The 138,221-nt window shown below is 37.7% G+C and overlaps 2 protein-coding genes across 3 annotated transcripts; one reads left to right on the forward strand and one right to left on the reverse strand.

The window, feature by feature from the left end:
• Positions 1-39,812: 39,812 nt before the first annotated feature.
• Positions 39,813-88,795, reverse strand: LOC106066306 (uncharacterized). 2 transcript variants are annotated; one of them, XM_056019421.1, is made up of 7 exons: positions 88,179-88,795; positions 75,276-75,379; positions 65,997-66,088; positions 58,179-58,280; positions 47,541-48,619; positions 43,141-43,226; positions 39,813-41,716 (listed from the first exon to the last, which is right to left on the reverse strand). In XM_056019421.1, exons 2-7 carry the CDS (start codon positions 75,358-75,360, stop codon positions 41,493-41,495), a joined length of 1,668 nt encoding a protein of 555 aa, XP_055875396.1. In that variant the 5' UTR covers positions 75,361-75,379; positions 88,179-88,795; the 3' UTR covers positions 39,813-41,492. The 2 variants fall into 2 exon arrangements, with proteins under 2 accessions (XP_055875396.1, XP_013080746.2); XM_013225292.2 differs by lacking the exons at positions 58,179-58,280; positions 65,997-66,088; positions 75,276-75,379; positions 88,179-88,795 and adding an exon at positions 50,574-50,702.
• On the forward strand, positions 80,936-102,326 carry LOC129924644 (uncharacterized). Its single transcript, XM_056021107.1, has 3 exons — positions 80,936-80,947; positions 81,249-81,495; positions 101,527-102,326. The coding sequence occupies exons 1-3, from the start codon at positions 80,936-80,938 to the stop codon at positions 102,324-102,326; spliced, it is 1,059 nt and encodes a 352-aa protein (XP_055877082.1).
• Positions 102,327-138,221: the final 35,895 nt, after the last annotated feature.

Here is a 138,221-nt window from a genome sequence, read left to right on the forward strand (position 1 = left end):
CGCAAAAAACATAAACAACCAATAATGACGTAATACCATATAATATATATAATATTAGCACAGAATCTTCTTCATGCAGTGGAAAATTAAGAATTTTTTGCCTATCTTGAATTCTGGTCAAAACTCTTGCGCCCAATTAATATAGTTCAGAAGAAATTACAAAAGTCTGGACTGCATATACGGGAAGCTGCTAAAGAAATTAGTACCCTTTCATGCTTTCTGCAAAATAATGAGAAACTGACAAAAAAACAATCCAAAAAACAAAAGAAGGTAGTGAATACTATGGATTCCCTGTAATCAAAACAACCATATGAAAGAAAAGACTTAATGGGAAATTGAGTTCTAATGTAGGACTGTCAATAGAACTGCAATTCAAACGTGTTGCGACAGAAGTGCTGGACAGATTTCATATGGAGATGAAGAGCATATTTCAGAGGTTGGAAAGAAAATGGATACCTTTGGGTTTCTTCTTGAACCAAGACACCTGTTAGATGAAGACCCGCTTATGACAAACTGTGCTACTTTTCCTGTTTGTATGATGAAATAAATGGCAAATCGCTTTTTCAATGATGTCATTGATGCACGAGCACTTTTCATCAACAAACCAGTAATACAACCACCAATAAACATATTGAGGAAACAGGCTTTATATGGTAATTACGTGTGATCAAACTTTGCAACCTCCTCCGAATACCGCTAACTCAGGCCACTTCCATTACGTCATGTGAGAGATCATTCTCAAAGCTCAAGCTCATCAAAAGCTATCTCAGGAGCATAACGACACAAGAAAGTCTTATCATGGCTTTAATGTCAGTGAAGTCACAAATACTAGAAAGTATCGATGTAGTTGATATTATAGATGTCTTTGCTGCACAGAATGCACGACGTGAAGCGATATCAATTTAGATTTGTCACTTGTGCATTATTTAACTAATAAATAAAGGTATTATTCATTAAAAGAGTCTTGATTACTTTTTGTTAAGTTTACTGATATACTGAACCAATTGGATTTGGGGCGTATATATTTTTGCGTACATTATCCCATGTTATATGTCGAATGTCAAAATGTAAGGGGCCCCCAAAGAGGTCAATCCCCCCGGGCCCCCAAATCCCTAGTTACGCCCCTGCAACTAGCGCAGGCATAACCATTTTCCTGCTGTGGTCGATTTAGATTTTCTTTTCGCCGTCTACGGGTGTCCTCGGCAGCCGATTTTCTTTTGGTCTCAAATGTGTATCCGCGGCCTTTGTAAGTGACATCTAGCTGTCTCTTACTGAAGCCGCCTGCAACCAGGTGCTTTCTACTAAGTCAGTTAAAGCAAGTTGGTGCCTAAGCTGGTCTTTAAAGCGTTTCTGTGGGGCACCTCTTTCAGCTCACCAAAACAGACTGCTTTTGGCATACGTTGACCCCATACGGGATACGTGCACTGCCTAACGTAATGTCCGACCATAAGATTTATAAATAGTGTATTGAACTCTAGAATGAATAATACTAGCATTTGGAAACACCCGTTCAAGATAAATATGTTCTCATTCTCTAGCCAAATTAATTTTTTTAGTCAAACTAGGATTTTCTCAGTGTGGCCAACGAGCAAGTAATTCCTTTCCCAAAGATATACATTAATGTCAAATTTCTAGGAAAATCTTTAGAGCCTTTTTCGAGATCCGTGTCCAGGTATAGTCCACACAGGTTCAATTAGGTATGAGTTGAATAGAGGTACTCTAGTCAGTGATGAAAGAAATGAGTCCTGAAAAGAAAAATGCACTTGAAGCCGTTAGACTTTCTCGCATGACAATTACAAGGCGAGTGGAAGATATGGGTTCAAATCTCCCTTCAAAACTAAAAGATAGAGCAGCAGATTTTGAATTATCTGGTACCTCGTAACTTTTGGTATTCGCACCACAAACAGCCATTTTGAACTCACAGAGAAGTTAGCAGCTTTGCATGGGATCACCACTGGAAAAGACCTGTTCCAAGAAGTTTCAACCATGATAGAGGATTTTTCTCTACCTTGGGATACATTAGTCGGAGTGACTAATGATGGCACCAGAAATATGATTGCATGCCACTGGAAAAATTATTAGAAGTGTTTTTGTTAAGTCAAACTCGATCCACTATGGCCTCATTGCATCATTCAGCTAAAACATCTTTGTGGCAAGGTTTTGAATCTGGACTTGATGATAAATGTGCACTGTTAATGTCATCAAATCACAAGGCGATCGATCATAGAACTCTCAAAGTTTTTCTGTCAGTCCTAACACGAAGACGTTGTATTGTACAGTGAAGTGCGGGGCTGGTTAAGCCGTGGAAAGATACTAAACGGCTAAAGCAGGTGTTTCAGGTCGTCATGCTAGTGGGATTTGTTGATTGTATGCGAGCCCACATGTAAATGAACTCGACACCGAATTGCAAGGGAAAAAAAGTTTATTTTGTATGTGTATGCTGACTTCAAGTCTTTCCAAGAAATAGTACAACTTCATTTAGCTCCAGGACGGGTGCACCTTGTACACTTCTCATTATGTACCGCTCTACAAAATGATAGACAATTAAACATGTTTGTCCTAAAAGAAAATAAAAATGATGGCACTTCTGAGGCTCATGACATTTTCAGTGAAAGTTTTCTGGAATGTCGTCATTGGAACACTGGAATACATCTTCTGGAAACTCTATTTGCGGTCGATGTGTCCCGACAGAACTGGAACTGATTGACTTACAAAGCCAGACATCCCTGCTTGACACATTCAAACGATCCAGACAATTTGATTTGTACTCTCCATGTTGCCTGTAGAAACTTTTCAGAATCTTCTAAAACAAGCGTTACGGATGATCCCAATGTTTACAAGCACGTTTTTGTCGGAACAAACTTTTCTAGCGATGAAATGGACGAAACCCACTTTACGTGTTCGCCTGACGGACTGCTATCTAGATCCAGAGCTCCGACTTCGTGTCTTTTATATGGCCGGATATTCAGAAGTTGGGTTTGGATAAACTGCAAACATCGCTTTAATTAATATAAGTAGACCTACAAGATCCACAGGTTTCTAATAAAACTATTAAAAATGGTTTATTGTCCATTTCAATTTATTATCTTTTTCGTTGATGTGGCTCGCGACACTAGTTTCGGAAATTAAAATGTTTCGCGAGACGAATAAGGGTTGAGCTTCACTGACCTAAATAATACGATCCCAAAGTTATGATGTGTTTTAGCATCGGAACACAGAGACCGTGTAATCTATAGAGATGTGGTGAAGTCATTCTACAGAGACACTGAGGATGACAGAGATATGTGACAATGTTTTCAATCACTGCTCACGTTTGTCTAGAATACATTTGATGAACAAAAAAAAAAGTTCTATATAAAGTGTCACGTGATAGAACTTGTCAAGGTCGCCTGAACTACAGCAAGACATTACAAAAGAGTTAGGTCAAAGTCTTGTCTACCTAGCCCCATTGGAAGCTTGCCCTCCATCGGCATGGCTGAAAAAAAAACTATGTCTTAGAGCGTACCAAGCAGATTTGTTGCATACCTACTACCGTCACTAGCTTTTCTCCTATAATGATCTGGCGTGGCCGAAGGCCGAGTACACCGATGAAACTCCCCATATTCTTTCTTTTTATTACATTAGCCGTGAGGGTGAAAGCTATAAAAATGGCCCCTTGGGTAACGGTGTGTTGATAGTGTTAGGGTTGTTGGGTCTTTCTTCCATCCAGCCAGTGCAATGGACTCGGTCCTTAGGCGCCCCAACGGGGTTTCGTTTTACTTCCCTATTGGTCTAATTGTCTCCCCTAGCAACAGTTTACACGCGAGGCCATGTTGGGTCTGAGAGGTTTGATTTTTTTATCCCTGAAGTGACTCAACAAATAAGAAGTGCTACAGTAAATAAAAGAATTTGAAACAGTAAAAGGAGCATCTAGGAAACTCATGAACTATTCTGTGATAGGAAGGGAAATCAAAGGCACATTTTAAACTCTGGGTCCATAAGTTATTGTACATCATGTCAATGCCCCATCTAAGGATATTTTGTTGAAAATAATTTCTATTGTGTATCTACATTTGTTGTATTGTGTATCTACATTTGTTAAATTGTGTTTGACTAGTCATTTTGAGATTCCTATTTTGGGAATATTCAGCTTCAAAAACAGGAATTCTGTTGGTGGCCACCATTTCAAGTATCCCCGACTACTTTTGGTAATTGTGTCATCAGACTATACATCTGGACATTTTTTGTACTAACCACGCAATACCATCGTCGCAACAAGTAACACTTGTACATACAGATGTTCTGTCCCTTGTAAGGCTGTCTTATAAAGCTGTTCTGTCCCTTGTAAGGCTGTCTTATAAAGCTGTTCTCCTCCTAGCGACAGCATCTTATTGACCTGAACTACGTCTATTTCCTTGCACAATGCCCGCTACTTAACTCACCATTCACATTCAATCTCTAGTCAAACCGACGACCACCAAAGCCCTTGTCCAACTTATCAAACTTTCCCTCACCCCCTAATCTGAGACCTGGAACCTACAATCAGAAGACAAGCTCCCCCTCCCCCATCTCCTCCCACGTCTCCCTACCCCACCCTTCCCAAAACGCTCGTGTGTTCCGTCGGACGCCATATTACCATAATGTCTACATAATTTCAGGACGAACTGGCCCGCCACAAAAATGTCCCATTTCGGCCAATTTTCACATTTAGTCAAGAAATGAATGGCCAATAAGCGAATTAGGGAGATCTTGTTTCTTCCCTTTATTGGGTTTGTCTGTCCAGTTTTTAACCCTAAACTGTCTGACCTAGTCAAGGGACAGAATCCAGACCCAGCAGTTAATTGTTTTGTAATTACATTCCCTGCCTCGCCTGCGATAAAAAACAAGAATTGCCCCTGCCAAGATAAAATTTATTATAGGCCCATAATCAAATCAAGCCCAATTTTAGACGTCTTCCCGTTGGCCTGTTTTTGCTAGACAATTTGGTCTATGTACGATTGTCTCCTCTTGTTTCGCCCCCTCAACCTCCCCCCGCTTCCTTCATGTATTCATCCGAAGACTCTAGAGGGCGCTTGGTACGGAATTCTATCTTAATATTTTAAATTTGAATGTGTTGGTTACATTGTTCAATTAGCCAGTGCATTTATTAAACCAAATCATTCTTGTGTTAGTTTGGTTTTGTTAGTTAGTTTTGGGAGTATAGGATGTCAAGGACGCTAAGCTGAACTCCAGTGTTGCCAACTAATTAACAACTAATTGAGCTCTAATCTGTAACACTATCTCAATGCGTAGTAGTTGATCTTCCTATCCAATCTTCTATATTCCTACTAGTTAGTTGCCCGTTAGTTTTGAACTAAGTTACAAGTCTTAGAGTGAAAGTCCATTGTCATACGTTCATAAAATCTGTTTGTGCTGAACACGGATGAAGTTTGAACATTTGATTCGGGCGGCTGCTAAAAGGGGGAAACAACAAAGTTTATCCACACTGCATTTATTTCGTAAACCAAACACACAAGGAAGCTATTTATAGTTTTCCCGCCAGTTAGGAAAATTCTCCTATAGAAAAAGAAATAAGAAATATGTTGTTGTATTGTATTTTGTAAAAACAGCAATATCTTACAGATTTAATACATGAGATATCGTTGTAGGTTGTAGTACAATACTCAGAAGCACACACTAGATGTCAATTGGTCATTGCATTTAATAGTAACCAAATGATATTTGTTTAGATAATTTTCAATCAACCACTTACGGACCTGATATACACGTTCAAATGTCCCTCCCGGATCTCGAAGTGGCCTGCGGAGGTGATTGCCAGGCTTACCGACTACATGCCCAGTCCACCGTAGTTGAGACAGTTTTGCTATGGCATGGTTACAGTTCGTATGTGACGTGTGTAGGATTTCACTATCTGGTATGTGGTCTAACCACTTCAACTAGTGACAGAGGTGCTTGGTCATGTGGTATGCAATCTCAGCCATCTGGACTGTCATTCGATGTTCTCGATGGTCCCGGGTTCGATCACTGCCTGCTGCTATCTCTCCCTCGTTCTGCGAGGGGTTTGGGCTCGGATTTTATTTTCACATCTGAACGAACACACGAAAAGTGTAAAGCAAACAATTTCACAAAACAAGGAGCTCAGCATTTTAATGTGGCTGAAATATAAGGACCAGCCAGAATTCTTAAGCATATGAAAGTGATTGAAGGACTTCAGCACTGGCAAATTGTCAGTTTTGTAGACGGGCTGAGTAGTCCAGAATATGGAATCGACGTCCATGTCTTGGACATTCTAGGTCATCACTGCTCCACGGGGTGTAGGGGACCTTGAATGTGGTGAATGTCGTGAATGTCATTGTTTCAAGCCATCAGCAGAGAACGAAGATCACCTATGTTACAAAGACAGTTTATGTGGAGAAACAAACTCAAAAAAGGCCCCCGATGTGATCCGCTATGGCAGGAAAAAAATATCAAGTTTCAATATTTTCTGAAAGAATATCAGAAACTATGAACTACATACTATCAACAACTACAACCTTATCTCCGTCGAAAAAAAAAGAAGAGATGCGCTTGTGTCGAAAGTGTTGCCGATAATGTTGTATTGTTAGTTAGACTAACGACCTGATATAGTTAAATCTAGGTGTCACTTACAAAGAACGCATCACGAATGAAGAGATTAACAACAGGATTAATACAGCAATTAGACTTCACGATGACCTGCTAACCACTCTCAAAAAACGTAAACTCAAACTCTATGGCCACATAACAAGGTCCTCATGATTCGCAAAGGCATTCCTTCAGGGAACAGTATCAGGGGGAATATGAAGAGGAAGACAGAGAAACGATGAAGTTAAATGTGAACCTGGTCTAACTGGTGTTATTGAATGTGGTGAAATAGTTACTATTCGTTTATGTTTGTGTAACGTCGTGAGAATGTGTTCACAACATTGATTTAGTGTGCTACTGTCCAAGTCTCTTTCGTCAGTTCATGTGTCGTTCTAGTTAAATAAAGCCTTGTTTTAGGTTTCTCTTCAGTGTTTCCTTTATTTCTTATTGCAGTTTATTAAACTAGAAATTTTCAATTCCATGGATGTATGTGCCTCACGTAGCTCTCTTTTGGATTTTCGTTCAACACGTTCAACACTATTCTCTGTAAGTCAAATAGTAATACAAATGGAACGTCTATTTAAGTCAAAGGAGATAGACATAGAGCCTAGCTCGCCATCGGCTGCCGAGAAGTGGCTGCACTGGCTCAGAACATTTGAGAATTTCATCTCCTCAGTCTCTCATTGCGCGATTGACAAAAAGAAATTACTGGAAAACTACGTTTCTTCGAGCGTATTTCAGTACATAAGTGAGTGTACAACGTTCGAAGAATCAATCAAAGTTCTACAAAATGTCTACGTGAAGCCTAAAAGCGAATTTTTATGCACGGCACATGATAACCCTTTGTCGACAAGAGAACGGACAAACTGTTGACTCTTCCCTACTAAAGCTGAAAAGTATGGCCAAAGACTGCGACTTCAAGGCTGACGTTTCCATTACCGGACTGGCTTTAAACGACATAAGGCTGCGACTCTTAGAGAAATCTATTCTAACTCTACAGTGCGCCTTTAAAGAGGCAAGGCCACTAGAATACGCACATAACCATGAAATGGCGTATAGCAGCTACACTGAAACCACCTGTGGAGCCAGCGCCGACGTGGAGACGCTTTCTCTAAGGACAAAGTCAGAACATGAGGTGAGTGCGGCGACTAGTAAAAGATGCTTCTTTTGTGGAAACAACCCACATCAACGTTTTAGATGTCCAGCCCGTGACGCTACATGCAATTTGCGCGGTAAGAGGGGCCATTTCCAGAAAGTCTGTAGATCGACCAGAGAGACACCCCAATCTATAACCTCAGCCATCGTAAAAGCAGATGATGAGACGCCATAGACTACTACCGTTGGATCTTCCTGGGCTTCGACACCAGCGTCCGGCCTTACTAAATCTACTATTTCAATACTCGTCAACGGAGTACCTTTAAAGGCTCTCGTAGATACGAGGAGCAGTGAAAGCTATATATCTTCTTCAATAGCTAAAAGGTACACATGAAAACTAGAAACGTCCAGAAACAGAATCTACACGGCCTCTACACATCTTCCTCGCACCCCTCAAGTCCATGTTTTCGTTAAAATAAAGTACAAAGATGAACAATATGAAAGTGTAAAGCTCTCATTACTAGATGGACTAGATTTTATCAGTCAAGGGTCTGCGTTCTGTTTCCCGGGTCGTTATATGACGTCATATTGGAAACTACTAAGCTCCAGTCGCCATCTTTGTATCTTTTCATTTTTGATCTTGCCCCTGTTTTGCTGGTCAAACATAAAAGATACAAAAGACACCTAGCGCTGGTCTGTCACCAATGTAAAGGGTCTACTCATTAAGTAATGTGGCCATTTTCTCAGGGCTTCTACAATGGCGTATGCTTCCTTTTCGACTGCTGACTGTCTGCGTTTCACTATTAGTGAGTGTTCTTGTAAAGAAGGCGACAGGACGGCCATCTTGACTAAGTGTGGCGGTGAGCGCGAGGCATCGTTTTCGACTTCAAACAGAAACTAGCCAAGTGTTTATCTAGCATATACTACTGAGATACCGGTTGTTATGTTCACTTGTATCACTAGTTGCTATTGTTTGCAAGAGAAACTAATATTTGTAGACACTATTTAATGATCTATAATCTATGTCATTACAGGTACTGGCTTTCTTATTCATTTATGCGACGGCCTCCTACTATATTACTTTACTTGCTATTTTAACTCTAGGCGGGGTAAATGTAGTGAAATGGTTTCAATTTGTCTATGTTTGTGTAACGTCGTGAGAATGTGTTCACTACATTGATTTAGTGTGCTACTGTCCAAGTCTCTTTCGTCAGTTCATGTGTCGTTGTTTAAGGTTACTCTTCGGTGTTTCTTTATTTCTCATTGCATTGAATGATTCTCTAATAGATCTTGTTGTTTTGTAAAGGGCCAATCTCTTATTCCAAGCCGCAATAAATCTAACGCTTCCCTTAAAAAAAAACAAAAAAATCTTTTCCCTTTGGTATAATAGTAATAGCTACTTCAGTGCCATATAGTACTTGTATAATATGAAACACTGCTTATTATATCTTGTTTTATATTATGTTGCATTTATATGCATGCTAAATATATTTTTTTTTTCTTTGAAAAAAATAGTAAACATTTTTTTTATATGTAGGTAGTTAGTATGACAGAAATTACTTATTTTAGTAATAGCGTTTTGAAAAAAAAAATTGACCAAAAATATAAAACCGTTTGCATAAATGTGTTGAAAATATGGTAAAAAGTAACCTCCCTTACTAAATAGTCTTCAGTGTTTTCTACTATTAATAGTAAATAGTTGTAAAGTGGTGTATTTTTATGAAATAAAAAAAACTGCTTGCATAATTTATTTTAAAAATTAAATTTTTCGCTTTCAGAAAAGAAAAAAGGAGCCGTTCCATCAGAACTTTGAATGGTCTAAAATAGTATGATGTCGTATTTGTAATCACAACAAATTTCCGTAAGGTTCAATAAAGCAATCTTAGTCTTAGTCTTAGTCTTAGTCTTAGTCTTAGTCTTAGTCTTAGTCTTAGTCTTAGTCTTAGTCTTAGTCTTAGTCTTAGTCTTAGTCTTAGTCTTAGTCTTAGTCTTTTCAATATCTTTTCTAGTTTACTAGCTCTAAACGGGACGGACATACAGACCACACAAAACTAATAGGGTCTATTCCCCTTTCGGGGGCCGCTAATTGAAACAAGAACAACAAAAGTTGCTTGTCTTTACTTTGTCTTAGCTCGTTAGGGGTTACTCAATTCCAATTAATTAATGCTTGCTTGGCTTGTAGAGGGTTACACAAATAAGAACAATTATCACTAAATAAACTCCAAATCCAACTATAGATAGCCGTGAGTAATAACACTTTAATATCAAATAAGCACACAATCATATCACTCTCAAGTAATAATACAAAACACCAGTCCATCAACTTTCATGAAATATAATACATAAACACCAGTCCAGGAAGCGACTGTCCAACCTTCCTGGACCGGGGACAAGACCTCACTAGCTGACACACTCTCTCGCACATTCAACGAAGACTAAATCATTCAGTTCATAACACGTGCAAGTCTATTCACATTCATAACTTGGGAGTATATAAACAAGGGGATATAACTATCATACCAAAATATCAAAGTAACATATTCACTCTCTCATGCAGGCTGCAAAAGCCCCAACCTACTGGACTTGATAGTTATTTTTAAGTTGGTAGGAAATAAGATTGTGCTCATCTTCAACCACGAATGAGGAAGTACGTATACTACATCCACCCAGTTCTAATGGGTACCAGACTTTAGTTGGGGAAAGTAAAGCCGATTGGTCGTTGTGCTGGCCACATTACACCCTGCTCGTTAACCGTTTGCCAAAGAAACAGATGACCTTAATAGATCGCTAGGTCTAAAAGGGAAACTTTACTTTAGGGAGGATGAGCCCCAACCTACCGGACTTGATAGCCATCTTCGAGTTGGTAGGAAATGAGCTCAACTTCGACCACGAAGGAGGAAGTACGTATATTACATCCGTCAATAGATACCCCCCCCCCCATAACAATTAGGCTATAATCTTGTTAATCATATGTGATGGCTAAATGGTAAAGCTTTCCTCTTCTGAGCGGTCCAGTTCAAATCCTGGTGAAGACTTTGGTTTTGAATAGTATCTTTAGGACGCCCTTATGTCCACCCAACTCTAATGGGTACCTGACATATGCTGACCACATGACATCCTAGTTGACCAACGCCATAGAAACAGATGAAGTTCACCTCATCTCCACCCTTAGATCGCCATGCCTGACAGGGGTACCTTTACTTCAGTAATTAAGCGCCAAGTTAAAACTACAAATAAAGCCTGTCATTCACAGGGACTGTTCAACGTCAGAGTAGACTAAAACAAGGGAGATAATCCACAACAATGTTCCACTACAACCTAACTATAAACAACGTCTCCGTGGCAGCTAGGTGACAATTGCACACCCAGCTGCCGTTGAACAAGAGAACCAGTTATTGATACGCCACCAAACTGTAGTGGATTAAGACGGAACATTAACACACTAGCTAGAGACACTACGGTAATGCAATGGAACACCAAGTACTCTGGATTGCTGGTGGTTAAAGGAAAAAAAAAACAAGTCGAAGCGTTTGAAGGTGTCCCTATGGATACCGTGTCAATTAGCTGCCCGGGAGGGACATCCCTCTAACCGCATTAGGAAGCCACTCGGCCGGGCCTAATCAGATTGGTGCCTCCACACCCGGCATGATAGAAACAGTGGAAGGGGAAGGCTTCGGAAGGCATTTGCTTGGCAAATTGGTCCATCGAAAGCTCAATACGCACTGGGTAACTTTGTAACGCTTGTTAATGGCGCCCTCTTTTAATTCCCCACTCCCCCCCCCCCCCCCACCAAAAAAGAGTCCACCACACTTTCTCCATTACACTAGTGTTGACTAGCGAGGAACTGTGTACTTAATTGTCATTCAAGAATTCAACTGATATTGCTTCATTTGCTGGTCTAATTGATTTCAAATGGGTAAGTTTCATGCGAGAGAATCCAAGTCACTGAGGTCACACTACAACTACTTGACAGTAGGAGATTGTCCAAGCTTCACCTTTGATATTCTGGGAAACACAATTGTCTATCTATCTATCTATCTATCTATCTATCTATCTATCTATCTATCTATCTATCTATCTATCTATCTATCTATCTAATCTCCAATGGGAGCATCCATTATCTTTGTAGACAGAAAGAGCCATGGGCGTAGCGAAAGGGGGGGGGAGGTTTTGTAGGGGTTCACCCCCCTTCGAAATGAAAGGAGTGGAATATAGCAACTAATTTTTTTACTTTGATTTTGTTTATTTTAGGTGAGATTTTAATATTAAACCTTCAACTGCCCCAGCGCAGCCAAGTGGGGATTCCGAGTTTAAAATCCCCTTCCACTGGGTTTTGCTATTAAACCCCCCTTTTTATATAAAAAAAAAACAAAAAAAAAAAAACAAACGAGAATCCTTAAATTCCAAGAGCATAGCGAAGGGGGATTTTGATTTTAAAACACCCTCCGAAATTTTTTAAAAATAAAACCCACTCTTCAATATAAAACTAAAGCATACATCAATCACCAGATTCTATGAGTTTAGACAAGAGGGGTTATGTATTTAAACATAAACTATAAACTATACATAGGGTTTTGAGTTTAAAACCCTCCTCCAGCGGGGTTTGAAGCTAAAAACCACCTCAATATCAAAAAAAGCAAATTACGCACTCAAAATTCTATGAGCGTAGGCAAAGGGGTTTTAATTTAAATCCCCCTTCTCCAGGGAGCTTCAAGTTTAAAACCCTCCAGATGGTTTTGAGTTTAAAATCCACCAACAGATAGTTTTGTGGTTAAACCCCCATTAATAAAGCGCAGTGAATAGCATGGAAATCATCTGCCGAAATTGAAAAAAAAACAAAAAAACTTAAATGTGTCTCAACAAAGATGGCTAAGACAGATTTTAGGAGTCAGTTATAGAGATCGGGTGTAAATCAAGGAAATCCTATGCCAAACTGGGAGTCGAACACTTAGTAAGGTTGTGACAGAGCGTCGCATGAGGTTTGCGGGACATGTTCTACGACAAAATGAATAACCAAGAGTTGCAATGACATGAAAGACGTTACGAGGAAAGTGGAGACAAAGAAAATCCTTGTACACTTTCATGGAGGACCTCAGAGCAGTGGAAACCAGGTGGGAAGAGGCTTCTGCCAGGGGCAGATTTTTGTGTAGACAGCTTGCCGCCCAATGCGCTGAACGCGCGGGAGGATCTAAGTCCTAAGTAAGTAAGAACAGCAGATAAGTTTTTGAACAAAAATTTTTTAATAGCAGTATAATGCACTGTAGATACCTCAGAATATGCTTTTTTTGTTTTAAATATCGGAATTATGCCTGGCGGCGGGGCTTCGCGCCGAATCCTGCTAGTGAAGCTCACACCGCTCCCCAAGGCCCCCCCCCCCCCCAATGCTGGCAAGGGCGGGGTGTCTACAGTTGTTTTTTTTACTAACTCCAGGAAGAACTTATTCTATGGGTACAATAAACTTTGGAAAGAAGGAAGGGTCAGAATGTAATAAACACTAAATATGTAGACACACCATGGGCGTAGCCAGGATTTTTTTTCGGGGAGGGTTTTGGGGAGGGGATTCCCCCTGACCCCCCCCCCCAGCGGAAAAAATTATATATAAATATATGTGTGTGTGTGTGTGTGTGTGTGTGTACACACATAATTAATCTTTATTACATTCTGACCCTTTCGGAAGACGTTTATTGTTTATTGTAGACTCCCCGCCCTTGCTAGCAAGGTGGTCTGGGGGAGTTGGCAGCGCTCCCTAATCGCGGGGCGAAGCCCCGCCGCCGAGCACTATTTCTGGTATTGAAAGCCAACAAAATGCATATTCTGAGGTATCTACAGTGCATTATATTGCTATTAAAAAGTTTTATTTCAAAAACCTAATGTGCTATTCTTACTGACTTCGACCCTCGCGCGCCGTTCGGCGCGTTTTCCGGCAAGCTGTTTCCGCAACTCTTATTTTGCGTAATTCCTTTTGTGTGAGAACATGTCCCGCAAAACCTCATGCGACGCTCTGTCACAATCTTACTAAGGATTCGACTCCCAGTTCGGCATATGATTTCTTTGATTTAGACCCGATCTCTATGACTGACTCCTAAAATCTGTCTTAGCCATCTTTGTTGAGATACATTTAATGATTTTCAATTTCTTGACTACGCTCTTGGAATTACATGCCTGTATTTCGCTTTAGATTTTATATCGAAAAGGAAAGTAATTTCATCAAATCATCTGTTGAGGGGTTTTAAACTAAGAAATCTCTGGAGTTTTTTTGTTTTGTTTTTAATTCAAAACCCCATTTAGCTACGATGATAGAATTTGGTGACTGTAGTTTGCTTTAAAATAATATTGAAGAGAGAGGTTTTCAACTCTAAACGCTCTGTAGGGGAATTTTAAACTCAAAACCATCTGGAGGGGTTTTAAACTTTAAAGAAAAAGCCATCTGGAGGAGGGGGATTTAAACTCAAAACCCCTTTGGCTACGCTCATAGATTTTATAGTGTGTAATTTGCTTTTTTTTATATTGAAGAGGTACTTTTTAGCTTCAAACCCCAACTGGAGGGGGGGGGGGTTTAAACTCAAAATCTTCCTCAACTGTGCTGTTGGAATTTGGGGATTGTTGTTTGCATTTTTTTTGTTTTGTTTTATAGAAGAGGTGGATTTAACTGCAAAAACCTCTGGTAGGGGGTTTAAAATTTCAAAACCCCCTATAGGGGGGTTTAAACTCAAAGCCCCCTGGTAGAGGGATTTGTATCTCAAAACCCCCTGATAGGGTTTTTTAAAATCTCAAAACCCCCTGGTAGGGGGATTTAAACTCAAAACCCCCTTGTAGAGGGTTTTTAACTCAAAACTGCCTCGGTTGTGCTGTGGTAAGTGATGATTTAGTATTAAAATCTCACCTAAAATAAACAAAATCAAAGACCCCTGGTAGAGGGATTTGTATCTCAAAACCCCTCTGATAGGGTTTTTTAAAATCTCAAAACCCCCCTGGTAGGGGGATTTAAACTCAAAACCCCCTTGTAGAGGGTTTTTAACTCAAAACTGCCTCGGTTGTGCTGTGGTAAGTGATGATTTAGTATTAAAATCTCACCTAAAATAAACAAAATCAAAGCCCCCTGGTAGAGGGATTTGTATCTCAAAAACCCTCTGATAGGGTTTTTTAAAATCTCAAAACCCCCTGGTAGGGGGATTTAAACTCAAAACCCCCTGGTAGAGGGTTTTTAACTCAAAATTGCCTCGGCTGTGCTGTGGTAAGTGATGATTTAGTATTAAAATCTCACCTAAAATAAACAAAATAAAAGCCCCCTGGTAGAGGGATTTGTATCTCAAAAACCCCTGATAGGGTTTTTTAAAATCTCAAAACCCCCTGGTAGGGGGATTTAAACTCAAAACCCCCTGGTAGAGGGTTTTTAACTCAAAATTGCCTCGGCTGTGCTGTGGTAAGTGATGATTTAGTATTAAAATCTCACCTAAAATAAACAAAATGGGGGGGGGGGATTTCATTTCGGGGGAGGGTTTGAACCCCAAGAACCCCCCCCCTGGCTACGCCCATGAGACACACACACACACACTAATAAAAAACCCTCCCCGAAAAAAAATCCTGGCTACGCAATGGAAAGAGCCATACAATCTTTTATATATTCACGAAATACCTCTCATTCATTCACGAGATCTCTTCAACCGCCGAACGGATACACATGAAATTTTGTTTACAAGTTCATCTCACTTCCTATGGGCTCATTAAGTAACACTACTGATAGATTCGCAATCTAAGCGCGAACATTCGAGAATCGTAAGCTTAAAATTTAATTTTCGATATTTAAAAAAAAAAAAAATGACCGCTTGAATGCAAATGTTTAATATATAAAAAAGTAAATAGGTTTTGTGAAAAAAAAATGACATTCAATGTAAGTATGTTTATGAAGACAACAAAAGGGAGGCAACAATTATAAACAATTAGTTGATACTTTTTTTATGGTGACAATTGTGTCTTGCAAAACTCACATTGTACAATTTTATTGTTGGATATAAACCCATTTTGTTTATCTATCTGAAATACAGAAATATAGAACAAATATTTAAAATTAAGTCGTTTTTTTAAAACTATTTTTAATGATACAAAACAAAGTATTTAAACAGATTAGACATACCGGTACAACAAAACCTTTGAATACATAACATAAATACTTCATAATAAAATTGAGCCCTAACGTAGCAGGCCAGCTCCATTATGTCCTAAAGGACGATTTTCCTAGGTTCTAAAGGTTTGACTTTGATAGAATAACATTCACATGTCATTTGAATGTAAAACTCCTATTGTCAATAGATGATGCATCCGATAAAAGAAAGTAGTGCCTAGAGAACAAAAACGTGTGGGTCGACTTCTAAACGAAGATTTTGCTTTATATTTTCGAGGGAGAGAGAGAGAAAGGGAGAGAAAGAAGTGAGAATGCGAGCTTTCATTCTAACTGGTAGAAGGCTAGCCATCAATCTAGTTATAAAGTTCCTAAACAGTCAAACTATCTCTTGATTAAAAATTCCTACCTCTAATCAACTTCAGATTTTTTCTAAAATATATTTGACAATTATTTGCTATACATTGTCATGGATATATCAATTCTCATCACGGTAATAATTAAAAACTAAATCTAGCGTCATTTTTTTTTCTCTATTTGGTATTAGAACTTCTATTCCTTTCATCAGCCCCCCCCCCCATTTGTTTTATCCCTGCATGTAATTCTCTATCATCTAATCCTATTGTTCTGTTGAAGATATCAGCAACTAATCTTCTACATTGCAGAAGTAAGGAACGAAATATAAAGGGGGAGAGGGAGAGAAAGAACAAAATGGAGGGAGAGAATCAAGAGGGATAATTTGATGAAGTCAAGAGTTATCCTGACGCGGTTATCTGCCCATCTCGCCCGCGGAGACAATGACCACAATGGTTAATTCGCCCCAGTTTTCATTTCACCTGTTTCGGCTTTTGTTTTGGCTGGACAAACGGAAGGGAATGAATAGCCAACAGCTGGCTTATTGGCATTAATCCCCAGATTTACTGGACAGGATTAGAGATTAAAGTTCTTTAGTTTAAAGATATGCTTAATTAATTCTATGAACTGGTATTGATGAGATGTCCCATGTTGGAGATTAAAGACAAATGTCAAAAGTCAAATATCCAGAGAATCATTACGCAAAATGGCGGTTCAAACTTAAAGCTACCATGCTCAATAACAAATAACATACACACACGCATGCACATTGGGGGAAAAACAACATTTAAATTAAAAATATTTAAGTTTTATGTCTGGTGTGTAAATTTAAATGCTCCAGCCTTCATAGTCATTGATACGGTGGTGTGATGGTTGAGTGATAGAGCGCTTGCCCTCCGAAGAGGTCTCGAGTTCGAAACCTGGTAAAGACTGACATTTTGAACCTCGGGATTTGTAGGACGCTCATAAGTCTACTTAAGTCTAATTGGTGTCCGATATGGGTAAGTAAAGCCGGCGGTCGTTGTGCTGGCTACATGACATCCTCGTTAACCGTCGGTCACAGAAAACAGACAAACTTTACAGCATTGTCACGTAGCTGAAAGAAAAGTGCAGTATTTCTTTCATTTCACGTCAGGGGTTGATTTAACTCTTTCTCTCCTAATTGACAATGCCAACGTTGATTTGACCCCATTACACTAAATTGATTTTTGATATTTAATTTGTGTTGTGTAAAAGAACATGCATTCCCGTATAATTCAACACCAAATATAACATTTTCTGATAACAAACAAAAAAAGTTATTGAAGTTTCATCATAACAGAATAGTGAAATACAAATGAGCAAAATGAATAATTCTATCGGAACGAGGAAAATAACAACGGAGAGAAAGAGTTAAGTCCTTTTTTTGTCGTCTGCAGATGTGTACGGTGCTAAAAACTTTCCTGTAAGTTGGTGATGTATGTTCTACCAAACCAATATCGATCTATTTAACAGGGGCGGTAGTCTGGTAAGTTGGGCAGTAAGCACACCGTAGCTCCTCGCAGAAAGAGCGTGTGTCACCAGTGTTAGCAAGTCTCTGCATGCTTATGGACAGTTCCATCCACCAAGAAACTACAAGATATTCCTGTTGGTCACTCAGACAAACATAGAGACATTATGTTTAGTTTGAAAAATATTTAAAAAGGGTTAAAAAAAAAACAACAAATGTGACTTACAATTTTTGGTGCCACAGGAAGCAGACAAAACCTTTTAAATGATGGTAACCGAGAATTTCCTAAAATAGCTGCTCTAGCAACCCAGACACCAATGACCACACCATCTCCTAGAAAGCTATCTTCTTATTTATTTATACAACGACTTAGTAGAGCATTACATCGTGAACAATACAGCAGGAAATGAATGTGATGTGTCTACCAGGGGGAGGGGAGTACATTTTTAAATACACGCCTAAACAATTATATTTAAAAATGACTTTACGCCAGAATGTATTTATAATCATAGGGCCTAGGTTTAGCACAAAACTTGAGCATTATATATTGTAACAATGAAATTAGGTGGTAAGTACTTTATGTATTTTCCAGAAGTTCAATCTGATGACCCGATTCATTTCACGTCCGGGAATTTTGTTTAGGAGAAGGAAGACAAAAAATCTTCTTTGTGAAATCCATCAATTTAATTCTTCTCAAAGAGATCATTTAAAGATCGCACACTATTAGCACACATTAGATATTTGAATTTCACTAGTAGATTTACAAAAGTAGACGTAGAATTATTGACTAACAATTTCATTTTTAACCTCTCAAAAATTACCTTCGCTATTATTTTCTATTGGAAATACCCCCACTTATCTTTAGCTCTATTAGAAAATTAGGGTCATTTCTTGAAATGTAAACGTGTTTATTGTTTAGTCGGGATTTTAACAACAAAAAAACAAAAAAACAAAACAAACAACAATGTCAAAGACGCTAAATTAATCATACACACATACACCCAACTAAACAAACAAAAAATTGAGTTATAATTTTAGCAATTTAACAATAGTTTCTAGTTAATCCACGAAACAGATCTTCTTCATTTCTTATAATTTGTTGCCCATTTTTTTCAAAAAAGTTGTAAGTCATAACGTGAAAGTCTAATGCTTATTAGCGGCCCCCGAAAGGGGAAAAGACGCTATTAGTTATGTGTGAAATGTCTGTCCGTCCGTCCCGTTTAGATCTCGTTAACTAGAAAAGATAGTGAAAATCCTACATCATAATATTTTAGTCCATTTAAAGCTCTGATGCAACGGCTACTTTGTTCTTTACAAAAAGCGAAAAATCTATTTTTTAAAATCACTTTTGCAAGCAGTTTTTTCATAAAAATACACCACTTTTACAACTATTCACTATTAATAGTAACAAACACTGGAGGCTCTTTAGTAGGGGAGCACAACATATGCCATATTTTGAACACATTTATTCAAACGATTTTTTATTTTTTGTCAAAAGTATTTTTTTTTTTACATTTGTATTGCTAAGTTATGTAAGTTCTGTCATACTAACTACTACATTTACACGGAAAAAAATGTTTATTTTTTTTAAAGAGAAAAAATCTATTTAGTATGCATATAAGTTGAACATAATATAAAACAACAATTAATAAGTAATTTTTCATATCATCGTGTGAACTGTAACTAACACGGAAACATATATAACACTTAGCTATTGGAAATTTTTTTTCTTTTCTTTTTTACGAAATTTTATATTATTTTTTTTTTAGTTATTCATATTATCGCGTGAACTACAGAGCGTCTGCATCATCGTGGAACACAAAACTAAAGGAATTATTTTTGTTACGGAAATGTTTTTTTTTGAAGCTTTGAATAAGAGATTGACCATTTACAAAGCAATTAGATCAATTAGATATTCATTAAAAGACATCAGTTAGGCCAGGTTCACATTTAACTTCACATTCACTTTCAGCTATCCTTTGGTTTGCTGAACCGCTGGGGCACCACACAAGATCTGTCAACTTTCTTTCTCCATTCTTCTTTGTCATTTGCTTTTGATAGAATTTTATTCTGATGTTCTTTCTGAACATATTAAAGCCTGCCTTTTTACCTGCCTGGGTGGATCACTTCGGGGGCCGACTTTGAGTTTGTGTTTCCACACAAACTGTCTTTGTAACCTTGTTTCATTTTAAAATTATTCTGTGCTAAAAAACGGAAGAACTTAGAAAGTGCTAAAAAAGTTTTTAAACCTTATCCTTGACCTTTTCAAAACAAAACCTAACCAATCAACACCTCCTTTATTTCGTACACCGGATACACCAATTCATTGCTGGCTAGTTTTAGTTTTTTTTCCCGCCATGCATGAAGATCTCCAATACAATTAAAACAACCTTGACCTTTAATACTTATCAATACGTGATATCTATAAATAGGATAACGAAGCGGATTTCTTGAAATTAGAAGACAAGCCAGTCAAGCCTAATTTTTAAAATAAATATTTGAACACCCAGTTCTATTCTCTCCGATAGATCTATTTGTTTTTCTTATTGACTCAATAGAATACGATCAGCCTTCGCAGGACTAACAACGTAATCGATTATTCAAACAGTACTTCCAAATGCGATTATTTCACCTTTTCTAGAATGGTCTAGTAGTATCGATCTTTTATGATGCCAATATCGCCAACGAACGAGCAAGTTTACCAAGCAAAAGATCTGACACACACGACACGTAAGGAGACCAAAAAAAAAAAATGGTCATCTCCCTTTTCAAACTCTTGTCGACTTCTCATTTTCATCTCTATTTATCTCCCTTCGAACAAGCTGCTGGAACACACAAGTGGCTTATCTGTCAAACAAACATAAACTCAGCGCTAATGATAATTACATGAACTTTATCCGGATTACTAGCCATTATCACCCTGGCCTTACTTCATCAGACATGGCCCCCGGTCTGGCCTTTTCACTCCCCAGACATAGTTCTTGAGTTTGAAAATTAATTAATTATTTTTGGGTTAGCCCCCCCCCCTTTCGTCCCCGCTCATCTTTGTTGAGTATCATGTCTTCAAACATGGAGCACAAACAAAGACGGTACCACACCTCGAAGCTTATCATCAAGAATCTCCTATTATGTCCCTTGGTCTTACAAGATAATTAAAGTTTGCTGTCTGATTTACTTCTCTGATTGAGGTGTCTGTTATTTCCAGCCCTTTGGCATAGACACAGACGTTGACATAGATACTGGCATAGACACAGACACAGACGTTGACATAGATACTGACATAGACACAGACACAGACGTTGACATTGATACTGGCATAGACACAGACACAGACGTTGACATAGATACTGACATAGACAGAGACACAGACGTTGGCATTGATACTGGTATAGACAGAGACACAGACGTTGACATAGATACTGGCATAGACACAGACGTTGACATAGATACTGGCATAGACACAGACACAGACGTTGACATAGATACTGGTATAGACAGAGACGTTGACATAGATACTGACATAGACACAGACACAGACGTTGACATACATACTGGCATAGACACAGACACAGACGTTGACAGATACTGGCATAGACACAGACACAGACGTTGACATAGATACTGACATAGACACAGACACGGACGTTGACATAGATACTGGCATAGACACAGACACAGACGTTGACATAGATACTGACATAGACACAGACACAGACGTTGACATAGATACTGACATAGACACAGACACAGACGTTGACATAGATACTGACATAGACACAGACGTTGACATAGATACTGACATAGACACAGACGTTGACATAGATACTGACATAGGCACAGACACGGACGTTGACATAGATACTGAAATAGACACAGACACAGACGTTGACATAGATACTGACATAGACACAGATACAGACGTTGACATAGATACTGACATAGACACAGACACAGACGTTGACATTGATACTGACATAGACACAGACACAGACGTTGACATAGATACTGACATAGACACAGACGTTGACATAGATACTGACATAGGCACAGACACGGACGTTGACATAGATACTGAAATAGACACAGACACAGACGTTGACATAGATACTGACATAGACACAGATACAGACGTTGACATAGATACTGACATAGACACAGACACAGACGTTGACATTGATACTGACATAGACACAGACACAAACTAAAACCATAGCAAAATTCCTTTCAATAAGCCTAGACAAAAGGGATTTTAAGCTTAAAACCTCCTTCCAATGAAAACTGAATCAAAATCTCAAATAAGGCAAAGTTGCTACTGCTTGTCTCTAGTTCTTGTGTTTCTTAACTTGGCTCACTAGCGGGTTTCACTTAGACCAACAAATATAACTATATTCTTAAATTCTTCAATTCTTAAATATTACAACTAAGAACAATCATATATCAATACACATCAACTCCAACTCCAGATCTCCAAGAATATAACAATGATATTTTAATATCCAGTATAGCTCAAATAATGCACAATAAATATTAATATTAATAAACAAACACCAGTCCAGGAAGTAAACGTCCAACCTTCCTGGACCGGGAGCAAGACCTTACTGACTGAACACACTCTCTCGCACATTCAACGAAGACTTAATCACTCAGTTCACAACACTTACAACACCTCGCTTTTCATAACAAGGGGATATGGCATTCCAGTGTCCTCATCTTCGTTGATGACTTCTTGCTTGGGCCTGTCAACTTTCCACTGTCCTTGCGGATTCCAATCAAGTGCCTGCCATGTAACATTGGTTATTGTGTTTCACAAGAGATCCAGCTACACTTTCGCTTTTTAATATCTTGGGATGTGATTTTTTTTTTTATTGTTTCTCTCCCACAAGTGGACAGTACATTTCCTTTAGGGCCACCTCATCCCTAATATCCAGCGTTTGAGAAGGTCTGGAGTTTTTTAAAATTAGTTTTCGTGACTCTCCGTGTCTCGGAACTGTATAGACTATTGCAGAAGCGACTTGACGTTTGTGCTAATGATTGGGATCTTGTTCCAAGTGAAGTCTTTACAGAACAACCCCTCTCCATTAAAAGTCACTGAGCTCCATTAATTAGGGTAAATCTACAAGAAATTCAGACAAATGTCTGAGATGAACTCAATCAAAATACTGTACTCCAAATCCACCCCCCCCCCTCATTGAAAAAAAAAAAAAGCAAAAGCAAAACTATAGTTACCACATGAGTGTAGCATTGGGGAATTTTGAGAATCAACCCATTCCCCTCCAAAAATAAATAAATTATTTTTGCTCGACATTCCTGCCAGTAATTTGAATTCATTAATCGAGTAAATATACGAGAAGTCAAGCAGCAGCCTTAAAATAAAAAGACAAACTTTGCACTTAGTTGAGTTTCGGCCCTCCCAAAATACAACAGAGATCTATTTTTGTACCAGTCACAGGGCTCCATTTATAACGCGCACTGATTTGAGAGTTGACGGATATATCTACTGTCACTAAGCTCAGAGAAAACGTCTTCTAGCGTACAGGAGACGTCCAAAACAAACAATTGAATGTACCGGCTGTCATAAACATTCATTACGTACATTTATAGCAGGGCCGGCCTTAGACATAGATAAAGTAGGCAGCCGTCTAGAACCTCTGATTGGCGTAGACCTTGCAAAGCACTCTATGCGTTTTAGATAAGAAATAATGAAACGTGTACCAAATGTTACTGATGGAGTCACTAGATTGTAAATAAATTGCATAATTTTAATTTCTCACTGTTTATTTTACAATTTCATTTGGGGCCATCAAATTCACTTCGCCTAGGGCGTCAGATTATTTAAAGCCGGCCCTATACAGATAACCTTTGTAATTCGGCGTTTTGGGCAATCCGACACTCTCTCCGTTCCCATAACCATCAGACTATCCCGAGTCAAAAGTATGAGCAGGTAATGTCCCCTTCCTATCAGTTGTAATTCAGTGTCACAGCAACAAACAACGTCATAAAGAAACAAAGTGACTTAACATTTGATCACGTGTTTGAAAATGAACTCAATCTCTTCATTTGAAAATGTTCATATCGTACGTCTTTAACGTTCATCCGAATGAAGGCGTGGTCTGGAGTCTGGACGAAACACAAAGTTCACACATGATTAGATGAAACAACTGTGATTGGTCAGAAAGCAATACATAAATTACGAAGGTTAAGAAGAAAGCATGTGATTGGGTGCAAAGAAAAAAAAAATGACTGCACTTATAAGTCCGCGGTTTGTAAACAATGCGATTACAGACAGAAACAGACTACAATATGCTCTACAAAAATAGCAGAAACTATAATTCATAAGCTAATAAATTATCTATTGTACCTCGCTCTATAGAAAATGTACCTTTCGAGCCAAGACCGGACTTACATAATTAGAGGCCCTAGGTCAATGAATTTGATGGCCCCAAATGAAATAGAAAAATAAAAAATAAACAGCGAAACAAATTAAATTGCGCAATGTATTTAAAACGTATGAACTACAACCATAACAATGGGCGCAAGTTTCGCTATTTCTTCTCTAAAGTAAATTGTGCGAACCCCTCACCAATCGGAGTCCATAGGTGGCTGTCTAGTTTGCCTATGTCTAAGACCGACCCTGTTCGAGCAGGGTTGCCTGCGATCAGTCACACCCATTTCACGAGGTCCTGTTTGACGCCTGCCTGAATACGAGAGACGTAAATATTTTATTGTATACTATTTTTTAAAACCAGAAACGCAGAACATATTCAGTGTTAAAAAAAAACAATTTGGTTGTGAATAAAACCCAAGCTGTTTTTAGCAAGAGCTAGTCTTAGTAGGGAAAAATATACAAATAGTTTTGAGCGGTACACTCTTCTATCTTAGGTTTTTAATTAAAACTCCCGTTACCAACCGTTTTCCTGCATTCTAATCTGCACAAATGAATTCTGTTGGCGTCTGCAGCGCACTATTCATCCTATTCAAAAGGCAACTCCAAATCAATCGTTTAAAGCAGGGCGGTGGGCAAGGGTCGATTCTGAAATATGATTTTGTGGCAGCTTTCATTTAAAACCTGCACAGACGTCTTCGAATTTATATTAAAATATCTATTAATTCTTTAAACATGATACTATTTCCGTTTTCTAATTAATCAATACTGAAATAGAATTGTACAACTACAATGCAAACACAACAGATTGTATAGCTTCAGGCTCCCTTGCCAGCATGTCAGTGTCCCATTGGTTGAGGAAGGCGGATAGAGAGGGACTGGCCAGAAAGCAGCAACAACTTGACAGTGACCTCCTTACAAAGAACCAAACTCCTTTGTTTTTGAAATACTCGTTTGTAGAATGTTTGACACGTTTCGGATGTTGAAGATAGTTTACTTCCTAGTCCAAACCTCCCGAACGACGACTGGGGATGGGAGCGGTCAGGGTTTGAACTTGAGGCCATCGATAAGTCCGAACGGTAGCTCAGCGCGCAAACCGCACGACCAGGCAGCCATAATTTAGAAGAAATCATGCAGTAAAGATGGGGCTGGATTGGTCACACTTTGCACAATAGCCAATACATAACAAAGCAGCATTGAAGTGAATAGTGAAGTGGAATCTATAAAGTTTTGTCTACCCTTTACAAAAGTGAAATACAAATATACATTTACTGTTGAAAAATGGACACATATAACGAGTATTAGATAATATTTCTATTTTTATTTTTACTATACAAAGAAATCTATTTCAACTTAACGGAACAGCAATAACATTTAATAAATGAATGCATAAATAATTATTTGTGTGACGGACCTCGTGTATGAGTGGCTCGTTGGTTGTCTAGAGGATGATTATTTGTGAATTGCCACACTCCGGTACATCAGAGATAAATCGGGAGCAGGTATGTACGAGGCCCCCCTCTAGGCACGGGAGGAGATTGCAGGGGGTAGGCGTTGCACTTCATTAAATACGCTTCTTTTAACCCATTTATTATGTTCAGTTAAGAAATACAAATAAATATTAATAATTTTTTTAAATATTATTTTATTTGATAATTTTAGAATAAATATTGTTATAAACCTGGTGGTGGCACAGATGGGGGTAGTGGTGTGAGTGTAGTCAGCCGACGCAAATCGCCCCAGGCCAGCGCTAGACGAGCGGTCAACCGTGACGAGTTACGATGGTCAGCCGAGTCGAGTGTCAACACGGCGGTTCGGGAAGGATCGACGGCGGTTCGTGAACAGAGCTCAGGAGCGTCACGAGAGTTGTAGTCATCTGACCACCTGGAAACGTCGAGCGGCGTTCTGTCCGGTTCGAGAAGGCCAGTAGGGACCCTATATAAGAGCGGAGATATCGCAGTCGAGACGGTCGAGAAAAGGGGCTCAATACAGCAAGGTTCAGAAAGCGGGTTCACGGCAGGGGTTCAGAGCCCGGTTCACTACAGTCCGGTCGACTACAGCACAATTCAGCGGTGTGGTTCTGTACGGAGCATTACGACGGCTCAGTGCGGAGTACTATCAAGTACAGTTGAGACGAACGGCGTCTTGATCTTGGTCTGTGATCGAGTCCGACACAACGAGCCCAAGTGTGTGAAGTCAGTCCCGAACTGTTGAACCCAGTGCAAGCCCGGAACGAGACGGAGAGGCCAGTGCAAGACTTGATACGGCGGAACGGTGTTATCGGAGAGATATTTGTTATCGCAGAGCTATTTGTACTGTTCTACGTGCTGCCAATTGTACAGTATTGGCTGTTATTTATGGACATTAAACCTTTACGTTATTTTGGAGCCCTGACTTGTCAAGTTCTTTAAGTTGGTGGTGTATGGTGCAGTTTGCAGAGAGCCTGGATAGTGAGATTCGTAACAATATATAACTTTGAGTAAACAATTACATATGACTGAGTCAATACAGTAGAAAGTACATAATTAGGGTAACGAAATCGACTAGCATATCATTACCATAAGTACTAAGCTATGGCTATATCGAGCTGCCAACATTCCCACATTGCTTTATGCCTCAAAAACCTGGACAGTATACAGAAGACACGCACAGAAACTGAACCACTTTCACATGATCTGTCTCAGAAAAATACTGAATGTTAAATTTCAAGAAAAACTACCAAATACTGTAATCCTTCAAACAGCGGGCCTGCAAAGCATCCACACAATCTTGATGCAGTCTTAACTGCGATGGGCAGGCCACGTCTGCAGAATGGAAGAATCCCGCATCCCAAAACGACTCTTTCATGGGTCAACTAAAGAAAGTGATGCGCTCACAAGGTGGTCAAAGAAAACGCTTCAGGGACACCCTCAAAGCTTCTCTGAAAGCCTTCAGCATTGACCCAGTCACCTGGAAGACGAAAGCGTACGAGAGAGCATCATGGCGTCGCGCTGTGAAAACTAAAGCAAAAATTACTGATGGTAAGAGAACAGCGCTGGCATCTTAAAAGCGTCAGGGGGAAAAAAAGCAGGCCAATAACACAAGCTCTAGTTAGAAAAAAACCTGCCCTGCGTGCTCCTGAACATTCCGGGCAGACATTCGTCTCACCAGCCACATAAGGAGGCACAACAATCCCAGTGCAAACCTTGAGGGCCTTGAGCCTTCATGAAGGATAAGAGTGGTTATGATCGAACCACGATGGACGAACTATATATACACTACTTCTACCATTGCAGAGTTGAAAGTCTCTTATTTAACATGCACGACTAGATGAACACATGGATAGGCTTAGGACATAATAATATTCTCTTTTAATGGAACGTCTGTAATTTATAAGATAAGATTAGAACTTAAAAGTAAAACACAGATATGTAAAATCAAGTAAAACCAGTCGCTATGCTTCTAGCGCACTCCACACAGAAATCTGTTACCCTGCGCCACCCTCCCCCACTTTAGATACTTAATTTTTCTTTTCCCTCTTAGACTTTCTTAGTCTGCACCAACGACTCGCCAAAGATCAGCTCCCCAATCTGTTCATTAGCGCTAATACATCCACTTCGCCTGAACGAAGCCTTTCCTACCCCCCTGACGCTATTCTGACTCCCAACTCATTTTCGCCTAATATTGCCTGTATTTACATGGGCGATTTGCCCACGCGTTTCGCCTGATCACACGAAGTCGGTCTTATACAGATGAATCCCAATTTTCAGCAGATTATTGCGCCCGCCCTCCCGCCCGACCTAACATGATGGCGGACAAGAAAAAAAAAAGGGGGAATGGAGGGGGGAAGGGGGAGTAACTCAAGGAGCCAAGAAGGTGGAGATAACTTGGTTCTTTGATAAAGAGCAGCTTAGCCCCTGAGCAAAGCATCCGGCTGATGGGTCTGAGCCGTCTCTACCAAGCCCCTTTCTCTACTCTTACAAGTTTTATCCTCTCTAAACACACATTTTATTAACTCCCTTTCCCCTGCTTTTTTTTTTCTATTTGGACACGAGGACCCTCCCCCCCCCCCCCCCAGCCCCTTTTCCCGGCCTTGATATTTGCTGCTTTAATTCAAGTCCCTTAATCGCCATGAGGAATTGAATTGAAGTTATATCCCTTTGTCCTTCAGTCTCATTTGCCAGCGAGTCTTGTTTGCGCGGGAAATGATATTTTCTGCTGGGGAGCACAGGCTCGGCTGTAACTCACTCCCTGCAACGAAGCAGACAGGGAGGAAGGGAAGGGGAATGAAGTTAAGTGGAAAGAGGGATGGGAGTGAACCAAAAAAAAAAAAAGGAGACGCTGGAGGATGAAGTAGATTTAGGAAGCGAAAAAAAGAAGGGGGGGGGGAACTGGGGAAAAGCGTTGGAAGATTCAATCTCAGCTCCATTCAAAACCAACCAATCAAATTTAACATCACATTCCGTTAACATGACCAGGTCTAGTCTCGGAAGAGAGAAAGAGAGAGTGAAAGAGAGAGAGAGAGAAAAGGCTTCGAAAGAGTCCTGGGCCGAGGGATTTGTGCGCTTAATCTGGACAAGTCTTCACTTGGTTTGCTGTCCTTAATTCGCCCCGAGATGAAATTTGCCCAAGCACTTTGCCTTGATTTCTGAGAATCAGCGCCCCTAATTTGCTCGGGAAATATTTTGTCAATTACCCATTGTGGCTGCGGGAGGAGGCGATTTTCTGGGAGGGCGATCTCGCCCCTGACTTTGTTTGCCGGCGTGCTCCCTGGAAGAATAGGGTCGAAGATTGGGGGGTCTGACCTGGGCCAGTCTTTCGCTCTTCGGGTGAAAATGACGCTATGATGATATTTAGCCCCAGTGACGTCACGGGCATAATCATCGTTGGAATAGAAAAAGGGGGGGGGGGGACAGTCGCACCGCCAAGCATTCAGGACAGTTGGGGTCTCTTTATTTTTCCTCCCGTTAAATCGTCCAATTGCTTTTCAGTCCATTTATTTTTCAATTTCGGTATCCGGAGAGATTGTCATTTGTCGAGTTAGCCCATACGGTCCTTCGGCTTGCTGGCTTTCGGTCCCTGGCGTAGCCGTGTTATGATTGAACAATGGCAGAACATTTCATTTTAATTGATGTTCGGAGATAGAGGATGGCTTGGCCTCGAGACTTTGATGACCAAAAAAAAAAGGTTATAACATATTCTTGTGGATAAATGAGTTTGATGGTTGAAATAGGGACACTAATGCAATCATTCCAGTACAGACACTTGAAATCACTAAATACACACATAACTGAACGGCATTTAAGAACCAGGAAAATCAGAAATTTAAATAATCATTGAGCAGAAGTACAACTGGCAAGATTTTTCGTTCAAATTAAAACTTTATTTATGGCTGTTTTTTTTTTTAATCAACTATCAGTTTATTTACAACTGTAATGTTTTGATTGCAGGATTCCTATTTTGGTTATAATACTACTAATTGTAGGACCACTGTTTTGATTGCAGGATTCCTATTTTAATTGTAGGACTTCTATTTTGGTTGCAGGACTCTTTTTAAATTGTAGGACACCCGTTTTGGTTATAGTTGTGTTGTTTTGATTGTAGATCTACTTCTTTGACTGGAGGACCATAATTATTGTTGTTAACTTGACCATTAACGGTTTAATAAACTGATTTAAATGGGTAGATTTAAAACAAATGACAAATGATTTATACGTTTCAAGCGTTCTTTCAGAAACGAACATTGTTACTGAACATTGTTACTGAACATTATTACTGAACATTATTACTGAACATTATTACTGAACATTATTACTGAACATTAATACTAAACATTAATACTAAAAATTAATACTGAACATTATTACTAAACATTATTACTGAATATTATTACTAAACATTAATACTGAACATTATTACTGAACATTAATACTGAACATTAATACTGAACATTATTACTGAACATTAATACTGAACATTATTACTGAACATTAATACTGAACATTAATACTGAACATTAATACTGAACATTAATACTGAACATTATTACTAAACATTATTACTGAACATTATTACTGAACATTATTACTGAATATTATTACTGAACATTATTACTAAACATTATTACTGAACATTATTACTGAACATTAATACTGAACATTAATACTGAACATTATTATTGAACATTATTACTGAACATTATTACTAAACATTAATACTGAACATTATTACTGAACATTAATACTGAACATTAATACTGAACATTAATACTGAACATTAATACTGAACATTATTACTAAACATTATTACTGAACATTATTACTGAACATTATTACTGAACATTATTACTAAACATTATTACTGAACATTATTACTGAACATTATTACTGAACATTATTACTAAACATTATTACTGAACATTATTACTGAACATTATTACTGAACATTATTACTGAACATTATTACTGAACATTATTACTGAACATTATTACTGAACATTATTACGTCCTGTCAACACTTCTCAGCCTCAGCCAGCTCGGTTAAAACCAGTCGTTAAAGGAGATGATTAGGCCAGTAGGGAGGTAAAACAGATCAAGGATCAAATCCATTGCACTGGCGAGGATGGAAGAAAGCCTAAACAAGCATGTCACTATCAATATTCCTCAAGGGGTCATTTTTATGGCGGATACCTGATGTTGTACTGAAAATGAATATGGGACAAGCTTCCATAGGCTTGAGTTGCAAGAGTCTAAGACTTAACTCTTAGGATCATTACAAAAAAGAAGCCCAAACCTTCTGACATCCTGCCAGTCAGTAGATTATGGCCGCTGACAGGGATCATACTCGCAATCATTGTGTAGTCCATAGCGCATACCACTCGACCAGTTGATATGAATTGACAGCTTTAAGAGACTGTGAGAAAACAAATATCTTCAAGAACAGCAACCCAAACTTCACTAGAAGTCTCGGAAAGATAGGCGAAATAAACAAGATATATACGATTTGTAAAAATCCATTCCTAATTTACACTACGTCCATGAAAATAAGAGATGAGATGTCACATTTGGTATCATAACGTTAAAACTATAGAAATTAAAATCTTATTTTATAAAACAACTAGTTCTTAACAACACATTGAACTAGCTTAGTTTCTTTATCTCTGCATACAAGAAACAATGACACAGACTCACGCAAACTTAGGAATCAACCTTTCTCCGTCCCACACTGACACACACACACACACACACACACATAATGGATACACACGTATTCATGCAGACGGGTCTCTAAGGACGTCGGGATATCATGTAAATAGAAATATGGTTTTGGCGCGGGATCTGAGGTAAATTGAGATGAATCCATTTTACATAACATGAATCTGAGGCATTAATCCGATTGGACGTGATGGAATCGGGTTGGATAATGACGTCATTGAAAATTGAGCCCCCGTTGTTTTGTGCCCATCACACACCTATATATCTTTAAGCCTAATGTAAAGCAGAAAGTAAGACGTATGTATGTATGTATGTATGTATGTATGTATGTATGTATGTATGTATGTATGTATGTATGTATGTATGTATGTATGTATGTATGTATGTATGTATGTATGTATGTATTTAATAATAAGGTACGAAATTGAAATGCATACTTTTCATTGGCATCATTTAATGTGGATGACGACAGGACAATTAATAGCCACGGCATTTATAGTTTCATCGCAGCAGGGATGATTTATCATACAATAAATTTGGCTGTTCATCCAACACAAAATCCAAATGGTGACTACGAAAGACCACAATATGGTCAGCTCTACTTTCTGGATCCCGACGATGCTGTGAATGAAAGAATTCATCATCCATACAATAGTGACATCAACCAAAACTTAGTGAATAGATTGGAGAAAATCATACGCGCCGTTAATTGTTTCGTTCAAGCATTTAAAATGATGAGAAGTGGAGACAGAAACTAGACTTTACTAGACCACAACTTCCATCATGAGTTAGAAGCCAATGATCTTCTCAAAGTTAGAAGCAATCTACAAGTAATGCTAACATTACCACTAGAAATTGCACAAAAGTCAAACCATTTACAGAAGGTGAGTATGTCAAAGACTGCTTCCTAAGTGCATCTGAATAACCGTTTTGTGACTTCAAAAACAAACCAGAAATCTTGAAAAAAAAAAAGATTTGCCATTATTCGCTAAAACAGTACAAGATAGATTAGCTAAAATGACTTTAAATTTAACATATTAGCAGGTGGAAGATGTTCAACTTTCTTCTGTCCTATCACTTGCTATAGATGAGTCTGGCGAGATAAATAACACGGCACAATTAGCCCATTTTGTCAGGTATATGTCTTCCCAAGGTCCAAAGAAGAACTTCTAGGATTGCTACCGCTCTCAGGGCAAACTAGAGGGGAAGATACAGCGATGGCATGCAAAAATACTCTGAATAAGATAGATTTAAATGAAATCGTTTAAATAGCAACTGATGGAGCCAGAGGTGTAGCAGGAAAACAAAAATAAAATGGCAATAACGATACTTCGAAGCAAAATAAACCGTGAAATCTTACGTTTCACTGAATAATACACCAAGAAGCGCTTTGTGCCCAAAACAAATTCGGCCGAAATAGTTGAGTTCATGAATTTGGTAATCAAGACCATCGTCATTTTAAATCTTAAACGAAATGAAGACTCGGTATTTCGAGCTCATTCTGTTCTATAAATTGCGATGGCTTTCTGAAGGTTGAAACGTTTAGCTTTGTGCATGAATGAAATACATACATTCCTCAATGATAAAGACATTAATCACCCTGAATTAGAGAACGACAAATAGTTGCACAAATTTTACTTTATGGTTGATATAACAGTGAAATTAAATGAGTAGAATCTAAAACTGCAAGGAAAAGGAAAAGCCATCCTATGTTTTGGTAGAAGAAATTGTTTGTTTTGAAGAAAAATTAATTCTGTTTCCAGAAGATATTCAGAGCGGTCAGTTACTTCATTTTGAATGTCTAAAGCAGTTTCGGGATAAAATCAGTGCAACTTTGGACACGAATTACTTCAGCACAGTTATACAAAAAAATCAAAGATAAATTATCTGACAGATTAGAGCAATCCAAAACCAACAAAACCATTCTAGCATTCCTAGTAAATCCACTCAACACAAATAGTAACGAAATCCACATTGGAATTGATACTGGATCTCTAGACATGCAATTGATCCATTTAAAAAGTAAAACTTTGTGGGGTGGAAGATTTACAGAGTTGAAAAGCAAGTTGAAAGACTTGGAGCTCCATAAATGTAACGCAACAAAAGTGGAGCCGCGAGTTAGTTTAACGCATGGAATAATCTTCTAGATTGCTATAGTGATGTGAACAAGTTGACATTTGGAGTGCTGACTATCTTCGGATCGACATATTTGCGTGAGAAAGCGTTCTTTTGCATGAACATAATTAAAAGTAAAGTAAGAAGCCAACTAAAATAGGAAAATTTAGAGTCGACTTTGAAACTAAAATTAAGTTATGAGCCAAATGTACCACAACTTTCTAAACCATGCAAAGCCATCACTCCCATTGAATTTATTTGCTCAATTGTTTGTTATTGAAGTACATGTTAGTGTTGTAAGTAAATGTTTAATTGCTTTAGTTGTTACCGAAATAAAAAAAATAATAATTATCTAATAATGCCATTTATATATATTATCTAATTTGTTGTGAAAAACACTACCTATATATTAATAAATACATTCGTTTTCTTTTCGATAAAAAAAAGTAATTGTGTGAGTACTATTTTATTGGCAAGAAAAAACTTTGTGGCTCTTTAGAAACTTTGAAATTTTGTTAATTGTAATTTTTGGCTCTTCCGACTCAATAAGTTGCCGACCCCTGCTTTAGGTAAGTGTTCTATACAGATGCAATGGCACTGCAGTTTACTCGATAATATGAAAAACTTACTTATTAATTGCGTCTTTTCCCCTTTTGGGGGCCGTAAAAAACACAATTATCATGTTGCTAAGGAACTTTGATGTTTCAGAAGGACTGCAATGGGACGAGGCTTATTGTCACTGAACTGTGTAACAACATAATTATTGCCAAGATTCTAACTGGCGACCATTTTGGAAAGGAAGTTCACATTCCCAGAATCCCTCTAGATTCCAGTAAGGGGAAACTTGGATGCACAATGCAGCGCCATCACGTGACCCCTGCTTTCGCCATGACAGTCCACAAATTCCAAGGTCAAACATTCCAGTTCGTTGGAGTTGATCTCAGGGTCCCAGTCTTTATGCATGGTATGCTGTATGTGGCCTTTTCAAGAGTGAAACGAGAAAGTTGTTTAAAAGTCCTTCTTCCCCGAGACAACGCAAATTACACCCGGAACGTTGTGTGGAAGGAAGTGTTGAACATAGATAAAGAAGGTTAGTATTAGGAGAGACAAATGTTACCTACTTGACTAGATAAATATATATCTATATGTATTATGTTATAATTATTTATAAATAATGCTTTTCAATAAGTATCTAGAATTAGGAGGAAAAGAATTTGGCAGTTCTTTTTTTTCTTTCTTTGAAAAGGTGGATGCGAAAGAGTGATCGTATTAGTAGTAAAATATCCACAGTCTCAAATTGAGATCAACTCATGATAATGATGACTTCTATAGACTTCAATGCTGTGGTGGTATGGATGAAGTAATCACAACTGATTTATGTTTGATGGTAAACTTTGGTGAATTGCTTGAACATCATAGTGTTCAAACTTTGCATTCTAAAATGTGTTCAACATTAAACACAACTATTTGTTAGTCAAACATCAGAATGATTTATAGCTTCGATCTTTTTTTTACGTTGAGTATGTAATTGAAAGTAAACATATAATTACTGTCTCACTTCAAGATCCACAGACCTAATGGTTTATGTCTTATCTCTTTAGATAGTACATACCTTTATAATCAAAATTACAATGTTTTCAAATAATCCGCTCTAGCCCTACAATTTTTATCTAGGAGAAGTTCTTTAGTGATAAAAAAACAAAAATATGTATTACATTTCTGCAGTATCGATGCATAGCTACAAATGGAGATCATATTGATCAAAACTGTGAAATGGTTCAAAATGTATTTTGTTCATAAATCATTTTTTTTTGTACCAACATTCTATTTTGTTTATCAATGTATTTTTGTTCTCTGGGAAACTCTTGGGTATTGTCATTTTAGTTCAATACTGTTGTTAGGTATCCAATTTTGTTTCTTATACCATTACATTGAAGTAACCAAGTATTATGTATGGTCCTTACATTTGGTTAAATGTTTTATGTATGACTATTACATATATTGCTTATTATGATCTGTTATGTTTAATAATGCGATGTAGCTCTTTGTGACAATCGTTTTCTTTCGACTTCTTAGCCCTAACAATTGTTCTTTAGGATTCTCGTTGGAAAGGCCTTGACCTGCATTCACTTATTGGTATAAAGTAATAGGACTGGATCAAAGGGAAACCACCCAGTAGATTGCCAGCCGAAGTAAAACAAAAAAAAAGCCTTTAAACAAAATAAAACTTCTTTAGCTGTGTAAGTTTGGCTGGCCTTCTAGACTTATAGTCACTATTACTTTAAGGCCAAAGTCTAAACATTGTGTAAAGTAGTCAAAAGTGTGTATAATATCATCAGGACTTTTACAGGAATGCTTAATGTCAGTGTACTTTATAAATTGATGACTACATAGCTGACATTATATCTTGTTAGTGTGTCTGTTTCACAATGAGTTGAATGTAAGCAAGTTTCTATCCAAGTTAATGTCTTGAAGTGAAAGTAAAATGGTAGAAATAAAAGTATTCTATTCATATTTGTATTCATTATCTTCACCGTTGCCCAATGTATTAAAGTCACTTCAAGATTATACAGTACAATTGCTCACTGTTTTGTATTTAGGCTACATCTAATGTCAGTTAAGAAAGAATTCTTCTTTTGTACTTTAATATTATTCAACAAATAATGGTGACCAAAAAGCTTCTTTTGCATTGAAGTTAGAATTATTTCATTTCATTTTACTTTTTATTGCAATCAAAATGTAATTCCTAATTTAAAAGAAAAACAACTTTGATAACGTTTAAAACTGTAGCATCTGCTAACCTTGTAATTATGAACGCATGGTCCTGTTCTTCGATTACACACTAAACAATGTACAACGGAGTAAAAATACATTTTAAAAACCAGAGAAGGACACGAAGTCATGTTTGTTTCAAGCAGATCTCAGTGAATAATAAATTCAATACGTAATAGAACCGAGCTTGGATCGGCCATCCCGGTACTTATCCTATTAAGCGAGCAATTCTTGTATGTATATATGTTATTTCGAAAACGGCTCCAACGATTTTCTTTAAAATTTCAAGGTATATGTAAATAAATGAGAAAAACATTCTCAACTCATTGGCCACATCTGGAAAACTCGAGGTCGACCGTTATATTTCATTATCAAAAAATAAATTTTGCTAGAATGTTTTATGAATGAAAATTTCCCATGACGCTTAAGGGAAAAAAACATTGCTCACGTCACTAGGCTTACAGCAGTAAATTAAAGTATTTCTTTGCAAACTTTAATGAATCAATAGAACTAATTAAACATTTGCGCACCAACTTATTGTACGCTATTTTAGCTTAGTAAACAAAGTAAAAGTCACCTAAACGGCAAGTGTAATGATTGAATAACATCTTTTAATAGTGCAACTTTCATGCCTATAGCATTAACAGAGCGCTACGGTCCAATCTCTACGGTGGGGGAGGGGGGTATCTGGAAGCAGGTTTAATTGATGCCTTAATACAAACCTTGTCTTCGAGTCCGAGGATTAAGGAGGAGTGCAGTATTTTACGTGGCTACGCAGCACCAGCTACGACCCACATAGTTTGCCACATCCAACGCAAACATAACCATTATATGCTGGTGGTCAATTTAGATTCTCCTTTCGCCGTCTACGTCTGTCCTTGGCTGAGGATTTTCTTTTGTGTATCCCGCGGCCTTTATAAAAAAATCTTCAGCTATCTCGTTCTGATATTGCCTGCAGTCAGATACCCTCTTCTATTGCAGTTAAAGCAAGTTGGTGCCTAACCCTGTAGCAGACGGTAGCAGATTAATTATCCGATTTTACTTTTTTTTTTTGCGTAAATAAATGTAGACATGTACACGCCCCGCTTTCCCCTTAATTCATATGATCAATAATGATTTAAAATACCAAAAAAATCTTCTTATTTACTAGTAAGTTTCGCACACGGGCAGGGAGACGCTGGTTTCAAATGATGAAAGACTTGGGAGACATTTATAACCATTCCCCCCTTCCCCTCAAAATGTCACCAAAAACCAAAATATTAACAAGAACTTGCCTATTGATTAAGTATGCCAACGCAATTGCTTTCGGAAATAATCCTACTAAAATAATTTGTCACTCTGAAAATCGATATATATTTTTTGCATGAATTTTAAGTGATTTTAGGATTCGTTTTACTTAAAGGCAAAATGTAGAAGGGTTTAGGTTCAAATTTAAGCTCGAATGTTCATTATGAATTCCTTATTTTGAAAAGCAAAATTTTTTTGGACAAATAATGACGAATTTCATTCATAATATAATGATGGAATATTCGCAATATATTTTCTGCCATAGTTCACTATCCAGTTACCTAAGAAGTTTCGCGTCGGTAGCCGATTCTTTTCTTCATAAGTATTTCTTTGATTTTTTTCTCTTGTAATTCAGCATGTGAATATGGTGTTTGTGTGAAATGTTTACTTTTGCTAAAGATGTATTATGTGATGTAATGTATACAGCTAATGAGCTAGCTATTATACAAGTTTAATTAAAGTATAAATTACGGCCTGATATATTTAAATACCCGTAAAAAGAATATTTTTTATAACATCATTCTGTATAAAATATTACCCAAAAAATTTTTTTTTAATCTAATATTTGTAAATATATTACCTCTAAAGAGAGTCACAATATAAGTATTGAGAACTAAATCTGATTGTATTTACTATCTCCCTTTTATATTTAAACACTGTCGTAACAAAACAAAAACAGCGCTATAGACGTTAGATGGCAGATATTTTAAAATCACTTTATTTTTCTAAACAGTAAATACTCTTCAGATTTAGACTTTTCCTCCTGATAAAAAAATGTTTTAAACAATGCCGCAATTATCGTCATGACTAAAAGAAAAACGTTTGGTCAGCCCCTGGGAATACTTTTTGTTTCTCATTGTATTTTAAAGACAAAGTCCTCCATATAGAATTTATAGAGCAATTTTTTTCTCTAAATAACAAATAAATGTTAGATTAAAAAACAATGGAACATTTTTACCCCGCCACATCTCCCTCCCCCTAGAAGAGAATCCTAGTTAGCCAATGCATAGACCATAGACTTATATATACTACTCTAGACTGGACATGGAGATTTTTTAGCACTACAAAAAATGTCTTGAAAATTTTTTAGAAATTCGGATCAAGACGTTGTTTTGTAAAGTAGTTAAAAGAAGTAATGTTTTTTTGTTTTTTTTTTTCAATCCTAACCTATGTAACATATAATTTAATTTTTAGATCTAGATCTAGTAATTGAACATCAACAATAAGAGTACTCTCGTCTCATAATTATTATTTTGCAATTTTTAGATACATAATCTAGAAATATATAGGTAATCAATCTATTTAAATGTACATAAGATGATTTAAATCAACAAACATGAATTATTTCGATCTAGGATTTTTGAAACATTATCTCAATGGAAACAAAGAGGAAATGGCTTTGTTTCATATATTTGCGTGAATGTCTGAGCAATGATTTTGCATTATTTCTAATCTTTGAAAACTAAAGATCATTACTTTTCTAAGATTTATTAGGGCGACTTCACTTAGCGCTTAAAAAAGAGTTTACGTACATAAAAATCTATATATAGATATGCTTGTGAATCGATCAGTCGCGGATAAGGATTTATTTCCGGTTTCCAGTCTAGATATAATATATCAGTCTATGTACATACTATATCTAGACTGGACTTGGAGACTTTTTAGCACTACAAAAAATAAGAGTACTCTCTTCTCATAATTATTATTTTGCAATTTTTAGATACATAATCTTCTTTATCAAAAGACTGAATGCAACACCAAATTCTCACCATACCCTCTTCTCTCCCCCCCCCCCCATATAAGTGTAAATACTTACAATGGTTTATGAACATACAGGGAAAAAATAGAATGGGACGATATGGAAACAATGATCACTTCAAACGCACTATTAGGGCTAGCCAGCAGCATGACAATAAACCTGATGGAAAGTGGTGTCTTACATTAAAGCTTAAAACACGAGTTCATGTTTTATTGAAGTTCATATACATTTTGGTACAACATTCAGACTATTTTGAGGGAGCTTTTTAAATTCTATTGATTATAGGTTTTTACTAAAGTGCATTTATTTGGTTCCCCTAGGTGTCATCGCCAAGTTTTCATGGTGGTCCCAGCTGTTCATGAGTCATGGACCCATGGGCTATGAGCCCCTTTGCGTCTTAGTTGCTACGCTTCAGGCTGTGGGCCCCTAATGGCCGTGGGCCCGGGTTCGCGCCATGGATGCTACGCCACTGGTCATGGCCGGATATGACCAGCAGGACGTAGTTTGAAGATCAGTGTTATAAATTATCACTGGTTGTAGACCAATTAATTAACCACATTGAATTTAAAACATTAAAAACAAAAGACAAAATCGTTAGATATAAAGCAGTAGGCCTATATGAAAAAAACAACAACAAAACAAACAAATTATCAATATGTGTATTATTTGTAGAGGAGTTTTTATTCACATATACTTATCATTGTAAAATGAGCTGATAAAACATGTAGCTTATAGGTTTGTAGTATTAATGTTTGGATAATGTGGTTTTCAAATGAAATGGAATATAAATTCAGAATTACAGATGTAGAATATTCATTTGGATAAAATCTAAGGGGTAAAAAAAACAACGGAAATAGGAAAAAGAATGCATCCCTATAAACTACTACTAGATACAAGAGAGTTCTCTTTTCCTAGCACAAGATTTCAAGTAGCACACGACGATGAGCTGGGAAACAATGAAATGAACCCAGCTTTAAAACTTGATCCAGACCAATATTTGGAAAATACAATTCATGGGGTCTATCGACTTTATCGGTGTTTATATTATTTATTAATTAAAAACAAAAACATTTAAAGAACCCAAGGAATTAAATAATTGTTTTTTTTTGTTCTAGTTTACATCGAAACATATTTTACTGTAAACACTTCCCTCCCCCATCCCCTCTCTTTTCTTTATTTTATTTGTTTATGTTTTTTTTTCACTATCATTCATAAAAGGGGATTGGCCCAAAAAAAATTAATCTAAATTAATTTCCATGGCAACAGTTAAAATCGCATCAAAGTGACAGAGTTTAGGGAAATAAACTTTAATTTTTGTTTGATCACAACTTTACAATAAGACATGAACAAAATAAAAAAAAATAAAAAAATTTAAAAACTTGAATCATGGCACACTTGATTAATAAACGAAATAAACCACAACCCAGAATAAACATAAAACTCATGAGCAACTTGGACTGTAATCATCAAAATATAAAAGTCAATCAACATTATAGAACATCTTTGAGCATGTATAAACAAAGATCTTTGAAGTGCATAAAAGAATATAAAATAAAAGAAAAGTCTTACATACATTAACAAATGAAAATTTAAAAAAAAAACGGAAACAGAAAGCTATTATGTTTGAAAATTAATTATATAAACTATATAATGAGCACATGAACACAGCGGCTTCCATAATCAAAGAAACATTTCTGATTGGACCATCTTCAAAGTATGAAAGACTCTGATTGGTTGGGGTACATAAAGAAATTTCGTAAAGATGAAGCTGATTGGCCAAAGAGGCAAACCACCAATATGTGTGTATTATAGTGTGGTAGAAAATACAATGATATGTAGGCCAATGTATACACATAAACAAGTTACATCGGCAATTATTAGCATCTAGAAGGGCAGATAATGATATCATCCATAATACATATAAACTGGCATGTTTGCCACCATAAAAATAATGTCACTGAAATATTTAATTTGTTGTGTTAGCTCATATAACGAGCCTGGAATGAATTCTTCGTCTTGGAAATGACAATGAAATGTTTAAATATCACACAGACCTGGAAACATTGATTGTTTTTGGTCTTTTTGGTTTTGTTGAAAGGTGAACACATTTGTTGCAGTTTTGTGGGGTTTTTTTTTCGCTGCAATTGCAAGTAGACACTCTTGTAGCTTCAGACCTCTTGCAGAAAAGACAGTGAGAAACATACCACTAAGTCAAACAGTGAGAAACATACCACTAAGTCAAAGTGTACGTTTGATTCAAAACTGGTTCGCGCCTAGTTCGCAGGCACGAGCTGAGCCGCCACGAGCTCACTTTTCACACGAGGCACACTGCCGCGTCTCTCCCGCTAGTCGCTGGCTGAGGATGGTCTGTCCGGCCCGCCAGCCACCATGGCCTCGGTGTGCTCCCTGGCCCTGCGTCGCAGCTCGGCCACGCTGCTGGTCCTGTGCTCCGAGAAGCTGGGGAAGCTGGACGTGGTGGGGCTGCTGGTGCTGGATGTGGTGGTCCCGCTGGGGCTGTTGCTGCTACCGCTTGACCGTGGTGGACAGCACATACAGAAAGGCAAGCAACCTGATGAAGTAAAAAGAAAGAGAGCTCGCTTAACATACCATGAACATACTCATGCACACATAGAAAGGGGCGGGGACGGTAGGGGGACAAACGCAACAACACTAAAAAAAAAAGGGGGGGGGGCAATTTTTTAGAGATATCACACAATATTTTTGTACTCAATTTTTTAGAGATATCACACAATATTTTTGTACTCAATTTTTTAGAGATATCACACAATATTTTTGTACTCAATTTTTTAGAGATATCACACAATATTTTTGTACTCAATTTTTTTTAGGTGATCTTAATTATGATACTTAAGTATTGATATTTAACCAATTTTTATGTTATGTCGCCACCCCACCCAACCCTCAGTTATGTTGGCCTCGGGGGGGGGGGAGGCAATTTTATCTTTCTTAATCCTCCTGGTTGGGGGGGGGGAACGCCTCTCCCCTTTTCTGCCAAAAACATGAATTTTAAAACAGTTTGTATGTAACTCCTCAGGTTCTAACATTTGTATTCTGAGACATAAATAAGTCGCAATTATTTGTTTAAAGTCCTTGTTTTAATCCAAAATATTTTCTTTTCAATTTCTTTTCGCCTTTTCAATTTCTTTTCTCAGTCGCACATGTTCCCATTCTATAAATAACTTTTGGGCAGACGTAGGTCTATTGAACAAAAGCGAGTTTTCATGACGAGGATTGAAGGTATCTTTTTTTTTATTTCTAGGGGAAAACAATCTGGGGTATTTGCAATGTAATGTGGGCCTATAAAGTCATATTTGAATTATTTTCAGATAAAAACTTTATGCACACGTTTTTTTAATAAATCAGACATTTTAATATGTTTCCGCAATTCTACCCGTTTTGAGCACTTTAAAAAGGTCGAATTTCTCTGGCATTGAATCATTACACTGTTCACGTTCTCTGTAGGCCTAGATCAGACATTTCACTAAACAAAAGACGTTATTACGTTACATGAGCCGCGATTGTCACTCACAGTTCTGTATCGGCACGTACCCCACCTATTCTTCTCTCTCTCTCTCCCTCTCTCTCTCTCTCTCTCACACACACACACACACACATACACATATATACATACATACATCTCTCTCTCTCTCTCTCTCTCTCTCTCTCTATATATATATATATATATATATATATATATATATATAATATATATATATATAATATATATGATAAATACTCAAAAAGACAGAAACATAATAATAAAATAAAAATTCGTAGAAGAAACCCTTCTTCCTTAATGTCATTTCCCCCCCCCCCTGAATTAGCCTGGAACACCCAGGACCTAACAGAGTGTCAAGTCTCTAATTAACGTGTACGACTACATTGAACACATGGGAGATAGACGTGGCACGGAATTCTCTTTTCAAAACGTCTGTCATTTGAAAGATGAAGAGATAAGATTGAATAACTGACCTTTGAACGCTGGATGCGGCAAGTGTTGTGGCTGAAGGAATGACCTTGACGTCAGAAGTGACTCGTAGCTGGACTTGAAGCGTGACCTGGCAAAGATGAGACAAGCCAAATGTTAATGAAGAACCATACTTTCCAGTGATGTCAATGTCCAGACCTGCTAGTGATTTCAATGTCCAGACCTGCTAGTGATGTCAATGTCCAGACCTGCTATTGATGTCAATGTCCAGACCTGCTAGTGATGTCAATGTCCAGACTTGCTAGTAATGTCAATGCCATGTCCACTGATCTACACAAATGTACGCTTATAATCTTCAATAAAATTGAAGCAACTTTAAATTTACTGCTATCGCATAATTGCGGTAATACGGCTGACTATGCCATGTTGGCTCTAGGTCTAGAAATATTCTCCAGCCAAATTTACAATTATTTATTTTTTACTTTGAAAAAATATAATGGTCAAACTATAGTTTTCCCCGTGTGGTCAACGAGCTAGTAATTCTTTACTTAGCGATATACATAAACTGTTAAATTTCTAGGAAAATAATGAGAGCCATTTTTGAGATAGGCTGTCAAGATTCCTGGATCCAGATTTCTGCTGGTTCCATGAAGACCTGACTTTAATAGAGGCATTGTAAAAAGACACATCGAATTTAAAAGAAAATACTTGGACATATAATTGAAAACCATTAGAGTTGGACACTATAGTTGTTTTTTCTGTTCAAGCCTTGAGAGTGGTGAAGGTGAAGACAGCATCTGTGTCAATGACTCATGTCAAAGGTTAAAGCTATTTCATTGGTTCATGTCATACATTGAGGTTACGTCACTGGTTCATGTCATACATTGAGGTTACGTCACCGGTTCATTTCATAGGTTGAAGCTATAAGACATATTTATATCAAGACTATTGTCATCTCACTGGCCCATGTCGTTGATTACTGTCAACTTACAAGCGCAATTTTAAAGAATACATTTAAGGCTATTGTGTGTGACAGATTGTAGACAGTTAATTGCATTCAGTCATGTGATCTGATAGGTCCTATTATATGTAATTCATGCGAGCCCACCGTTTCTTTTAGTTCTATATATGGTAATTCATAATTTATCGGAACAACAATTCTAGAAACAACTTGCAAATGTTGCGCCTTTAAAAATAGAGCTAACTAATTAGAGATTATGATACTAAAATTTGTACACAGTAATATGTCCTTAGTTTACATTCTGATTTTAATATAATCCTGCGTTGAAATAAAAAAAAGGTACAACAATTATTATATTTATTAGAATATATTATTCATCTATACTCTATCCTTTCGTAAATCTACACCGAATCAGGGGCGTAACTAGGGATTTGGGGGCCCGGGGGGATTGACCTCTTTGGGGGCCCCTTACATTTTGACATTCGACATATGACATGGGATAATGTACGCAAAAATATATACGCCCCAAATCCAATTGGTTCAGTATATCAGTAAACTTAACAAAAAGTAATCATCAAGACTCTTTTAATGAATAATACCTTTATTTATTAGTTAAATAATGCACAAGTGACAAATCTAAAATAATATCGCTTCACGTCGTGCATTCTGTGCAGCAAAGACATCTATAACATCAACTACATCGATACTTTCTAGTATTTGTGACTTCACTGACATTAAAGCCATGATAAGCCTTTCTTGTGTCATTGTGCTCCTGAGATAGCTTTTGATGAACTTGAGCTTTGAGAATGATCTCTCACATGACGTAATGGAAGTGGCCTGAGTTAGCAGCATTCGGAGGAGGTTGAAAAGTTTGAGCACACGTAATTAACATATGAAGCCTGTTTCCTCAATATGTCTATTGGTGATTGTATTACTAGTTTGTTGATGAAAAGTGCTCGTGCATCAATGACATCATTGAAAAAGCGATTTGCCATTTATTTCATCATACAAACAGGAAAAGTAGCACAGTTTGTCATAAGCGGGTCTTCATCTAACAGGTGTCTTGGTTCAAGAAGAAACCCAAAGGTATCCATTTTCTTTCCAACCTTTGAAATCTGCTCTTCATCTCCATATGAAATCTGTCCAGCACTTCTGTCGCAACACGTTTGAATTGCAGTTCTATTGACAGTCCTACTTCCCATCAAGTCTTTTCTTTCTTCTGGTTGTTTTGATTACAGGGAATCCATAGTATTCACTACCTTCTTTTGCTTTTTCGATGGATTGGTTTTTTGTCAGTTTCTCATCATTTTGCAGAAAGCATGAAAGGGTACTAATTTCTTTAGCAGCTTCCCGTATATGCAGTCCAGACTTTTGTAGTTTCTTCTGAACTATATTAATTGGGCGCAAGAACTTTGACCAGAATTCAAGATAGGCAAAAAATTCTTAATTTTCCACTGCATGAAGAAGATTATGTGCTAATATTATATGGTTTTACGTCATTGTTGGTTGTTTATGTTTTGTGCGCAAGAAAAAGGATTCAGAGCATACAAAAGTGGGAAAGATCCATATCTCGTTATGCTCCAGTATAGAAATACTCCGATAAGTGGACTGCCGTATTCACCATCACAACTGCTGACGAGTAGAAGACTCAGGGAATCATTCCAACTGACCCCAAACTATTGAAACCATCGGTAGCTGAAAATGCAGAGACATTACTCAACGAACGACAGATGAAAAGCAAAGTGAAATACAATGCAAAAGCAAGACTAAAGACTAAAGCAAAAGATTATTCTGTCCGTCTAGGTCAAACATGGCAGAAAGCAGTTGTCATAAAAAAACATTCAGCACCCAGATCTTACATCATAAAGACAAACGGAAAAACATACAGAAGAAATCAACGCTTTTTGAATAAGAGTTTCGATGAAGACATCTGTGAGTACTATGATACCGATGGAGACAATGAACTGCAAACTGTTGGAACAAACGAAACAGTTATAGACCAACGTCTAGAGAACTTGTTGTGCCAGTCAAGACAACCAGAAGTGGACGAATTGTTAAAGTTCCTAGTAGACAGGGCCGGCCTTAGGCCACTGCAGCCTATGCGGTGGCGGTGGGCCCCGCGCTTTCATAGGACCCGCGCTAATTCTAAGTGTACATTATTAAATTAAACCATTATAATGTATATAAAATAACAGGGTTTTCGCGACCTCCTGATTTTCCAGGGCCTTCAGGAAATCTCATGAAAGGCAAAATATACGATAAAGTCCTGAACTTTTTTTTGAATTTATTCAAATCTCCTGAAGAATAGACGAAATTGAAATTTTGGGGTGCTATAAATAAAAAGTGGCATTGCGAGCTTTCATTTGATAAAAATTTATTGCAAAGACGAAAGTAGGCCTATTTTCTAATTCAAAAAAAATAATTTTGACATTATGCTTATCCCTACCCAGACTAGGCCCCGTGCGATCCGTTTCGCATAGGGCCCCGCAAATGCTAAGGCCGGACCTACTAGTAGATATCACTCTTAAGAACTTTAAAAGGAAGGGTGAGATAATAACTTCAAAAGGAATGATGTGCTAATATTATATGATATTACGTCATTGTTTGTTGTTTATGTTTTGTGCGAAAGCAAAAGGATTAGATGGAAATAAAAAGAGAGTTTCCATTGGATTGAGGAAAGATGAATAGAGGGGTAATAACTCGAGTGTGAAGTTTAATTCAGAAATTTTAGACGTCAAACCCGAATAATGGACTATTCTAGCATTATTAAGAATAACTTTTGGATTTGTTATACTCGATTCTGTAAATTTTGCTTCAAGGTTAATTAGTGTAGCCATAAAATACTCGCCATTTAGATCTATTATTAGCAAAGGTAACAAAATACCTGGAATTCGCTGTATATCATGCAGTTTTATTCGTGGCAACAAAGTTTAAAATGTAAAACTAACTTTAAAAAAAACTTTGATCTCTGTGGGAAAAAATATTTTTAAAATGTCAACAAAGTCAACGTATTGATAGACCTAGATCTAGGTTTAGTCTTTGTGATAAATTTAATCCATAAATGTTGAAAAAAAAAGACACTCGTAGACACTATTAGTCAATCAAATATATTAATTTATGTATTTACAATAAATTTCGGACACCCGTTTGGGGGCCCCCCCTCCTAGGGGGCCCGGGGGGATTTTAAAATTCTCCCCCCCATCCCCCCCCCCCCCCCTTAGTTACGCCACTGCACCGAATGCACCCAAAAGTTGGCTATTCATGGATTTGCCAGCGCTGAAGATCGGCAATAAAAGGATAAATTAATTATAATATAATGTCTATTATTAGTTTGATTGATATCTAAAAAACTACCACTTGTGTACTATTAATATGGTTCTTGATATTTACAGTTTCACCCGATATTTTGGGTTACCGCGTTAAAAATGCGGTTGACCAATTACGTCTGCTCGAATAGCCTCCCCTTACTGATTAATTACTTACCCGTCCAGGGCTGAGAACAATCCCGGCCTGTGCATAGAGGCAGCCAGCAGGCCATGGGTGAAGGGGAGGGCGCTCCTCCCCATCTTAGCCATCAGGCTGAGGTCAGGGGGGAACATGATCGGTGGCATTAATCCCAGCATGCTCTTCATCAAAGATTGATCACCGCCGTAAGCCATCCCGGCTCCAAATGTCAAAGCTGTGGAAGCCGGGAATGCGCTGGTATCTCCGGGCCTGCTCGCCCTCGAGTCCAAGCCTTGTAGAGATCCCCCTTGGGCGTAAGACAGGGGCGGCGACGACGAAGTCAGCTTTGGGGAAGATGGCTTGACGACCTCGTGGGCGCCCACTAGGGTGTTGGACGACGGGGTGTTTAGAATCAGCTTTGGTGAGTCATAATGGGCGCCGGTAGAGAATCTGGGCCTGTACTGACCAGATCTGGGCAAGCCGAACAAAGAGGAGGAGTCGAACTTTCTGGAATCCAGTAATGAAGAGTAACTCTCTAGGTGTGTGCGGGGCGCCATGGTGGGCGTTAGCTTTCTCTCTTTTCCATTATTGTTATTGTCTTCATTCTCCTGGTCAAAGTTGTTTCTCTCCCCTGTGTTAATCGTCTGCTTCGACTCGTCGTCTGCAGTCTTCCTGGAATAATCTAAAATACTCGACTGCGCCTCGGAACTTAATCCCTCTTCATTGACGTGGCCGGACTGGTCACCAGCAGAGGCGTCTTCCTCTGTCTTATCCACACACACCTCATCCTCTTCATCCTCATCGTTTGTATCTTTCTCCTCCTTACCCCGACATTCTACGAGTTCCTTAGAAGACCTGTACACATCCAGACAAGCGCCCTCGCTGAACTTCCTGTCTCGCCTTGAGCTCTGTTCTTGTGACTCGGCCATGGCTCCGGGAGAAAGATCATTCGGCGACGACGGGGTCGAGTGCCCTTCCACTTCGAGTGGTTTTCCACCGTCATTGTTGTCGCCTTGATATTCGCCATCGTCGACGCCACTGGCTCCGTTGGGGTAGTTGGGCTGGTGAGTAAAACGTTCGCTTTTGCGCCACTTCGCACGACGATTTTGGAACCAGACCTGTACAATGTAAATAAATAAATATATTACAAATAGATAATGTCTCATAATTCATATTATCTTATATTACTTTCGACCTCTCTGTTTCTTGTCTAACACGTGATCGGAAGATGTGAACTCAGGAACGAAGTAAACAGTAAATGGAACTCGATCAAGAAAAATAAATAATAATAAAAAACAACAACAATCGCATACATTTTGTGGTAAATAGTTTGTTTAGGTGCTACAACAGTTCGACTCAATTATGAACAAAGACACACGAGTCTGTATTAAGTAAGTATTGATGATCCAAAACTCAATCATGTACCAGGTGCATTTACAATAGGCTTTCACTATTACCAAAGTCCAAACCTAACTGTACCAGTTCTTGCGATTTATTCAGTAATCTGTACACTCAATCAACTTAAGGAAGATGAAGTTTTTAAATGAGACTCATGAACTATCAGCCTCATCCCGACAAATAAAATTCTTTACTTCTTTTTCCCCCTCTCCAAATGTCTTTTTCTTCTCTAGAACCAATTTATTTGTATAAAAAAATAATTAGTGGAGAAAACTAAGATCAACAGATCAGTCCATTAAAAACAAGGTTACAAAGAAAGTTTGTGTGGAAACACAAACTCCCAATAGGATCCCGAAGTGGTCCAAGAAGGTGAAAAGGCAGCTTTCAATATTTTCAGAATTTCAGAAGCTATGAATTATAAACTATGAACAACTACGACAACAACAACAACAACAACAACAACAACAACAACAACAACAACAACAACAACAACAACAACAACAACAACAACAACAACAACAACAACAACAACAACAACAACAACAACAACAACAACAATAACAACAACAATAACAACAACAACAACAATAACAACAACAACAACAATAACAACAAAGTCATATCGACAATATAAAAAGAAGACACGTGTACTTATCGAAAGTTTTGGCCGCTAGTATTCTATTGTTAGACTGCCTGACGACGTGATATCACAACATACGGAGATTCGAGCATATATTGATCTTAGTATTATTACATTGTTAACATTCATAAGTATTCAATAAACTGATGGTTGAGAGGATATGGTCCAATGTAACCCTGGCTTATTTGATGAGATTGAATTATTATCTAATTGATAGTTTTCTAAAGGGTTAATATCTCATCCAAGACCTTAAGGAACACAATTTTCCCCTTAGATCTTTAAATTGCAAACGTCTGTGGAAAATAACATCGCAAGTGCATACTATGAAACACTGCTTATTAAATGATGTTTTAAATTCTATTTGACTTATATACATACTTAATAAATTCTGTCAGTTTTAAAACAAAAGTAAATATTTTATTTAAAATATATGTAGTTTATATAAGAGAACACACTAAATTTAGTAATACAAATACATTTTATTTTGAAATTAACAAAAACGTTTGCATAAATATTTAAAAAATATAAATGAAAGTGACCTTCCTTGGTAATATAGTCTCTCACATTATGATCCCATTAATAGTGAATAGTTCTAAAAATGATTTATTTTTTATTTTTATGAAAAAAAAACTGCTTCCAAATTTACTTTTAAAATCTAAAGGATTCGCTTTCAGAAAAGAAAAAAAGTAGCCGTTGCATCAGAAGATTAAAAGGTCTAAAATAGTTTCTGTGATCTAAACAGACATACTACTCAGCAGTTATTTTCCTTTAGGGGACCGCTAAAAAAAAAAGAGATACACACTAAACCGTCTAGAGACTTGACTAGAGAAAGATGGTGACTTGACTAGATCAGATTTATTTAAACATAGCTATTTGGTTTCGAATGAGCCCTTCTTTATGAAAGCATCTACATCTTCCTGCATAGACATCCTGAAAGCAGACATTCAGAGTGCAGACATTCAAAGAGCAGACATCCTGAGAACAGACATTCAGAGAGATACCGACCAAGCATCAGTAATGAAGCACCACTGTACCTGACGTGACATTGTAACAGTTTCTGAATTCAATCTGTATCTATATTATGTTTACCGACGGCACAATATATCACAATAAAGTTCTAGACCTCGATATATGAAGTCTAAGTCTGACGTTGTTTTCTATGAATGGCTAGATTTTTAAAGGGCAAGGAAAGATAACCCTCTTATAAGAACCGCTTTCCTCCGACACTTGCTGAGTTGTATTTGATTCCTGCTGGATAGGCTCCCTTGTCTGTTCGCCGATCCTACTTGCAATCTGTCAGCCAAGACAGCCTATCTTCATTAATTAACCATTATCGGCTAATTGAATAAGCCCTTGTTTGCTCGGTAATTAGGTTATTATGGGATTTGCAGACAAGCGCGTTCGGCTTTGTTAATGTCGGGGGGTGTGGGGGGGGCGGGGGGGGGGTAGAGGAAGAAAAGAAGACGAGGCGAAGGGTTTTGGGGGGGGGGGGGGGAAGAAATGAAAATTTCACAATGCAGAAAAAAAAATTTCTATGAAAAAAAATATTTTTTTTGTTTCTTTATGTTGAGAAGTCAGATTTTTCCTCTCAAGATTAATAGTTGGTATCGCCTAAAAAAAAATATCTGACACCAAGTTCTGACCGATCTGTTTCGACACATGATAGCTGAATAATAGCATTAGTTGTTTAATGTGCCAGTTTGGCTTTTGGATAAAAAATGTGCATGTATATTTTGATAATGCTAGGAGAGATTGGACGATCTCTAAAGTTCGGTCTCGTTGCTTTCAATCTGTTAGCAAAACAATGCCGACATGTAGGCTTCATTTTATAAAGCTTATATCAACTCTGTCTGTCTGTCTGGTCAAAAGTTTGTTCACGTTATTTCTCCGACACCCGAACTCGGATCAAGCTGAAATTTTGTACAATTATTTCTTTTACCTGACAACGCAAGAATCAATAAAAAAAAATTAGCCAATTATTTAATTAACTATTGATAATAAATTATTTTGTATGGAATCTCGAAAAAGGGAAAGAAATTGTATTTGTCTGGAGTGGTGATTATAAACCTGAAAAAATAGGACGAGACTATAGAAAAAAATTAACTATACAATCTTCCATATTCAAAAGCTCTCCACTAGCAGAGTGGTTACCTTGTTGGCTTGAGAAGTCAGAGAATGCTAGAGCATCTATACGTGTGTGAAATATGTGTATGCAGATGTGTGTGTGTGTGTTGATTTCGGTGTGACAGTGTATTAGAACATATTTAACGAAGTATCAATCCATTAAAATGGTGTCAGAAGAACGTTGAGATTAGAGTGGGCATGATGGTGGGCTAGTGACAGTGCAAACATGTTTCACTGTGTTTGTCAAGATGGCTGTTTGAATGTCCGACAAAACATGGCCATAAATTGTGTGGCAGCAGACCGCGTAGATGTCAAATCCTGTTTATCACCAGACTTTCAATCTAGTTAATGTTTCTTTTTTTCTTTTTTACCGTAAAACTGCATCATGCATCTATCATTAAGAATATAATTCTATTCTTATTTCGCTCATTTTTTAAAAAATAATTAGAATCTTTGTATGTCATTATTATTAATATTTTATTTGGGTTTAACATAACGGATTTTGGTATTTAAATTAATCGCAGTTATCTTTTCTTTATTTACGTTTTGAGTTGTATGATTCGGCTTATGTTCATCAACCAATAAAAGACAGAAAGAAGAGAAAGAAATATGGAGGGATGTGGTGGCGACAGAATGGAACCTCAATATCAACGTAAGGGAATGAAAAGAGGAAGATAGGAAGAGATCTTGATAGACAAATTAAACAAAGTCAAGAAAGCTATTTTGAGTTCATCACTATTGCCTTCTTCTTCTTCTTCTTCTTCTTCTTTTTCTTCCGTAAGCCGACCGCAATACTACAAAGATGTGAACATTTATGCAGATTGTGCCAAGGAAAAATAGTGTACTGTTTTCTTCTGTTGTCTATTGCCATATATTTAATAAGTATGCATTTGTGGTAAAATAAAACAGATAGTAATGTAATTCTGCAATTATAAAAAAAATGGGGAAAATAATTACTTTTTAAAATACTTAGATTTTTTTTTATATTTCCGTATTCTGTACACCGGATATAGCAAAGAGACCATTAATGAAAATATCCCATTAATGCGTAATGAGTTAGGAAGGCGAATGCGTGTAATATGGATCTACATCTACAAATAAACAGTTCATGTTTCTTCGCTTTAGTCGTAATTCAAAAGTCTATGGCTACTTTAATAACTGACTGTCCAGTGCGACAGTCAAAGTGATTTAGTTCCTATATTGTAACTATAACGAAGATGTAAAGTCATTTCAAACAATGTTTTGGATGTTTAAAGTGCGTGAGTCAGACATAACTAAATGTATCTTTAACGTTTCACTGGGTCTAGCCAAAATAAAGGGAGATCTGTCGGCCAAGTTCAGTTCAGGTCAACGGAATCTAGTTCATAGAAAGATTGAAACTACTGCCAACTAAACATTGTCCATGTGGAACTAAACATTGCCCAGGCAGAACTTAACATTGCCCAAGAAGAACTAGACATTGCCATGGTATAACTAAACGTTACCACAGAAGAAATAAACATTGCCCTAGCAGAAGTAAACATTACCCAAGTAGAGCTCTAAACATTACTCAAGTAGAACTAAATATTGCTCAAGTCTAACGAGACATTAACAGATAGATCTAAACTATTTGGCAAGCAGTGTTTGCCTCAAGGTTGCCACAGAAATGTAAACAGTTTTTTTACACATGGTTTCTAGTAGCTTCGAGTTTCTACACAGATGAGTAAATAATGAAATGGTGATAATTAGAAATAAAAAATGTATTTAGTTACTTTACAAGAACTTTCAATTTTATAACCATAAAAAGAAGAAACTAGTTTGCACCAGGGCTCTTTCAGTTAATAAGTTTCAAGCTTTATATTAAGTCTATTTCTGTAAATCAATTATTTAATTTGAATCATAAAGTGTATTATTGCTTGATATATAGTATGTGTTCAATCTTTTTATGTTTTCCACTTGAAGGATTCAATTATTCTATTTCATAAAGAGAAAGTCTGTTTTTTTTAAAACCTAAACAAGGACCTCTGGCATTTCATTGGAAATAGGGTGATCTGATCGAAGTTCTGAACATACAAAGTCGTATTCACCACACAAAGCTATTGTAACATCTTGATAGTTCTAAACTGTTGCCCATGTAGATATGAACTGTTGCCCAGGTAGATCAAAACTTTTGCCCAAGTATAAAGTGATGCCCAGATTAATGATATTTAACAGTGATACATTTTTTGTTCCAAAATTAGAACTTTGTAAAAATAATTGTTATCAGTGTGAAATCATTTGCCAACTTTAGCGATCTCGTTTCTCCGCCTTCGTGTGCCGGCAATCACGTGATCAGTTCATCCGATGTCGGAGTTGAGAAGTGTTCATTTGAATAGCCCTACGGTCTAGCAGGCACCAAACCGAGGACTGGATCCATATCAGGAGAAGGGGAGCAGCGGAGCCCTACTGTACTTTGAAATGAATGAGTGTGGTTGTGTGCGTCAGATGTGGATGCAGATTGAAGGGGCGTAAAACAACACCTCCTCTCACCCCCCCCCCCCACATAACACCCAAGCATACTCACTACATGCGTTTACCAGAAATGAGATATTAAACATGAGCTCGTATACGCGGTAATTAGAGCCTTTCTAAATGACTGAAATACATATGTTAAGTATAGGCTTTCATTTTACATCTGGCTAAATAATCAATCAGAGCCGGCCTTAGGCATAGGCAAACTAGGCAGCTGCCTAGGACCTCAGGTGGGGCCTCGCAAAGGGCTCATAACAATGCCTGCGGAGACCAAACTAGCGAAACTTGTGCCCCATGTTATTGTTGAAGCACACTAACCTAAACTAGGTGTGAAACAAATAGCGTAATTTTATTTTTTCGCTGTTTAATTTTTTTTTACAATACCTCTATTCAAATCAGAACTTCATGGATCCTGGAACCAGCCATTAACCTGCATGAACAGCTGATCTCCAAAATGGCTCTAACAATTTTACTAGAAATTTAACAATTGATGTATATCGTTGAGAAAAGTAGTAGGCCCTACTAGCTCGTTGGCCACACGTGGAAAACTCTAGTATGAACATTATCATTTTCATGAATTTAAATTTGGCTAGAGATTTAGATCTAGGCCTAGGTACTATCGTGTTCTGGAAAGGACTATCGAGTTCGGGAATTTCCGAATCTAAGGCTTTATTGATTCAAGAGTTTAATAAATTAATGTTCAGGAAAATTGTGCGCAACGTCTTCTAAGTCTAGATTGAAATGTTTATCATTGGAATATTACAAAATATACTAGATCTATACATTCACTTAACCAGGAATCTTTCTCGACGAGAAGGGGAGAGAGTATGGTGCGGGTGGTTGGGTTTCTCTTTAATCTTACATGAACATTTAACATTTAAGAGAAAAACAATCTCTTTATAAGTTGGATAAAGTTGCATAAAGTTGGTATTTTCTTTTTTTTAAAAAGTATTTTTAATGTTTTTCTTGTTTTAATTTTGTATTTTATTTGGGGTCAACAGTTCACTTGCATAGGGCATCCAATTATCAAAAGCCGGCCCTGAACCAATACAGTAATACTAGAAATGAGAAGGAGGAGGAGTTAGAGTGCACTTACCCTCCCTTTAACCCCTGCATTTTATTGGTTAAAGTTTTGAAATATTTAAAACAGAATTATACTCTCAGTTCGACGACCAGTTTCGGGTTTCCTCGTATATTTTGTTTTTTTCAAATAAACTTATTTAGGGAATCGGAGTGACTGGACCACGCCTTATCCCTTTTGACCACTCAAAGGGAATTCCATTTTATATGTTATTCTATATGATCCTTCTTCTCTAAGTGCTTTTAGGGCATAGGACGGGTTGCCTGAATCAGTCAGGAAACCAACAACTTAACAGATAAGTCTCTAGTTAACATGAACGGTTAAAATAACACGTGGATACGCGAAGGACGTAATTATCTTCTTTGGAAGGAATCTCTGTTGTCCATAGAAAAGATAAGACTGAAGATTTTCGTACTAAAAGTTATTCACAGTAATCTGACCATCTGTACACCTGGAGAGAGTGTGACCAACATCTTTACAATACATTGCCCTGTTTAAGGATACCCTCTGCCTGCCTCATTCTTCCCTACTCTTGTAAAGCTCCAGGAATGAAATATCTTAGAGTCTGCACATAAGAGAAACTCCAAACAAATCTTAAGAATAATGTTGCATTCACTCCCCTTGTTTTAAATGTATAAATACGAGGCGTGGTTAAAAACAAACGAACACTTTTTCACATTAAATTAAAACTTAAGAGGGGGTGTTAAGGCGCTTGGCTTCCGAACTGGAAGGTCCCGAGTTCGAATCTCAGTGAAGTCTGGAATTTTTAATCTCGGGACTTTAAGGGCGTCCCTGAGTCCAGCCAATTCAAATGATAACTAGCAATAGTTGGGGAAAAAGTAAAGCGGTTGGTCGTTGTGCTGGCCACATAACACCCTAATTAGTTAACCGTCGGCCATAGAAACAGATGACCTGTCTAGTTTGTGAGACTCTTGTTCTCAAAGTAGAACCTGAACTCTGCTTTCAAGCACTGAAGAAACGTCCTTATGGTTTTGAAGTTTGAATACAAAATAAGAAGGGACGTAACTGGAACAAAAAAAAAAGCAACAGTGGCAGTTCTTTTTGTTTGTTGAAGGGACGTAACCGATAAAAATACTGAATCTCCAGCTCGTCAAAATGAATCAAAGGAAAAAAAAAATTGAATATTTCTTCTTTCATCTCTTACAATGACACGAGAGCCATTGGTGTGACAAGGCGATGACATCTTTGACTTGGGGCGCTAGGACTTTAAGTGTCGCCGCGGGGTGTTCAGAGTCAAAGCTCTAGCCACGGGGCGTGTTTAGATACAGTGATTACGCTAGGGTAAAAAACAAAAAGGTGGTGGGAGTAGATCCATAGTTGGCTCCAAACCTAAAGGGAGGGGGTGTCACGTGGGGTTAGGACCTCGTGGGAGGAGGGGGCACTAAATTTGGAGGGAGCATTTCAAAAGTTAATTACTGCAATCTGTTGGTGCTCGTGGAGACAGCTTTATTTAGCCCAGTGAGTAAATACGTCACAACAAGGGCGCGCTTTGCCCTTTAGAAGTCTTTTGTGTTAGATAGCATTGTATTATCTCCGTGGTGGACATTATAAATAGCCATAAAATAAAATCGAGCCATAACCTTTATCTGATAGTCTTTAATCTGGTTGGAAGATGTAGCCTATATAAATAGCCTATATAAGTGCGTTGTCTTTTCATTTGGTGTTGAAAGGTGTTAGAAGTTAGCGTGATTCCTCTTTTTAAAAATGCTGTCTTTTTTTAAATTTTATCTCTGCACATATGTCAGTGATTCGGGGGAGAAAAAAAAAGGGGGGGGGGTGTCATAAAAGCTTTCTTAAATCCCACTATCATCTCAGTATTCTAAACAAGTGTCTTTTTTTTTTCATGACAAGTATGTAGCAAGTTAACTTGAATCTCATTTTCTAAACGCATATCGTTACAGTGTTCTGTGATGTCCCAGGGAAACGTCCTCGAAGGTTTCATTTAGTTATCTACGTTATCTTCTGTAATCGCCTGACTTTGATCTCTCTTTGACTGTCCAACTTCAATGTCTCTATAATATTCGTCTGATAATCCTTTTATCTATAATTTAACATACACTGTAGCTCCTTTGCGTGCCAGTCTATATGCAGTTCAATATAGACTCATTTCATTGCCAAAATTTAAATGTCTTTTTAACAAATACATTATTTCAATATATATATATATATATAAAGCGAGAGAGAAAGACAGATAGGTCTGTATACATAAAATAGTCTACATTATCTTACTTAAATAAATGTCTATAAATATCCCACCGCATATTTGAAATATAAAATCTATCTATCTATCTATGTATCTATCTATCTATCTATCTATCTATCTATCTATCTATCTATCTATCTATCTATCTATCTATCTATCTATCTATCTATCTATCTATCTATCTATCTATCTATCTATCTATCTATCTATTGTTCTAAAATAATTCCCTGCAGTATCAATATTAAATCTAGAATTCTGAAAATGTTCTCAATGTTACCCGTCTCGAAAATTAGCGACAACCTCTTTACAGCCTGAGGGCCAACTCTTGAAAGACTAGGGATTAACTCTTTACAGAATGGGGACCGACTCTTTACAGACTGGGGACCAATTCTTTACATACTGGTAACAACTCTTTAAAGACCAATTACCAACTCTTTACAGACTGGGTATTAACTTTTTACAGACCGAGGATTAACTCTTTTCAAACTGGTGGTCAACTCTTTACAGATTGGTGATTAACTCTTTACAAATTGGGGATTATCTTTTTACAGACTAGGGACCAAATGGATTTCCAACACGCGTGTCAAGGTTTAGAGTGCAACTGAGTTCGTTGTGCATTTTAAGCATAGCATAGCACCACGTCAGGGCCGGATGTGGCACGTGGGCCGTAGTTGAGGCATCACTGCTCTCGAATGAATTACACCTACATTTCCAACTTACCTGTACTCTAGCTTCGGTCAAGTTGATCCTCATGGCCAGGTCTTCTCTCATGAACACATCCGGGTAGTGAGTCTGGGCAAAGGCTTTTTCCAGCTCCTCCAGCTAGTGAAAGAAACAAAACACACTGTATGAGCAGACGACACACCAAGTGGGGCATTATGAACAGACGACACACCAAGTGGTGCATTATGAATAGACGACACACCAAGTGGAACATCATAAGCAGACAACACACCAAGTGGAACATTAAAAGCTGACGACACAACAAACGGAACATTATAAGCAGACGACACACCAAGTGGAACGTTTTTTTCAGCAGAATAGCAAGAAATCAGCAAAAAAAAACACTTAAAATGTGATTTTTAGTGCTATAAAACAAAAGCACATCAAAATTATCCTATGCCTTTTAAAATGCATATCAGCACTTTTTAAATTGTGTTGACCAGAACTAACGAACTATCCACCCACCCCTAGATGCAAATATCCGATAATGACAACAATTGTTGGTGCAATGTGATTTTAATCCATTCATTTCTCTCTCACAGTTCATCGTTGTATTTGAAGTATGTCCAAGTGTTTCCCCGCCTCTGCCTCTAGTTTATTTTCATGTTTTATACATTAAATGTCATTTCTGTAACTGAGAGATTACATTAGGACACTTTCGTTGTTCTATAATTGATTTGAAATAAACGATTTAGGTGTGTAACTAATGGAGGCGGGACCATAGCACTTAAAATGTTTTCATTGCCCACGGGTCTTTTGACTCCTGGGAGGAATACTGGTAAACGTCCATTCAGTAAATTCAATTACATGTTAATTGACGAAACGGAATTATATTTCCGGGTCAAAGTTCAAACCCCACTGGACCGAGTGTCTCCGAGTAGTCGAAACAACAACACACTCTGGTGCTCTTTCATTCTGTCCTAGCAAACGTTCAAGGACTTGGGTAGAATTTGGTAGAATGGTAGAATTTTAGATTGAAAAAAACAAACAAAGAGGTTCGGACAATGAGATAGAATAGACTTAATATCTTTGTCTTCAATTTCTATTTCTCTCTTTCTCATTCTTTCTTTCTTTCTGTCTCTAGCTTTCTTTCTCGCTCTATTTCTGCCCCTCTCTCTCTTTCTCCATTTCTTTTTCTTTCTTTCTCTCTCTCTATCTCTCTGGTAGTTAGCAGTAACCAATTTAACTTCTTTATATATTATTCTGTATATATTTGTCTTTTTTCAAAGCTTATAACAACTCTGTCTGTCTATCTGTCTTGGTACAACTCTAGTGCACGTTATTTTTCCCACTTCTCTCGGATCAAGTTGAAACTTTGCACAATTCTTCATTGTCGATGACAACACATGAATAGATAAAAGAAAAAAAAAAGGTTACAAAGACAGTTTGTGTGGAAAGACAAACTTAAAATCGGCACCCGAAGTGGTCCACCCAGGCAGGTTTCAATATTTTCTGAAAGAACATCCAAATGAAATTATATCAAAGACAAATGAGAGATTAGAATGGAGAAAGAAGGTTCACAGATCTTGTGTAGTGCCCCAACGGTCCAGCAGATCAAAGGATAGGTGCAAGTGAATGTAAAGTTAGATGTGAACCTGGCCTAACTAGTTTCCTTTTCAGACCTTGTGGTCTATAAGGCAGATGATGTAAAGTTCATCTGTTTTTGTGGCCTACGGTTAACGAGGGTGTCATGTAGCCAGCACAACGACCAACCGCCTTTACTTTTCCCCAACTAATGTCAGGTACCCATTAGAGCTGGGTGAACTCAGAGGCGCCCAAGGATTCCGAAGTTGAAAATCCCAGTCTTCACCAGGATTCGAACCCGGGACCCTCGGTTCGGAAGCCAAGCGCTTTACCGCTCAGCCACCGCCCTCCCCTGATCTAACTGATGTCTTATAATTTTCTGAAAAGGCTCAATCTGTAATATAAAAAATGTTTAGGAACATGTAACTTATAAGATTACTATTCTTTTTAAATTAGGTCTAACTTATAATGCATACTAATTATCTTTTTCTCTGTAAAAAAACTGCTTGCATAACTGATTTAAAAAATTAGATTTTTCGCTTTCAGAAAAAAAAAGTCGCCGTTGCATCAGAACTTTGAATGGTCTAAAATATTGTGATGTCGGATTTTCAATCTCTTTTCTAGTTTACGAGATCTAAACGGGACGGAAGGAGAGACATTTCGCACAAAAACTAATAGCGTCTTTTCCCCTTTTGGGGGCCGCTAAAAGCTATCAGTTCATCAATTAGTCGTAATTAATTAATACCGTTTTATATCGAGAAAATAGGGCCTACTAAGTTAAGCGGAGAAAGGCATGGTGTAAAGAATTATGTCGTTATGGACGTGTTCATATTAATATTCGAGAAAGAGAAACAAAAAAAGGGGGGGGGGGCAGTAATGAGAGAGAGAGAGAAAGAGAGAGAAAGAGAGAGAAAGAGAGAGATATATTCTTAATTTCTTTGTGTTTTAAAACTAAATATAAAAAGTGTACAATTAAAAAACAATTATTTTCTACATTTTATTTTTGAATGTAATAAAAAACAAAACAAAAATCTCATAGCTTTGTAGAAGATATTTCTGTAGAGTCCATATCAAGTACAGTATGTAGTTAAGAAATACAAATTTAATTATTGTTGTTACTCTTTATTGTTTAGTTCTAAAGCCACGGTCTCTCTTTGTTTGGTGCTTAATGAAGGGAGATAATTAAATGAAACAACTGTTTTTCAGATCTGGTCGCCCATTCACCACGCTACAAGTATCCACCGTGTGCAATGTGTGTCCATTCATCATCGATACCCTTCGCCAGGTTTACGACACTGGTACAATTAATATTCGATTCTCCCAGCGGGAAAAACCCGAGTATCGAAATCACGTCTGCCTGAACGCAAAAAAATAAATCTAGGTCAGTGATTTTTAACGAAAAAATGAATATATATATATATATATATATATATATATATATATATATATATATATATATATATATATATATATATATATATATATATGTGTGTATGTGTGTTTGAAAAAGTCATGGAAAGATAACTCATTTATTTCTGCTAGTCGGACTAAAGTTACCCCACGTAACTTTCGCGGCGACAGAGAGCTCGGCATGACTATATGCATGACGCGTAGGACGTAATCGTTTTTTTTTTTTTTGAAGTAACGTCTGTATTATATAAGATAAGAGAGTGCTACAGAAAATCCGATTGGTCTCAATGGCAAACATGACTCTAGTTCACGTCTCTGTTGTCACAACGTGTAGTGTTGCTGTACTCCTAAAGGTTTTCGTTCCTTTTTCAATTTCTATCACTTTTTACTATGGCAGTGAAAATTGAAGTTTCGCCGGAATTGTTTCTTAAAATATTGTTACAGGGATAAAATTTGGTCAACACATTTTTGTTTGTTAAGCTATTTTGTTTCTTTCCATAATTCTCTTCCACACTAACTGCTTGTGGCCTAGGGCAATGCTCAACAGAAAAACAATGAAGGCAATAGTGGGACGATTAGCTACAGATTAGATTTAAACGTGTAAACATATTTGAATGCTTTACAAACTGGAGATGAAATAAAAACAGATACTAATTCGTTAGAGTTGTTTTCTTTTTTACGGTGCAATTAAAATGAATTTCAAGATGCACAATTTTTTTGTTTTGTTTCGTAATGCCTAAATGGAGTGTTACATTTTTTAACGACGAATCACATTAATACCAGTTTGTTAACAAAATTAATCGCGTAATTAAGAATTCGATTTAATTATTTTTTAAAGATGTTAGCTTAGTTTAAAATTTATTTTTCTGCCTTTATATTCTAAAAGTTGACATTTTCATTTTTATTAACGCTCATTAGAGCAAACATCAGAGTTCATTAGTATTATTCTTTGATGGGCCCCCAAATGAGTGCTTTTTTACGTTAAGTATTGAATATTACGCAAAATGCAGGGGCCTCCAAAGAAGTCAAGCCCCTCGGGCCCCCAAATGATGGCCAATTCCTAGCTACGCCTTTGATTGTAGACTTTAGGAATAATATAAAATGAAATTTTGAACAAAAACGATCTCACTACAAAAATACGACTTTTGACTCTGGCAATCTGAAGTCTTCTGAAGTCGCCTGTTCTACCTGAGACCGCTGACGACAATGCCGCTTTTCGTGCATCATTCACAACCAATCGTTAATCTCTTCCCACAGTCACTGTAGAAACATACACACACACTCATCGTTCAACTGCCCCTTAACTGTTGGACCGTTTAGGTCTCAGCGGTTCTCAACCTTTTAGGCTCGGCGACCCCTTTTTACAACCCCCCACTCTGCAACGACCCCGCCCCTCCAGCACACACACACAGCTATAGAAGAATGGACAAAAACAATCCATTTTTCGATAGTCTTAGGCGACCCCTAGGAAATCGTCAATCGACCCCCAAAGGGGTCGCGACTCACAGGTTGAGAACCACTGGTTTAAGACATCAGTAGTGCTCTGTCTACCAGCTCCCCCCGTTCCTGCTTGCTGACATTCTAAGGACCCTCATCCTGTGCACATTTTTAGAGTTGTCTTTCCATCTTTTTCTTCGACCTCTCTTCCCTTTTCCTGATGGCGTTTCCGTGATGGATAGTCTTCGATCCTGTAAACTGGTCCATTTGCAATTAGTCAAATTATTTTAAGTAGTTGGAGGCCATATGTAGAAGACTTTAGAAGACTTTAACAAAAAAATAAAAAGAGTTAAATTAGTTCTAGAATAACAACACGGGGAAGTATTTGTTCATGAAATGTAATTTTATTCTTTTTTTTTTTTCAGATTTAGTATGCATATTTAGAGAAGCTTTTTTTTTTTTTAAAGTTTCTTTAGGAACTATTTAAGTGTGAGCATGTCGGCTGTAGATAGAGACACAGACATTGGAGGGATTAGATACTAGAGAGGATGTCGTAAACCTCCACATGTGTGATCTGGTCTTTAAAAGAGAATGTTGGACACTTGAGTTTGATATGAAGCTCTGGTATTTAAGTCTCAGATTCCTATGCCTGGCACATAAGAATTATAATTTGGTAAACTTGCAGTATAATTGTATCCTTTATGAACTGAACATTAGTTAAATAAGTGAGATTTATTATGTCGTATCGAAAACAAAGTCATCAAACACATATACATTGAAAGAACAGACATTTGTCAATTATAAGAAGAAGACATGGGTTCTAAACCAGCAATTAAAGGCGTAGTATTTTTTGTTCCTTCAAAATAATTTCTACAAAGCTTATATCAAATCACTCTGTCTGTCTGTCTGTCTGGTAAACAGTTTGTACACGTCATTTCTCCGACACCCAATATCGTATTAAGCTGAAAGTTTGCACAATTATTCCTTTCATTTGACAACACTAGAATCAATAAGAAAATTAACAAAATAGTTTATTAAATATTGATAATAAATTATTATGTTTGGCCTATCGAACAAGGGAAAGAAATTGTACTTGATTGAGATCTTGGTATAAGCTGAATTAGTCTCTTTATAGGTCACCGCTTTAATGCTTTAAAAAACGATTACGGTAAAATTCACCCAGATTTCCCTTTCTTTCTCGCCCTCTTCCACTTGGTCTAACTGGTCCAAACAAGTGATAGGATCATAGCACATTGAGACAAGTGATAGGATCATAGCACATTGAGACAAGTGATAGGATCATAGCACATTGAGACAAGTGATAGGATCATAGCACATTGAGACAAGTGATAGGATCATAGCACATTGAGACAAGTGATAGGATCATAGCACATTGAGACAAGTGATAGGATCATAGCACATTGAGACAAGTGATAGGATCATAGCACATTGAGACAAGTGATAGGATCATAGCACATTGAGACAAGTGATAGGATCATAGCACATTGAGACAAGTGATAGGATCATAGCACATTGAGACAAGTGATAGGATCATAGCACATTGAGACAAGTGACAGGATCATAGCACATTGAGACAAGTGCTAGGATCATAGCACATTGAGACAGCTAGAAGCATGAAATATTGCTAAACAAAAATAATTGGTTAAAATGTTATTGAGCGCACAAATTTATTGTTATTGCTCTAGAGTCTAGATCCATTACAAATGTAATGAGATAACTGATCCAAACTAATTAATACAAGTACACTTCGTATAAACTTTGTTTTTGTTACGTGTCTCCCTACAGAGATCGTGTCACTTGTAGGACAGAGACTGTACCCGATGCTAAACAACTCTTCTATTTTAAAAGATGCTAAATAAAAGACTATTTTTATCACACACACACACTCACATACGCTCCTACAGGGTCTAAAAACAGTCATAACTAAAATAGTGGTCTTAAAATAACTTTTACTAATATCATTTTCTGCCTTAACATTTCCCAGCCACTTTCTTAACAACAGGAAAACCCCCTCTTCCTTAAGAGAGGGAGGGGTGAGGAGCTCGTTGGCGAAAGACTCGCCCCCCCCCCCCCCCCAATCAATAATTCACGAAAGTCCACAAAACGTTCGCCCTTCTCCCAGCTATAAAGCCTGATGCTAGCATATTAGTCCGGCAGAGGCAGAGACAACCGGGGCGGCAAGGGCGTCAGGCGGAAATGGTTTTGAAGACTATGTTTTGAATATTTAATGCTCTTCATTCATTCTCCCCCTTTTCAGATTTCTCACCCCTCCCTTTTCTGAGTACTCGCCCCCCCCCAATATTATTCTTTTTTTTTTTAAATAAATTATTCTAAGTTGCATTCACGAATTTGGTTACGGCGCCCTCGTGGTGCTAGAAGAGTGAAGGCGAGGGCGCGAAACTAATGGAGTGGGGGGGGCGATGCTATTAAATGTGTGGAAGCCCCTGACAGCATCACATGATCCTGAGACGAGGGCACATAAAGAACACTGGCCTTATCATTGTTGGAGAGGGAGTAGGTTTTTTTTTTTTTTTTGGTTTCAATTGAAATCGGATATCGAGTAGTCATATTAACATGAGAACATGGCTAGTTGCGGACTTCTGTTAAATAAAATGGAAATTTGGTTAATAGGCCCTAATTATTCCATACGCTAGAACATATTCGTACAAGTGCTCCTTCTTCCCTAGTGCCATTAGAGAATAAAATGGGTTGCCTGAATCAGCCAGTAAAACCAACGACTTAGCAGATTTTAAGTCATTGATTAACATGCATGGCTAGATTGACACGTGAAATTAGTAGAACGTAATTATCTTCCTTTTTTTTGAAGTAACGTCTGTAAAATATAAGATAAGATCAGAAGTGAACTTATGTGGTTAATGGTAAAGGACAAACATTTCAAGCATGACAGACAACTGTATTGCAGTTGGAATTTTTTTCCTTTTTTTTTTCTTTCTTTTAATAAGAGGATGTGGTATGTTCTTAACATTTGAATATCTATCTACCTTTCTAAAAACAAACAAAATAACGAATAAAGACACTTGGTTTGTGGCATTTGATGTGGTAAACATAGACATAAACATTAGAAGTGAGAAACAATATCTGAACAATGTTAACCCCCATTGATGTGAAAACATGGAAGTTAAAGGCTTTGTCTAATGTGTTCCTTGGTAATGTAATCCTCTACTGAATAACAAACAAAATCCATCTATTTTGTTACAATCAAAAGTATTCTTATGACTGGGTGGGGAACGGAACATTAAAACAGTGCCATGTACCTTATTTCGGACACTTCCTGTTAGCAATGATGATAATAAAGAACATGAATGTCAAGGATGACATCACTCACTGGATGACGTCATTCACACATCTGAATCAATGTTAAAGTGTTACATCAAAAAATAAAATACACCAATCAAAACCCACCTGCTGCAAGGTGAATGTGGTTCTGTTTCGCCTCTGCTTTCGTCTGGCGAACGCCTCATCGTGGAGCTCAGCGTGCAGACCGTATCCGGGATCTGAGGAGCAGTATGGGTAATATGAGCAGGCGACAAACTAGAGACACATCGTCATTGGTTTTAATTGTGTTTTTGCTTTTTTTTTTTTTTTCATATTAGCCTCCAAGAAGAAGTTGTGATATAGATTGTTTAAACTGAATACGTGGGTAAATTTTTACATAATTTATATCAACTCACTCTGTCTGTCTGGTAAAAGTTTGAACTTTGAACATGTTTTTTATCTCAGATTTCCTATTCTAGGATCAAGTTAAAATTATAAATAAATATTCATTCAACCTGACAAGATATGAATAAATAAAACGATTAGTTAATTAATTGTTGGTGATTAATTATTTTGTTTGATTACGAAATATGGAGAATTAATATGCTACTTACTGAGAGATCTGGATATGTATATATATATGGATTTAGTCCCCTTATTACATTTTGACACGTTTTTTTTTTCTCCCACTTCCCATTATTTGATCAAGTGAAATTAAAATTTTGTATAATTATAAATTGACGATAACATACATGAATCAATTCAAAAATCAACCAATTAGTTAATAATTTAGTACTAATTAATTAATTTTGTTTTATAATAGCATAAAGGGAGATAAACCAAATAATTTTCAGATAAATGGCAGAACTTAGCGGTTCCGTCCCTTAGATAAGCTTTGTTTTTTTTTTTAAAGTGTTTTTTTTTCTATTGCTTGTTGTTGATCATTAGAGCCCATGTCTCCGCGAGGAAGCAATGCCAATCTTTTTGTCTGTTTAAATGGAGACCGAAATCAAATACCGTCTGGTTTTAATGTGGGAGATTTTAGAAGAGTCCCCGAAGCTTCCAGGACACAGAGTCTGCTGACAACAATGGGGAGGCAATAGTGGGAGGGAGATATTCAAGACTGATCGTTGGGCAGGCCACTTGACTAGGACTAGAAAACAACACATTTTTTTTTTAAATTACCCCAAAGCAGTGATGCCCAACCTAATTCGACCGGCGGGCCATTTTCGTTTCCGACACTCGTATCGCGGGCCACATGACCGAAAAGGTACAAAAAACGAATTTGACCTGAAACAATTTTATTTGAAACATGTGGCTCTCTTAATGGACTCATTTTCTTGCCTCTTTCTGGTCAATATTCCCATTAATCCTCCAATTTCTAGGCGTAGTTTAACAATTTTTTTTTTCGCAGCTCAAAGCAAGAAGGCGTCATATTTGTTTTATAATGCCGTTTATATGTTGTTGTTTTTAAAACAGCCACACTTTCTTGACAAATCAAATAGTTTGGATTATCATCATGTTCCACAAAAAAGTAAAGATACTTTCACTTCCATGATAGATTCTACATCCAGAGTCCACTTGTACTGGCTTGTAATTTCTACGGCTTTCCCATTTCATAAACGTACACAGGTTAAAGGTCATGGTACCAATCACTCAGAGAAAAAGTCAGGGCCTAACGGAGGGAGGGGATTTTCTACACTTTGTGCCGACGGTTCGGTGGGCCGGATGGAATCTACGTCGCGGGCCGGATCTGGCCCGTGGGCGGTATTTTGGGTATCACTGCCCTAAAGCCCTTTCAAATTTCATAATGTAGCCCTCTAAGGTTTCAAACTGTCTGCGTCAGTTTTCTGTCATCCAGTGTAATAATACTAACAGTATCTCCATACCCTGTCGCCAGTCGGCCTAACTATACAATAATCTCGGTAATACTTTCAATACCTACGCGTGTCTTCTTGTTGTATTGACGAAGATAATGTTGTGGCTGTTGACAGTTTGTAGTTCATAGCTTCTGATATTCATGATGAAAATATTTAATTTTTTTTTTTTACCTGCCGTGTTGACCACTTCGAGGGCCGACTATGAGTTTGTGTTATCACACAAACTATCTTGCAACCTTGTTAACAATGTGTAAAACTTATTCGTGTCATTGAGCATGAGCTGATGCTAACACGATGGGATTGAGTTAGATCCAAGGAGAAGGGTTGGCATTAGTGTTAATAGCCTTTAGGTTTAATAAAGCTTACTGTAAGGGTTGAAGTGGATGTTATTGTTAAGGTTGGTAAGTAGTGCAGTGAGTGTCTCATATTCTTAACTTTCTAGTGTTACATCTACCCTTGTGTCTGTGTTGTCTGTCTGTCGGGTTCCTATCCCGAAAATAACGAGCGCATTCGTCCTCGTGATGTTAGAAGTAGAACAAGGTCGGGGGGGGGGGGTCAAAATCCATTTGAACTGCAATAGTTACAGAAGAGTGGACCCTTAATGTGGCGTCTATAAGGCTGTGTCGTAAAAATCTACCACAACATTCAAAGAATCAGAATGTGTAGTCGAGACCAATGGAATACCTGAACACTGACCTGTAACGTCACAACATGTAGGCAGCGGAGACCAAGAGCTCGTTGCCACATCACAGGTCTGTATGACGTGACAACGAAATCCCACAGGTTGCCACATCACAGGTCTGTATGACGTGACAACGAAATCCCACAGGTTGCCACGTCACAGGTCTGTATGACGTGACAACGAAATCCCACAGGTTGCCACATCACAGGTCTGTATGACGTGACAACGAAATCCCACAGGTTGCCACGTCACAGGTCTGTATGACGTGACAACGAAATCCCACAGGTTGCCACATCACAGGTCTGTATGACGTGACAACGAAATCCCACAGGTTGCCACATCACAGGTCTGTATGACGTGACAACGAAATCCCACAGGTTGCCACGTCACAGGTCTGTATGACGTGACAACGAAATCCCACAGGTTGCCACGTCACAGGTCTGTATGACGTGACAACGAAATCCCACAGGTTGCCACGTCACATGTCTGTATGACGTGACAACGAAATCCCACAGGTTGCCACGTCACAGGTCTGTATGACGTGACAACGAAATCCCACAGGTTGCCACGTCACATGTGACAACGAAATCCCACAGGTTGCCACATCACAGGTCTGTATGACGTGACAACGAAATCCCACAGGTTGCCACGTCACAGGTCTGTATGACGTGACAACGAAATCCCACAGGTTGCCACGTCACAGGTCTGTATGACGTGACAACGAAATCCCACAGGTTGCCACGTCACATGTCTGTATGACGTGACAACGAAATCCCACAGGTTGCCACGTCACAGGTCTGTATGACGTGACAACGAAATCCCACAGGTTGCCACGTCACATGTGACAACGAAATCCCACAGGTTGCCACATCACAGGTCTGTATGACGTGACAACGAAATCCCACAGGTTGCCACGTCACAGGTCTGTATGACGTGACAACGAAATCCCACAGGTTGCGACGTCACAGGTCTGTGTTGAGGGCTACTATAACGAGTGGTCACTGTGTAACTGAGTATCAAAACAAAACAACAACGCTTGGCTGCCTATCAAGGTATTGAATCCCAACTGGAGTTGTGTCTGCAGGACGCCTAAAGGCAGCACGGAAACCTAATCCCAGATACCTCCCCCCCCCCTCTCTTCTCACTGGTCCACAATAGAGCATGGTAAGCATGAACAATGCACTATGCGAATGTAATTCCAAAGAATCCTGGATCTATGGTCATGACGTGTGTACGACGTTAGGACAAGCAAAGCTATAATTGCCTCACGTGATTAGGAGAGCCTCTGACCATGGAAGGGTCTGACAACGAAAAGTATACAATACCAACCAAAACACGCGAGGTCAATATGTAATACCAGCATAAAGCACATGCAACTTCACTGCAAGTCTCTCCAAACCTACCGCCCCCTCTCTCCCCCCCCCCCACTTATTTTGTTTACTGCAACAGTTGTATGTCGCATGTTGTTAATCAGGTTGTGTGCCTTCATCTATTATCTTCTCCATCAACTCATCCAGAACTAGAAGAGCCGGTGTAATTGAATCAACAAGTTGATATCTTTGTAGACACACACACACACACAAACACACACACACCTCTCTCCTTATCCAGGCGTGTCCTCCCTTCTCTCACCCCCCCTCCCCTTCTCGAGTGTCACTATTCTCTATTTAGAGCCTTTTAATACCAGCACACTTTGGAGTCACACCCTTGGTCCAAACCTTCCGAGAGCTAGACTTATGACCTTGCATGAGCAGAGGCTTAGCAATAAACAGATGGCACCCCTTCATGTACTCCACCTCCTACCCTCCTCCACTCTCTCTCTCTCTATCCAGTCTCTTTGTCTGACTTATCCTACAGAGCTCACGTACAAAAATAGTGTATTATTCTCTTCCTCATTGTGTTTAAAAGAAGCAAATCAGAATAAACAAAGCTTTTATAATGGAAGGAAATACACATTTACGGCCACATATTTCTTTCCTATAAGATTTATTTCCCTTTTCCGATTTGAAACAAAATTAAATTATTACTACTAATTAATTAATTAATTATTTTTTTTTGTATAGCTTCATGTTTTGATAAGGGGGATGAATAATTGTCCAAAGTTTCAACGTGATCCGATAGTGGGAGGTGGGAGAAATAAAGTGTACAAAATATTGTACAGACAGACAAACAGACGGAGTGAGTTGATATAAGCTTTATATATATATATACATATATATAAAACTTTACTAAATAGAATTTAAGGCGTAACTCGCTAGAGATGAGGCCGGGCGAGGACGCTCTTCATCAAAGTAGGGTAATCATTAGGAAATGTTAATCAGGGCAGCCTCTCACAGACCCATCCATACCCTACCCACCAGCATAGTTCTATCCGTAATTATTTACCGAATGCTGGGGGAATCAACGCTGGTATCGTCAGTTAGGAGAGAAGGAGTTAAAACATCCGATGATAGTTACTCCACGTGCAGCATATCTGAAACAGACCCGCAACTGCAAGGGGCGGCCCGAAATAGAGTGACCTTACCTTTCCCAATCCTTTTTATTAGAGTCGTTTTCTTTCTTCCTTCTGCCTTATCCTAACTTATCCTTATCCTACTTATCCTTATCCTTATTTCATTGGAACAATTCATTTCACGCTCATTTTAGATACAAACTGTTTTGTTTCGTAGATTTGTTTTTGTTTTGCCCACGTGATAACCAGCAATTAAACAAACACGGGGGGACGCACCAATCACTCTGAAGACATGCTCATTAGAGGAGGCGATAAAACCAATTAGGGCAAGAGGAGGAGAGATGGCAGGTTGTGATATCACACCCTCTTCCTCATATAGAGATGGCGCATAGAGAGCGGGGCACTGAGGGAGAGCCTTTCCCTTCGAGCTCCTGTTACGATTTTAACCGATAATGCACACACACCTACGCACACACACACACACGCACATTCACGCGCAGTTTATTGTGACAGGTGCACAGAGACAGGCGGATGATACAATTAATATTTGTCATCGTGTCGAACACATGCTGGTGCGAACTGCGTAGTCTGTGAGTAGAGCGCAGTCACTAACTAAATGCACTTTATGCTCGGTAACGTAACAAGCTATTAGTCGCGAGACTATTTAGAGTATTTTAGCTACAATGCAGGGTCAAGTGTATTTTCAACTTCAGGCCAACTGCAGTATCATCTCCAGGGCCGACTGAAGACCATTCGCTGGGGCTATTGCAGGTCACCTGCATGACAGCAGGAGTAACTGCATGGCCAAGTCCAGGCCAACTACAGGGAATATTGCGGCCAGTAAAAGGTCATCAGCAACACTAACTTCATGGTTGATTGCGGGACTTATTGTGGGTCGTTAAAGATCCTAACCAACTTCAAGTACAGGTAGATTTAATAGATCATGGCATGACGTAATTGCCACTGCATGGCAAAAAAGAAACCAATAAATTAGTGATGACAATACCAATGCTAAAATGAGCGAACTTTCTTTAAATGACTATTAACATTATAATTTTTTAATTTCATATATTGGTTTCCTAACATTCACTTCACAGAAAAGTTAAAATACATGACAGAAAATACAAATATTTTTTTTGTTTCGTTATTCGGGTCTCATACCACTTTGTCTAGTGGACACCTAGCCCCTGATGTCTAGTGGACACCTAGCCCCTGATGTCTAGTGGACACCTAGCCCCCTGATGTCTAGTGGACACCTAGCCCCGGATGTATAGAGGACACTTAGCCCCTGATATTGTTTCTAATTAATATTATAACATCTGGTACGACGTCCCTTCCATTACTATCAATTACACTTATGATTTTGTGGATAATCTTTTAAAAACACATTTTTAGGAGCCTCTATGTCTTTCCCCGCCGTTTAAACTCGATATCATAGCACATTGGGAATAAACTGTAAATATACGGGGTTTTTTTTTCGTATTTTTTTTTAAATGTCCGCCATTGTTAATTATTTTTTTGAAAGAATTCTTAAGACGTAAAGGGAAAAAAATCTTATATTAAACTGTATAAGTTTGTCCGTGCAAGATAATCTTATTTTCAGAGTTGGATAATGATAATGTAATTCAAAAACTATGGGATAATACGTTTAAGCTATTATCTCCCTTGTATAAGCCATCTTCTTTTCTGCAAAGTCTTATTTCATTATTCGTCTGCCTCTACGTTCCCGCCATTTTCCTCTCTCTTGGAACATCGCAAATAACACGTAGCCATTTAATACCTTCCTCTTAGTCTAAGCCTTTAACTTTGTTAGCCAGGTCCTATTTGTGTTGTGTCTTTTTCATAAATATTTCCTTTCGCCTTTTTTCCTCCCTTTTTTCACCCATTTTTTTTTTTTTTTGCTTCTTAATACAATTTTAATGCCAGCAGCAGTATAATCAGATTATCTTCATAATTCTTGCATTACTCTCCCCTTTCCATTTAACATGTTTACCTCCCCTTTTGTGTATGTGTGTGTGAGAGAATTTTTTTTTTATCTTCTTTTTTTTTTGTCTTTCGGAAGACACCAGCGGAGTTATCTGCATACAAATACAGGCAACAAAGAGCAGATAATTAACACTTCTACCAAACAGTATGCACGCAGACGAGAAAAATGGCACTCGAAAACATCGGCGGCGGGAAATCCTCTTGTAATTTTTTTTTTTTTATCCTTTTCTGTTTCCGTTGGCGGCAGACGACTGAAGGACGAGGAGGCGTTGTCTGTTTAATTCGGAATGTAAATTTGTTTCGCCGTCTGTTTGGTCAGACGACCAGTGTGTTCATGAGTTGTTGTTTTGTTGTGTCCGTCAAACGAATTATAATATATTCTGTAGGCGAAACAGTTTCTTAGGACGGTTTGATTTTCTTGGTTATTACGATACAATAGTTGGTAATGAATTTTTTTAATCAGAGTGCAGTTACTACTATTATAAACGGATAAATGACTGTAATACTATATTTAGAAAGATCAAATCCCTGTCTGGTAACAATTTTAAACACGTTATTTCTCCCACATCCATTCTCGGATCAAGTTGAAACCTTACATAATTATTTACTGTATTTAACAAAACAAGAATCTGTTGAATAATTAACGAATTTTTGGTAATTATTTATTTTGTTTGATATCGAAAAAGAGAAATACATTCTACATTATTGAGAAATGTAGCAGTAAATGTAGAATTCTTCCCCTTACACAAGCTTTGTTTGTTAAAAAAGTGTTTTTTTTTAATATTTTGATTGTTTATTTGTTCGATTGTGTTTTCTTACGATTTAATGAATGTGCATGATCCAGACAATATAGACGCAACTTTAGACTGCTCTCATACCAGGGGCGTAGCTAGGATTTTTCCATCATTTGTGGGCCGGGGGGGGGGGCTTAACTTTAATATTTAATGTAAAAAACACTCATTATGCCCCCCCCTCCGGGGGGATTTTCCAATTCTCCCCCCCCTCCTTCCCTCACCCTAGCTACGCCACTGTCTCAGACTATCATCATTGATGTTAGTAAAATGTTTGTTTGTAAAATGTTTTGTAAAATGTTTTACATGTTTCGGATGTTCCTTCAGAGTTGAAGATAATTACTTCCTAGTCCAAACCTCCCGCAGGACGACGGGGGATGGGAGCGGGCAGGGTTTGAACCCTCGACCATCGATAAATGTGAACGACAGTCCAGCGCGCAAACCGCACGACCAGGCAGCCATCCATGCCAGTATGTCGTCTGTAGCTCTCTGAGTTCATAGATTTCTTAGTCCCCCAGATCTAATATTTTCTTTCAGTGTACACAGAAAATAAAGAGATAAGACAGACAGATAGACAGACAGACAGAAAAAGATACAGAGAGACAAACAGAGACATTGAGAGTGAGGAAGAAACAGAGACAAAAAGGGAAACAGAGACAGATATAGAGTAAGAGCGACCGAGAGACTGAAAGAGAGACAGAGAGGGAGAGAGAGAGACGTGTCTTGTGTCCAGCCTAAGCTTTGAAATCTACGCCTATGTTTACGTCCAGTTCGAATGATTACAGGACAACGATGACGTAGTAAAGTCACCTGCATCTTCGAAGCCGCTCCGAATGGAGCGATGTATTTGCATAATAACGTAAGTAATTGAGTTAGATGGATATCTCGCTCCCTTTTAAAGGCACAAATGATGTGGGTCATTAATGCAGAGGAGCGGAAGCATGTGGGTGACAATCACCTTACACGCCAGGACCCTGTGTCTGTGTGCGCGTGTTTAATTGGATGTGTAATATGCGTCTATGTGTGCGCGTGTTTGATTGGATGTGTGAGATACCTATATGCGTCTATGTGTGCGCGTGTTTGATTGGATGTGTGAGATACCTATATGCGTCTATGTGTGCGCGTGTTTGATTGGATGTGTAATATCTGTCTATGTGTGAGTGTATAGCATGCTCTGTGACCTCTTACCCAGTATCTCTTGTGTATAAATGGGGTGGGGAAGGGAGAAGAGATATCTAGAAGGTTCCTTGCTTCCTTTATGCGATAAATAAACAATACTCAGGTACAGGTTCGAACTCAAATCTCTCTTGATAGGTAGCTAAGTGGTGTATGTCAATATGGTGGAAGCACGAGTCAAACATCCGGCTGTAGAGTTTCGTCTTGACACAAGGAGTACAGACAGTAAATAACATAATTTAGTTTGATATATACATTATAGCTGTTGTTTTAGCTGTAATAATATAACCGATACATATAATTATGCCAAATTATGTCCACCTAATTTTGGACGATCCTGTATAGATACATACGAATGGAGCTGCTGATGAGCGTATAAGGCTGCACACAGTGCATACGTGCAGACTTCTCCAATGTTTTCAACTAAATGTGACTCTAAACTGTTAATCGTGTACTTACATGTTGGATGCGTGGGGCAGGGGTAATCCAGTCCCAATGGTCTGCCGGTTGGATGGAAGCTTGGTGGACAATGGAAGCAGAACATCGTCTTCACAGACTTGGACCTAAAAGAGAAGATAGCTCTGGTTAAAAATTAGACCGAGGAGAAGATCATTTGACCTAATAAATGTTGATTAGTGTTGAAAACATGGGAGTCCTTTCTATTAACTATAAGATTAAACTTGAATTTTTGGGCTAAGGGATGGGTGGAGAAGAAATCAATCCCCCCCCCCCCAGGAATCCAAATAAAGGACACTGCCTAAGTTGTCTAAAAGCTGTTGAGGACAATTTTAAAAATGTATTTACAAAATTCAATAGAAAATGTTTCTACCATTTACACGTCTTTTCTATTAGACAGTAACCAACTTGATTATTGGTCAATTAATGCCCAGAATTCACCACAACCCTTTCACAAAATGTTGGTGGACAATGGCAATTATGCATGACGTAGACAGCAGACAAACGCATGCTAGTCATAGAGAGTAGATAAAGGTAATCATGCATGGTGTAGACATTAGAAGAATGTAATCATGCATGACGTAGACAGCAGGTAAGGTATTCGTTGGTGGCACAAAGATAAGTGTAATCGAACATAGTGCGACATTCAGATTAAGATAATTCAACGTGAAATAGTAGAATAGAATAATCATAAATGGAATTAAGTAATCATACATGACATACATTCAGTAGACAAGTGTCGTCATACAAGTCATAGACAGTGATCCAATGTTATCTGAAAAGCTGAACAATTCTACAACATAATTCCATTGAATACTCCTCTTTATTTATACTCCGCGTTGGCAACAAATCAACTTGACTTCATTAATTCTAGGCTTCGAAATAGCATGTTTGTTTTTTATTGGAGATGTTCTCACATGGCAGGGAACTAAACTATAAATAGCCAGCCTTTTGGTGTAACCGGTGTACGAAATAAAGGAGGTGTTGATAAACTAGTTGTTTTTTTTAAAGATATCTGACAATTTGTGTGCACTTTTAAAGCACTGCAGTAGTGGCGTAGCTAGGGTGGGAGGAGGAGGGGGGATATTTGAAAATCCACCCGGGCTTCCACTTGTGTTTTTTTACATTAAATATTACTCAAAATGCAGGGGCCCCCATAGAGGTCAAGCCTCCCCCAATGATGGCTAATTCCTAGCTACGCCCCTGCGCTGCAGATTAAAACGTTCTACGCTCATCCGTTTATACCGACAAAAAAATTCAATATGGACGAAAGTATCAGACTCTCACTTTAGGACTAAACTAAACCAAAACAAATGGGTAACTAGCTAGCGCCAGTATAGGAGATTTCATAGGAAGATCAACGGCCAGTTGAGTGTTCAAATGAAAGCTCAATTCTATTGTATTGAGGTTGGCCACAGTGCTGCTCTGTTTAGCGACCTTGACATTGTTTAGATTATCGTGAAGACCTTCAATAGCTTCCATTAATTATCCAATGGCTAGCACACGATGTTTTGATCGCCTAATGCTAATCAGTATGTAATCAGTTTAGAAACAGATGGACGGGGAGGCAGGTCGAGGGCTAAAATAGATACCGCCCCAAGGTAACACCTCAGTTGTGGAGTTGCTTAGTTTTCCTAGAATTCATGACCATACATCCGCACCACATGCTGAATGGTGTGTGTGGGGGGGGGAGGTGGGAAAACAAATGAGAAACAAATGGCATAGAGAATAATAATAACATAAAAACTATTATTTTATTATTTCTACCAATTGTGTAATTTTTTTCCCACAAAACAACAAAACAACGCATCATTAGATCTCAATGTTTGTGTTAGTTAAACTTGTAGTCTTTAAAATACGTAAGAGTTTTTGTGGGGTTTTTTTTGTTAGAGTTCTCAGTGTTTTTAATGAGTCTCACATTTCGTCCGTGGGTGGGGGTATTGGTTAGGACAAATGAATGAATTGCTTATTAGAAATCTAGATAACAATACATACTATAAAATAGGATAAGTCATCTATGTAAGGAAACATTTCAAATAGGATAAGTCATCTATGGAAGCAAACATTTCAAATAGGATAAGTCATCTATGGAAGGAAACAGTTCTTGGTTGCATTTGCTAATAAAACATTTCAAAAGTTATTCGTATTGGATGAGCTGTTTTTTTCTGTCCCCCCCCCCCCCACACACACACAGCCTACATACATTTAAGTAAACACATATATCGACCCTAACCCCACCTACACACACACACAAACCCCTTCCCCCCCCCCCCAAATCCGCCAAAAAAACAACAACAACAACACGTCACTATAAACACAGACGTAGAATTTGACGACGGCGCAGCACAGATGCACTCCCATTTCTCATTGGCAGCGGAGTTAACGCCCTTGATAATCGGATTACAAAATTCGGAAGGGCCGCAAGAGAAAGATGGCGCTTCTCAAACGACACGCGGGCTTTGCCTGGATTAACTTCCGTTGACATTGACTCGCACCAGTTCTTTCTCTTCCTTTTTTTTTTTTTAACATCAATTTTTTTTAGAGGATTGAAATGAAGAAGAAAAGACTAAAAGAAAAATAAAACGCCATTCACACTTATCATTGAGCTGTAGAACTAGATTCTTCAACAGTGGTTCTCAAACTCTAATCCACGGACCCTCAGGGGTCCTCGAGAAGACCATAAGGATAGATGAGAATTGTATACAATTAAATTAATGTTCTACTTTTTAATGTTATCAATCAGATAGTTTTAATAATAATGAACTCGCCAGAGTTCAAGAATATCTAGGTGGGCCCCCCTCTGAATAAGACTTTTAAGGTTATACTTTTTTTTAAAATTGCCTATACGAAAGTGCAATTATGTATTCCAGTTAAATGTCATCCCTAAGGGCTCATGTGGGCCCCCAAATAGTCAATAAATCCCTTTGCGCCATGGTTGGTACGCCACAGGCTCTAGACCGCTGTAGGCGTATTATATCTTTTATTGTCAACTTGATGTGAGATAAAATAAATGCACCAGACTTTAGTTATAATATTCTTTAAAGAAATCTAACCTAAACCCTAACTGTACTATTCTACATAACATTGCAGTGTTCGAAAATGCAAACACTATGTTCGTATTCGTTTTTTTTGTATTTCTTGGTCTTCAAACTCTTTACCAATTCTATGACTGTTATTGTAAGCGTTTACAGTCACATAGTTATTTTTCTTCTCAGAGATACAGGAATTTAATTCTTAAAACCAACTATGCTAACAATTTTTTTTTTCTCATATAAATACACCATTTTTACAACTATTCACAAGGGAGACTATTTAGTTTGGGAGATGACTTTTACCATATTTTTAACAATTTATGCAAAAGGTTTTAGATTTTTTGTCAAAATTTTTTTTATATGTACCGGTATTACTAAATTCAGCTATTTCTGTCACCTACATTTTCAAAAAAAATATTACTGTATTTTTTAAAAAGAAAAAAATCTATTTAGTAAGCATAGAAGGAAACATAATACATGTAACTAGTAATAAGCATTATTCTCTTTGATATCTTTACATGCGCATACTAAATTAAAATTATATTTTCTTTTATTCAAAGGAAAGAGTTATATTTATTGAGGCTTTGAACGAGAGCAAGATCAATTAGATAATCATTCAATTACATCAGTTAGGCCAGGTTCAAATATAGCTTCACCTTCACCTATCCCTTAGTCTGTTGGATAGTTGGGGCACCACACAAGATCTGTCAACCGTCTTTCTCCATTCCTATCTGTCCTTTGCCTTTGATGGAATCTTATTCATTGACAGGCCTGTGCATTCCTTAATGTTGTCTTCCCATCGCGTTCTCTTGTCTTCCTCTTCATCTTCTTCCTGGTACTGTTCCCTGAAGATAGGTCTATGCCAGCCCTGAGGACCTTGTGATGTGGCTATAGAGTTTGAGGTTACGTGTTTTGACAGTGGTTGGCAGGTCATCGTGGGGTCCAATTATTGTATTAATCGTGTTACTAATTTCTTCATATGGTGGGTGGTTCAATGCCTTCTTTGTAAGTGACATCTAGAATTTAACTGTTGCTTCACAACTAAGTTCATTGAAGACATATGAATACTAACAATGTAAAAATAATAACATCAATCAATCTCCACATCCTATCAAGTCGTTAGTCGAACTAACAATACAATATTATTGTCGACACGAGCACGTCTCTTTTGTTTTGTATCGACAGAGATAGGGTTGTATTTGTTGATAGTTTAAAAATTCAGAGAGTGTTGTATTTGTTGATAGTTTAAAAATTCAGAGAGTGTTGTATTTGTTGATAGTTTAAAAATTCAGAGAGTGTTGTATTTGTTGATAGTTTAAAAATTCAGAGAGTGTTGTATTTGTTGATAGTTTAAAAATTCAGAGAGTGTTGTATTTGTTGATAGTTTAAAAATTCAGAGAGTGTTGTATTTGTTGATAGTTTAAAAATTCAGAGAGTGTTGTATTTGTTGATAGTTTAAAAATTCAGAGAGTGTTGTATTTGTTGATAGTTTAAAAATTCAGAGAGTGTTGTATTTGTTGATAGTTTAAAAATTCAGAGAGTGTTGTATTTGTTGATAGTTTAAAAATTCAGAGAGTGTTGTATTTGTTGATAGTTTAAAAATTCAGAGAGTGTTGTATTTGTTGATAGTTTAAAAATTCAGAGAGTGTTGTATTTGTTGATAGTTTAAAAATTCAGAGAGTGTTGTATTTGTTGATAGTTTAAAAATTCAGAGAGTGTTGTATTTGTTGATAGTTTAAAAATTCAGAGAGTGTTGTATTTGTTGATAGTTTAAAAATTCAGAGAGTGTTGTATTTGTTGATAGTTTAAAAATTCAGAGAGTGTTGTATTTGTTGATAGTTTAAAAATTCAGAGAGTGTTGTATTTGTTGATAGTTTAAAAATTCAGAGAGTGTTGTATTTGTTGATAGTTTAAAAATTCAGAGAGTGTTGTATTTGTTGATAGTTTAAAAATTCAGAGAGTGTTGTATTTGTTGATAGTTTAAAAATTCAGAGAGTGTTGTATTTGTTGATAGTTTAAAAATTCAGAGAGTGTTGTATTTGTTGATAGTTTAAAAATTCAGAGAGTGTTGTATTTGTTGATAGTTTAAAAATTCAGAGTTTCTCACATTCTTTCTGAAAATATTGAAACCTGCCTATTTTTACCTGCAATAGCGGACCACTTCGGGGGCCGAATTTGAGTTTGTGTTTCCTTACATATATTATTACTAAAAGTCTACTAAATTTGTTTCACCTTATCTCAAGTTAATTTGTTTATATTGTAATTAAAGTTCTATTTAGTTTTGTTCACAAAGAATTTACTCAAGTTGTTTCACATTTTGCAAGCTCATATATAATACTCCTACAGCGGTTTAATTGTCTACCAGCAGTTTGGTGCTACAAGTCAACGACCTTCCACAAAAACCCTCCCAACTTAATAATGAGGAGGATGAAGAAACCGATGCGAGTGTCTTGAACTTCTCTGTCAGAATCAAAAGTCATTCCATTGTTTACCCAACTCAATAGTACTGAATAATTAAACTTGATAGATTTACATCTACAGGTATGCCACACACACATGTGTGTGGTTCAATGGATTTTAACAGTTTGCTTAACTCAGTGCTCTCAAGTTTGAATACCGATGTAGAAGAAAATGTCTGGTGCGGTATGCGCTCTGGACTGTCGTCTTAATGGTTCCGGATTCATATCCTGCCATCTGCCATCCCCCGTCGTACTGCGGGAGGTTTGGACTATGAAGTAGATTATCTTTAACACTGAAGGAATATCCTAAACATTTAAAACATAAAAAAACAACAGTAATTGACTCAAGTTGAGTTGTTTCTGCTGGGCAGATAAAGGCAACATGGAAATCGAGTAAGTCTCCTCGTTAGAGGTCACCGTATTAAGAACGTGTCTTCTGTAACATAGTCCAGGAGTCCCACACCTCCCATATCCCCTCAAACTAGAAAGTACCAGAGTGCACTGAGCAGGTCAAAGTACCAGAGTGCACTGAGCAGGTCAAAGTACCAGAGTGCACTGAGCAGGTCAAAGTACCAGAGTGCACTGAGCAGGTCAAAGTACCAGAGTGCACTGAGCAGGTCAAAGTACCAGAGTGCACTGACCAGGTCAAAGTACCAGAGTGCACTGACCAGGTCAAAGTGCCAGAGTGCACTGACCAGGTCAAAGGAGCAACGGAGACAAGGGCGAATCTCAGTACACGCATGTATCCAACTAGTTGAATTCATGAACATTCAGTCAGGCTATTGATCTATTAAGATATTACAGCCAAACCAAGAAGTTTGGCCATTTCGCTAAAATTAAAAATCTATATGCTAGTTTGTCATGCTAATTCGTGGATGGTCCGATTAAGGGATTTGGCCGTAAAGCATATAGTATTTAGAGTAGATAAGTTTCAATAGTCTGTTACATTGGAGGATAAATCGATCTTTTATCAGGCGTGTCGTAATATAGAGTAACTTCCTTTTCATACAAATGTTCACTAAGGGCTCAAGAGCCCTCACGGGGACTAGTTCAACATATACCTCCAGATCTGTCAAGTACGATTTATTTCCCTTGTTCAAGATATCAAACTATAATTACCAATAGTTAACTAACTTGACTAATTTTTATTTATTGATTCTTGTGTTGTCAGGTAAAAGAAATAATTGAGCAAAATTTCAGCTTAATTCAAGTTTGGTTGTGAGAGAAATAATGTGTACAAATATTTTGCCGGCCAGACAGTCAGAGTGACTTGATACGTGACCTCCGTGTTGAAGGCGCCGGTTGATATAAGCTTTGAAACAATTACTTTATTTTAGAAGCAGAAGCGCTTGTGTTTCTGCACAATATGAAAACAAAAAGACAATCCATTTTTGTACACAAGATACACCAAAGATTTCATTGTTAAAAATGTTTCATAGTCAACTAATGATTTCTGTATTACATCTTAACGAAATCACTCTCAAGAATAGTAGATCATTGGTAATTGTGCTGGCCACATGACACCCTTGTTAACCTTAGGCAACAGAAACAGATGACCTTTATTCATACACACTGTAGACCAAAAGGTCTGAAAGGGGAGCTATAGTAGATCAGTTTTTATGCTGTTTAATTTAACTTATTGAAAAATTCATTATATGGTTGGCATTCTTATAGGCCAGTAATTATTAAAGTTGTCTATATAGACCAGAGGTTCTTTAACTTTTTTGACCTGGGGACCCTTTATATAGTCAAAACTTGCCGCGGACCCCTAATTGGAAAATCTACATATATAAATATTATATATGTAACAAATTAAAAAAAAAAACAAATCACTTTGTTGAAGTGTTTATTGAGATTATAAATTTGTTGTTTAGAATAACATTTAAAATAATTAATGACATGGACAAGGTTGATTAGATTTTAGGAGCGTATTTATGCCCGGCTCAACGAACACACATTTCGACGGTTTCTTGTATTTGTGATGAGGTTCATTACAGCAAGAAATCCAGGTTGTAGCCAATACAAAGACGGGAAATCAGCCAACAATTTCTTTACAATGACACATAATGCAAGATTTACATTTGGATACATTTTAGTAACCAGACAACTAAAGCATTTCTTTACCAATAACAAAATTTGTGGTATCTTTGTTTACATATTGGTTTAAGTTCCTTGTTTGTGGATATTTTAATAAGCTGCATCTGCATTAGCATGGATTCATCTGTGATTGGTCAATGTCAATTATGTGATGTCTCGGACAGGCACAGAGCAGAAAGAGGAGCACTAGAGCCAGCATCTACCACGTTAGTAAACCAACTTAGCACGCCAAGCAGCGAGATTGTCTTCCTGGCTGACTCCATGACATCTCTTGTCATCTCAACAACAACAGCAAGGTGACATTCCTCCAACGGGCCATATTATATATATTATCTTGGCCCAAATGGGAGAATGGCTGAACAAGTCCAAAGTCCAAAAGAAATGAAAAAACAAAAAAGAGAGTTGAATAAACGAGATCAGGTCTCACGCAAAAGTTCAAGAACAAAGATCCCCATGAAAAGCTGTCCCAACATGACCAACAATTAATAGATTGTCTCAGGACTGGACAGAATGAGACAAAACATCTTTCGGATTCTAAAAAAAAAAAGGGAATAGTGAGATTTGACCTTGTGGAGCATCACCAGAGAATGCCGACCATGTCCTTCAAAGCTGCAAACTCTATCGAGATATAGGACTACGTGTCTGAACTTTTCAACATAGAGATGAGAAGGAAGAGGAAGAGGAAGAGTATGTGGTTGGATCCAATACCCAGTCGGGAGTATCCAAGTGAAAAATGTTTTCAAATGTTTAGTTGAAGTCGTCAAAGAATAGAGTAGAGTAGGCTAGTAAACAGTAGGCTAGTAAACAGTAGGCTAGTAAACAGTAGGCTAGTAAATAGTTGGCTAGTAAATAGTAGGCTAGTAAACAGTAGGCTAGTAAATAGTTGGCTAGTAAATAGTAGGCTAGTAAACAGTAGGCTAGTAAACAGTAGGCTAGTAAACAGTAGTGAAAGGCGAGTTGATTATTATTCAAATTATCCGATCGGATAAATTAGCTTTTATTTTAAATATTAATAATATTATTTTAATTGTATGCAATTTTCATCTTTCTGCCGACCTCTTTCAGTTAGGAATCCAAGGGGGGGGGTCCATGTAAGTGAAAAAAATTATATGTGGGGTCTATGAGATGTAAACGGGGGCCTGCGAACGTGAATCTCAATTAAACAGGTCGTGACTTTTAAGTCTGATTTCCCATAAATGGAATGACCTTATACAGTCTAGGAATTGTACTTAAGATATTCCTTTAAACTTTATTCGAATGAAAATGGGTTGTTTCTTTTAAATTTTAGAACTACTTCAATAACTTTATTTTGAAGAGAGTTTACTAATATGTAACATGGACGGATCTAAAACCTAAAAAGAAATGTAACAGTACAGTGTTGATTATTTAAAATTTGGCTTCAGTCCTTGCATGTCCAACATGCAATGGGTGCCATGTGGTTAGCAAAACGACCTTGACTTTTCCCCAACTAATTTCATGTACCCACTAGAGGTGGAGTCAAAAAAATTCCGAAATTAAAAAATTATGATTCGAACCCCAAACCTCAAGGTTCGGAAGCGAAGCGATTTACCGTTCAACCACCTCGACCCCCAGTTCTTGGATGAAAGAGATCTAATTTTAAAGCACTATTTAATGAATAAGACATCAGAATTCTTTCATAAACTTCAAGCCAAAAGATGGTAACCTAAATGGATAAAATGTCCATAGTCTCAAACTAATGAAGCGAAACATCTGACGGGTCGAACATTTCCCATTTCCTAATTCAAATGTATATATACTCGCCACAGGACAATCTCGAGTCAACCGATTACATATTATACTTGGATAGATCTGTTTTGACTGACAGAATTAGGGCCTACTGTTTATCAACCAAAAAGAAAACTCCGCAACCATCATGAACATCGCCGTACCACTATCCCACAATAGATGGAAAACTAAAGAGACAAACAAAAGATCTATGAGAACGTAAGCTTGGAGATTAAGTGTCTATGGAAGCTATCTATACTAGCTATACTAGCTATACTATCTATATACTATCTATACTAGCTATACTATCTATACTAACAATACACCCTGCTGTTATAGCAACCGGGGTGACAATATCAACAGACCTCGAAGACACGAAGCCGTTAGCATTCCTAAGAAGACCCTGTCAGAGTGCAGTAGACCTACTCCTGCTGCACTCCTGCAGACCTGACAAATCATCAGAAAATCCCTCAGTAGACATTGTGAACACGACTAGACCTACTGTGAATTTCGTTTCCGAAGCTCGACACGGGCAGAGCCAGAGAATGAGAAACAAAAAGTTCATTTAGTAATAACACTAAAGACAATAATAGTAATAATAATAATAAACGTCTTAAATAGGAATAGGTTGTTGTTTTTTCAAAACTAAGCTTAAGCGTTTATTTCATTTGTGTTCTAATTTATTACATGGCCAAAACAATTATCATAAATATAGAATAAAGTCCACACTCACTATATGTTCCAACATCTGTGCAAATAAAAAAAAATCAATTTCAGCAAATTGATATACGACGCTGTCATCTCAACAAATACTCCACCATACCGTGGTTCTAACATAGTCTATTTCGTGAATATTTCAATAGTTTTAGTAGACAACTGACGCATGGACTTACTATAACTCACATCTATTGGATTGTTACAATTGTTTTCACTCGGCCTCTCAATGTCATTTGATCCTATTTCTTTTGTCATTAAAAAAACATATTTAAACATATTTATGTTTCGGATGTTTCTTCCCAGTTGAAGATAATTTACTTCCTAGTCCAAACGTCCCGCTGGACGACGGGGGATGAAAGTGGGCAGGATATGAACCCGGGACCATCCAGACGACCGAACGACAGTCCACCGCGCATTCCGTACGACCAAGCAGCCATCCAGATGCAGAATGACATTACTGTCTCAATCAAAATCCAATAATTCAACCTTTTTTTTTTCAACTTTTGTATGCCTTGAATTAAAGCCTTGAATGAAGTCATTTTGAAACCACGTGATTGGCTCCAATTTCGAATTGCTCATATATTGCTTAATAAATTGCTAACAAGTCATTGACAAATTGCTGATAAATTGTCGAAAATTTTCTGATAAATAAGTGATAAATCTTTCAACAATTTTAATGCTATAATTTTTACATTTCGCATTTCAAATCCTTGTGTAAGAAAAAAAACTTCTTGTTGTATTTTTTTCAAACTGGAAGATTACAAAATGTCTTCAGTTCTGTATTAGATACTTAGATAGGGTAAAATAATAGTCTACAGTTCGTTGTAGTTTATAATAATAATAATAATATTAATAATAATAAGGCTTGTATTCGAGTCCGAAGATTAATGGGGAATGCAGTATGTAGTATATTATATGTTTTATAAAACAAAATAATAATAATAATAATAATAATAATTAAAAACTGTCAGAGGGCAGTACTGCTGCTAAACTGCCACTTCACCAGAGAATTCCTCAGTGGACACTCTTAAGTGGACTACAATAAATGTTGTTTCTCTCTGACCAAGCTCCACCCCGGCAAATCCAGGGAATGAACATGAGATCATTTCTAAAATAATATTGTTATGAAAGAAATCGTATTGATCCATGGGGAAACTTTTCTTGCAATTTTTTCATTACACAAAATACACCATTAAAACAATAGCGAATAAAATGTACATTGACATCCACAGTCGCCCTTCCAACATTACATGTGAAGTTTACAGGACAGTCAGTTGGATTGGATTAATTCATTGAATTGCTAATGGAACAAAAGAGTTCCTGTATCTTTTTGTTTTTGTGATTGGTCTCTTGTATCTTCTCTGCGAAGGTAACATATTAAATGCATGACTTGAAGTCTGTTTCTTTTAAGTTTAAATGATGAATCTAGTGTAAATCTGTCTACCAGTTAATCGGTTATTCACACAAGGACTAGAAAAACATTTTTTGAAGAACAGAAGTTGGTGTAGTAGAACAAAAAAAAAAGATCACTTCCCAATGTGTTCCATTCACCTCAATGGACGTATCATCAGATCTCGATTGTATAGAAATAACGTGTGGTGTAGAGCACAACCAACAAAAGCTGCTGACATCCTCGGCTCTTCATGACACTATTCGTACAGCACTGCAGCATGGAATCATAGATGTACACTCACGGGGCTAGAAAGTAACTCGCTCACTTAGAGATTTTAGAACAGTGTTTCCCAAACTGTGTTCCGCGGAACCCTAGTGTTCCGCGAGGTCCGAAAAAGTATTCCCTGAACTACTGGAAGAATGAACTAGTAGGCCACCACGAGAATTAATCACTCTAATAAAAACAGCAAAGTGTTCCGTTAAAGAAAAAGTTTTGGAAACACAGAGTTAGAATAAAATAAACTCATGCCAACTCCAAACTTGTATAAAAACAATAGTTTTCACACACCGGCCATGTCGTGAAGTTCAATTTCATAGTTCATTAGTTTGAGTACTTTGATCATTATTAGAGAATACAAAAATATATCAATGGTATAAATGTTGTCTTAGACTTTCTCTTTACACATAGCATTTTCAGTAGTCGGATGTGGCAAAATATGTAGGTCAGATTTAGATCTTCGAAGCCACGTAAAATGCAGCAATTTGTCTTATTCTTTGAGCTCAAAGACTTTGCTCTACAGTTGCTAGACGGAGGAGAAACTAATAGAAAGTCTTTGAAGCTTTAGAAATGTGTCATCTTGTTCTTTAGTTTACTAGGTTTGAATGTCTCTGACACCAAATGTCTCGTTTATGTTAGAAAATATGAATGAAAATAACAATAATAATTCTAAGATATTATGTATACATTTTTTTTTAAAACTGTCTTTCAAAAAAAAACAAAAGCTTTTCAAAAATATTTTTTTTAATCCAATTAGGATAAAATGCTATTCTAAATAGATGATTTTATTTCTGTGACAATATGTCCAGTCAATATGCCCAGTCAATATGTCCAGTCAATAAGTCCAGTAAATATGTCCAGTCAATATGTCCAGTCAAATCAAGAGTTTCCTTCTATTCAAAGTCAACATTTAGAAATGACGAAACGGCAAAAATGTTGTCTATGGCTACACAAAATGTTGTCTTTGGCTACACAAAATGTTGTCTATGGCTACACAAAATGTTGTCTATGGCTACACAAAATGTTGTCTATGGCTACACAAAATGTTGTCTAAGGCTACACAAAATGTTGTCTATGGCTACTCAAAATGTTGTCTATGGCTGCACAAAATGTTGTCCATGGCTACACAAAATGTTGTCTAAGGCTACACAAAATGAAATGTAAGCTATTTAAATTGAATACTTACTTCAACGGTAGTCAATTCTCTCGTACAACCTTTTCTCGTCTTTGTGAAGATCGTCTGCTAATGAATCACATGTGAAGATCGTCTGCTAATGAATCACATGTGAAGTAATTCCGAATGAATTCTTAACTTGAACATCCAAAATGTTTAGTATTACTAGAAAAAACTCACTGACTCTAACATTATTCGTACGCTACATTCACTATAGCAGTGTGCGGGTTTCAAATTGATTATAGAAGTCTAATGTATTATGTTCTTTTTTCAATAAAGTGAATTGTTTAGGTCTAAAGCAAATATTGTAAACTCTATATTAGCTTCTTGAGCTAATTGACACGAAGTCAAGAGACATCATCCTCAGTTATTTAGAGAATAAAAAAGTCACAAAAGAAATGAAACAATTCAACAACATCGGTCCAAAACAACAACAACACTGTCTCGGTTTTGATTTCTTGTTTTTTAAAGTCCTTGCTATCACGGGTGCTCACTCTTGACGCATCTTTCCGTTAGTGCTGATTGTTGCCGGGGCGAGTTGCGGGACATTGAGTGTAATGGCTAAAGAGTTGTCGCGGGGGTTGATTTTGTTGCGACAAGACTCAAAGGGGGGGAGAATAAGAGCGAGAATGGTGGTGGGGGAGGCGATCATCCTGATCATCAAGAGTTGTGACTTCCCCTCCCATGGTAATTTCGTTTTTCCACGTGACAAAAAAAAAAGTCTGTTAATGAGCTTTTACTCAACCTCGCCAGCACGTGCCGCTCGCCGAGATCTTGACATCTTTTCGACCAATGGGACAGGCGTAGAGGCGGGCCCGGGGGTAACTCCTCCCAGTGTGAATTTTTTTTGACTCTTTTGCTTCCAGTGATTGTCCTGGGATTCCGCGCGCAGCGACGTGCCAGGGAACGAGAAACCGGCTCCCTTAACATCTTCTTTCTCATTCCCCCCTTCCCCTCCTCACAGTTATAGAAGCGCCCCCCCTTCCTCCCTTTTCACACCCTCTCCCTCCGGGTTCAAGTTTACCACCAAAACATCTTTATTGAGCTGATAAATATTGGATGTTAATCCACGTTTGTGTAGCGCCACCCTACGGGGCGCCGCATTTCAAATCTGTCAGGCATGGCATAATTTTATTCTAACTCCCAACGAAGCCCTCTGAGCTGTATTTGCACCATAGTCCAGTTAGCTCTGGGAATGAGAAATCCTGGTTGAAGAGAAGGGGGGGGGAGGGAGGTGTGGATGAGATGAGACTATTTTGTTGAAATTAAATAATTAATAATTAACTAAATGTTCCTGTAATGATATCTAAACGACTCTACTCATTTGAATCAAATATGTATCATTACATTTGGTGTCAGAAGTGCTGTCGCCAAGCGCCTGCCGTTGATAATTAATTACTAGTGAATGGTGCCATACCCCAACAGTATTTATAGAGCTACACCCTTGTTAACCGTGGACCACAGAAACATATGACCTTTACATCATCTGCCCCATAGATTGCAAAGTCTGAAAGGGGAAACTAAAAAACAAACAACAAAGTTGTGAACAAGGTAAGCGATGAATTCTGTTACCCTAAATGTAAGCAGAGTCTCAGCTCACTTTTATTTCACATGGGTCATTTGTCTGCTTGTTTCAGCAGAGTCTCAGCTCACTTTTATTTCACATTTGTCTGCTTGTTTCAGCAGAGTCTCAGCTCACTTTTATTTCACATGGGTCATTTGTCTGCTTGTTTCAGCAGAGTCTCAGCTCACTTTTATTTCACATGGGTCATTTGTCTGCTTGTTTCAGCAGAGTCTCAGCTCACTTTTATTTCACATGGGTCATTTGTCTGCTTGTTTCAGCAGAGTCTCAGCTCACTTTTATTTCACATGGGTCATTTGTCTGCTTGTTTCAGCAGAGTCTCAGCTAACTTTTATTTCACATGGGTCATTTGTCTGCTTGTTTCAGCAGAGTCTCAGCTAACTTTTATTTCATATGGGTCATTTGTCTGCTTGTTTTCATTGGGTTTGGATTTAAAAAAACAAAAACAAAGCTACCCTACGCTGTTTAATTTCCTCATAAAAATTAGTTGTTGTTTTTTTTTGTATCAAGTGGAGAATGCCAACTACCCCCCCCTCGCGCATCAACCACAACATATCTACCCTTCTGCGTTCATCGATTTTACCAGAAAACCTGTTTTTTTTATTTTTTACTTGATCCAGTGACTCTCACATTCTTAAACTCCGGTCCATTGATCCAGTGGTTCTTCTAATCTTAGTCTAGTCACATGATCCAGTGGTTCTTCTAATCTTAGTCTAGTCACATGATCCAGTGGTTCTTCTAATCTTAGTGTAGTCACATGATCCAGTGGTTCTTCTAATCTTAGTCTAGTCACATGATCCAGTGGTTCTTCTAATCTTAGTCTAGTCACATGATCCAGTGGTTCTTCTAATCTTAGTCTAGTCACATGATCCAGTGGTTCTTCTAATCTTAGTCTAGTCACATGATTCAGTGGTTCTCCATATCTTATTGATCCTTGTCTCTCCCAATCTTACACTATAGTCCATTGATTCAATAGTTCTTCCAATCACTTGATCCATCTTCCCATCTTACACTATAGTCCATTGATTCAATAGTTCTTCCAATCATTTGATCCATCTTCCCATCTTACACTATAGTCCATTGATTCAATAGTTCTTCCAATCACTTGATCCATCTTCCCATCTTACACTATAGTCCATTGATTCAATAGTTCTTGCAATCACTTGATCCATCTTCCCATCTTACACTATAGTCCATTGATTCAATAGTTCTTCCAATCATTTGATCCATCTTCCCATCTTACACTATAGTCCATTGATTCAATAGTTCTTCCAATCACTTGATCCATCTTCCCATCTTACACTATAGTCCATTGATTCAATAGTTCTTCCAATCACTTGATCCATCTTCCCATCTTACACTATAGTCCATTGATTCAATAGTTCTTGCAATCACCTGATCCATCTTCCCATCTTACACTATAGTCCATTGATTTAATAGTTCTTGCAATCATTTGATCCATCTTCCCATCTTACACTATAGTCCATTGATTCAATAGTTCTTCCAATCACTTGATCCATCTTCCCATCTTACACTATAGTCCATTGATTCAATAGTTCTTCCAATCATTTGATCCATCTTCCCATCTTACACTATAGTCCATTGATTCAATAGTTCTTCCAATCACTTGATCCATCTTCCCATCTTACACTATAGTCCATTGATTCAATAGTTCTTGCAATCACTTGATCCATCTTCCCATCTTACGCTATAGTCCTTTGATTCAATAGTTCTTGCAATCACCTGATCCATCTTCCCATCTTACACTATAGTCCATTGATTCAATAGTTCTTGCAATCATTTGATCCATCTTCCCATCTTACACTATAGTCCATTGATTCAATAGTTCTTCCAATCATTTGATCCATCTTCCCATCTTACACTATAGTCCATTGATTCAATAGTTCTTGCAATCACTTGATCCATCTTCCCATCTTACACTATAGTCCATTGATTCAATAGTTCTTCCAATCACTTGATCCATCTTCCCATCTTACACTATAGTCCATTGATTCAATAGTTCTTCCAATCACCTGATCCATCTTCCCATCTTACACTATAGTCCATTGATTCAATAGTTCTTCCAATCACTTGATCCATCTTCCCATCTTACACTATAGTCCATTGATTGAGTGGTTCTCCATATCTTTAACTCTGGTCCATTGATTGAGTGGTTCTCCATATCTTTAACTCTGGTCCATTGATTCAGTGGTTCTCAATATCTTTAACTCTGGTCCATTGATTCAGTGGTTCTCCATATCTTTAACTCTAGTCCATTGATGTAGCGGTTCTACCAAAAAAGAGAGAAAGAAATATCTGGGTGAATTTTACCATAAAAGCTTTTTAAAAGAATTTATAAATAAAAAGGGGAAACGACCTCAATTCGAATTCATGTCTCACGCCTCCTCAAGCCGACATACTAACCACTCTGCTAGTGAGATCCTAATGAAAGTATATGATTGTATTGTTATCTATCGTTTGCTTAATACTTACTTTAAAGTGACGACATATAAATCGGACTCATTCAACTTACAGCAACAGGTTCAGTCAAGACTTGCTAGATAAATATGTAGAGGCGTCACGTGTTCTGGTCTATTAATAACAACCAATTCAATTAGTCATCACATGTCTCCAATATCACTCAATGTTTGTAGCCTACTCATTATTTGCTAACGTTAAAACTGGAACATACAGTTCGCTTTGTACACTTAACAACATCCTAGAGTCTGTATTATTACTAGCACGTTAAAGTAATTAACTCTTTTCGTTAGTCTAACAGTAGGCTTACAAACAAATGAAACATTAAAGGGAGCGTTTCACACAGCTAGCTCTAACTCTTAATGAATCTACATCTCTATAGATTAGAAATAACGCGGCCTATTTTCACCATGAAAGAGAAAGATCAGCAAAGAGAGGTGATCAATGTAGCTTCTCTCATTTTGAACTCCGAGAAAACTGGCGCCAATTCATCCGCGTCAAAAGATTTCCCTCCGAGATGTTTCTATCATCAACACTTCCTGGAGTTTTTTTCATGCCGCCATCTTGCACAGCCGCGGGGAACATGGAGATGTCAAGTCTCACGCCACCAATAATAAAAAAACCAACGTAAGATCCGCTTGTGAATCTGTTTGTAGAAGATTGGTGGTAGCTCCCCGGCGCCCTGCCGCGCCCCCATCACTATCTCTGGCGCCTTCACCAGTTGCCCACAGCATCCTGCACACACCATCTAGCAGACGACAGCTTGCTATTGGCCTAATGAAGTTCGACACTTTTGTTTCCCACGTTCTAAAACTAATAGCAACATAAATAAATGATTCGTGCATTCAAAACAAAGCAAAACAAAAACTTGACAAGATGGAAAAATGTTGTGTGCTAATTAATTTGCATCAGAAAACAGTTTTTTTTTCTTTGATAGTTATTATCGTCTGCATCATCATGTGACATCGTATCGTCCAATCAGATGTCAGCATTTGGTCTTTGGCGGACACTGATTTATCTTGTTGTTTCAGATGCTTCGTATGCTCCGTTAGATTTCAAGATGATTACATCCTACCCTGAAACTCATGCAGGACAGCTGGGGTTGTGGTGAGCAGGATTCGAACCTGAGACCTTCGAGACGATTTCCAAAGCACTTACCACACGGTTAGGCGAAAAATAATTATTTGAGCCTTGGCTGTAAACAATAATTAGATCTCTTTGTGGTAATCTACATTTAGTACGTATGACTCTCTTGATATTTTTACAAAACCTCTACTCAACTCAACTTCGTTGAACCTGGAACCTGGGTGGAACCTGGACACGGATCTTAAAAACGGCTCTAACGATTTTCCTGTAACAATGACTTAAAATCTGCCAAGTCATTGGTTTTTCTGGCTGACTCAGACAACCCGTTGCATGCTCTAATAGCACTAGGGAAGAAAGAGTATTTATACAAATTTGTCCTAGCATATTGAACGAGGAATGTGCCTTTATCTTTGTGTCTTTCAGAGTATTTTATTAGATTTTGTTTTTGTATTTGAAGATTATGGTTCAGTGTTTTATGTATAATTGCTACTTTTCTAAGTCTTCTATCCTGAAGGGTCTCTAAATCTAATAATCTAACTAAAGGTGTTACTCTAATCAAATGTAAATATTTGTTTGTTATGAATCTCACTATCATAAGTTCTATAAAGAAGGAATTGCTAAAAATATTTTTATAATGTTTTTTTTTTTTTAAGTAAAGTAAAGTAAAGTTTCCCTTTCAGACCTTGTGATCTATAGGGCAGATGATGTCAAGGTCATATGTTTCTGTGGCCTAAGGTTAACGAGGGTGTCTTTTAGCCAGCACAATGACCAACCGCCTTTACTTTTCCCCAACTGTTGTCAGGTACCCATTAGAGCTGGGTGGACTCACAGGTGCCCAGGAATCCCGAAATTTAAAATCACAGTCTTCACCATGATTCGAAAGCCAAGCGCTTTACCGCTCAGCCAACGCGCCTCATTTGTTTGTTAGTGCGTGAGTGTTATTTGTGGATGCATGCATGGATGTGTGTGCATGTATATTGGACTTGCTTTAACTTAACTTAAGAGTTATACCAATGGCGTAATCAAATACATATTCAATTCAAAGCAAATACTGATACAAGCGCATCAAAAACGTCGCTGCCAAATAAGATGAAGAATAAGAAGCGAAGACGATGACCCACTTGCAACATCGTCGGGGGTCGCCACCTCTCTTGAGAAGGCTGTGTGTCTGCTGTGACTTGAGATGATGTTAACTATAAATATATCGAGTTGCGAGTATAAACAACACTACCAACAGAATGAAGAGAATAAGAGAATCCGGCCTCTTTGAAATAATAGAACAATTTATTTCCAAAATAAGGGCCACGTCGTCAGATCTAGATAAAACACCTCCTATGCTAAGCACTGCCGTGGGTCTCCTGTTCGTTTATCTGTCTCAAAGCTATTTCCGTTCTCAGTTTTTGATGTACTGTTTCGTCACAAAGGAAATCCCCGATTAGTCCCAACTTCTACGCGTCTGTCAAGGCGTTACATAAGCAAGACATGACAACACGAGTCGCAGTGCGGACAGTTGCTGTTCAAGGTGTTCTCAAACTTGAAATGCACATAGTTATTAAATGTACATGGGGGGACACAATGTCTGTCGGCTTCCACAAGGACTGACAGATAGAGTTGATAGAAGCTTTTGAACATGATGTGAATGGTGAGGATTAAATGCCATTTGATTTGAATTTGAATATTCGGCACATTGGCACATTTTAGGTCATGTCTTTCCCTTTAAGTTTTCAAAGATTTTCTTCTGTTGCTAAGTAAATACAAACAGGACGTTGAAGCTATGCAAATTACTAAATTTAAGAATTAAAATCATGTATCTATTATTGGAATATTACAAATGCTAGTTTTAGTCAATAAAATATTAATAAACATCTGTTGTATATGTATTTATAGTGCTATGGCACGATTAGGAATTAGTTATTTGTTTCGGTAATGAGGGAAAGTTTTTACTTTGCGACGATGACGTAGGGTTTTTAAAAATACAGAAACGAAATAGAAATCGACAAAACAAGACGCTCTTCATCAGTGTAGAAATAGGTAGTGTTGACGAACATAGCTGACATTCGATGGTTCCCTTCATTGGTATTAAACGTATTTATTGATCTATAACAGCGTCGACTATCTCTATTGTTTCCGCCTTTCGCCGGTGTTACTGAATGAGTTTGAGGGTTACCTCCTGTTTATTGCATTGGTTTGTATACGACACCGCGGATGAGCCTTAACAATATATATATTTTTCTCCAAATGAACTCCCTCAGATTCTAGCAGTGAGCCCCACTTCTCTAATAAAACCCAGCATTTTCCCAGGATCTACGTCATCAAACAGTGTTAATCATTTTAGAATCACGTTTTGATTTCGCCTGGAATATTGGAAACATAATGGAAAGTGGTGACTGTATCAGTGAAGTCTGTGGTATTTACCTACACTGATATACTGTGAATTAAATACAAACAAACAAACAAATAGTGTTTATTTTTAAACATCTTGCAGCCTGACACAGATGACACCTTCAGTGCGCCAGTTACACCTGCGAGTCTTTGAGTCCCTCGTTTTAACAAGTAACCAGCTTCCACTGGGAATCAGCTTCCGTTCCAACCCTGGTGGGCGCTTGAATGTTTCATTATGGACTTTTGATCGCCATCACCTTGTTCAAAATGGGTAATGAACATTATTTCAGAGAAGTAAAAGCGGTGGAACATTCTGTTATCCACACGATACCCTGATTGAGCAATGTGTAACATCTGCCCCAGAGAATACCAGGTCTGCCCCAGATACCTAGCAACTTTTAACTACTTCTAATGATAATGTAAAGAAGACCAAAGTATTGCTTTCTCTTTTCTTCTAGTCTTTGTGATACTTGTAGAAATACTGACTGACTTTTAAAACATCTTCATCTTTCAATTAGATTATTCATTATGATAATACATTTCTTTTTTTTTCCTTTCTTTCTATTTTTCTCTTTAACTCATCCTTCTAATAGCTCGAACGAATAGCAGAGCCCTCTAATGGAGAATAAAAAGCAGAAGTCTGTAAGACAGCGATGGGAGTTAATTCTTTCCAGACGGCTCGAGTTACCCTCCTCGCCCCCCCCTCTTCCTTTAATTTTTTTACACTAACTATGACAGTTGACAGTGGTTCTTATTACGATCATTCTCGTCACCCAAATTATTTATAAAGCCTTTTGATTGGACGCTAGTGTCGCGTGTCACGGCACAAAACAAAAATTAGCCTGTAATTAAATTCTTTACTGTTTGCTAATGTATAACTGACAGTGTGTGTGTGTGTGTGTGTGTTGAGGAGAGTGATGGCAGAATTGGAGGGAAGGGGGGTATGAGCTGTATTCCTGGTGAATTTAAAATGTTTCACTGTTAAGAATGAGATGACCTGGGATACATGTGGAAACAGATTTGAGCGAGCCCCGAAACGGGAGAACTCGCTATTAGTTTTGCGTGGTCTCACTTTCCGTCCTTCCGTCCGTCACGTTTAGATTTTAACCATTAGAAGAGATCAGGGGAAATTTCATGATATTTTGCAGGCTGCAAAGTTCTGGTGCAACGACTAGTATGGATCTTCTCAAAGCAAACTGTCTGGTTTCGAACATTAAATATGCAAGTTTTTTTATTTTCTTCACTAAATAGTAAATAGTTGAAAACAGGACAGGGAAGGCTATATCGATGATGATAAGTTGTATATTTTTACAACACTTATTCATATATGTTAATTATTTCCCTAGTTATAAAAATAATATAAATTTCTATCATTTCGTGTTTTTTTTCTATAATAATTAAGGCACCGAAAAAAAATATTTTAATTTTAAACAAGACATAATGCAATTTGTATGAAAATAATTATACGCGTTAATTTTTTTTTAATTAATAAGTAGTGTATATTCCCTTACTTCCATGCGCGCCATACTGCATAGGCTTCTATATTAAAACCTCTGAATCCAACAAACGCCGTGCTGTCGTTCGTCTCAGACTTATACTATTATATTATACTCAGACTTTAACAAACTAGAATCATTTGTTAGCCCAATGGACCTCATTCACCAATCGTAAACAAACAACATTTAGCCAGGTGATCATGTTGATAAAACAACGGAACAACTGTCACGTGACAGCCACTGTGTATTAAAATTAGATCGTAATTTATATAAAAGAGATAGAGAATCACGTGGCAAAATATTGTTTGTTTACGATTGGTGAATGAGTCCATTTACAAACTAGTTCTCGATAGTCTTAAGAATGGTTACATCTATTCAAAGTTATTCAAAAAACTCCTTAACCCAATAAACAGCACAAATGACGGATCTAATATAAAAAGCAGAAAGTAAAGCGTATGTATATATGAATGGAAGTCATGAATGGAAATAAAAAAACGTTTGACCAATCTTGACAAAACTTGGCCTAAAAGTTCCTTAGATCACGGCGGAGACAGTGGTGTATGTTGAATGTCCCTCCCACAACCGGAGGGGCCTAAAAATAGACAAAAAGTGCCTAATTGTATCTCTATTAAAGAACGAAACTTTTTTAAACAAATCGGGTAAACCCGTTTTCACAGAAATTTATAATGGAACATGAATATGTCGGCTGAAAGGGTAAACCTATTGTTATAATCTACTTTTACTTTCGTGGCAAAATAAAAATAAAAAATTGTGAAAGGAACATTCTCCAAGTTTGACATAAACCTAAATTCAATCCAATAGATCATTAATACCCAAACTAAGGGCCGCAGGCGGCGGGTTTTATCCGGCTTCTATACGTATATAAGTACACAGAGATATCGTTGTTTATATGGCAAGTAGTGAATAATAAGAAAAACTTGTGACCAAATAAAAAAAAAAGATGCACTGCTCTTGGGGCTTATGGATATTTATATCATCAGCTGTGTCAAATTGTGACCCTCCTCCCCCCTCCATTTTTTTGTTTCTCATCTCTCCCCTCCCCTTTCTGGCCAAACCTTAGCCGCTGGCCAACATCACCCTGTCCCCATGCCGCCCTCCTCCTTGCACTTCCTCCCCACACATGAAATGCGAGCTCGTCAGCCGGACAGCACGTGCGGTCAGTGACGGTGTACGCTGGCCTGATCTCCGCAGGGACCCCGGGAAATTCTATTATGTCACAGCGTGGGACCGGCCCCCGTCACTGTATTGTATCACCAGATTAGATTTGCGACCGATTGAACTATCAATTATTTAGGGGAACATCATATCTATAACCGGGGGGACAAGTACTCCACCCCACCCCCAACCCCACAACCCCCTTTAGACTTCTATTGGGCAGTAATTCTGTTAAATCATTTATTCGCCTGATTGCATTAAGACAGGAAGTTACACAAGTCACTTCTCGATTTCATGATCTCTGCTGTTTTGTGTGTTTGTCCCACAATCCTTCACTTCTTCTTCTCTCGTATTTTCTTCGTTTCTCTACATTTTATCTCCCTTCCTCTCTGTCTTTGCATCTATCTCTCCATCTCTGCCTCTGTCTATCTCTATCTCTCTCCATCTCTCTATCTCTGCCTATCTCTATCTCCATCTATCTTTCTCTGCCTCTCTCCCTATCCATCTCTCTCGATCGCTCTCTCTCTGCCTCTCTTTCTCTGTCTCTCTCCATCTCTATTTCTCTACATCTCTCTGCCTCTTTCCCTCTCCATCTCTCTGCCTTTCTCCCTCTCCATTTCTCTCCCTCTCTCCCTCTCCATCTCTCTCTATCCCTCTCTCCTTCTCTCTCTCTCTCTCTCCACCTCTCTATCTCTTTCTCTCTCCCCACCTCTCTATCTCTGCCTGTCCACCTCCCCATCTCACCATCTCTCTATCCGCCTCAGTCCCTCTCACCTCTCTCTCTCCAACTTTATCTGCATCTTTCCCTATCTCCATTTCAATCTCCTTCTATCACCTTCTGCATTTTTCTCTCTTTCCAGCTTTTTCTCTCTACTCCCCTTCTTACTTTCCATGTCTCTCTGTCTCCTAAGTACATTTCTCTAACACTACCCAACTTCTTTCTTTTTCACCGAGCTGTAACCTTTTGAATTACAATAACAACAATAACAACAACAATAAAAATAAAAACAACAATAACAACAACAATAAAAATAAAAACAACAATAACAACAACAACAATAACAACAACAAAAACAAAAACAATAGCAATAACAACAACAATAAAAATAAAAACAACAATAACAACAACAATAAAAATAAAAACAACAATAACAACAACAATAAAAATAAAAACAACAATAACAACAACAATAAAAATAAAAACAACAATAACAACAACAACAATAACAACAACAATAATAACAACAACAACAACGACAATAACAATAACAATGCCAACAACAATAACAACGACAATAATAACAACAATAACAACACCAACAATAACAACAACAATAACAACAATAATAACAACAATAACAACAACAATAACAACAACAACGACAATAACAACGACAATAACAACAACAACAATAACTACAACAAAAACAACAACAATAACAACAACAATAAAAACAACAATAACAACAACAACAACAACAACAACAACAATAACAACGACAATAACAGCAACGACAATAACAACAACAACAACAATAATAACAACAATAACAACAACAATAACAACAACAACAATAATAATAATAACAACAATAACAATAACAACAACAATAACAACAGCAATAATAACAACAACAACGACAATATCAACGACAATAACAACAACAATAACAAAAATAACAACAACAATAATAACAACAATAATAATAACAACAACAACAATAACTACAACAAAAACAAAAAACAATAACAACAACAATACCATCAATAAAGACAACAATAACAACAACAATAACAACAACAATAACAACAACAACAATAACAACAACAATAACAATAACAACAATAATAACAATAACAAAAACTATAACAACGACAATAAAAACAACAATAACAACAACAACAACAACAATAACAACAATAACAACAACAATAACAACAACCATAATGTCACCACCTCAAAGTTGGTGCCATAGAGTAGAAACCCTAATTCTATAATGTAAATGTTAATTCAATATTGTGAATCTTATTCACAACTAATGTTGCCCTAGGGTGAACACTTTTGACCTTAGGTGAACCAGAGAGTTAAAGGCAGTCAGTCAACATAGTGATCTTGTAGCAAGCACTTGATAGAGTCACTTTATATATAAGCAGTAGAGTTAGATGTTTAAAGTAGTTGGTTATAGAATAGTTACTAAGTTGTTATATTGGTGATATTTCTGTTGGATTAATACTGACCATTCCTGGGTCAAATCGTATATCGTATTCACCATGTGATGTTATATTAAACTTATTTGTGTCTGCTACATCCAGCGTCATTTCATTATTCTGTGATTTATATCATGAACCTAATGTCACCACCACGCCTACATTGATAAACCGACAATAATAGCACGGCATCAAAACATAACCACAGTGACATTTAAGATATCTAAAATAACAACGGTGACACATAACAACAACAATAACAACAACAAAAACAACAACAATAACAACGACAATAACAACAACAATAATAACAACGGCAATAACAACAATAACAACAATAACAACGACAATAACAACAACAACAATAACAACGACAATAACAACAACAACAATAACAACGGCAATAACAACAATAACAACAATAACAACAACAATAACAACAACAATAACAACAACAATAACAACAACAATAACAACAACAATAACAACAACAATAACAACACCAACAATAACAACGACAATAACAACAACAATAACAACAACAATAACAACAACAATAACAATAACAAAAATAACAGAAACAAAAACAATAACAACACTAACAACTACATCAGCAATAACAACAACAATAACCCCAACAATAATAATTACAATTGTGTGTTTGTGTGTGCGTGCGTGTGTGTGTATTTGTGTGCATGCGTGTGTGTATGATTTAGTGGAGGAAAATGAAGAAGAAATTATTGAGACTGTATATTAGGGAACGCTCCAAACTGTACAGGTCACGTTTTTGCTGTGAGGTTTGAAGTGTGCAGTAGTGAAGCAGTGAGTGAAGTGGTGTGTGAAGTGGTGTGTGAAGCAGTGAGTGAAGTGGTGTGTGAAGCAGTGAGTGAAGTGGTGTCTGAAGCAGTGAGTGAAGTGATGTGTGAAGCAGTGAGTTAAGTGGTGTGTGAAGCATTGAGTGAAGTGGTGTGTGAAGCATTGAGTGAAGCGGTGTGTGAAGCGGTTAGTGAAGTGGTGTGTGAAGCAGTGAGTGAAGTGGTGTGTGAAGCATTGAGTGAAGTGAAGTGTGAAGCAGTGAGTGAAGTGGTGTGTGAAACAGTGAGTGAAGTGGTGTGTGAAGCATTGAGTGAAGCGGTGAGTGAAGCGGTGTGTGAAGCGGTTAGTGAAGTGGTGTGTGAAGCAGTAAGTGAAGTGGTGTGTGAAGCATTGACTGAAGTGGTTTGTGAAGCAGTGAGTGAAGTGGTGTGTGAAGCAGTGAGTGAAGTGGTGTGTGAAGCATTGAGTGAAGCGGTGAGTGAAGCGGTGTGTGAAGCGGTTAGTGAAGTGGTGTGTGAAGCAGTGAGTGAAGTGGTGTGTGAAGCATTGACTGAAGTGGTTTGTGAAGCCGTGAGTGAAGTGGTGTGTGAAGCAGTGAGTGAAGCAGTGAGTGAAGTGGTGTGTGAAGCAGTGAGTGAAGCAGTTAGTGAAGTGGTGTGTGAAGCAGTGAGTGAAGTGGTGTGTGAAGCAGTGAGTGAAGTGGTGTGTGAAGCAGTGAGTGAAGTGGTGTGTGAAACAGTGAGTGAAGTGGTGTTTGAAGCAGTGAGTGAAGTGGTGTGTGAAGCAGTGAGTGAAGTGGTGTGTGAAGCAGTGAGTGAAGTGGTGTGTGAAGCAGTGAGTGAAGTGGCGTGTGAAGCAGTGAGTGAAGTGGTGTGTGAAGCAGTGATTGAAGTGGCGTGTGAAGCAGTGAGTGAAGTGGTGTGTAAAATTTTGTAAGCAGCACGTGCTAGGGTTATAGATGACAAGAGCCGTAGCCTCCGTGAGATCGAGTTTTCGCAGAGCATAGCCCAATAATGTTTAAGTAATCGGCTTTACTTTAATGACATATTATATTAATGATCCCAATTCTGTAACATGGACTTTAATGTTACACGATTATGACGTTGCGTCAGTCATTATGTGATGAGACAGGTTTAAGGCTTGGCTAATTGTTATTGCATTATCGATACTCAGTCGTTGGTTTGTAATTCCAACAGCTAGCATAATGACATCAGTGTAGGCGTACGAAATGTAGCACTTGAGGTAAACACGAACATGCTTCTTTCCAAAGAAAACTGAATATAATTTTTATTTTTAAATAGACAACAGATTCAGCTTTAAAGGAAGATGTATGTAGAAACAAGGGTGAAAAGAGAATTGAAACAGGATACAACTCATTAAATATGCACGTCTGTTCTGTTTCACGTCTCGGGGTTCCACCCCACTTCAACTTTCACATTAACATTTATTAATTTGAACTACGACAGACGACCTCATGATTTCGTCAGAATGTATTCAGCCTTACACAATCAAATCATCCGCTCAGATTATTTCATGATTACCTTAAGGACACACACAGGCACTCTATAGCATGTGTTAGGTAATAACAGTAGCATACGATTAACCATCTATATAAAATTCCCAATTGCGGCTGAACCAAAGATACTATATAAGTAATCACTCTAATCATACCAAATTTAGAACTCTCACAGAGTACACATCTCTTAAACTGTCAAAAGGGAATAAAAGATACACAAAAGTGAAAATCTTTTTGTTTCAATTTTAAATGATAGATATTTCGCCTTAATAAATTTAATTAGTTAATTTAATAATATTTGAAATAAAATAATAATAATAATAAAAAAATTTGAAAAAAAAAACCATCACTGAAAATGTTCAGAAGTGTAATTACTTCCCTTTAATGGTGAACAAAATAGATTTGTTAGTAGCACTGTGTATAGTGCAGTGATGCCCAGCCTAATTCGACCTGCGGGCCATTTTAATTTCCAACTCTCGTGTTGCGGGCCACATGACCGAAAAGATACAAAAAAAGTCATGAAATGGAACTACAACTATTTTTATTAGCAACACGTGGATCTAGCACTGACATTAATTAGTGAGATGTTTGAAGTTTATTTTCTTTTATACCCTTCGGAAAAAAAAATGGCTTCATTTCTCTACTTAAAATGTGAGCTACATTATATCTAGCTTAACCGTCTCTTTTTGGCAACTATATTCAATCCTATAATCTCTAGGCGTGGTTTAACAATATTTTATTCGCGACTCAATTCAAGAATGCTGCCACATTTGTTTGTTGTTGTTTTTTTTAAACAGCCATACTTTTCTTTACAAATCAAATACATTGGCTTATTATCATGTTCCACAACAAAGTAAAGATTATACATCTAGTCCCATTTCATAAACACAATGTTAAAGGTCATGGTAGCAATCTATCAGAGACAAAGTTAGGGCGCAAACGTATGTAAAACTAACTTTATCAACCCTTGGAGAGGGGAATTTCTACACTTTGTGCCGTCGTTTCGGCGGGCCGGATGGAACCACTTCGCGGGCCGGATCTGGCCCGCGAGCCGTATTTTGGGCATCACAGGTGTATAGGATTTTTATATGTAGTGGGGAGGACATAATATACGGGTCGGCTCAACTTGACCAAGCACCGGTCAGCAAAGGGTCAAGTTGACCTCTGCCCCGGTAGCTGAGATTTGAATTCCTTTTCCTGCTGGCATCCTCGATTGAAACTTGCTGCTACGCACCTACTCCAATACCACCTTGTCTGATCCTGCTGTGTTTGTCCTAAGTTCATTGTTTTGACCAAGGCTGCAGGTTTTTTGTTTAATACAATTATACTCTAACTTAATACAATTATATACTTTAAATAATAACTACCTAAACTACCCTGAAAGAAAAAAAAAACAACCGGAATATCTCAAATGGTACAATATAATAAAAAAAGTACTTGTTCAGCTTCTGTTTTGATTGCAAGGTTCCGAAGGCTCCACTTATCGTCTGAAAGGGAGGTCTGGTAGACTCTTTCTTCGGATCCCACTTCTGACACCAAAAGATTCTGTGGTGGGTTCGACACAGAATTATAACAACCAAAATGACGAAGCAGTCAGGAGGCTTATTATAAGTTTAATGTACACAAAAAACCTGCAGCCTTGGTCAAAACAATGAACTTAGGACAAACACAGCAGGATCAGACAAGGTGGTATTGGAGTAGGTGCGTAGCAGCAAGTTTCAATCGAGGATGCCAGCAGGAAAAGGAATTCAAATCTCAGCTACCGGGGCAGAGGTCAACTTGACCCTTTGCTGACCGGTGCTTGGTCAAGTTGAGCCGACCCGTATATTATGTCCTCCCCACTACATATAATTAAGTGAACTCCAGTGATCTCCTCTTTGTTTAGTATCGTTTTATTTTTAAAGATCCGAATACAAAGTTAAAAATATCCATTCCAAAGACAGAAAATAATACAATAAGAAAGAACAAGAGAAAGAGATGGTCAAATATAAGGAGACAGACAGACGTCAGAATTAATAACAACGTTTTTAAAGGACAACTGCAGAGATTTTGTCAGAAAAAAGACTGAAGAGACAACATCACAGGCGCCATATTGAAAGATCAATGTTGCCAACTAATAAATAAATTTACTTTCTGCTAGAAGCCGAAGAGATTTAAAAAAAATCATTATGCAGTGCTGAAAAGGGCAGAGAATAATATTATACATCTTTTAAAATAGATAGCTTAGCAACACTTTTGATATATTTTGTACAACAGAAGCACCGAAATATCTAGCCTTAGTTACCCGCCATAGATGGGAATCAACAATACTAACTTTTCATTATTAATATTTTTACAAGAATAGTCGACTTCAGATTTGCTATCTCTGATGTAATCTACGCGCTGCCGTGTCGCACTGTGACCTCCCCCCCCCCCTTTCCCCACATTCCTATAACAAAAAAAGTTAAAGATTTTTTTTTTCTTATTTCCAAAAGCAGTGCTGAGGAAAAAAAAATATCTTTAGAGTTCTCTCCTCCTGCACCGCTGACGTCTGAAGACTTTAGTGCCGGTAGAGGGCATCACATCTCGCTGCTGGCATCTATCTGGCTGAAGCTATTCAATTAGGGATTGTTTAATTAGATCCAGTTCACTTCAATCCTATTAAACTTCCGCTGGGTGCTGCGCAAATTGAGTTATCAGATGCGCGCGGAGTCCAGCCCGCCATGGGAGGAGGTGGTATGGGGGACACAGATGAACACTGACGTGGTTCATGGGAGTAGACTCGGGGGGATAGCTTTCTCTCTCAATTTCCCACCTCCTACATTTGTGTGTGTATACTATAAACGATTTAAGAATTAGCCTAATACTCGCCCACACCACCACACACACAGACACGCACACACATAGGCTTACATATTTAATACATTATTGTAACTGTCGAACGGATATTTGAACTAAACCGATGTATGCGTAATATATCTTAACTAATAAAACTTGAATCACTTCCTTGTAAACAATACTAGAAATCACTTTTATTCTAATAAAGACACACTCAAGCAGATACAAGATTAAATAAATGTACACGACTTTTTAATATTTTTAACCAAACCTAACCCACTACAATAACACACAACCTTTTCAGCCTCACGTTCTGGAGTCGTCTATCCTAACTAGAACCAATGACGAAACTGCCACCCATCTTTCACCTTTCAGAAACAATCGCTAACTTCGTCCCACCGTCGCCATAGAAACACACACACACACACACACTCCATAACAACACGAAAGAAGACAAGAAAGTTATATAGAGGAATATGTTGGGGGTGACATGAGATAACCTAATTATGTTGGGGGTGACATGTGATAACCTAATTATGTTGGGGGTGACATGTGATAACCTAATTATGTTGGGGGTGACATGTGATAACCTAATTATGTTGGTGGTGACATGAGATAACCTAATTATGTTGGGGTGACATGAGATAACCTAATTATGTTGGGGGTGACATGTGATAACCTAATTATGTTGGGGGTGACATGTGATAACCTAATTATGTTGGGGGTGACATGTGATAACCTAATTATGTTGGGGGTGACATGTGATAACCTAATTATGTTGGTGGTGACATGAGATAACCTAATTATGTTGGGGTGACATGAGATAACCTAATTATGTTGGGGGTGACATGTGATAACCTAATTATGTTGGGGGTGACATGTGATAACCTAATTATGTTGGGGGTGACATGAGATAACCTAATTATGTTGGGGGTGACATGTGATAACCTAATTATGTTGGTGGTGACATGAGATAACCTAATTATGTTGGGGTGACATGAGATAACCTAATTATGTTGGGGGTGACATGTGATAACCTAATTATGTTGGGGGTGACATGTGATAACCTAATTATGTTGGGGGTGACATGAGATAACCTAATTATGTTGGGGGTGACATGTGATAACCTGATTATGTTGGGGGTGACATGTGATAACCTAATTATGTTGGGGGTGACATGAGATAACCTAATTATGTTGGGGGTGACATGAGATAACCTGATTATGTTGGGGGTGACATGAGATAACCTAATTATGTTGGTGGTGACATGAGATAACCTGATTATGTTGGGGGTGACATGAGATAACCTAATTATGTTGGTGGTGACATGAGATAACCTAATTATGTTGGTGGTGACATGAGATAACCTAAAGAAATACGCAGGAAAATAAAAAAAAAAAAGAGTGACATTGGCAGAGATTTTAAAATTAAGATCAACTTTTACTATGCCACGCCAAGGTCGCTGTATTGAAAGATCGTCGCTGCCAACTAATACAAGCGAAACAAGTTACAAATTTGATCTCACACTGCTAAAAAGAACTCAAAATGCCTAGCTTATCAACATTTCTTACATTCTGCCAACAGATATACACCGAAATAGCTAGCTAATTATATCTATCCATATTTGATTGGAATCTCCAGTGTACAGAGCAATTTTTTTGTCTTTATGAGTTCTGCATATCCTATTTCTGTTCCACAAAAAGCCAGACATGGTTTGACATAAAGCAACTTGTACAAACTACACTAATCTTTTGTTTAAATTGCATCTTGAAATATATGTGTCAGAGACAGAGAATTCCAAACCCAATTTCTAAGCCTAGCTGTCACAAATGTCGTCTGAAAATATTTTCAATGCTAAGAATGTGAACCAGTGACAAAACAAAATTCTGATCTGAAAGAATTTCTGATTGTGATGCAAGTCGATGCTGCTGGTCACTAGATCTATCGAGGATCCTAAGTATCTAGACTTAGGCGGTGCATAATGAACGCTTGACAGTCGCTTTGACGTATTTTGTTTAGAATACTGGTAGTGGTAGTACCGGAGATTTTCATGTATGGCGGAAAACCCTAGCTAGCAATTAGGTGTCTCCGGCGTACAGTCAACAGGAAGTGCTGATTACCTATGTCTTTTCAAAAGTTTATGATAATTGTGTGCGCAGTTTGAACACGTAACAATCACATTTCTAAGCTTCTTCGCTTGTAGAAGAACAAATTACAATTCCTCTTATCAGTTGGCATACTCTTCATACTCTAAGGCAAGCACTCAACAAAAGGAGCTAAGTCTTTTCAAATAGATGATGTATTTATTTACAGCTAGTATAAACAAACATGCATGGACTTCAAGTCCCAGAGCGTCTTAAGTTCCACCAGTCCTTTTCTAGCTAAATACTAGTAGAATTTTTGTATATTTTGCTTGTTATTATTAAGTTGACAACAGCGGTGTTTTAATATAACGTCCTTGACATTGTTCAGAATACGAAAATGTATTGTGAAGTAACGCTAAAGAAGAGTGATTACCAAGTCCTCACACAGCAGACACTGAGCAGACACACAGCAGACACACAGCAGACACTGAGCAGACACTGAGCAGACACACAGCAGACACACAGCAGACACACAGCAGACACACAGGAGACACAGACTCCTCCATTCCTGTGTTGGTGTTCAATGTATAACTCAATCATCAGGGGCGGCTTTAGCAGTGTGTAAGTCCATTGGCGAGGGTCCTATCAGGGCCAAGAATATTTGTAGCTGACAAGAGAAGTAAACAGTGGGCCCACTAGAGTACCACGGCCTGAAGACAGGGTTCTTCTGAAGTTAAGTAAACAGTGGGCCCTGTAATAAAAGACTTGAGTACCACGGCCTGCAGACAGGGTTCTTCTGAAGTAAACAGTGGGCCCACTAGAGTACCACGGCCTGAAGACAGGGTTCTTCTGAAGTTAAGTAAACAGTGGGCCCTGTAATAAAAGACTTGAGTGTCGGAAACGAAAATGGCCCGCCGGACGAATTAGGTTGGGCATCACTGTCTTACACTGCGTCTCAGGTCGGATAGTTAACATCTCAAGGGATGTATCCAATTTTTTTTTTCAAAACATATTTCTAATGTTCTGTTGTTTTTTAGATTAAAGTTTTTCAAATGTTTGTGATGACATTTCTTAGGATGTTTCAAATGATGTGTCAGTATCAGTGGAAGCTTCTTTTATCTTTAAAAAATAAATACAAAAAAATCCCCTTTCAAACCTCGTGGTGTATAGGGCAGATGATGTAAAGGTCATCTGTTTCTGTGGCCTACGGTTAACGAGGGTGTCATGTGGGAGGAAACAACGACCAACCGCCTTTACTTTTGTCCAACTAATGTCAGGTACCCATTAGAGCTGGGTGGACTCAGAGGCTCCCAAAGATACCAAAATTAAAAATTCCAGTCTTCGCCAGGATTCGAACCCGGGACCCCAGTTCGGAATCCAATCTTTACTCTCAGCCACCGCGGCTACCTATTATCTTTAGGGTAGTTGTTTATCTTGCCATAGCTGGACATGACTTTCACATACAGCTGTTTTGTTCTTTTACAAATTTGCCTCATTTTTTTTTATTTTGTCACGTGTTTTCCCGCTTGACCTCTGGGTAACCTTCATTTGCGCACCATCAGAACCTGGAGCGTACCCAACACGGTAAACAGGGGTGAGTACTTTAGGGCAAACACCACACACGCACGCACATACATACACAATCACCTTGCCCCTTGATGACTACGTGTAAATGTTCTCTCTCATCCGTCCGCCTCCTCTCTCTCTCTCCCTCTCTCTCTCGCTCTCTCTCTCTCTCTCACTCTCTCGCTTTTCTAATGCAATTTTCACTCTTTGCATTTAATAAATTACTACCTAAGCCATCCACTACGTTTACGCTCTCATGGGGGGCTCATCGGGGGTGTAATGGAAGGGCTAAGGGTGGAGGAGGTTAGTGTCGGGGGTTGGAATGAACGGGGAGCTGCTGGCTCTCCCAAACTCCCCCCGGGGTCGGGGCAGTTTATTAGGCATCACGCTGAATTAAAATCTCGTTAAAATAATGCGACGCGTCTATTGGATTAAACAAAGGGACACAAACAAGCCGGATCGCAGGCTGACTTCTAACGCCGGTAACATCATTATGTTATCAAACATGATGTCCGGCCCCACGGGATCCAGGGGCCTCCCGTCTTGGGCTTTACCCGGCGTGCACTGGAATCTCTTTACTCATGCCATTTATTTGGCAACCGAAAACAGAAAAATCCGAAAGAGTACTCTGCGGGTGTGTTCGCGGTCTCGTGTGTGTGTTTGTGTCTGTGCGCATAAGTGTGTGAGCGAGTGAGAGAGAAAGGGGGAGGGACACTGCCATGGGCTCAGCTAGAAAATTAGACTGGATGGGGTGGCACAAATGAGAGAGAGAGAGAGAGAGGCGGAAGGGAGGGATTAAAAGGGGGGGGGAGAGATCGGATGTCAGTGTGCATAGCCTGATCATGGCGTTATTGTATTAAACTGACCTTAACACTAAGTGGCAACACGAGCGCAGAAGTGTGGGACAACACTGACCAGGACACTACTGGCCATAAGAAGTGCCGTAGTTGTTGTTGTTGTTTTATCTATCTGCCTTTTTAGTGGCTGATTGGTCAAAAGCTTTGCTTCCAAACCCAGGGGATGGGATTTTTAGGACGGCTCTAAGTTCTTGACCTTAGTAGGGGAAAGTAAAGGCGAATGGTCGTTGTGCTGACTACATGACACCCTCTTTGACCCGGCCGAAGAAACAGATGACCTTTACATCATCTGCCCTATAGATCGCAACTTTACTTCTTTTGTATCTGTATCTATCTCATCTACCTTTTAAAACTTCCAGACGGAATCTAAAGAGTAATATGAAAGTTATAATGGCATACATATCTAATTGTAAAACGTTGTGTGTGGGTGTATGTGGATGCTATTTAACGAAATCAACACTCATTGAAGTATCTTGATGACTAGGCATGAATAGTTCTTAAATCGTTACAGAGGCCCTAACTTATGTTTGAATCCCCAGCTGTATACCTCAGTTGTATTGGATTGGTTACAAAACGTATATCCACTCTGTCTGGTAAAAAGTTTGTACACATTATTTTTACCATCCTCAGTATTGGATCAAATTGTAATTTTACACCATGATTTCTTGTACCTGACAAAAGAAGAATCAATTAGCAAGATTTAACTAATTATTTAATTAACTATGGGTAATTAATTATTTCTTTGATATCGAACAAGGGAAATAAATTGTACTTGACTGATATGGTGGTATAAGTTGATTAAGTCTCCTTTATACTTTGCTTAAAGAATTAGGTCGTATACCTTTCTGTTTTTATAAGCGTTTCACTGGCATAGTGGTTAGTGTGTTGAGGAGACATGAGCCCTCGAGTTGGAGTTCAAGTTGTACAACAACCTTATAAAATGCATTTAAAAAGCGATCACAGCAACATTCATTGGGATACCCCCTTCTTTCTCTCCCTTCTCTCATTTTTCTCAACTGGTCTAAGCAAGTGATAAGATCATAGCGCTTGGAGATAGCTAAAAGCATGTAAATGCGGTAAACAAAAACAAATGGTCAAAATATTTTTTATCACACAGATTTATCATCGTTAGTCTAGATGTATTACAAATTTAATTACAGGATTGATTCAAACTAATTGACACAATTACTCTTAACTATGGGCGTAGCCAGGATTTTTTTCTGGAAAAGCGGGGGGATGGAGTTGGGGGGTGATTTTTTTTCTCCTTTCAACTTGTTCAAACTAAAAATGGGGGCTAGAAAAACCTTCAATTTTAGATGAATCCCTCAGTGGCAAAACCCATTGGCATCCCATTCTGGAGGCTCGAGTTCAAACTCCAATTCGTTTTGACATGGCTTTTGAAAATGCAGGTAAAAAACTTTCTCACAGCTGATTGATTAATGATTGATTACATGATTGATTGATTACATGATTGATTACATGATTGATTACATGATTGATTACATGACTTATTGAGATAATTAATGCAATTTCACTCATTATAAGCAAGTAGCAGTATATTTAATTTATTTTGTTTTTTTTTATACACAAGTACTGATATTGCTGTAGGAGTTACAAATACAACTGATGGTCACTTAAAGGAAACATCATGAAAATACATTGACTTTACAGTAGATCTCTAGTCCATTGAAACATTTCATCATACATACAGAAGAAAGGAAGATAAAGTGTTCAGGCGTTATTACCAAGGAGACATCACTCATTTGTTGTCTAATTCATCTCCAATAGCTGTCAAGGTCTAATTGTCTCCTCCTTTTAATCCAATTATAAAATATGTATGCGCGATACAGTAGAGTCGTATTCCATCCGTCAAGTCCATCTCCAGGACAACAATGGATGAGATGGACTTTAACGGACGTGTGAAAGAAACAGGACGTCCTCCGGGTCAGTTTAGAACTTTCCACATTTCTTTTCTTTCGCTTTTAATTATATCACTTTTTTTTGTTGTCTTTTACACACAGAAGAACAGAAAGTAAAAACAAAAACAGACTTAAAGAGACTGAATTATTGATGGGCATTAAAACATCAACAAATTATAGTGTTTAACCCATTCCCGAGTGAATCGCACCCAGGAGGGGGGGTGGGGGGGGGGGGGGAGGACGTTTCTCCTTGACGAAAACAACAACTTTTTTTTAGCGACTAAAAAGTTCGTCAGAAAATTACTAACCAAAGGCGAACGCTTCCTCTTCAAGCGAAAATTACCTGTAGGCATACACTTAAGTGATAGGTCCGGAGGCGAGGTACTCCCTGGTGCCCCCTAGGGGAGGAATCACACTTTGCTATTAAGTCTATTATTCTAAAACGATACACAGTTGAATATCAGAGGGCGGCTTTCAAAGCGACGCCCTGTCCCTTCCCTCTTGGTATTTAATACGAACACACTCGTAGACACACTTCAAAACAAGAGAGAGAGAGAGAGAGAGAGAGAGAGAAACATTTGGATCAGAGAGGGAGAAAGAGATAGGCATAGAGAGACAATGTGAAAAAGAGAGACAGAGAAAAAAAAGAGTGACAGAGAAAGAAACATTGAAAAGATAGACAGAGAGACGAAGAAAGAGAGACAGAAAGGGAAATAAGAGACAGAGAGAGAAAAGAGAGACAGAGCGATGGAGAAAAGAGAGACAGAAAGAGAAATGAGAGATAGAGGGAGAAAATAGAGACAGAGAGAGAAAATGGAGACAGAGAGAGAAAAGAGAGACAGAAAGAGAAATGAGAGAGAGAGAGAGAGAGAAAAGGAAGACAAAGAGAGAAAAGAGAGACAGAAAGAGAAAAGAGAGACAAAGAGAGAAAAAAGAGACAAAGAGAGAAAAAAGAGACAAAGAGAGAAAATGGAGACAGAGAGAGAAAAGAGAGACAAGGAGAGAAAAGAGAGACAGGGAGAGAAAAGAGAGACAGAGAGAGAAAAGAGAGACAAAGAGAGAAAAGAGAGACAGAGAGAGAAAAGAGAGACAAAGAGAGAAAAGAGAGACAGAGAGAGAAAAGAGAGACAAAGAGAGAAAATGGAGACAGAGAGAGAAAATGGACACAGAGAGAGAAAAGAGAGACAGAGAGACGGAGAAAAGAGAGACAGAAAGAGAAATGAGAGATAGAGAGAGAAAATAGAGACAGAGAGAGAAAATGGAGACAGAGAGAGAAAAGAGAGACAGAAAGAGAAATGAGAGAGAGAGAGAAAAAGATGACAAAGAGAGAAAAGAGAGACAGAGAGAGAAGAGAGACAAAGAGAGAAAAGATAGACAAAAAGAGAAAATGGAGACAGAGAGAGAAAAGAGAGACAAAGAGAGAAAATGAAGACAGAGAGAGAAAAGAGAGACAGAGAGAGAAAAGAGAGACAACGAGAGAAAATGGAGACAGAGAGAGAAAAGAGAGACAAGGAGAGAAAAGAGAGACAGAGAGAGAAAAGAGAGACAAAGAGAGAAAATGGAGACAGAGAGAGAAAAGAGAGACAGAGAGAGAAAAGAGAGACAACGAGAGAAAATGGAGACAGAGAGAGAAAAGAGAGAAAAGAGCGACAGAGAGAGAAAGAGAGACAAAGAGAGAAAAGAAAGACATAGAGAGAAAAGAGAGATAGAGAGAGATAGAGAGAGAGAAATGAGAGACAGAGAGAGAAAAGGGAGATAGAGACGGAGCGGCAGAGAAAAAAAGACAGAGAGATACAGAGAAAATATAGACAAGAGAAAAGAGAAACAGTGAGACAGAAGACAGACAGAGAGAGAAAAGAGAGACAGAGATATAAAAAGAGTAACATTGGGACATACAGAAAGAGAGAAATAGAGAGGACATAGAGAAAGAAAGAAATAGAGAAGACAAAGAGAAAGAAAGAGAGAGAGAGATGGACACAGATAGAAAGAGATTGACAGCGAGAAAGGAAGAAAGAGAGATAGAGGGGGGAGAAAGAGAGATGAAAAAGAGACAGAAAGAGATAGAGGCAGAGGGATATATGAAGAGAAAGAGACAAAGGAAAAGCAGTGAAAGACAGAGGGCGAGAGAGACAAAGGAAGACATACAGACAGAGAGAGAGAGAGAGAAAAACAGAGAGGGAGGAGTGACTAGAGAAGTGAGTATTGTTTAAATGGTGGATCGGTGCGGTGGACCGCGGCGTGCGGAGCGGACTCTCAATAAAATAATGTAATCTATTTATCCTATAAATATTTCACGACTAATCACATTAGGCCTGGTAGTTAATGGACGCTCAACCAAAATGGCCGCCCTCCCGTGGGACCAATCAGGTTGCCGCGCGCATCACGGAGACTCTCGCGAGAGTTGCAGGCTTGAAACGCGATCTGGTGACAATCTTGGTCTAAGGTTACCAAATCTAATGGCGCTATTATATTTAAAAGATTATTCCCAGCAAGAGACAAAAGGCGACCAGTGACTAAGTCTGCACAGACAATAGCCCCATATGACAAGCTCTCTTTACAAGGTAGTTTACCTTTTCAGTGTGATCTCATCCAAGTAAATGCCTTTGTGTTTGTCACATTGAAACAAATCTTGAAACAAATCTGTTCTGTTTTGCTTTAAATCTTCAAGTCGTGTTTAGATCTATATTAAAGAAAGAGTGGCGGGTGTACTAAATAGATCTATATTGAAGAGAGAGTTTATGGGTGTACTAAATAGATCTATATTGAAGAAAGATGGGTGTACTAAATAGATCATATTGAAGAAAAAAAGATAGGTGTACTATACAGATCTATATTGAAGAGAGAGTTTATGGGTGTACTAAATAGATCTATATTGAAGAAAGATGGGTGTACTAAATAGATCATATTGAAGAAAAAAAGATAGGTGTACTATACAGATCTATATTGAAGAAAGATGGGTGTACTATACAGATCTATATTGAAGAAAGATGGGTGTACTATACAGATCTATATTGAAGAAAGATGGGTGTACTATACAGATCTATATTGAAGAAAGATGGGTGTACTATACAGATCTATATTGAAAAAAGATGGGTGTACTATACAGATCTATATTGAAGAAAGAGAGATGGGTGTACTATTTAAATCTATATCGAAGAGAGATAGTGTACTTAGTACTATATAGACCTAAACAATTGTATCTTGTTAACAGTAGAGCTCAGAGCCATCTTTTGTTTCTTGGAACTGAGAGAGATCATTGAAAGTTTATAATTCTTGTCTTTCATTTTGAGCCTGTAAATCAGTGGTTCCCAAACTTTTTTGTCTCGTAGACCCCTTGGCATGTTTTCTGGCTTTCGGTAGACCCCCTACTTAACTTGTATTAAATTTTGGCAAATTCATCAAAACATTTTTAAAACAAATTTCTAACTGCAGTGAGTTAAAGAGTGAAAAAAAAATTTAAAGCTACAAATAGGGTTATAGAGATCTTTCTATTTTTTTAAATTACAAAATTCAAATTTAATCTAATTAAAATAACAATTTATATTTATTACTGGAATCACCAAAAACATTGGAAATGTCTTTTTTTGCACATCTATTATCCGTTGCTACGGATATTATGTTTCATGTAGGAATGTGTTGTTCTATGAAGTAGTCCTCAAACATTAAATAGTAATCAATCAATTAATTAATTAGCCTTGTAAAAGTTTTTGCAAAGAGCAGTTTCTCTTGTATGTCTTGATCTTTCACGTGTGGATGAAATATTGGGTGAGCAGAACTGTGTTCACTAACAGGAGAAGGGGTGAAGGTGAGTACCTAGTGAACACCTAAACCAGTCAGCTTTTGGCAGGAAGGGCTCATTAGACTTGACTTGCAGCCCACCTAGCAGAAGGAAAACTGAATTCAAACCGCTGCCTTGCAGCTATACCCGAACATGGGAAAGGTTTCGTGGGTCAACCCTGTTAAAATAAGGAGCCGGCGACCTTTAGGCAGTTTGCAGCACACAGGGCTACCCCCAGTCAGAGCCTGTTCGCCGCTGATCCAGAACTGTATATATGTCGTTTGGAAAGAATTACAAAAGAAGCTTTTAATTTTATAACTCATGCCACAAATGTGACCTTGAACTGTATTGTTGCTTAGAGAAATTCGTTTAATAATATCTGATGTAGATTTGTGTAAAACAGTTATTTAAAACTACAATGGCGGGTAAAATCAATGTTGTACCTTTAGCATTTTTCTTTTTTTGCTATATGTAAAGAGATTTTGTAAGACGCTCACAAACTATTATCTTCTCTATATGGTGTCGAAGAGAGATTTCGTGGGTCTATTCTGAACTTTGAGTGTTTGAACGTTTTTCAAATCTTTATGTATTTTGTCAGGGTGCAGGCATTGTCTCTAATGATCCTCCAGCATAATTGATTTCAAATCGGTATAAAAAAGCACTTAGGCAACCGCTAGTATCACAAGGAAGGAATAAATACCAATTTTAAATAATCAGCGCTGTACAGTTTACAATTTTTTTAAACATTGGTTACATGTAGACAAAATGAAGCTAGTTAAATAAGTATTTAAATTAGATACAACAATATTTCGTTTGAAAAGCCGGATAAATATTTATAGAGTTAACTCGGGTACAAATCATAAATTAGTGTATGAAAGAATTACAATAATTTGAAGTTAAAATTAAAGTCACGGCCTGCTTAAATGAAATCTATTATCGTAGACCCCCGTGGGCATCTCATAGACCCCCAATGTATGTTTTCCCTTTCGTAGACCCCTTGGAAGTCTTCGTAGACCCCTGGGGGTCTATATGGACCACTTTGGGAATCACTGCTGTAAATCATGGGCATAGCCAGGGGGGGGGGGGTTGGGGTTCAACCCCCCCCCCTCCGAAATGAAATCCCCACCTTCGGGGGGGGGGGGGGTCGGAATTTAGTGACTGATTTTTTGCTTTGATTTTGTTTATTTTAGGTGAGATTTTAATACTAAACCATCACTTGCCCCAGCACAACCAAAGGGGTTTTGAGTTTAAAACCCCCTACCGGGGGTTTTGAGTTTAAAACCCCCTACCAGGGGAGTTCGAGTTTAAAAACCCCTACCAGGGGGGTTCGAGTTTAAAAACCTCTACCAGGGGGGTTCGAGTTTAAAACCCCTACCAGAGGGGTTCGAGTTTAAAAACCTCTACCAGGGGGGTTCGAGTTTAAAACCCCTACCAGAGGGGTTCGAGTTTAAAAATCCCCAATAGGGGTTTTGAGTTTTAAACCCCCTACATGGGGTTTTTGCAGTTAACTCCCCCTCTTCTATAAAACAAAAGAAAAAAAAATGCAAACGAAAATCCCCTAATTCCAAGAGCACAGTTAAGAAAGATTTTGATTTTAAAACCCCGTCTAATATTTACGATAAACCCCCTCTTTAATATAAAAAAAAAGCTAATTACGCACTCAAAATGTTATGAGCGTAGCTAAATGGGTTTTGACTCAGTTTTGAGTTTAAACCCCACTTCAGCGAGGTTAGAAGGTAAAAAATACATCTTTAATAATAAAAACAAAGCAAATTATACACTCAAAATGTTATGAGTATAGTCAAGGGGGTTTTGAGTTTAAACTCCCCTCCGGTGGAGTTTGAAGCTAAAAAGTACCTCTTCAATATAAATAACAGAAAATTAATCACTCCAAAATCTATGAGCGTAGTCAAAGGGGTTTTGAGTTTAAACTCCCCTCCAGGGGGATCTGAGGATAAAACATACATCTTCAGTGTAAGAAAAAAAGCAAATTACGCACTCAAAATGCTATGAGCATTGCCAAAAGGGGTTTTGAGTTTAAACCCCCATTCAGAGGGGTTTGGTGCTAAAAATACATCTTCAATATAAAAAAAAAGCAAATTACACACTAAAATTATTTGAGCGTAGCCAATCCAATCGGGGGTTTTGAGTTTAATCCCTTCTTCTACAGATGGCTTTTTTTTAAAGTTTAAAACCCCTCCAGATGGTTTTGAGTTTAAGATCCCCCTACAGAGCATTTTGAGGTGGAAAACCCCCAACAGAAGATTTTGACGATAAAACTTCTCTTTTCGATATAAAATCTAAAGCAAACTACAGTCACTTAATTCTAAGAGAGTATTCAAGAGAGGTTACACATTTTTACCTGCAGTGAATAATCATCTACCGATATCGAAAAACACTAAATGTAGCTCAACAAAGATGGCTAAGACAGATTTTAGGAGTCAGTTATAGAGATCGGGTCTAAATCAAGGCCGAACTGGGAGTCGACCCTTTAGTAAGATTGTGAGAGCGACGCATGAGATTTGCGGGACATGTTCTCCGACAAAATGAATTACACATAAGAAGAGTTGCAATGATATCCTAGTACAACTTGACGCCACTCATTCATGGAGGTCCTCATGGTAGGTGGGAAGAGGCTTCAGGCATTACCAGTGACAACTTTTTATGGAAACAGCTTGACGTCAAAGGCTCCGAACGGCGCGGGAGGGTCTAAGTCAGTAAGAATAGCACATTAGGTTTTTGAAATAAACTTTTTAATAGCAGTGTAGATACCTCAGAATATGCATTTTGTTGGCTTTCAATACCAGAAATAGTGCTTGGCGGCGGGGCTTCGGCCCGAGCTGGGGGAGCTCCTAGCGCTCCCCCAGACCCCCTTGCTAGTAATGGCGGGGAGTCTACAATTTTATGGAAACAGCTTGATGGCAAATGCGCCGAACGACGAGGGAGAGTCTAAGTCAGTAAGAATAGCACATTAGGTTTTTGAAATAGAACTTTTTAATAGCAGGAAAATGCACTGTAGATACCTCAGAATATGCATTATGTTGGTTTTCAATATCAGAAATAGTGCTTGGCGGCGGGGCTTCGCCCCGCGCTGGGGGAGCTCCTAGCGCTCCCCCAGACCCCTTTGCTGGTAACTCATGGAAGAACCTATTCTAGGGCACAATAAACGTCTTCCGAAAGAATGAAGGGTCAGAATGTAATAAAGATTATGTGCACACACACACACTCATAAATACATATAATTTTTTTTTCGCGGGGAGGGGGGGGGGCGGTTGAGGGAGAGAAAAAAAATCCCCCCCCCCAAAAAAAAACCCAACCCCCCCCCCGAAAAAAAATCCTGGCTACGCCCATGCTGTAAATAATAACATCCATTGTGACTCAAAGTTTGATAATTAAGTTAAATGAGTCGTGAGCTTTTTCAAAGAGGATTTTTGTTTTTATTTACAAAGCTACTATCAACTCACTCTGTAAGTCTGGTCAAAAGTGTGTACTCATTATGTCCCACTTTGAACATTTATTTATTGGCGTATACAACATAAGACGTGAATCACTAAAAAAACATTAACCGATTAGTCAATTAATTACTGGTATTTTTTTTTATACTAACCAAGGGAAATTAATCCTTCAGTATTTACAGATACATCTAAATATGTCGGGTTTCGTCTCCTTAGATATTTGAACAAGTCATTTCTCCCACACCCATTCTAGGATCAAGTTGCAACGTAAACAATTATTTATTGTACCTTCCAAATCATGAATCAATTGCAAAAATGAACTAATTAGTCTTCAAAATCGACACTAGCAGCTGGGAAGAGGTGGCACTGGATAGATCCACATGGAGAGAGCATAAAGGAAGGGTCACGGATTGCAGATGTCATACACAACAGAAGCAGAAAGAAGGGTGAAAATGCAACGGCGCCTGGTGATTACATATGCCCAACCTGTGATCGCAGCTGTGTATCAAGGATTGGCCTCTTTAGTCACACAAGAAGTTGCAAAGGAAAAAGATCGTCTCTCGAGACGTAAAATGCCACAGAGATATTTTACAATATCTGAAGTATTTAATGAAAAATTAAAAATAATAATAAAAAAATAATATATTAATGGCACTGTTTAGTCATTGACTCTATTCTGTCCACGCATTATTGTCCACGGTATTTTGTCTTCCTCTATATTGTGTAAAGGGTCAAGTGTTGAAGAACGTAGACCACAGACAAAAAGGGGTGTGGTGGGAGAGAACAGAACTAATTAATACATATTACGTTGAACAGACATGCAGACATGCAGCGACTTTGCGTAGAGGAGAGAGGAGCAGGGAAGTGGAGAGAGGTGTCATCCAAATGTCACATGTCAGCAGCGGCTGCCGCGATCTATTTTTAGCCTTGGGCAAACTTGACATTTAACGGGTGATATTTAATATCTGCCTGAGGATGTGGTTCGGCTCCGGGAGTGTTGGGTCGGTTTGGACTTGGGAGTAAGGACTTGGTAGTGGTTCTGTGACATGGGGGGGGGGGTGCGGGGGTGTGCAGCTTGTTTGTAGGATTAATGGACAAGTCAAAAGAAAAAGGCGAGAAAATAATTTGATAACGAGACGTGTATGAGGGGGGGGGGCATGTCAATTCTAGAGGCTGTGTCACGGTGAGATATGTGTGTGTGTGTGTAGCAAAGAAAAGATGTTCAAGTTAAGGTCTGAACATTGAGAAAGAGAGAGAGAGAAAGAGAGAGAGAGAGAGAGAGAGAGAGAGAGAGAGAGAGAAAGAGAGAAAATTGAAAAAAAAAACATGGAAGAAAAATCCAAGAGATAGAAGGAGGGAGAAAAGAAGAAAAGAGTGAGTGAGAGGATAGAAGAAAGTGAGGATACAACCTGAGAATGAAGAGAGATAAAGAGGAGCTGGAGTAAAAGATAAAACGTACGGATAAAGAGAGAGAGAGAGAGAGAGAGACCGAGAGAGAGAGCGCACGCAAGAGAGAGGGAACGAGAGAGATGCGCGCGACAAAGAGAGTGAGAGAGAGTGAGAGGAGAGAAGTCATGTTGTTTTTTCTAATCACTTTCTTCTATTCCACTGTTACCTCTGAGTTTATCCCTGCATGGTTTGCTGAGCCACATTGCTTGTCTTAATAAATGGGGAATCTAGATTTCAATCCCAATAGAGACTACGCATTCCCAGATACCCCCATAGCCTTCAAAACAGAGCACACTTAATCTGCTAAAGTAACATGATAATACAGAAAGACAAGCTAGTCAATGTTTAATTTATAAGACTGTTGCGAGGATCTTGTAAACAGGGCCGGATTTAGAATTGCTAAAGCAATACGCTATTTCAGATATGCAGCTCTTGTAATCAACATAAGACAGTTGTTGTTTTTTTACACTTTCTTCGAAATGATGGAAAATTTCCTAAAACTATTTTTTGGGGCCCCCCCAACCAAGTGGCAGCCCTAAGCTATAGCTTGTATTGCCTATATGTAAATCCAGTACTAGTTTTAACATGTCTATTGTCAGATATAAAAATGTACGGTATAAATTCGTACAACACAAAAGAGTGTAGGGTTATTCAGATTTTCCGTAACTTAAATAAGTTTAATTTACATATTACCAAAAAAAAATACATATTGTGATTAAACAATAAATAAGACACAACCTGGTCGAACTGGAAGATATATAGTTACAACAACAATAATTTAGCCTGGCGACACTATGTCTAGTTTTACGGCAATACTTCGTCAATAATTAATGCAGAGCCTGACGCAATATGATATTGAAAATGTAGAATATGCTATATACAAAATAATTGATTGTATAGAACACTTGAAAAAGAAGATTCAGGAAGAAATGTCCTTCAATAGGCCAGCAAGCGTTAACAATGACAGCTTATGCCACAGTGTTTCTCAAACTTTTGTGGCCATTCCCCCCCCCCACCCCCACCCCCCCAAAAAAAAAAAGAAAGAAAGAATTTCGTTCCCTCCACATCCCTTAGCTAGCTGCAGATGTTTGGGAGCATTGTAGGTCATCATTGTTGATGCGAAAGGGCATTCAGAATGTAGTAAAAGAAAAAAGTAAAGAAACTTAAAGACATAGAATGGTGACCAATTTTCTGGTTTCATTTTGCCACAGGTATTTCCAAGTTGTTGAGAACACGACTCTACCTAGTGACTGAAATCATGAATACATCGAGTCTATTTAGTCCTTTTGTTTGTTTCCTAAATAGTGGTCTGTAGATAATTAGTGTATTTCTATACTAGAAAAAGTTCTTTCTAGTTTTAAAAAGCCCTATATCTGTCTGTCTGTCTGGTAAAAAGTTTGTACACGTTATTCATCCCACACCCATTCTCGGATCAAGCTAACATTTTTGCATACTTATTTATTTTTACCTAACAAAATAAGAATCAATAAAAAAAATAATTAATTAGTTTATTATGTATCAATAAATAATTATTTTGTTTGGTTTCTCGAGCAAGGGAAAGAAATTGTACTTGAGTGATTTGTTGGTATAAATTGAATAAGCACCCTTTATACTTAGTAGGTTTCCGCTTTAAAGTTTGAATCTAACAATAGATAATTATAAAGCCGTCTATCTTCGCAGGCGATTCGCTTAAGGAGGACGAGTAGGCTTTAGCCCACGAGTTCGAATTCAGGTCATTCAACTTTTTTATTATTTTTTTTTATATAAACGCATTTAAAAAGCGATCACCCAAATACCCCCTTCTTTGTCCCCCTATAGCTAACTTGCGATAAACAAAAACAATATTGATAAAAATATTTCTAATCGCACAGATTTGTTATTGTTAGTATAGATCTATTACAAATGTAATTACATGACTGATCGAAACTAATTGTTGCAACTATACACCGTAAAAGTTTGTGTTTTTTTTTTAAATCATTTTTTTAAATGTTTTTCTTGTGGCAGGAGGTTCCCTCTCGATCCAGCAAGGGGTTCAGACGGAGGTCTGTAAGCCCCGGCGGTAAGCGTTTGCCTGCGTTCTGAGCTCCCGAACTCAATTTTACTCCTAGTAAGAAGAGCGCCAGTTAAATACGGTGAAAGCCAACAAAGATTGGCCCAGGCCGATATCGAAGAGTTTTCTTCAGCACACGATTCTTTCTTGGTAAACAGAAAAATGGAAATCAAATACACTTTAATAATGAAAGAACACTGACCTATATGTGTGAGAAATTCTAAGTTACATATAGGCATCAGATAGCGCAGGTACGTCGTGTACCCGTGAACTTTTTTAGTTTTTTGCCCCCACAAAAGTTGTTCAAATGACGTCGTACAACAGGTGGAAGATTTTCGACCATTCGGACACAAGGAATGTCGACAAGAATCACATTAGCGAAGACATTTTGAAATGCACTGTTAGAAGTGTTGTATGTTGATATCTATCTATCTATCTATCTATCTATCTATCTATCTATCTATCTATCTATCTGTCTATCTATCTATCTATCTATCTATCTATCTATCTATCTATCTATCTATCTATCTATCTATCTGTCTATCTGTCTATCTATCTATCTATCTATCTATCTATCTATCTGTCTATCTATCTATCTATCTATCTATCTATCTATCTGTCTATCTGTCTATCTGTCTATCTATCTATCTATCTATCTATCTGTCTATCTATCTATCTATCTATCTATCTATCTATCTATCTATCTGTCTATCTATCTATCTATCTATCTATCTATCTATCTATCTATCTATCTATCTATCTGTCTATCTATCTATCTATCTATCTATCTATCTATCTATCTATCTATCTATCTGTCTATCTATCTATCTATCTATCTATCTATCTATCTATCTGTCACTCTGTCTCTGTTTATCTCTCTGTGGTTGCAGCCCTGTCAGCTAAACTTGCAGACGACACCGGAGATCTAGACTGGAAATCTTCCCAGTTGGTGACAAGAGAAAGATCACGAAAGTGTGACGCAATCCGATTGTCTCTACTGTGTAATAGAATCAAGTCTGCTAACGGTGAACATCCAGATGGAAGAAAGAGCGGGAAGGGCACAGCCCTTAAAAGCCGTTAGAGCTCCCAAATTTCATTTCAAGTTAAAAAAAACACAGTCTTGTAATCCCTTAACAAACAATAATAAGCCGTTATTGCATGCATAATTCATTGAACGCGGACGAAACAGAGGGGGGGGGGGCGGAAAGAAGAGCAAAAGTAAGAGGGGGGGGGGTGTTTGGTAGAAGAAAGAGAATCGGGAGATGGAGAGGCGGACGGGATAGACCGAGAAGCTTAAATCGTCTCTGTGAGGATCGCGGATGGCTGGGTTAATGGCGGCTACTCCCCCACGCCCTTTTCTCTTCCCTGCCCCCCTCCAACTCTCCCCCACTTTGTGGTCAAAACGCGTGAGGTTGGGGTAAGTGGTGGGTGGGGGTTAAAAACAAAAGTGAAAAAAACAATACACATGTCCAGCCGGGCGTGGGGTGCTGCCCCATCGAAACAAAAAATGAGACGATCTTTGAGTTGGGTTAAAAGTATTTGTCACTCCAATCATTGGCGGCGTCCTAAATCTTTCATTACGTCCAGTCGAAACTAATGTAATAACATGACTTAATTCTCTGGCGAAGATAAGACTATTTTTACAAAGCTTATATCAACTCACTCTGTCTGGCAAAAGGTTTTAAAAAACTTTATTTCTCCGAAACCAACCCTCGGATCAAGCTGAAATTTTCATTAATTGATTCTTTCACCTGACAACACAAGAATCAATATATAATAAAGTAACCAATTAGTTAACTACCTAGTGGTAATAAATTATTTTGTTTGGTATCTCAAACAAGGGAAATAAATAGTACTTGACTGAAGTGGTGGTATAATTGAACTAGTCCGCCTTGTCGTCTGAGGCTTAGTGAACACAAACATAAAATAGAAACAATAAATAACTATACAATCTTCCATGTTCATAGACTCTTCGCTAGCAGAGTGGTTACCGTGTTGGCTCGAGAAACCTGAGAAGGCTTTAGCCCACAAGTTTAAACTCAGGTCGTTCCCCATTTTTTAAAATAAATACATTTAAAAAGCGATCACCCAGATACCTCGTTGTTTATTCCCCTACCACAGGGGTGGGCAACCTTTTTATTTCGAGGGCCGCATAAAAAAAAATTGGGGAATGGGGGACCGCATATATATATATATATATATATATATATACTATATATGTACTTACAAATTAGAAAATACGCTAACTATTCGTGTATAATGTCTTTTAATTAAGATTTTTACTGATTAAACATTTACATTTCATTTTTTAACCCTATTACTAGACGATTTGCAACAAGAGTTAGCAATATCTGAAACTCATTTTACGAATTTTTTATAAAATTATATTTTTATCCTTTTACCTCACAACCTTTTACCACAGATGTACAGTGTTTCTTAATGTGAAGTATTTAACTGTTTTCATTGGTGGTGCATAATGTACTGTGGAACTAGATTACTAGTTTTTATCATTGTGACTGCTGTCAAATACTAATTATAGCCAGTCAGCATCGACCTGTGATTACACTTGTTTACTTTCTAACAAGAAAAAAAAATGCTTGTTCACAGATGTCTGTGGACCTAAATAATGTGAAAGTTTAGCAGCAAAGTTTGTTCTAAGTGTAGAGATACAACTTCTGGCACCCATTAAGCTCAAGCTGAAGAACTGACTGACCCTAACTTCGTTTACTGGTCACAGTTTGATTCTGGAGCTGTATCAGCTTCTGCACTAAATGGTGAGCTGAAGGTATTGAAAACTGGTTTCAAGCTCTCGACGTCTTAAAATGTGCTTTCAGATTCCAAAATCACGGAATCCATACAAGTCTTGTACATTTTAACCATTTCACTACAATTAGTTTCACCTTTCAGCAAATGAAAATGACAAAACCTGTTTTCACTTGTTTGCCATGAGAAATGGGAAAGCTTTGTTTAAAAAAATTAACAAGCACATACATTTCATGTGCAGACAACCCATTGGAATACTTTGTAAAACTAGAAGTCTGGCTTTTACTCTTCATTAGAACTACGAGTAACAATGTCACAATATCCTTTAAGGAACATACACATTTCTTCCTTGAGATTTTAAATTCTTCTCAATACCTTACCAAGCTAAACCAGCGGATACTACTGTGGTACCAAACATCGGAATGATTTGTTTCCAAATCTTAAGAACGTCCCTGAGCTGCCTGTAGTTAAGACTTCTATCTCTGATAAGTTAGATCACTGAGATAATTGGGTCAATAATATTTTTAAAATAATCAATGCAGTTTAGAGTTTATGATTGGGATATTGTTCTGTAATTTAATTTATTGTTCTCAGTCAAAGCACGGACTCCATCAGTTGCCGTTTGGCTCCAACTTAACACTTTCAACACAGTTCTTCATAGTATTGACTAAATACCGGCCTGAGCTTGTGTCTTTGATTCAATGTTTTAAATAGGAATAATCTTCGTTTACTTTTAAACTTTTTAGAATGACCTGTTTCATTAGCCTCTTCATCATAAGTAATAAGAGTCAGAAGTCTCAATAATTTATAGAGATATTTATAATTAACTATTTCTAATATATTTGCATTTTATAATATGTGAGCACACCTGATTTGTGTAGGTGTTCGCGGGCCGCATAAAACACTTCGGCGGGCCGCATGTGTCCCGCGGTTCGTAATTTGCCCACCCCTGCCCTACCACTTTCCAACTGGTCCTGACAAATGATAGGATCATAGCGTATTGAGATGCATGAAATTGCGCTAACTGTGGACTGTCTGACTGCAATGAAAAGTACAGTAGCTAGATTACAATTACCGATGACTCGTATCCAGAGACAGAAGCAGGCATATATATATATATTATTTGCACGAGAATGCATCTGTTTTAGGGCTATCAGCTAGGGCAGCTGTCTTCCTTTTTCTTTTGTCTAAGGCCGCATCAGTCCGTTTGCGTAGGTTGTACGCAGTCTGACTCCATATATTAATAGAAGTCGTTAACTCTGAATTGAGGCGCTGTGACTGAGCGGTAAATTCTTGGCTTCAGAACCGGGTGTCCAGGATTCGAATCCTGGTGAAGACTGGGATGTTTAGTTTCGGGACCTTTGGGTACCCTCGTTAAGAATTGGCCACAGAAACAGAGGGAAACTTTAACTTTGTTAACCTTGTAGTTTCTAGAAGATTTTTTGTTTATAAAAGACCATAAAAGGAAAGACAGCGAAATAGATGTCCAAGTTTATTGTTCACAAGTTCACAATGCACATTCAGTGTTTCTCAGTGACTGAGTGGACATGAAAATATTCCCACTTTCAAGTGTAAACAACTTTGGTATCTAAGTAATATACGATCAATGTTTTATGCATTATTGCTACTTTACTTTTTTATTGTTCTGTCCTGCAGTGGTCCTAAATTTTATCATTTGACTATTTGTAGTCAAAAGTGAATTCTCGTTTGTTCTCAATTTCACGGCTCTACTTTGCATTGGTCCTAGTTTCTTGACGTTTTATTTTGACTTGAAAGACAAACATCTGAATGATCTAATAATGGTGTGACTTAGGATGAATAGTATTTTAGTTTTATGTTCTTATTTGATTTGTTAACATTTCTTTTAATAAACGCATAGTATCTGTTTGATTTTGAATCATTTCGTCGCTATTCTATGATAACTTTACATATTGAGTCTCTGTCGCTGGTTTACCATGAGTACGTACGCAAAAACACCCACACAATCCTGATACAGTCACAGCTGCGATGGACAGGCCACGTCTGTGGAATGGAAGTCTCCTGCATTCCTAAACGACTCCTGTATGGTCCATTAAAGAAAAGTAATCGATCACAAAGTTCTACAAAGAAAATGCTTCAGGGACACCCTCAAAGCTTCTCTGAAAGACTTCAGAATTGAACCTGCCACCTGGGAAACGAAAGCATAGGATAGCAATGAAACATCCCAGGCATCAACGAGATTTGAACCCGAGACGTCTTAGTTCTGAAACCATGTGCTTTACCACTCGGCTTCCACGCCTCTAAACAATCAGAAACAATAAAAAACAATCAAAAACTTATTACTATAAGCTGAAATGCACAATCTTATATTCGTTATTACAATGTTTGTTTACCTTTTTATTACATTGCATCATCACTAGAGTCACTGATGACCTATAGAGCACTGTTGCGTCATGACTGGAGTCACTGATGACCTATAGAGCACTGTTGCGTCATTACTGGAGTCACTGATGACCTATAGAGCACTGTTGCGTCATTACTGGAGTCACTGATGACCTATAGAGCACTGTTGCGTCATTACTGGAGTCACTGATGACCTATAGAGCACGGTTGCGTCATGACTGGAGTCACTGATGACCTATAGAGCACTGTTGCGTCATTACTGGAGTCACTGATGACCTATAGAGCACTGTTGCGTCATGACTGGAGTCACTGATGATCTATAGAGCACTGTGCTATTTCCCATCCCCATAAAACGCTACCAGCTTATATCTACACAAGCACAAATTGGGAACCAAAGTACCACCCAGCCAGCAAGTGAAACCAAGGCCCATACCCGTTCATGTGTATGGCTCCACGACAGCCGCTACTCCCAGTTATAGAATGAAGAAGAGTGAAGAAATCCAATAGAAATATAGTTCTAAATCAAATCTAAGTTTAGGAAATTGTGTTTTGAAATCTCCCTACATTTCCTAATGTGTCGCCAGATGTGTGGAACATGTCTTCATTAATGTATGTAGTCCATTAGTTCTTCGTGAAGAGAGACGGACTTAAAAGATTTCACGCTGGCACTGGACAGACAGAGACCCCTTGATCTTCGCTGACCACAGTGCCAATGGTCACTTCTCTTGTCGCTAAGGTATAGCGAATCTGTCACCGTATGTAGGGGATCTGTCAGTCGAGGTAGCGGGCCTTGCTTAAAGAATAATGACTTAGGTCAAACATAGTAGCACACGCACACACACAGCTAACACGCGGACACAGAACCCCAACGGACACCAAAAAAAAAAAAAAAGAAAATGAAACTAAAAGACTAGTCTTCTAACTTAGGACCAAAGCCTGTGTCAGATAATGGACTTTTAATCTAACAATGTCCAGCGCCACGCATGTATTATTCAGTAGTGTCCATCTTAAAGTGGGCGGGACACTGGAACCCCGTGAGACTAGATTTAACAACATTAATACTTCAACGGAAGCCATAAAGTGAATCTTTGCTCTTGACTTTACGACTCTGCGCTTTCAGGGTCTTAGCGTCACACAAAGTCGCCATTTTGTTTTGCTTTTCTGTTCACCAAACGTCTATTACTGCCTTGTAAACCGGCCTTACCATCATTCACAAACACGAATCATGGCCAGATAATCTCACCATTTTATGACGATTCTCTTGTACTTGACATTATACCCCCGCCCCCCCTTTCCCAATCATTTGACTCCCGATTGAAAACATTATGTTTCATATTGCTGTTAAAGAACTTGCGTAATCATCTTTTTTTTTTCCAAAGATAGACACAGAAAATGTTGATAGCCTTATCTTGCAAGTTTAACTGGCATAGAAAACATAACGTAGGATTAATGCCAGATAATTCCGAGGGTTAACTGTTATCTTCCATTACGAAATCTGGCCACAGCGTTACGAAGGACGCCATCATAACTCAGGGTGATTTTTTTCATTATTTAATATAGGAATGGTTTTATTGCGGGGATTCTAGGGTTAACTGTTTAATGGGCGTGCTAGGGTTAACAAAGTCAAGCAGCTGCTTGTGTCCCCTCTTAATCCTGCTTTATTATTTCTATCCATTTCTGTTATCTAGGTTTATCTAGGTTTATCTGAGTGAAAGTGTATTGATGTATTTTTTTAAAAAATGAAGTGGGCAAAATACATTTAAAAAATAGAAAAATCCTTTTTGAAAAAAAAAAACAACAACAAAAAACAACAACAAAGCTTATCTAGAGGAAAGCTCCAGTAATGTAGAAGTTATTTCCCTTGTTCGATATCAAATAAAATAATTAGTTACCAATAAATAATAATCCAATTAATTTTTTTTAATTGATTCATAACTACTTAGGAAAAACATACAAGTGTTTAAAGTTTCAATTTAATCCGTAAATGGGTGTGGTGGGAATTAAGTGTACACCTATTTAAGAGCCCCCCCCCCATATCTGTGAATACTGAAGGATAAATTTCCATTGTTGTAATCAAACTAATTCATGACTGGTAATTAATTGACTAATATATTTTTTTAAATTGATTCGTGTATTATTAACGCCAAAGAATAATTGTGCAGTTTCTACTTGACCCTAGAATGGATGTTGGATAAATAACGTGTACAAACTTTTTATCAGACAGACAAACAGACAGACAGAGTGAGCTGATATAAGCTTTGTAATAAAAGATAATCTGTGCATTCCATTTGCAAGATACAGTTGGAGAAAGTCGTAGTTTTTCCTCAATGCTAAGCCATAAAAATCAAACGTTGGTGTATCCCTCGAATAAGGAAGAATTGATAAACTAGACATTTTTTTTAACCATGTATTACTTTTTTGTGACCCTAAGAACTGCAGCATGAAATTAGAAATACAACTAGTCAATAAGAGTATATAACTATGAATAGTAAGAAGTGAGATTTAAAACAAACGAATATTCCAGTTTGATTAAAGTAACACCATTAGTAAAATCACTAAACTTAGAGACACTTCAGGACAGAAAAATATAAAGTAAAGTAGCTTTAATACATAAAACGCTAAACCATCATTTACAAATAGAAGATCAAAACCTAATGAAATACTCAGAAAGACACAAAGATAGAGGCATATTTCTTATTCCATACGCTAGAACAAATTTGTACCTCGTAAATTCTTTCTTCCCTAGTGCCATTAGAGAATAGAATAGGTTGCCTGAATCAGCCAGGAAGACCAACGACTTAGATGAGTTTTAAGTCATGCATGACACATGAAATTCGTATGACGTAATTAACTTCTTTTTTGAAGTAACGTCTGTAATGTATAAGATAAGATAACCTTTAAAATAAGAATCTCGACTATTAGGACGTTGGGGCATACAAGTCACTGACGTTCATTAATATATACACAAACTGTCTCTTTTTTTTTGAAATCGTTAGAGCCGTTTTCGAAATACCACTCCAGTGTCCAGGTTCCAGCCAGTGTAGCGTTTGAATCCATGAAGACTTTGCAAGCTAATAGAAGGAACTGTACAAAGTAGACAAAGGAAATTCAATGGATATAAGTTTTCCTTTGCGCTATTAAACATTTAAAAAAAGAAACCGTTGACTCCAATATCTCAAGGTTTTATTTTTTTCGAACAAGCAAAATGGTCCCCCCCCTCCCCGAACAAAAACAAGAGGAAAGAAGTGCGTGACATGAAGATTGGGGGAGGGGCGCTACTTCAAACTTCTAGACTATTTCTAGAGCCGTGAGATTCATAACAAACGAATATTCACATTTGACTAGAGTAACACCTTCAGTAAAATCACTAAATTTAGAAAGCCTTCAGGACAGAAGGCTCAAAAGTAAAGTAGCAATTATACATAAACACTGAACCATAATCTTCAAATACAATTTAAGAATTTAAATCATTGGTTAATATGCATGACTATTACTAATCTCACACTCAGAAACAATCAATTGGAAAGTCCTAAATGCAGATGTTTTTTGTTTAAATAACAACTTGGCTGTTTTAAAAGATTCTATGCACTTATCTGGTCAGCCACGTCTATTAATAGGTGTGTATGTCCAATGATCGCATGACCGTATCATGGAAAAAGACATGTGTGGGTACCCCAAACCTCTAGGGCCAATAGTAAATATACCCGGACGTTTGACAAGGCGACACAAGAATAAAACCTAGGACACCCTCCCCCATCTCCCCCAATGTCTTATTCACAGTGTCCGCCTCCTCATTCGTAGCCTGTTGATTCCAATTGATAGAGTTTCTAATTATACGTCGATCAAAATGTAAATAAATAAAGAATTTGAAATATTATTACATCAGTGGTTCAGAAAAAAATGTTCCTTAACGGGACACTTCGTCCATTCTGAGCATTTAGCGGAACACGTTTTTTTAAGAGAGATTAATTCACGTAGTAATAGCCTACTAGTTAGTTATTCCAGTAGTTAGTGGAACACCTACTCAATCCTCGCGGAACACTGGGGTTCCGAGGAACACAGTTTGGGAAACACTGTATGACGTGGACATGTGGAAGTAATGGTATCGTCCTATCCTATTTTCTCACTTCTCAAGTGATAGTTCAATCATTTTGCTCGATTTTCAAAAATTGTTATATTAATTACACCAATTGAAACGGCAATAGAAATGTGACAATGAAAAATATCAGCTTTCTTATTTATTTATTTATTTAGTTTTCATTCTTTCTTCGCTTACACAGCATCTACATTTACTTGCACTGTTTGTTAATTATGCAAAGGGAGATAATCGTGCGATTTTTAATCGTTGACTATTTTATGTCTTCTGAGAGATCTATCCGATCAAACGATATCTATCTATCTATCTATCTATCTATCTATCTATCTATCTATCTATCTATCTATCTATCTATCTATCTATCTATCTATCTGTCTATCTATCTGTCTATCTATCTATCTATCTATCTATATATCTATATATCTATATATCTATCTATCTATCTATCTATCTATCTATATCTATCTATCTATCTATCTATCTATCTATCTATCTATCTATCTATCTCTATCTATCTATCTATCTATCTATCTATCTATCTATCTATCTATCTTTTCCAGATGGTTAATCTTACTTCAAGAGTGCTACATTTCTTCCACCTCATTTCACGAATGCTAAATTATTTTTGCAATCATATTTCGCGAATTCTAACTCTTCCTTTTTTTTTTTTACCTTTACCTGTCCCTTAGTCTGTTGGACCGTTGAGGCACTCTCCATGAGTGCTAAATTTCTTCAATTTAACGAGAGCTAAATGTCTATGTGAGAAGGATTTAGAAAAACAAACTATGAAGATAACCCTATGTAGTTGGGACAAGTACCTCGATATCATCCGTCAATCTTTTCTTTCTGATTCTATAATTCGATTTTTATAGTATTGAAATTGATATATTCGACGTGCTTCAAGTACTAAGGTTCTAATGAAATAGTTCAGCTGAAGATTGTTTCATGAATTTTCCCTTCTTCAAATAATAACAATATCATGTATCTTCTGGCTAATTAAAAAAAAAAGTTCTATTTGTGTTTTTTTTCAAGTAAATGAATTAAAAGTACTACATTTAGTATTGTTATGATATAGATGTATCATGTTAAATGATACTCTTGTATGGGATATAATTGTGATCATGAACAGTGGCGTAGCAAGGTGCCCCTGGTCACAGGTTCAGGAATGCGAAATTGGGCGTCTTATAGTGTGACTGAACCCAAACTGGGCTCTACTGTATCTAATGAGAGAGATTACATGTCAATGAAAACAAACTTCTACACCAGACAGTACACAATGTGCAATTGTTCTTCACGGGGGTAAAAGAGAACAATGTCCTCAAGCTTTGGATCTGTCCTGTCTTGTCCTGTCTTGGATTGTGTGTATCACTCAATCACTGTGTGTTGTCCTACACTACTTCACGTAGTCTAATGCGAGTCCGAATACATCCGAGGGACACAACAATTAACTACAACATACTCGATAAAACTTATGAAGATTTCAACTGATGTTTATTTACAGATGGGGGTTTGTTTGTTTTACATGTTTCGGATGTTCCTTCAGAGTTGAAGATAATTACTTCCTAGTCCAAACCTCCCGCAGGACGACGGGGGATGGGAGCGGGCAGGGTTTGAACCCGGGACCATCGATAAATCTGAACGACAGTCCAGCGTGCAAAAAGATAAGTCTCTCTATTTAACAAGTAGTCTATTCAATATCCATCCTTCTACAGGCAGTAGCCATATTGTTCTCCTATGATGTACCCGTATTCTGTCTACGTCATTCGTCTGTCTGACTACGTCACTACTTTTACCGTCGCTAAAAACAATATATTTATTTACAAAACAAACATAATCTCTAAACTAAGCTAGGTCACTGCAGATCATTTGAAGGGCCAATGTCATTGGTTAACCATGTAACATGTCGGGACTCCGAGTCACATGCTGAATCTTCAGATATTACGAATGCGTATTAGTCGTTACAGGTATGAAAACCTAAGGACTTCTCACAGAGCAATAGTCCTGTTTTACATCAGCTTCGTCTAGTTTGGAGAAGATGGTTTTTAAGGCACCTTTGTCTAAACATTAATGTTCAACCTACTGAGTAGAAAGTCGATTGTGATCTCAAGTTCGGTTTCCAAGCACTCATGTTTGTTACTTCGAAGAATTGGAAGACATATTGTTTCGTTGATTTCTATATTAAAATAAGATTTGATCTAGGGCCCAGTCATTCTAACCAGATTTGTTTTTTTACATTTTAAGAATTTTATTGGGTCCACTTAACAATTTATTAAACACAAAAAAAACAAAAACAAAAAAAAAAACTGAAGGTCAAAGACTTGTACAGAGAGTGAGACAAGAACCAAGAGACAAACATTGGGCTATAGTCGAGGTCACATGGCTTAATCACTTCCCAGAGTTTCCTTTTCAAACAAGTATTCTCCAAGGCCTGAACCCACACGCCTCAGGTTAGTGATGTAGTCACCAATCTGCTTAATGGACTCCACTTGCTCCTCCAGATACTCGGACTCCAAGAAATCAGCCATCTGGGGGGGGGGGGAGGGGGGTTTCATGGTCGGTGCAGACTTTGTGCAAGTCCAACAAGGACTGGCTGACACTCCTGCTAAGTTGAAGTGCAGCTTGCATAGATTCCAGTCCAGTTCCACATTCAACATGATCAGGTTTCTTGAGGAACAACATGATCAGGTTTCTTGATGAACAAAATGATCAGGTTTCTTGAGGAACAACATGATCAGGTTTCTTGAGGAACAACATGATCAGGTTTCTTGATGAACAACATGATCAGGTTTCTTGAAGAACAACATGATCAGGTTTCTTGAGGAACAACATGATCAGGTTTCTTGATGAACAACATGATCAGGTTTCTTGAGGAACAACATGATCAGGTTTCTTGAGGAACAACATGATCAGGTTTCTTGAGGAACAACATGATCAGGTTTCTTGAGGAACAACATGATCAGGTTTCTTGAGGAACAACATGATCAGGTTTCTTGAGGAACAACATGATCAGGTTTCTTGAGGAACAACATGATCAGGTTTCTTGAGGAACAACATGATCAGGTTTCTTGAGGAACAACATGATCAGGTTTCTTGAGGAACAACATGATCAGGTTTCTTGAGGAACAACATGATCAGGTTTCTTGAGGAACAACATGATCAGGTTTCTTGAGGAACAACATGATCAGGTTTCTTGAGGAACAACATGATCAGGTTTCTTGAGGAACAACATGATCAGGTTTCTTGAGGAACAACATGATCAGGTTTCTTGAGGAACAACATGATCAGGTTTCTTGAGGAACAAACTTCTTAACAAAGAAAGGAGATAGCTTAAGACATTGTGACTCAAGGTTTCGGCTCTAAGTGTTGAAGTTGTCTGAACGTAGAATCGTAGACAGACGCAGCAAGACATCATTCTCAGTTCTTTTAGGAAACCTCAGAATTTGCGCTATTCAATTTTAGCTTTATCATCATAGGAATCCTTGGGCCTTAGGCCTCTTTTCTTTGCCTTTTTTGGGGCTTTATATGCATCTTTTATGGGTTCTCTTGCCTCTTTGTGGGCTTTTTTAAAATTTGTATTTGTAAGTTCTCATAATTCACAAGTATTAAATCATAAACAATTGAAAAATGATTAAACTTTAAAAAAATATAATAATAGTAATAGAAATATTATTAAATAGCAAAGACATACTACTTAACTCTTGAAACCACCAGAGACAGAAAAATGATACAAGAATCCTCTACCCCAGAACAATCAAGACAATATCAAATATTCCTGACCCCCAACACCCCATTTCTGGAATACTGCCTGAGTATTGTACAAGCATATGAAAATCAAACTAGATAATTCTTTACCCTAAAATCAATAATTGTCCTAAATGTCAATTCTAAGTGATTAGGATTAAACACTTTATTATTATGTGGAGCTTTGAGCCAGCTAGACCAAACAAGATTCCTGTATTCGGAAACAATAATGAAGTTAAAAGTGTATACCATTTTATTTTTTAGTTTTGGCAGCTTGTTTAAAACAATAGACAAGTTAACATTCACATAGTTGCCACAGTTAGCTTCTAATAAGTCCCTTACAGTACTTTTAACTTGAAGGAATAATGGACATTCCAAATACATATGTTTCTCGTTATCAGCATTTTCAAGATGGCATAATTTACATTCACGGTCATTTGCCCGTTTTGTAGATATAGGGGTCATCCGAAAGATTAGTCTATAAGTTATCTCTCTAGCTTTTGGTGTGATATGTTTGCTGTGTAGGTTTATGAATGTGTTCTTGAATTCTGTCACCCCAAGAGTTCTCCCCCACTTAATCTTATTCACTAGACTTTCTTGTAACAGCTTTTTAAGTGTTGTGTATGATTCTTTGGTTTGTTGTGTATTAAATGTTCATTACCAGGTAAAATTCTTGAGATAGATCTGTAAAATGGATGAGTGGCTGTACCAAAATAGTGAGGAGTATCATTATCTATTGAAAGAAGACTACTTAATCTTAAATCAAAATAATACATTGTCAAGGGAAAGTTTGCTGGGTTTCTAACTACTTGACCTACAAATTTTAGCCTTAGCGAATGTATTTTTGTTTTAACATCTTGTAAGTTTATCCCCCCCCCTTCCTCCTTGTTTTGAATGAGTGTAGTGTGCTTAATGCTCCTAATAGTGTTTTTAAATATAAAGCTTCTAATTAACTTGTTTAGCTTGCTTATGAATTTAGGAGGGGGCTCTGTAATGTTAGCTAAATAGACAATCTTTGGAAAGACCAAACTATTTATCAATACAGCTCTACCAAATATTGTAGAACCTGTGTGCTGATAAAGTTTAATTAAGTTTGAGGCTTTGACAAAAATATTCTTCCACTGTTCTTTACAATAGAACAAAGGGTTACAGGTATAGACAATACCACAAATCTTGATTTTATCTACAATTTTGAAAGCGCATTTCTCTTTGAATTCCCATTTCCCTAGTCCCATTACTGAGGATTTATTTATATTTATTTTTGAACCACTAGCTTCTCCGAAAAGTGTAAATTTCTTTAGTATATTCTCAATATCTTGCTCTGAAGATGGAAAAAAGGTTGTATCATCCGCGTAGGCTTTGACTTTGATGGTTGAGAAGGAACGACCCGGTATATTTAATTGAGGGGTCAGATCTTACAGATTCCAAGATCAAGTGATGAGGGGCATCAAACCGAGCACAAAATTTCTCAGTAAAAACTGCACACATTGTAGGCTACATACATGAACTGCTGTATTTGATTTTAAAAAATATTTATTTTGCCACTCTGATTGATAAGTCTGGCTGGCTCTCATAGTGCTATCTCAGATGGAGAGCTTGTCTTCTCTGGTTAAAATAGTTGACAGCAGGGATCAAAAGGTCCTAAAGGTAAAAAATCTGATAATGATAAGAATCTTGGATATTATTTATTTTCTCTCAAATCAGAATCTAGCCTTCAATGGGAATCACGAACGAGTTGAAGAATTGTAAAGACAAAATCTCTTAAGTAGGTGGATTGTTAGTTGCTATGCAGTCTTAATTTTCTCACCTATTTTGGATTCTTGGCCCCTGAATTAACTGAAATAAACTGCGGGTAAGTCTACCATCAAAAACACTGATCGTCAATTCGAGACTGCACACTTATATTGAAAACATTAAAAATATCGATAACTGAAGCCGTTATTGGCCTACATTTAGCGAATAAAGCAAGTACTCTGATCTGAGGGTTAGTGCAGAACATGAAAGACGTATTGGCCACAATAAAAAGAAGCCAAGCAAAAAAGGTGAAGATTTTCTATAAACACAGAAGAACGAGCTACGGATTGAGATTTATTCTTCCTTGGACGTGATAGTTCAAGAAACAATAACCCAATATCATCATATCATGATGTGGTAGGTCAATATGAATTTTGTCGCTTTCCCAACTATTGAATACTCAGATTGAAATCAAACTCGATAGTGCTCATAGCAACATTGAGAAAAACAAATTTCGTCTGAAGCGAAAGAGGCGTCAACAGTTTGTCGCTATTTCTTCAGAAGCCTCCCTTTAAACTTCTCAAACAAGGACATGTTTGAAATCTTGAATTAAAAAAAATAAAT

The sequence above is a fragment of the Biomphalaria glabrata genome, chromosome 2, assembly GCF_947242115.1.
Source record: "Biomphalaria glabrata chromosome 2, xgBioGlab47.1, whole genome shotgun sequence".
Taxonomy (NCBI): Eukaryota; Metazoa; Mollusca; class Gastropoda; family Planorbidae; genus Biomphalaria; species Biomphalaria glabrata.

What these genes read in the sequence shown, in the direction of transcription:
- LOC106066306 (XM_056019421.1), bottom strand. Translation starts at nt 75,360, where the DNA reads ATGTTCTGCTTCCATTGTCCACCAAGCTTCCATCCAACCGGCAGACCA. An exon ending in CTGCCCCACGCATCCAACAT is followed by an intron (nt 66,089 to 75,275) that starts GTAAGTACACGA and finishes ACTGCTCCTCAG; the next exon opens with ATCCCGGATACGGTCTGCAC. An exon ending in TGACCGAAGCTAGAGTACAG is followed by an intron (nt 48,620 to 58,178) that starts GTAAGTTGGAAA and finishes TACATTGTACAG; the next exon opens with GTCTGGTTCCAAAATCGTCG.
- LOC129924644 (XM_056021107.1), top strand. An exon ending in GGAGACAAGGGCGAATCTCA is followed by an intron (nt 81,496 to 101,526) that starts GTACACGCATGT and finishes TGGTGTGTGAAG; the next exon opens with CATTGAGTGAAGTGGTGTGT.